The sequence below is a fragment of the Lolium perenne genome, chromosome 7 (genome assembly GCF_019359855.2).
Source record: "Lolium perenne isolate Kyuss_39 chromosome 7, Kyuss_2.0, whole genome shotgun sequence".
NCBI classification, from domain to species: Eukaryota; Viridiplantae; Streptophyta; class Magnoliopsida; order Poales; family Poaceae; genus Lolium; species Lolium perenne.
In genome coordinates, this window is record NC_067250.2 from 118323814 (window position 1) to 118467992 (window position 144179).

General features: G+C 46.4%; 7 protein-coding genes and 1 pseudogene across 13 annotated transcripts; 3 read left to right on the forward strand and 5 right to left on the reverse strand.

The window, feature by feature from the left end:
• Window positions 1-6716: 6716 nt before the first annotated feature.
• On the reverse strand, window positions 6717-8278 carry LOC139833683 (uncharacterized). The gene is made up of 2 exons (XM_071824024.1): window positions 7999-8278; window positions 6717-6745 (listed from the first exon to the last, which is right to left on the reverse strand). Exons 1-2 carry the CDS (start codon window positions 8276-8278, stop codon window positions 6717-6719), a joined length of 309 nt encoding a protein of 102 aa, XP_071680125.1.
• Window positions 8279-17938: 9660 nt separating this feature from the next.
• LOC127323932 (haloacid dehalogenase-like hydrolase domain-containing protein At4g39970) lies at window positions 17939-22692 on the forward strand. Of its 5 annotated transcripts, none has more exons than XM_051352038.2 (12): window positions 17944-18398; window positions 18797-18890; window positions 19262-19306; window positions 19377-19427; window positions 19634-19708; window positions 19808-19841; window positions 20199-20254; window positions 20339-20398; window positions 20494-20553; window positions 20628-20674; window positions 20738-20846; window positions 22428-22692. In XM_051352038.2, exons 1-11 carry the CDS (start codon window positions 18022-18024, stop codon window positions 20784-20786), a joined length of 948 nt encoding a protein of 315 aa, XP_051207998.1. In that variant the 5' UTR covers window positions 17944-18021; the 3' UTR covers window positions 20787-20846; window positions 22428-22692. The 5 variants fall into 5 exon arrangements, with proteins under 5 accessions (XP_051208001.1, XP_051208000.1, XP_051207999.1 ...); XM_051352037.2 differs by lacking the exon at window positions 22428-22692 and adding an exon at window positions 21260-21806 and having other exon boundaries at window positions 17945-18398; XM_051352039.2 differs by lacking the exon at window positions 22428-22692 and having other exon boundaries at window positions 17941-18398; window positions 20476-20553; window positions 20738-20808.
• Window positions 22693-23373: 681 nt separating this feature from the next.
• Window positions 23374-30491, reverse strand: LOC127323832 (uncharacterized). Of its 3 annotated transcripts, XM_051351943.2 has the most exons (5): window positions 29676-30491; window positions 27936-28122; window positions 25937-27865; window positions 24489-24590; window positions 23374-24404 (listed from the first exon to the last, which is right to left on the reverse strand). In XM_051351943.2, the coding sequence occupies exons 1-5, from the start codon at window positions 30374-30376 to the stop codon at window positions 23703-23705; spliced, it is 3621 nt and encodes a 1206-aa protein (XP_051207903.1). In that variant the 5' UTR covers window positions 30377-30491; the 3' UTR covers window positions 23374-23702. The 3 variants fall into 3 exon arrangements, with proteins under 3 accessions (XP_051207903.1, XP_051207902.1, XP_051207901.1); XM_051351942.2 differs by having other exon boundaries at window positions 23374-24590; window positions 25937-27850; XM_051351941.2 differs by having other exon boundaries at window positions 23374-24590; window positions 29676-30490.
• A 4545-nt stretch (window positions 30492-35036) lies between these two features.
• Window positions 35037-52317, forward strand: LOC127323906 (uncharacterized). Its single transcript, XM_051352008.2, has 5 exons — window positions 35037-35056; window positions 35791-35926; window positions 48651-49034; window positions 51215-51658; window positions 51757-52317. The coding sequence occupies exons 1-5, from the start codon at window positions 35037-35039 to the stop codon at window positions 52315-52317; spliced, it is 1545 nt and encodes a 514-aa protein (XP_051207968.1).
• A 213-nt stretch (window positions 52318-52530) lies between these two features.
• LOC127323808 (protein ALP1-like) lies at window positions 52531-53859 on the reverse strand (annotated as a pseudogene).
• Window positions 53860-54777: 918 nt separating this feature from the next.
• LOC127323810 (EPIDERMAL PATTERNING FACTOR-like protein 1) lies at window positions 54778-56018 on the reverse strand. The gene is made up of 2 exons (XM_051351925.2): window positions 55281-56018; window positions 54778-55169 (listed from the first exon to the last, which is right to left on the reverse strand). The coding sequence occupies exons 1-2, from the start codon at window positions 55392-55394 to the stop codon at window positions 54924-54926; spliced, it is 360 nt and encodes a 119-aa protein (XP_051207885.1). The 5' UTR covers window positions 55395-56018; the 3' UTR covers window positions 54778-54923.
• Window positions 56019-58132: 2114 nt separating this feature from the next.
• On the reverse strand, window positions 58133-64684 carry LOC127323930 (uncharacterized). Its single transcript, XM_051352034.2, has 6 exons — window positions 64293-64684; window positions 63992-64204; window positions 60876-60971; window positions 60488-60633; window positions 60134-60353; window positions 58133-58606 (listed from the first exon to the last, which is right to left on the reverse strand). Exons 1-6 carry the CDS (start codon window positions 64425-64427, stop codon window positions 58403-58405), a joined length of 1014 nt encoding a protein of 337 aa, XP_051207994.1. The 5' UTR covers window positions 64428-64684; the 3' UTR covers window positions 58133-58402.
• A 25529-nt stretch (window positions 64685-90213) lies between these two features.
• LOC127323750 (protein EXORDIUM-like 2) lies at window positions 90214-91385 on the forward strand. The gene has a single exon (XM_051351872.2). The coding sequence runs from the start codon at window positions 90270-90272 to the stop codon at window positions 91227-91229; it is 960 nt and encodes a 319-aa protein (XP_051207832.1). The 5' UTR covers window positions 90214-90269; the 3' UTR covers window positions 91230-91385.
• Window positions 91386-144179: the final 52794 nt, after the last annotated feature.

Consider the following 144179-nt stretch of genomic DNA (forward strand, 5'->3'; position numbering starts at 1 on the left):
AAGATTCGAGAGACAATGCCACCCAAAAGGTTCAAACCTACTCCCACTGACGCTGCCAAATACGACGAGCAGCAGGAGCCGAGATCCTGGATAGATGATTATCTACAAACCGTGATTTTACACAAGGGGAATTAGATAGAGGCAATGCAATGCTTGCAGCTTTACTTAAAGGATTCGGCACGAGCTTGGTTGAGGGGTTTACCAAAGGGCTCCATCAATTCATGGGAGGACCTGGTTGATGCTTTCGTCAAAAACTTTCAGGCAACTTACAAAAGGCCTGTCGGAATCGAGGAATTGTGTCACTGCCAACAGAAGCAAAAGGAGTCGATGCGGGCGTACATTGGAAGGTTTACCAAGTTATTAAACACTGCCGAAGACGTTTCTATCGATAGAGCAATCGACGCCTTCAGTGATGGCATTCAAATGGGAATCGTACATTGAAGAACTTGGTTGAAAGAAGCCAAAGACTATCACCAAGTTGATGGAAATTGCCAATAGTTGGGCTGATGGAGAAGATAATGTGAGAAAACCTCGTCCACGCAGCGACGATGAAGATGAACATCACCCAAGGCATGACTCGGGCAATCGAAAAGATCGACGCAAGAGGAGGAGGAAAGATCGCGGGTACGACGACACCAACATGGTAGCTGCTGGATACTCTGATCGACGAGATGATCGGTATGACGACAGGCGTGATGATCGACATGACAATCATAATAATTCAGGAAGCTGTGGCAACTACAAAGGACGGCCTTCAAGGGTCCCAGAACTACCATTTGCTGAGCAGTTAAACGCTCTCTGTTATCTACATGCATATATCGACTCCAAGGATGACAACAAGAAGTCGAGTCATCTGCTTAGAGACTGCCGACAGTTCATTGAGATCCAGAAGTTCATTTAGGGGCCGCAACAGTCGAATCCTCCGCCACCGCCACCACCACCTCAGCACCAAGTCCAGCAAGTGCAACCTCATAACCCCAATGAGTCATTTACTCCACCATGAGGACATATGAGTATGATTCACAGAACTAGTATTTCGAGAAGAGAGATGAGGAAACTTACACAGGAAATCAACCTCGCAGAAAGTACCATGGCAAATATCCCAGAATATGTCGACTGGTCATCACAGAGCATCCTGTTCAGCAGAGCAGATCACCCGATGACCATCCCAAAGCCAGGTCATGTTGCCTTAGTAGTCGAGGCTCAAATAGGAGCATTCAGTATGAGCAAAGTGTTTATGGATGGTGGAAGTGGATTGAATCTGTTATTTGCAAACACAACCAAGAACATGGGGATTACAATGAAGATGCTAGAAGAATCTTATACATGTTTTGACGGCATCCTTCCTACTTTACCGGCATATTCTCTCGGCAAGACCTCTTTGAATGTTGTCTTTGGGAAACCCGATAATTTTAGGAAAGAAAGGATCGAGTTCGAAGTAGTTAATTGGGAATTGCAGTACCATGCTATACTTGGAAGACCAACTTACGCCAAGTTTATGGCTATGCCACATTATGTGTATCTCAAGCTCAAGATGCCAGGCAACAATGGAACAAACATCACAGTACATGGAAGTTTTTCTCGCTCGGATAACTGCGATCGCGAGTTTCAGAGGATTGCTGCCAAATTTGGAATGAAACAGGAAGCTGTCGACTTCACGTTTAAGCAATTGACCTCTCAAGAGGATGACAAGGTCAAGAAGTTTAAAAAGAAACCAGATGACACTGCATTGGGGGTAACGTTGGGCCCTCAAAAGTTGATGACAAAGACTCAGCCGAAGACATTAATACTTTGGCACTTGCCGCCAGTACTTCTTATGAAATCATCGGCATCTCCAAGGTCACCGGCCCCTTAGACAAGACTCAAGATAAGAAGAATCCTCCTCTTGTTTAAAACTAGATGAGCAGTGCACCTTTAATTTTTCGCCTTAGAAGCTTTTCATTTTTTCAATAAGTCTTTTTATTTAGCCATATTGTCTTTAGTTTATCTTACTAATGAAGACTCAAGTTTCGTTTATATAAGTTAATTTCGGACACCCGAACAGGCTCATCAAGACTTTTTTTGCATACTACAGCGAACATAGATTTTGGCCCATAAAACTCGACTAATAAGTTCGAGGGTCGTTGTCCAAGACTATACCCGCTATTACCATCTAAAGCCTCTGAAAATACCAGTGCTGCAATAGAAGGTAAAACAAGCGGGACCTTTAACACACAAATATCCTTTTGCTAAAGCCTCAAGATGTGAATAGCAAGGATAAAAATTGTATACTTACAAACAAGGCCCATGCCAGTACTTTAAACTACACAAGTACTAAAGAGCGACGGAGTCGATGGCAGACAATGTCCCTTCGATTTAATTCAGGGGCTGTCGCCTAAACATACATCACCGATTGAAGCGAAGTTGCAAATTACTACGGGTTCAGCAAACCTGCAACAAGAGCTGACACTCAAAGATTCGCCTCCGATAAAGTTACAAACAATGGCATCAACGATGCTCAAGGAGCATTAAGAATTGCTCCTTGAAACAAACAACAATGTGTCAACGACACCTAAAGAAGAAATCGTGTTTTGCTAAGCATAACAAAATACAATGTCATTAGAAAAATTTACATCATACACATACTGCACCCAAACAATCGGATGCAACAAAATATCGAGTGCATAAGTAGGACTTTGAATGTTCTCAGAATCGTTCCTCTGGGTTTTCTACTTCGTCTCCCACCTTCGAACTATCCTCCAGCCTTTCAATTGCAATGGCAGCAGGAATTTTTGCCTTGGCAAAGAGATGTCCCACGTTACCATCGGCATTTGCAATAGCCATTAAATCTGCGGAAGGATGTCTCGACTCTCGAAAGAACAAGAGCAAAAGCAGTTTCGGCTCCAGCAATAAGTTGTGAACGAATTAGACTCTGGATCTTCTTGACGTTACTAAACTTTGACATCAAAGTCAATAAAGTAGAAGGAATCTCATTCAAGGGAAACATTGTCTTCCATATCATCCTCAAACCAGTGTAGCACTTGTCAAAGAATCGGTGCACTTGTTGCACCCGATCTTGGAACTTTGCAACAATGGCAGCTTTTGATTGGTCCCTCCAAAAGACTTCATCAAAGGATGCAAGGTTCGTTAAGGCATTTACACGTTCATGGATGTGTTAGTTCTCTTTCGACGAGTTCAAAGCTATGACTACAAGAAGCAATAACGGGGATACCATCAGAACGATATCCTTAGTAATATTCAAAAGCCTAAGGAAGAGGAAAATACTTACAATTCAAACTTTATGTTGCTTTTTGCAACTCAGTAAGAGCGTATCGTTTTGCGTCAGTGGCTAGCTCGCATTTCTTCTTTATAACGGCAGCCATGGCATGAATACCGCGCATATCCTTTTCCATCCGAAGAATACGGGACTTCATATGTTGGAGCCTATCATTTTCAGAAGAACCATCTGAAGGATCTTCGGTAAAAGAAGGCATATGAGCCACCTGCAAAGATATATCATTAAGTATGTTACAGAATATGTGTACCTTCAGTTGGCATTACTCCCATCGGGAGCATATAGTCAAGACACTATAAAGCATTACGACAAAGGGGTATTGGAAACATTGCCAATACAGGATTCATTACAATAAAAAGGTCCTCTGACAAGGTATTGTTTTAAAATAAACGGACGAGATTACAATTCGATAAAAAGGAATCAAGGAGAGTGAGTCTGGGTTGATAAGCTTGGACCAGCAGATGACTTGTTCGCCAAAACTAATTCAAAAAGCTGCAGCGCACACTTGCGCGCCGATGATGTGTACATCCTCAAGTCGATAAGTTGCCCATCTTGCTCCTTCGGCAGTTCTTTTGACATCCGTTCCACATCGGCTTTAAAGCCATGACCCGTCATAAGATGGAAATCAAGAAGAGCGTCGTAGGTATGGGAGGTGCGTTTGAATACCTCGATAATTTCTTTGGTGTCGACGGCGAAAGCATCTGTCAGATGTTCCAGAGTTTTTTCTTGGTCGGCCTTAGGAAAAATCATCGCATGCATCCTCGACATGACTCCTTTCTTCTTCTGAAGAAGAAGGGCTTGAATAAGCTTGCTGGATTCAAATGTCATTGTCAAAACATCAACAAGAGAATCATCCGGGAGCTTATTCAAGGCACTAGCAGGAATATCGGCAGCTTCTGCAAAGGATAAAAGGTGAAGTTTTAGTTACAATAAAATTGAGAAAAGGAAAATCAGAAGATAAGTCAATGAGGACTACTGAGCAGGGCCAAAGTGGATTGACGAAGAAGGTTGTCCTTCTCATTCCTCTGAGCTTCGGCTGCGGCCCTCAGAGCTTCCTCATCCTTCAGTTTGCTCTTCAGCTGCTTAAGCTCTTCCTTCAAAGAATCTGCGTTCTGGCGAGCTTCGGCAGCTATTTTTACTGCATTATCAAGCTTTGAAGAAGTAGATTCAACTTCTTTTTGAAGTCGAATCTTATCGGCCTCAAGAGAAGTGAATTGAGAAGAAAAAGCCTCCAAAGTAGTAATAATCGTTTGGAAATCCTATAAAGGAAGAAAGAAGCATCTGTTAACAAAGCATGTGTTAACAACAATAGTATTCTTGTTAAAAGTTTACTTTCAGTTGTGGTCAGTCGAGCATAGACTCGGGGGCTGCTAGAGTCAAGACTTCATCATGGAAAACGGAGAAACTTACAGGTCTTCCGGAAGGAGGAGGAGAAGCTGTAATGTCAGCTGTCGAAGGAATCTCATTCCCTTTAGAAAGGGAAGAAGTTGTTGAAAGTTGGGATGCCGGGGTTGTCGCTGGAGCCGTAGCTTCCGAAGCTGCCGGGGCTGGCTTGTTGGAGGTTGCTTTAGCCTTCTTCAAAGGAGGCTCAATGAAGCCCTCATCACTGAAAGCATATAAACCAATCAAAACAAGTACTAGAGTACAAAGAAGTTCTTGGAGCAATGAAAGAAACTTATAGATCAAACAAATCATCCTCGTCTGCAAAGCCGCCAGACAGTCTTTTTGAAGGTTGCAAGTTGGCCTTCCCCGGAGCTACATCAACAAAGGCAGTATGATCAGCATCATCGTCATGATTTGACTCCGCCGTATCACTTATGTCATCATCAAAAGATGTAGGGTCTGTAGAAAGAGCTTCAGGATTTGGAGGTTCGTCGTCTTCATCTTCGAAGTCTGCTCTTTCTTCAGTACGGGACTCTATAGGAATGGAAGAATCTCTATCTTCGAGGTTGTCATTCGATATATTCGGGAAACATTCGGGAGCTAATAGGACCTGTCGAAGGAAATAAAGGTCTTGATAAAAAGGGAAAAAGAGGTGCATCTCGAATACAACAGTTATTGTAAGTATGAAGGAGAAGTTACCTCGCGCGACGGATGATCGGAATCAAAGGGCGTTTGAGGAGACAGGAGTGGGATTGAATCCTCCTGACTGAAAAGAGTCAGGCGCCTAACTTCATCTAATAATTCTTTCTCTGACAATTCAGCAACATTCACTCTGGTTTCATCCATGGGGCCTGAATATAACCACATCGGGCAAGCTCTAGACATGACTGGTTGGATTCGATGTTTCAAGAAAACGACTGCTATTTCAGTACCCATCATAGTTTGGCCATCAGTCTCTTTAATTCGAAGAATTCTATCGAACAAATTGTCGACTGTCGGCTTTTCTTCGGGTGACAGGATATTCTTCCAGGATCTTTTGGGCACGGCTTCAGGAACATCGATAAATCTCGGCAGACGCATTTCGGCTACTGATGAATCTTTGATGTAGAACCACTTCAACCTCCATCGTTGAACAGACTCTCTCATTGGCAAGTTGAAGTAGTTTACTTCTTTGCGGACAACAAACCCAACTCCAACAGTGACGAAAGAACCACTACTACAGTTATAGCGTTTCACGAAGAAGATTTTCTTCCATAAACCAAAGTGAGGCTCGATGCCCAGAAAGGCCTCACATAGAGTAATGAAAATAGAAAGGTGAAGGATTGAATTAGGATTCAATTGCCAGAGTTGAATGTCGTACACATGAAGAAGACGCTGGAGAAACTCATGAGCAGGGAGAGAAATCCCATGGTACAGAAAGGACATGAACATCACAGTAAAACCAGCAGGAGGATTGGGGCGCGAAGCCGAACCTGGAAGGATGACGTTCCCATCACCGGCTGAAATCAGACCAAGACTACGAGCTTTTTTCTCATCGCGCTTGGTTGTTGTGGAAGTAGGCCAGTCACCAGGCATAGGCCCCGTGGTGGAAGCCTCCGGTGCAAGCGGCGCGGGCGGCGTAGGAGCTGAGGCAGAAACTTCAGATGCACCCCTTCTTGATGCGGCTGATGCGGCTTTGGCAGTAGCACCGCTGGTCGCGGCGTCGGCGGCAAGCGTGAGGTTCCTCTTCTTCACCATCGTCGGAGAAGTTTATTCAGGGAAGAGTCCAAGAATAGTGGCGGCGGTGCAGCGGCTTTGAGGAAAAAGGGCGAACTAGGAAGAAGGGCTGTGAGAAAGGTATAATGAAAAGAATGGATCTCGTCCTCCACGGTTATAAAGTAAAGGTTAAACAAACGGGATCTGGAATTAGGTCACCATGTGTCATTGCATTTATCCTACCAAGGAACATTTCCTCCACTAAGTGTGGAAATCGAGGAGGCGTCTTGGTTAATTCGCAATAACTAGTCATTTCCTAACTGATCGCGCAGAAGTAGGGTGGGCCTCTCAAGGTCATGTCTTGTCAATCAAACCACCGCAGCAGCAACGTCACTGATGATGTCATAGGAAATATCAGTATCCGAACAAAACATTTGAAGGAAGCATCCGAAGAAGTCTACAACATTCGAGTAGTGCAACTTGAGTCTACACACGGCGAGCATCCGTGCCTAGACTCGGGGGCTACTCCCATCGGGAGCGCTTGTCGCGCACCCGACAGAAATTATGGACCCAAAGGAATCACAAGATCCAGGAACATGCCCGGGGACTTGATTCTGTGTAGAGTAGCGTTGTTTTGCCATTCGGCAGTTAACCAGCATCGATTTATCGAGTAAAGTTGGGCACGTTACTCAAATATCCTTTACGTACTAATAACAAACATGGTCTTATTTGAAGGTATTGGAGACTCGATATAAAAACATATCGAATGAAGAAAAAAACATTCGAGTGGTACAAATTGAGTCTACACACGGTTGCAAGCATCTGTCCCTAGACTCGGGGGCTACTCCCATCGGGAGCGCTGAACGCGCACCCGATACAAAAAGCGTTACTATCTTGAAGGATTCGAGATCTTCCGGCAATTATGAACGTTCGACATAAAGAAATTTTAGTCCCTTCCCGAAGCTTTTTCGGCCAGTCACGCGGGGGCTACTGATGTGGGCATTACCTTCGGGTAACTAGTATTGTGCTACCTCCTACGGCCCAACCAGGGGCCCGTGAAGATCATCCACCAACCAAGGTGGGCCGCTATGTCGGTTCCCATGAAGGATTCTTGAAGGAAAAGGCAAGAAGACGAAGAAATAAGGAAAGTTTAGATGTAGCACTCTTTGTAATCTGGTCATACCCGGACAGACCTCTCAAGACCTGTCTCACAATATAAGGGACATGAGAGGGACTGACGTGGGACACACAATCAATCTAGCCATAACCACCGTAAGTCGAGAGTTAGGTCATACACAATCCTATCTTTTCGTCGAGTCCTTAGTCAAAGCCTTCGGCTACCCCATTGTAACCCGATATTCTCAATAATCAAGATCAGACAAGCAGGAAGTAAGGGTTTTACCTCGTCGAGGGCCCCAAACCTGGGTAAATCTCTCTCCCCGTTTGTTTGGTATATGATGTCTCGTGTTAGCCTGTAGGATTCCATCAACCCTAAGCCCCTCAAGGTGGGCATTGCCGAGGAGCACCCTCGACACTCCATCTCGTCAAAGCCTTCACCGTCGTAGTGAGCTTGGCTGCCAACCGCTTGAAGGGGTTGGGCTCTACCGGGGTAGAGGTCCACGTGTTTCTCATGGTTTTCGAGAAACCCTCCGCCTTGGGCCAGAATGCCTCGAAGCGGAACCTCCTCCCCATCGGCAGACGAGCCTCCAGGTTGAGGAGGAGGGGACAGTGGTCTGACGTAGCGGAGCTAAGAGCAGAGAGGAGGGAGGCCGGGAATATCACCTCCCAATCCACCGCTGAGAAGACACAGTCAAGCCTCTCAAGCGTGGCTTGCTCCCACTCATTCGACCATGTGTAGCGCATCCCGTTGAGATAGAGCTCCTTGAGCTCAAGATCATTGAGCAACTTACGGAACTTGCCCATCATGTGGCGGTTAAGGTTTGGGTTGTTTTTGTCCTGAGCCTCCAAGATGAGATTGAAATCTTCTGCCACCGCCCACGGTCCAGGATGGTGGCCACACACATCCTGGAGCTCTTTCAGAAACAAGAACTTGTCTGCATCGGTTTGGGGTCCGTAGACTCCAGTGAGCCACCATCCCTCATCGCCCCCCCCCCCCACACACACACATATGGGCCGTGATGGCATTGGGCGAGAAATGTGGGTTGGAGATGGTCACCTCTGCCGACTTCCATGCTAGGAGGATGCCACCTCGGGTCCCAATGGCCGGGAGAAAGAAGAACTGGTCGAAGGCCCGACCAAGGCACCTATCCACCACCTCACGAGATACCACTTCCAATTTGGTCTCCTAGAAACTAACCACAGAGGCACCTGAAAGCAAAACAACCTGATAGATAGCATCACGTCGGGACAATGAGTTCAAGCCACGAACATTCCAAATAAGCCAAGACAGAAAGTTCGACATAGCTAGGCACACGAAGGCCGCCCAAACAACGAGGCTCCTCGGGGAACACCAAACACGGACCTACACAATCGCCCCCTCCACATCGTCGCCCGCCGGCGGTAGGGCAAAGGGAAGCCACCCGAAAAGAGCAAGACATGTTGAAATATTGGGCCTACTTTTAGTGGCCCAAATTAGATTTCAGTTTTTCCTATAAATCTCAAAGCCCACATAGTGGCAGCCTTGTGAGTTTGAGCCCAAGTTGGTGGCAGCTCACTAGGGAGTGGCAAGAGGTGGGAAGTTTAGTCCCACATGGAAAGTTGGGAGGAAGTTAGACCACCTTATAAGGTGGGTTGTTCCACCACTAGTAAGTAAGTGAGAATAGGAGTGCTACACGCGCGCGCTCCTCCTCCTCCTCGCTCGCTCGTCTCGACACGACACGTCACGACGCGCGCGCCGCGCTCGTGGTGAGTGGATTGAGCCTCGAGCCGAGACTTTCCTTACTTTTTGCAGCTCAGGAAAACGAACAGAGTCCCAGACGGACGCGTCGCAGTTAGTCGGTTCGGGTCGCTCCCAGATCGTGGGCTATCTGTAACCGACTCGAAACGTTCGTGCGACGTGGGTGTGGCCCACGTTGCCTAGGGTTTCCCGAGCCTATATAATCTCCTGCTCGGCTACCGCAGAAACGCATCTAATACACGAGTTAGGGTTTCCACTGCAGCTCAGGAAAACGAACAGAGTCCTAGACGGACGCGTCGCATTTAGTCGGTTCGGGTCGCTCCCGGATCGTGGGCTATCTATAACCGACTCGAAACGTTCGTGCGACGTGGGTGTGGCCCACGTTGCCTAGGGTTTCCCGAGCCTATATAATCTCCTGCCCGGCTACCGCAGAAACGCATCTAATACACGAGTTAGGGTTTCCACCTCTCTCTGCTTGCGCCTCCATCCCGCGCGCCGACGTGCATCGGCGAACGGGAGAGAAGGTCTCCGGAACCGCTCGTCCTTGCGATCCTGTACGGGAGAGGGCGAATTAGGTTTTTGGGAAGCGCTCTGCGTGACTGCTCAAGCTCTTCATCACGGGTCGCCTTCCGTCCAAGTCGGGCGGTGCTGCCTACTGTCGTCTTCAACGCCATCTACTTCGACCCGTCGTCCCTGTCGTCAACAACGTTGTCATCAACAACGTTACTGCTGCGACATCATCTGCTACACCTCCACCGCCACCTCCACCAGATCGGTACGTGCGACATATCTCGATCTGTTTAGCGATGGATGTTGTACTGTTTGCTCTGCTACTGTTCATGTTGACCACTGCATCTAGTATGTTCGAGTTTCACATGTTAGTAGTTACTGTCTTCATGTTTAATATTCTGGAATTAATCATGGAAATTGTGCCTAATTATCCAACAATCCAAAAACCTAATTGTAGGCAATTTCCTGAGTTAACAATGGCTGGTTTTTCCGATGCACTGAGGCCGGATAAGTTTACCGGTGTGCACTTTAAGAGGTGGCAGTATAAGGCCATGCTCTGGCTTACTCATCTGAAAGTGTTCGAAGTTACTGATGGTTTACCTGAAGGAACTATATCTGACCAAGATCAGAACAAGTTCAAGGAAAACAATACTCTCTTCGTCGGATGCGTTCTGAGTATTCTTGCTGATCGTCTGTGTGATGTGTACAAGCACATAACAGATGGTAAAGAGCTCTGGGAGGCACTGAATGCTAAGTTCGGTGCAACCGATGCAAAGCAAAGGAACTGTACATCATGGAGAACTTCCATGACATCAGGATGGTTAACAACCGTTCTGTAGTCGAACAAGCTCATGAGATACAGTGCATTGCGAAAGAGCTTGAACTCCTTAAGTGTGCCTTACCTGACAAGTTTGTGGCTGGATGCATCATCGCTAAGTTGCCCCCTTCATGGAGGAACTTTGCCACAACTCTCAAACACAAGAGACAGGAGATATCAGTTGAAAATCTGATAGCATCTCTTGATGTTGAGGAGAAAGCTCGGGCTAAGGATAATACTGAGAAAGGAGAGGGTCGATCTAGCGCCAACATGGTGCGTAAGAAACCCTCCAGCAAGAACAAAGGGAATTACAAGGCCGCCTTCAATAAGCCCAGGAAGACATCAACCTTCAAGATGAAGAAGATGATAATCAAAGCAGATCTGAGGTGCTTTACATGTGGAGAGATCGGCCACTTTTCTAAGGACTGTCCCAGAGAGGGCAGACCGCAAGAAAAAGGCGAGGCAAGTCAACACGGTGACCGCTAGCAATGCTGATGGGTACGGTAATCTCTTTACTGTTCTTTCGGTATTTCAATCTCCATGTTGGTGGATTGATACAGGTGCTAATGTTCATGTGTGTGCTGACATATCCATGTTCACTTCTTACCAGGTCGCCCGGGATTCTTCCGTCTTGATGGGGAATGGGTCACATGCTTCTGTTCGTGGTGTTGGCACGGTAGATCTGAAGTTCACTTCGGGAAGATCGTGCGGTGAGGAACGTGCAGCATGTCCCTACTATGAACAAGAATCTCGTTAGCGGCTCCCTTCTATGCGAGAGATGGGTTTAAGGTTGTTTTAGAGTCGAATAAAGTAGTTGTTTCCAAGTTTGGACAATTTATTGGTAAAGAAATTTGTGAGTGCGGAGGCTTGTTCCGCTTTTCGCTTTCTGATTTCAGTAATAAGTCTGTGAACCATATCTGTGGCAATGTTAGTGATGATACCAGTGTTTGGCATTCTCATTTATGTCACATTAATTTTGGTTTAATGTCTCGGCTATCCAGTTTAAGTTTAATTCCGAATTTCACCATTGCCAAAGGTTCTAAGTGCCATAGTTGTGTGCAATCGAAGCAACCTCGGAAGCCTCACAAGGCGGCCGAGGAGAGAAACTTGGCACCTCTAGAACTCATACATTACCGATCTATGCGAGATGAATGGTGTGTTGATAAAAGGTGGAAAGAGATATTTCATGACATTGATTGATGATGCGACTAGATTTTGCTATGTTTATTTGTTGCGAACTAAAGATGAAGCTTTAGACTACTTTAAAATTTATAAGGCCGAAGTTGAAAATCAACTAGAGAGAAAGATCAAGCGTCTCAGGTCGGATCGTGGTGGCGAATATTTTCCTAAAATCTTTGATGAATTCTGTGAGGAACATGGTATTATTCATGAGAGGACGCCTCCCTATTCACCCCAATCAAACGGGTTTGCCGAGAGGAAAAACCGCACGCTGACTGACTTGGTGAATTCCATGTTAGCCACTGCTGGTTTATCAAAGGCATGGTGGGGGGAGGCTTTGTTGACTTCATGTCATGTCCTGAATAGAGTTCCTAACAAGAATAAAGATAAAACCCCTTACGAGGAGTGGGCTGGGAGAAAACCATCACTTTCGTATTTGCGCACATGGGGATGTTTGGCGAAAGTCAATATTCCAATTACTAAGAAGCGCAAACTTGGACCAAAGACAGTGGATTGTATCTTTCTAGGTTATGCTCCTCGGAGTGTAGGTTATAGATTTTTAGTAGTTCAATCCGAGGTACCTGATATGCATGTTGATACTATTATGGAATCTCGTGATGCAACATTTTTTGAGAATATGTTTCCTATGAAAGATATGCATAGCATTGCTAGAATTTCTACTGAGATAATTCCTGAGTCCAGTACATCTAATGAGTATTTTGAACAATCACATGAGAATGTTACTGAGAAGGATGACAATGAAGCTCCTAAACGGAGCAAGAGACGAAGGATTGAAAAATCCTTTGGTGATGATTTCATTGTGTACCTTGTGGATGATACTCCCACGTCCATTGCAGAGGCATATGCATCTCCAGATGCAGATGACTGGAAAGAAGCTATCCATAACGAGATGGACTCGATCCTTTCTAATGGAACTTGGGAGCTATCAGAACGACCCCATGGATGCAAGCCTGTGGGCTGCAAATGGGTGTTCAAGAAGAAGCTAAGACCTGATGGTACTATTGAAAAGTACAAGGCGCGGCTTGTAGCGAAAGGCTACACACAGAGAGAAGGCGAAGATTACTTCGACACCTATTCACCTGTCGCTAGACTTACCACCATTCGAGTACTACTATCCATGGCTGTCTCCTATGGTCTTATCGTTCATCAAATGGACGTGAAGACAGTTTTCCTTAATGGAGAGTTGGAAGAGGAAATCTATATGGATCAGCCTGATGGGTTTGTAGTAAAAGATGAAGAAAGAAAGGTGTGCAAGTTGTTGAAATCTTTATATGGCCTGAAACAAGCACCTAAGCAATGGCATGAGAAGTTTGACAGAACTTTAACTTCTGTAGGCTTTGTTGTCAATGAGGCTGACAAGTGTGTTTACTATCGCTATGGTGGGGGTGAAGGTGTTATACTATGTTTGTATGTGGATGATATTCTGATCTTTCGTACAAACATGAGAGTAATACACGAGGTCAAGTCTTTCTTGTCAAAGAGTTTTGATATGAAAGATCTGGGAGAAGCTGATGTGATTATGAACATCAAGCTGATTAAGAACGAGAGTGGGATTACTCTAACGCAATCCCATTATGTTGAGAAGATTTTGAGCCGGTTCGGCTATATTGATAGCAAGTCTTCTTCAACACCTTATGATCCCAGTGTGACACTACGCAAGAACCGGAGGATTGCCATAGATCAATTGAGATATTCTCAGATCGTTGGCTCACTCATGTACTTAGCGAGCGCGACTAGACCCGACATCTCTTTTGCTGTTAGCAAGTTGAGTAGGTTCATGTCAAACCCGGTATCGATCATTGGCATGCACTTGATAGGGTCATGCGCTACCTATGTGGTACAATGAGTTATGGGAGTCACTATTCAGGGCACCCATTTGTGCTTGAAGGATATAGTGATTCGAATTGGATCTCGATGTAGCTGATCTGTACGCCACAAGTGGGTATGTATTTACCTTTGGAGGTGGCGCAGTATCATGGAGATCTTGCAAGCAAACCATATTGACGAGGTCAACTATGGAAGCAGAACTTACTGCTTTAGACACAACCACTGTTGAATCAGAATGGTTGCGTGAGCTCTTGATGGACTTGCCTGTGGTTGAAAAAACTGTTCCGGCAATCCTTTTGAATTGTGACAATCAAACTGTAATTGTCAAAGTGAACAATTCTAAGGATAACGCGAAGTCATCAAGACACGTTAAGAGACGTTTGAAGTCTGTCAGGAAATTGCGAAACTCCGGAGTAATAACTGTTACATATATTCAAACAGACAAAAACCTGGCAGATCCCTTTACAAAGGGACTATCACGTAATGTGATAGAAAGTGCATCGAGGGAGATGGGTTTGAGACCCGTTGATGTTACACCATAGTGGTAACCCAACCTTTGTGATCGGAGATCCCGTGAATTAGGACCTGGAAAGAACAAACTAGTGGTTTAATTGAGGAGAGTATTATGTAACCCTCTCTATGTGAAGATGCACAACTCTCAATTGCTGTAAGGCAGGTTGGCAACAAGCCTTAATGTGTTTATGTTGGCTATATTAGCAAAGATGTTGTCCTACAGAGCATTCTTGAAATAACACACCTATATGAGTCTGATTGTTAAACGTCGCAATCTATGAGATTTGGGTGATCTCTAGTAAACTCATGAAGAGACCACGAAGTATGACGCATATGCTTCACCCGCGGGGTAGGCTACTGGCAGCCATGTACTGGTCATGACTTTGAGTGAAACCCTGTTCACGCAAAACTTGCAATTCAAGGCTTAGTCCATTGTTCAAGTGTGAATGGATGTAGCTTAAGGTTCTAGGCGGAAGTTCAACTTAACAGTCTCCGCTGAAACACTGGTATATAAACAAGCAGTGAGTATTGGTAAATCTCTAAATGGGGATTTGAGATCTGGTGGGGGATTGTTGAAATATTGGGCCCACTTTTAGTGGCCCAAATTAGATTTCAGTTTTTCCTATAAATCTCAAAGCCCACATAGTGGCAGCCTTGTGAGTTTGAGCCCAAGTTGGTGGCAGCTCACTAGGGAGTGGCAAGAGGTGGGAAGTTTAGTCCCACATGGAAAGTTGGGAGGAAGTTAGACCACCTTATAAGGTGGGTTGTTCCACCACTAGTAAGTGAGTGAGAATAGGAGTGCTACACGCGCGCGCTCCTCCTCCTCCTCGCTCGCTCGTCTCGACTCGACTCGACTCGACACGTCACGACGCGCGCGCCGCGCTCGTGGTGAGTGGATTGAGCCTCGAGCCGAGCTCAGGAAAACGAACAGAGTCCTAGACGGACGCGTCGCAGTTAGTCGGTTCGGGTCGCTCCCGGATCGTGGGCTATCTGTAACCGACTCGAAACGTTCGTGCGACGTGGGTGTGGCCCACGTTGCCTAGGGTTTCCCGAGCCTATATAATCTCATGCCCGGCTACCGCAGAAACGCATCTAATACACGAGTTAGGGTTTCCACCTCTCTCTGCTTGCGCCGCCATCATAGCCTACTCCATCCCGCGCGCCGACGTGCATCGGCGAACGGGAGAGCAGGTCTCCGGAACCGCTCGTCCTTGCGATCCTGTACGGGAGAGGGCGAATTAGGTTTTTGGGAAGCGCTCTGCGCGACTGCTCAAGCTCTTCATCACGGGTCGCCTTCCGTCCAAGTCGGGCGGTGCTGCCTACCGTCATCTTCAACGCCATCTACTTCGACCCGTCGTCCCTGTCGTCAACAACGTTGTCATCAACAACGTTACTGCTGCGACATCATCTGCTACACCTCCACCGCCACCTCCACCAGATCGGTACGTGCGACATATCTCGATCTGTTTAGCGATGGATGTTGTACTGTTTGCTCTGCTACTGTTCATGTTGATCACTGCATCTAGTATGTTCGAGTTTCACATGTTAGTAGTTACTGCCGTCATGTTTAATATTCTGGAATTAATCATGGAAATTGTGCCTAATTATCCAACAAGACACACAGTCAGGTCCTTATCTGTCACAGGCTTGTCGAAGAAGCGGAGGTAAGCATCGAATATCGTGTCATCGATTATCTCCCCCTCATGAGCGATCCCCAACTGCACCATGATGGTCTGCTGCTGCTGCTTCTTGACGGGGGTATCTCCAGCGAACCGTCCCGCCACCCTTCGACTGCGGTGGACGACAGACGGCTGGTGTTGTGGGTATACTTCATGGGTATGCCAATGACATGGTCTAGATCTGGAAAGCCCGGGTGGCCCACAGATGGTGGTGGTGGCTTACGGCCCACCAGGCGGCCCAATTGCTGTTGATAGAAGATGGAGGAAGTCCAACCCAGGAACAGGAGCCGGATCCATACTGACCTATGTGAGGAGTCGGATCCATGAAGGCCCATGAAGTGTCCGGATCCATGACGGCAAGTTAGATCTAGGTGGATTCTTGACGTGCATGACAATATATATTCCGTAGTTAGGCATCTTGTATTTCGGCTAGGACTCTCCGTAGAACCCTAGATCCGGGTGCCTTTATAAGCCGGATCCTGGGAGCCCTAGAGGCACAACCACAACTCATTGTAACAACGCGAAAGCGCCCAGATAATTCCACACAAGCAGCAGTAGGCCCTGTCCCCGAGCAGGTGTTCCGAAGCTGGATAAATCACGTACCACCGTCTCGAAAGCTCTCCGCCCTATGGCCCCTACTTCTTCCCCCTCCATGAGGATCCCTCCTCCGGGGTATTGTCAAATAGGCAACGACAGTTGGGCACGACGCTTCTGTCGTGGCGTGGGGACAGGCCGCAGCAGGAGAGCCTGGCGACGTAACCGGCAACGATCGCAGAAGGAGGCGAGGCGTAGCTGCAGGTCATCGGAGGAGGAGGCCGCCGATGTCACTTGCCAAGCGGCAGCAGCGGGAGGGGGAGAGTATTGGCCGGCGCCAAGGCTTGTGCCGAGGGCACGGGAGCTGGCTGCTCCACGATCACCCCATCCTCCGGCTGCTCCACGATCTAACCCTCCTCCAGCCCACACGAGTGCTCCAGAGAGGTGAGAACAACAGTGAACATCGACATGGGCTTACCAAAGGATGGCCTGGCATTTTCCACGTCGGAATCGAAGGAGTCCACCGACCTAGCTGGGGAAAGAGGCCCAGTGGGTGACCAAGGCCCATCAGCCGGCCAAAGGACGGGAGTGGCTGGGGGCCACCTGGGCCGGCCCAGCTCGTGGATTGAAGAAGAGCCTCGAGCGCGGGAACTCTCCCGCAAAAAGAGCAAACGACGTCCACCTGTTGCTGCCCTTGGTCAAAAAGGCACCGGCGTCAGAGATGAGCTGCTGCTGCCGCCGGCAGAAACCCCGCTCGCAGCCAAAGGAGCGACAGAGAGCAGCTACAACTTTTGACCGGCCACGACAGGATAAAGGAGGGCCACAACTTCCTCCACACTTGCTTTGCCGGTGGGCGAGCAGACCTGCCCACCTTTGGCAGCTTGGACTGTAGCACTGGGTTGTCCCACTGTCCCCACCACGACATCGACGGGACCAGCAGGGGGCCCACGACGCCACCGAGGTGGCCGGCACCAGCGCCACCTGCCGCTCCACACCGCCGCGCCACCGGCGGGAGGCATCCCGACTGGAGCCAGCCGCGCCATGAGCAGGCCCAAGAGGGCCTCGCGGATCAGCGCACGGACCCGCGCTGCCACCACTGGTACTGGCACCACCGCCATTGCAGCATCCCGCTCCCTGTCACTGCCACCGGCGACGGACATGGGGCGCGCCGCTAGGTCCTCGACGCGCATGATGTGCACGGTTGCTTCGTAGTCGAGCAGGGCCACCTCGTCCGGAATGAGGGCATCGAGAGGGAGGAGCAGATCATCGTCGTCATCATTGAAGAGGAAGGGCTCCGCGAGCCAAATCTCCTTTGACAGCGGGATGGACGACGGGTTGTCCGTCCACGCCGTAACACTGAAGCTGCCCATGTCGGCGCGGCCATTTGAAAAAAAAAAGTGGAGATGGGCGGGGATTAAACTCACTCACTACTATAGTACTAAGTGAGGAGTACCAAACATGATTAGAGTACCAAACATGATTTTAGAAATAAGTGAGGATTTAGAGTTTGGTGAAATTATGCTCGCTAATCCTCACAAATATTCTAGTGCCAAACAAGGCGCGAAGGGATTCATCTATCGTATGGAAATTTAGCATTTCATATCTGCTCCGTTTCCCTCCTCTCATCCGCGATAAGAAAGAGAGACACTGTCACACCAAGGGTAGATAAGCAGGCAATCTCGAACCATTCGCGCCTATTCGTTCCATCTCCTGATCTCCCTTCGAATACCCGATGCCTCCAATGGCTTCCACTTCCCTCTTCATCCCGGCCTCCTTCGCCCCGGCCACCGCAGCCGCCCCAGCTCGCCGCAGCTTCTCCAGCCACCGCTCCTCTCCCTCCACCGTCCCCTCGGTCCGCCTCCGCCGTGCGTCGTCCTCGCTCGTCGTCTCCGCCTCGGCTTCCCCGCCGCGGTCGCTCGACGCCCTGATCTTCGACTGCGACGGCGTCATACTGGAGTCGGAGCACCTCCACCGGCAGGCCTACAACGACGCCTTCGCGCACTTCGGTGTCCGCTGCCCGCCCGCGGCCGACGCGCCGCTGGACTGGGACGAGGCCTTCTACGATATCCTCCAGAACCGCATCGGCGGCGGGAAGCCCAAGATGCGATGGTACGTGACCGTTCGCGAGCTCGATTGCTTCATTCGGATATGGCAACCTGCCTCTGCAGGGCTGCGCAGCGCACGGGCAATTGTGCTGGGTTTGAGTTTGCACTCAGCAGTCAGCCCCCACCATTTGTTGCTGGAATTTCCAAGCAACTATGCCCCGTTCACAAACTTGATCCTTGCAATGCTGGCTAGTGGCCAGTGGCCACACAAGCTTATATGTAGTGATGGAATGCAGTTGGTCAGTAGATTGGTGTTCAACGCTTAACGTGTCAAGTTGTTAGAAACTGAATAACTGATGTTGCATGTCAACACATGAAGTCAGGGCATGCTAGTGTTCGCATGCCGTTTAATTACTCGGCCAGTGTGTGAGTATTGGTTCTGAATTGGTCTGAATTCGTTAGGTACTTTGGGGAAAATGGGTGGCCTTCTTCAAAGATATTCGAGACGCCGCCTTCAAGTGACTCAGATAAGGAGAAATTAGTTGACATTATTCAGGTATGTTTTTTCATGTCCTTTAGTCCGTAGTTCGTAGGCCCAAATTATCCTTTTCCTAGTAGAAGTACACATCTTTCGAACCATGTCCAATAATCCCTTTGTCCCATAATATAAGATGTTATTACAACCTGATAACTCATATATTAGCTGTAATACGGAGCAACATCTTTATATTATGGGACAAAGGGAGTATAAGATTATTTGGAAGGTGATGTTTAACCCACAAACAATCTATTTTCTCATTCATCTTTCAATTTGTATGTCTTGTAGTTTAACACGCCACTTATGAAAAATATATTGTCATATCAATTATAGTTAATTGATTATCTTATAACACCATGAGTTTTACAAAAGTCGTCACCTTTTTGTAGGACTGGAAAACTGAGAGATACAAAGAAATAATCAAATCTGGAACTGTAAGTGAAGTGTATACGTTGAGAATATCTGGCACATCATCTCATACTAACTTTCAGCTCTGTATTCTAGGTGGAGCCAAGACCTGGTGTTTTGCGGCTGATGGATGAAGTTAGGGGTGCGGTAATACAACTTACTGCAAGATTTGTTCTGCTTTGTGCTAGTGTTTTCCTCCTGCAGTAAAATGCTTTGCAACATAATATACTTCATTGAGTTCTATTTTTTGTGATGCAAACTTCGGTGAATTCTTATATAATGTTTCCATTATATTACACATATATGGTGGCTAACTTTAGAAAAAATGAGGTGACTTTGGTAAAATGGTGTAGGGCATCAAGCTTGCCGTTTGCTCTGCGGCAACTAAAAGTTCTGTGGTGTTGTGCCTTGAAAACCTTATTGGACTTGTAAGTTGCATCTGATTTATGTTGTGTTTCTTATATCTCTGGCATGAAACTTTATTTTCTCGGTTGAGCTTATGTTTCTCACCATTATATGGTTTATAGGAACGATTCACTGGTCTGGACTGCTTCCTTGCCGGTATACTTCTAATTCTTTTTCCTTCGTTCTGATCATGTTTACCATGTTTTTTTTTTAAGTTAATTGGCACTAAAACGTGAAGCAGGGTGCAGGATTATCTTTGCAAAGTTTTTGAACCAGTCATCCTAGTTGTTATCTTGCTTGAATTATAATATTTCATTGGTTCAAAGGGTCTAAGAAAAAAGAACTTGGTGACATAATCACAGATATAAAGTCTAGTAAAAGGTTGAGATGTGTTTTGGCTTAAATTTTCCTAAATCCAGGTTCTATTTAAATGCACTTGTTTGTTATTTCATAGCAATGCAAGCTATAAAAGACACTCCGCATCATTCAGAATTCTTGATTGTTTGAATGCAGGTGATGATGTTAAACAGAAGAAACCTGATCCATCAATATATGTTACAGCAGCAAAGGTAGTCAGTGCAAGAGAAGCAGATATTGTATAACTTGTGATTTTATATAAATTAGTCATGTTAAAACTTCATTATTTGATCCAGAAATTAGGTGTGGAAAGCAAAAACTGCCTTGTAGTAGAAGACAGTGTCATTGGACTACAAGTAGGTCTTCCAAGTTTTTATTTAATTCATCTATTTTTTTATTTAATTGACTGAATCTACACAATTGAACTCAATAGATGTCTTTCTTTTGATAGGCAGCAAAAGGAGCAGGCATGTCATGTATAATAACATATACACCTTCAACTGCTAACCAAGTAAGACCGAGCTTAACTACAAATTATTGTTCAGTGTGAGAGTGCCACATGCTGATCTCCTGAATTTTCCGTAGGATTTCAAGGATGCCATAGCAACCTATCCAGACCTTAGTAATGCGAGGTAGGTAATGACTTCTCCTTTAGTTTTTTCGTCAGATAAACCACACCTGTTAATTCTTTACAGGCTTGAGGACCTCAAGCTACTACTCCAAGAATCTCTCGTCACTGGATAGTGAAGTTTCTTGCTTCCTCAAGAAAAGCATTGACTGATTTTTTCATGCAGATACACCATGGTATGTATCCATCCTCTTTCTTAGACATGAACTCGTATCAGCACATTTTGCGAGACTTCTGCATCTTTCAGTAAATCTGGGATTATGGGCTTATTTCCAGTTATGTGTTTATGCAAAATCTAATTATTCCATTTAAGCTAGATTAGATATGTGTAAACTTTTTGCCCCAATACTATTTTGTTAGCGGGAAACTCTAATGCACTTACATAAGTGGGGGAAAGGGAAAAAAAAGGAAAGGTGGTACATCTGTAGATGAATTTCTCTGTGAGAAAGTGGTGAGAAGTTCTTGTCATGTGGGGCCGTCACTATGGGGTCGCACCCAGTGCGAAGCATAACCCATGAAAGTTCACTGATGAAAAACATTATTGCAAAAAAACTATCATCAACTTATATATGTCTACAATTCTTTTCAGGTAAATATTCAAAGTTTCATAATTAGTCATCTTCGTTTGGCCTCCTAGCATCTTCAGATCAACTGAAATATTTGGGAACGGAGATTAAGTGAGGACATTCTGGTACATTCTTTGGGAATCTCAACGTAGTTTGTAAATAAAGGCGGATTCAACCTTTGTTTCAGCTGAAGTGGATGGTACAGCTGGTGAACACAAATGTTGAACGGTCGATTGGAAGATACATATATACAAAACATTATACTTTATTAATCAACAGATATTATGACTTAGATCATTGGTCAGACTGCTGTTCCGCACATGAATGTTTCAAATCTACCAAGCAAGTGGTCAACCAGGCGCCCAACTGCTGCAAACCATTATTGAGAGAAAGTAAAAATACAACTGTTGGAACCGGTACTGTTGTAAGTTTTAAAAAACGGTTATTTGATTTTCCCTCGTGTAGTCAATTCTATTCTATTGTACTGTATCTTTTTAATGTTCACAATGGGGAGATCAAAATGTAGTATCAGTCCGTTCCGAATTATAAGATGTTCTAACTTTTTCTGAACCTTATGTATCTAACGCATTTCAGTATGTCTCTTCTCTCATTTCAGTCCATGTGTAGTCCACATTCAAACATCCAAAACATCTTATAGTTCAGAACAAAGGGAGTAGGACAGTTTGCTATGTGTTTGCAGGAATACGCACACGAGTTTTAAAAATGTCAAAAAGAACGTATGCACGATATAAAAAAATCCCATAAATCACCTACCTTGTGTTGGAGCACTGACCTGGCCTACCTGGGCTCGCCGATGATGAATCCTGTTTCTAGAGCCCTGCCGTTGTCGGATCTACCAAGCTCCAGTGTTGTCCATGTCGTCCATCCCCATGTCCCATCGTTCCCCAGCGCAACTCCCATTTTTGTTTTCCAACTCTGAGCTCTGCCATGGCGAGCTCGGTGATGTATAACAGCATCTCGAGGAAAAAAGAGCAGAGACAAAGGAGTGGGGGCGGGGAGTAAAGCGGTAGCGGAAGCAGAGGTAGAGTGTGGCGGCCCAGGGCGGCTCACCGTGAGAAGCTTCCCTGGAAGCGCGTTGCGCTAACTCAGAAGGGCGCATAGTTACTTTTCCGTATATTAAACATCTTTTTAGCCCACTTGAGCAGAGTAATAATCCTCGGTTTTCCACAGAAGAAGATGAAATACTCACTGCCACATTTACGGAAAATGAGGTCAAGGAGGCTATCGCTAAAATAGAACATAATAAGGCACCCATGCCGGATGGATTTTCAGCTGTTTTATTAGGTTTTCTTGGGGATGATCAAGGATGACTTGATGGATTTGTTCCATGCATTTGGGTGGTGATCTACCACTGTATATTTTGGGGTAATTACTTTGCTTCCAAAATGTAACAAGACTACATATTCAACAATTCATTCACATTTGTCTCCTAAAATTGAGTTTCAAATTTTCACTATGGTGGCAACAAATAGAATAATCATGTGATCATGTGGTTTGCCCAACGGAAACGGCTTTTATGCGTGGCAGAAACATCCTCGAAGGAGTTCTAGTCCCTACATCAGACCGTTCACGAGCTGCACCGAAAAATATGGAATGAGTAATTTTTAAAATTTATTTCGAGAAGTCCTGCGGAAAAATCAAGTGGATTTTTCTTCAAGACCTTTGGATGAAAAGGAAACAAAAATCCGGTAAACATTGGCCTCCTCGCGCTCTTGGTGCAACATCACATCCGCGCAGTCACACTCCCACGCACGATCACACGCACACATGCGTGAACAAGCTTATTGCCTAACCATACCCATCGGAGGATCGATCGGCTCCGTGCCTCCGTGCCTGAATGATCAGCTACAGGCTGATCTCTAGCTGATCTCGACAACTAGGTTACTATGTTGAACAAAGACCGTAACTATCGCAGCTACAGCTCAACAGGCAAAAAAAAAAAAGCAGACCAGTATAACGCTAGATTTTGTCTGACAAAACTAGGCAACTAATGTCTCCGTCTTATAATATTAGATATTGTTACAGCCAATGTTTAAGTATATTGGTTGTAATAACATCTTATATGCGAGTAGGTTTTTCTATACTGAACCTCAAAGATTCCCTGAAGCTTGTTACAGCACTAGAAGACTTTGTTCTCACTACCGGAATTGCAAGAATCTTACATGGGCCGCACGGTTACGATAAGTAATGAAGTTTAAGATAACTCCACTCTTTCTGCTCTAACAAAATACAACTACATTGGTCTGCTGAAACTGTTCTTTACACATTCTAAGAGAAGACGGAGCCTACCGAATACAAACATCATTCCTAGAGATAGCCTGCTCAGCTCTGCCGGCTGCTCAGTGCAGGTGGGTTTCCCCCATTGGATACATCAACAAAAACCACGCACAAAGATACTTCACATTCACCAACAAAGATGATCGGAAAACGGCCGCATCGCCTGGCTCAGGGTTGCCACGAGCCATTATTGGGCATATTGCGCTGAGCAGCCACCCTCTCCTTGCATGACGGGCAAATGAGCCCATAGTTATCAGCCTGCTGTCCGTCGACTGAGCCAAAATGGTGGAACTGGCTGTTGCACCATACGCATAGTGCTGCTATCATGCCTCCTCCACCGACCATCCTTGACAAGTTCAGATCCCATCCTGATTGGACCGGAGGGCCACTTCCCATCTGTGGCGCATTCCCCAACACTAAAGTTGGCTCGGAAGTCCTTACAAAATTCTGCCTGGCCATGCTCCTAGACTGAGAGGATTCGCTCGGAGGTACAGGATTAGGTCCGGCAATGCGCCCAAACTGAGAGGATTCAGCAGGAGGTCTAGAATTGGGTGCAGACATGTGCCACAACTGAGAGGATTCAGCAGGAGGTCCAGAATCAGGTCCGGTCATGCGCCTAAACAGAGAGGATTCTCCGGCAGGTACAGGATTAGGTCTGGACACGCGTCCAAACTGAGATTCTGCAGGAGGTCTAGAATTGGACCCAGACGTGTGCAAAAACTGAGAGGAATCAGCAGGAGGTCTTGTATCAGGTCCAGCCATGCGCCTAAACTGAGAGGATTCGGCAGGAGGTGTAGAATTAGGTCCAGCCATGCGCCCAATCTGAGAGGATCCACTTTGCACATAATTAGAACTGGCCAGACTCCCAACCTGAGAGGATCCAACAGGCAAAGAATTAGGTCTGACCATATTGCCAAACTGTGAAGATCCAGTGGGTAAATTATTATTTCTTGCCATGCCACCAAGCTGAGGGGATCCAGATGCAGCCGATCTAAGCTCTCCATAACCAGGGAATATGTGCTGCTTCTGGCCACCGAATCCAAGTTGCAAATCACACTGTTTTCATTATTAAAAAGATCCATTATCACATGGTATTCAGCAAGAAAGGAATACAGAAACAATACAACTGGGATATTAAACAAAATATGGAGTCATATTGAGCAACATTTTGAAAAACCAGAACAAAAAAAAACAGCACAATTAGAAGTATCAAAATGCATCTGCGCAATAACCGGCATGTTTAATTGGCCTCGGTCACAGGGGTTGAACCCTGGTGTGCATATATAATGCAATTCCACGTGTAGGAATGTAATGTATTTATAAAAAATGTTGGAAGATCAACAAGGTATTCTACTTGTATTTGTGTAGCATATGGGAAAAATGTATTTATCTTCTGCATCATAGAACAGTAATTGCTTGACAAAATTTCCCTTCCCCGTAAGTGAAACGTTCCTTTGATTCATAGGATAGGAAAAGTATAGGAATGGGAAAATCATAGGATGGAGATGTCATGCCATCTTGAATCCTATGGGAAGATGAAGTATGTTTGATGTAGCAAAGGAATTTTTCCATGAGGTATGACCTAATGTTTTTTTCCTATAGGATTTACACTACAAGATTCCTATAGGATTAGTTCCTATAGGATATGTTCCTATGAATCAAACAAGTTGTGTAGGAAATTTTCCTATGGGATCTAAATCTTACACAAATCATATGAATCAAAGGAGCTCTATAGATATTTGAATTGACCAGTATGGTCCCATGTAAACTTATCAAGGTTGCAAATTTGATTCCTGTAGCACAGTACTTAATAATCTAACCATTATCATGGGTCAATACCATCTAATTAGAACCAGGCTCAAAACCAGCTCAACTGGGTTTAATCCTGTAATTACATGTGGTGTCATCTCTTATCTAACTAATTAGGCTTAAGGTTGGTTTTACAGTAAATTATGTTTCACAGCCAAAAGGTGTGCATATCTCGTCTCTAAATGGCAGTAACAGGTCATTTGGTCATTATAGCAAAATCGTATAACAGTATAGCCCACCAGATTAATATTTAGCGTCTTATGATTCTCTAAATATTCTATTGGGCTGGTTCTACCGTTCTACTAACATCAACTACAAGGCCATTCTTTACATAAATGGATTTCTGAAACGTTAAGCAAACCGCAACATGTATTTCCTCATTCAACCATGCAGAACCAAACTCATACCACAAGAGAAATGAACCAACTTTTAATCCATTTACTTTTAACATATTTCTATTGCTTCACTTATTTTGAATGGAGGGAATAGGTATCAAATCAACATAGGTTTGCCATTTAACTATCGATGCCCTAAAAATCAAACTTCTGAACAGTGCAAGAGTTCTGTAAGCATGCAAAATCATGTAATTTTACCTGATCTTGGGTTGTACTGCTCCTTGGAACATCACCAACAGAATGGACCAGAGTGGACATGTAACCAAAATTTCCCTGCATAGATACTACACCATTGACATTCTGACTAGTGTTAACTGCAGGTGGGGTGCAATTAGGAGCAGTCCCATTGTAGAAGTTTTGCATATTGTTACTCGGCTTTCCCATCACATCATGTGCAGACCCCTTTGGTTCATTATTGCTGATGGATTTATTTACAAAAGAACCCTCCATGTTGTTGGCATCACTTGTATAAATAAAAGAACCATTGATGCACTGGACATGAGTTCCCTTCATAAAGTTACTGGCTGTCAAAGTGTTTGACTCAGGTAATGCACAGCTGCTTGGAATATTGGGCTTTAGGTGACTCAAGTTGTTACTAAATTGGGCAAGACTCCTTTCAGTGACATCACCAGTATAGACATCAGTCCCATACCCTTCAATACCGAATGCAGCTTCATTTCTTGTTCTGTGCTGCGTGATATTCATTCGTTCCTTGGTGTTGGATGCACGCTCTTTGTCACTGTTCTTTGAATGATCCGAGCGGGAAGCAAAAGAATCCACATTAGTCACAACAGGAGAGATAGGGCGCATGTTCATATTAGATGGATATGCCATGGTGCTGTTCTTGTTGCCAAAAATGTTAGCAACAGAATCATTACCATAACTAGCACTGATGCACCTGGCAGCATTAGATGATCCAGTAGACATGCCAAGGGAACCAGGTACTTTATTGTTTGAGCCAGAACAGGATGATGTAGTAGATGCACCGTCATTATTATTTAAACTGGCACTGAAGCATTTCCCAGTAATAGATGATTGATTAGCCTCATCAAGGGCAGTTGATGTTTCATTATTTACACCAGCAATCGGGAAAGATATTGTGTCTAGGCGTGAATTAAGGTTGACATCTCTTGCTTTCATAGTGTTACTGAACTCAACATGCTTCGAAGAAGGCAGGCTACGATCACCAATCTGGTCCTCATAACAGTGATTAGCACTTGCGAAGGTAGTAGGTCTGAAAGCATGGTAGCTTCCTGCCTGATTACCAAAAACAGCAAAGCCATTAATTCCACCATTTAGTTGATCATTGGACTGAGGAGCTACTTTTGGAATAGTTACAGCAGCATAATCCATCATATCGTTTCCATACTTGCAAGCACTTCGAGCATCTGTAACAGGAGTAACCTCTTCAGGTCTACACAAAGCTTCATTGGGCTTATTGAAACTGTCCGAACAATTTATGCCAAAAAGTTCTTTAACTTTTGATCTATCGAGCCCTTGTTCTTTTGAATAATTCTGATGTAGAGATGCTGCTTCGCTCGGAGTCTTGACATTTGGTTCAGTTGATTCACTAAGATCCTGGAGAGTAAATTGTAACTCCCCCACAGGGTAGTTGACTGCCTTTCCTGACAATATCTTATCTAAGAAAGCTTCAGGAGTAAGCCCTTCATACCTTGCATGGGCTCCAACATGACCGAAGTACCGTGATTGCTCTTCAAAGTTCTTGTGACACACAGGGCATTCAAATTTTCCATCTTTGCCTACTATTGGCTCACCATATTTGCTACTCCTCTTGCGTCTCTTACCCCTCTTCTTTTTATGGAACAACAGCTGGTGCTGATCATAGGCACTTTGGTCATGCAAAGTTAAATTGCATTTTTCGCACTGATAAGTATTTGCTGGATTTCTATTTCCATCTTCCTTATCATCATTTGAATTGCCAGAATGGCTGGAAAAGTTAACCGCAGTAACTGGCAAAGCATTTTGGTTAGTATTTGCTGGATTTCTATTTCCATCTTCCTTATCATCATTTGAATTGCCAGAATGGCTGGAAACGTTAACCGCGGTAACTGGCAAAGCATTTTGGTTATCCACACTTGAGTGAACTTGTTGCTGGAAACCTACAGCCTGTCAGATACATAAATTATAATAGGAAAACTCCATTACAAAATAAAGTGGCAATACAATTTAAACTTACATCATCATGAGCATCCTCGTGTCCATCATCAGGACCATCATCATGTCCATCATCATGACCATCATCATCACGCAAGTGTTTTGGGCTGTTATGCTGAATAGGAAGCGTTATGGCCTCTGGATACCCAAGAAGTGACATAAGATGAACAGAAACTTCTCTGCAAGTACCAAATTGATGTCCTCTTGGGCTGGAAATATGATTTGTAATTTAGATACGCTAGATAAATATGATTTCTACATTTAGATGATACATGCAAAGCACAGTTGTACTGCCTAGACGAAAATGGCAAAAGCATTAAAAAATACATTCACTGAGCAGCACAAACATTGTACATAAAGCAAAGCATATTTCTGAAATCATTTCTTATCTCAACTAGGCTTCCCAGCAACCAATCAACAATGTGAAAAGCCAGCAACACGGGGGACACTGATTCTAACAGCAAAAGGTAGCCTTGGCCCTTAAGAAGAAAACTAATACTAGTTAATTTGCTAAATTAAACAACTAAATGGTGCAGAATAATCTTCAACTTAGTATAGCAAACCTATCATAACAAATAAAGAACGGTGGTATAAATCCGAGTACATAACTACATACGGGGTAATATCTTGGAAAGGTTTCAGCTCACCGGTATACTCAGTTGTCCGGTGTTACTGAGAGCAAAAGCAAAGCACGCAAAATAAAAGGTAGATCCTGTGTTGCAAAATGTAGTGCACCCACACACCCCAAGATTTAAGTTTGACAAGAAAATAGACTAATAAAATGTGGGTTATGTGACATGAAAATCATATCAATGGATTCGTATTCAACAGAATGTTCCAATGATCTCACTTTTGTGTCACACAGCTTGCATTTTTTGGGTCTAATTGTTGTGCAGACTTTAATTTTGGACTACATGGATGTGAGTACTATTTTTCCCACTACACTGCGGCATAGTTCTTTTATCCATTATCAGTCTCACTAACAGGTTTAAACCCGCATATCAGTGAGAACCCAGAGGTGAGAACAAAACTTCCCTAACATGTACCATGTTGAAGTCCTTAAAATAGGAACTATGTAGCATAATGTTACACCTTTATGCTCTAGCTATGAATATATTAACACACCGTCATCAACACAAACCAGTCAGGTAGTGGTACTGCCAAAGATGTGCATATATGAATCCATTGAAGGCTATAGCAAATAAATGCGCAAAGCAAAAGAAGTGTATTTAATACCATAAACTGGTAATGATTGTATCTTGAAAGCTGAAACAACATGGATGAATGGTGACCAATGCTCATATACCATGACCAATCATCAGTCTTCTCTGCACACCAGAAAACTCAGGTATCTAGCATCTCAGTGTGTGTTCCTTTGGGGTTATTTATTTGCAATGCACTTGTGCAACAGTATTATCAAGTATTAACACATAAACCACATTCCTATTCAGGAAACATGCATCACATGTATTGACAGCTACGTATAACGAACGAGCCTTGCTTTCAAATAAAAGCATCCACGCCTGATAAGCTAAGGCCTAAGTTAAATTTGAGAGCGCTACTATGCTAAAAATATATTCACAAACCCAAAACCACCACACATCCTTGCATGAATCAGCGTACACTATCTATCCATAATTCCATATACAGTGAAGGAAGCATAAAGAGTGTAACAGAATAGAAGTTATGGTTGCATTCCATCTATGGATAAAAAGGTATCATCATTTATAGGGAAAAATCATGACAAGTCAAAGCAGCAAACCTCACGTATTGCAAGCAATGCACCCAGACTTGGTTGTGCTTGCGCTTGAGCCCGAGTAGCAGGTTCCAGCCACTAGGGAGGTGATCCCCGAAGAAGGCCGCGTCCACGAATTTCCTCCGGTGTCTCTGGCTCACCCACTTCCCTTCCAGGCCAGTGATGAACCCCATGAGCTCGTGCTCCGACATCAGCCCAGCCGTTCGTCTCTGCAGCTCCTCGCCGTACGGGTCCTCGAGCCCCGCGAGCCGCACCAGATCAACGGAGACGCCCTTGGAGTTCCTCGTCTCCCGGTCGGGATCGGGGGACGGTGGCGGCGGGGGCGAGGGCTCGCGTACGGCTAGGGTTTGGGGTGGGGGTGGGGAGGAGGAGGGAGGCGGGCGGGCGGGGCCGTCGCGGGCGAAGAGGCGGCGGAGGTGGTGGGCGATGAGGTGGTTCTCGGGGTCATTGCCTGCCGACGGGGCGGGGGAGGTGGGGAGGGCGGCGGAGGAGGAGGCGGCGGTGGCGAGGCGGTGGCGGGAGAAGGTCTGCTTGCGGGAGCCGGCGCTCTCGTTGAAGACGGCGCGGTCGATGTTGAGGGGCGGGAGCGGGCCGGCGTCGGGGCAGGTCCCCGGGGCGACCGCGTGCGCGGAGGCGGCGGCGAGGGCGTCCAGGTCGGGCTGCGAGAGCGCGCGGAGGTCCACCACGGGGACCAGCTCCGTCGCCATTGGCGCGGCCGCGACGCGGCGGCGGCGCGGGCAGGCGGCGGCGGCGACGGAGGTGGGCTGGCCTGATCCAAGGGAGGGGAGACGGGCGGGGGATTAGGCAGTTTCCTTATTTTCTTTACACGGCGATTACGCAGTTGATGAGATGAGAACGGAAGACATTGCTCGCTGACCACTGAACCAGTCTAAATTGTCGTGTTTCATGGGGGGCCGGGCGACCGTTGGATCTTAGCGGAGCGGCGCACGGCGCCACTTGATGAGGTCATGTGGAAACAGGCGCGGCTACAAACTTGAGCCGCGTAGGCTTGGCTGGGCCGTGAATTTTAGGGGATGGGTCAAACCTCTCGGTGCTATTCGCTCCCGCGTGAAGCCCGAGCGGACGGATGGGCCAGCCCATTACCGCGTACTGTATAGCGGCTCGGTTCCGCCGCTCCTTGTTTTTACTGGTTTCTTCAGTTTTCACGGGTTTTTCTTTTTTGCTACGAGTAGTTTTTTTTCGTAAGATTTTAATTTTTAAATTTAAACATTACCGCGCACTATATAGTGGTTTCCTTTCAGTCTTTCTCGGTTTTTCTGGTTTTTTCGGTTCTTGGTTTATTGATTTATTCTGATTTTGCTGGTTTTTTTTCCCTTTTTTTGTTGGCTTTACGTGAGGTTTCAATTTTTAAATTTGAACATTTTCAAATTTAATTTTTTTCTGAATTTTTATCAAAATTTTAAGTTTTCAAATCTAAACAATTTTCATGTTTCAATTTTTTTAAACTTCAATATTTTCAAAATCTGAACAAATTTAAACTTGGAGCAAAATTTAAAAGTTGTTCGAAACATGAATATTTTATAAAAAAAATAGAAAAGAAAACACTACCTTGCATGGGTTGTATTGGTAGCGCCCATAAACGCACGTTGTGTGACAGTTTTCCCAGCCAAAATGAGCCAAGTCATAGTAGTCAGGGGTATGCGGAGCCGATCTCGCTCGACCTAAGTGTTTAGAAGCTAGGTTTAGCATAGTTTCATTTTTTATCATAATAACATAGGTCGTATCTAGCTACCTATTAAATAGTAATGGGTTCCTTTATATTGATCTAGAAAATCATATTTGCTTGTCTAATAAGAAGAAAATAGCACGTGTCACACAATTTGATTTTCACGCCTATCGAAGAATTTTCATGTTTCAATTAAATATTCATGCATTTCATAATAAATGCCCGTGTATCACATGGAAAATCATATTCAATAAACATATTTTTCATATGTAGTAAAATATCATGCATATGAAAAATATGTTCATACATTTAAAATCACGCATGTCATAATACATTTTTCATGTAATTTAATAACTTATATTTTCCTATAAATAAATTGTGGGGTGATCTTACTAAGAGATGATTGAAGAATGGTATGAAAAAAGTAAGACATGATTGAACGGAAAATTAGTTTTCCCATGCGGCGGCTCTTCGATAGATTTGGTGCATTAGCATGGAATGTTCAAGGCCATGCTCATAACATAAACAATAATTGGGAGACGTATCAGATGGAAATACACAGATTCTGCACATCTGCAAATGTCTATGAGAGACGTCAGATTAGCTGCGAATGGTCAGATCTAGTGCCCCTTCCTCTCAAATTGTGGATTGCATAAATGCCCCTAAAACAAGTACTCCCCCGTTTTGTCGTTCCCATCTAGTTGGTGCAGTATGACATCTCTCTTTCTTTGCCCCGTCTCTCTCATCCTCTTCGAGCACCATGGTGTCACCTGTCACCACAGTACGAGCGTACGCCATGGTTAAAACCTCACAGTACACCGCCACCTTCTCCCGCGGTTTACTTCGTCCCCTTTTCTGTGTAGCCAAGACCGCGATTTTAGATATGTGCACTAAGAAATTGGATCTGAGACAGTTGGAGATCTTGTAAAAAAATCGTTTTGTTTTCATGTTTCGATTAAGACAGATGAAGGATGAGCACAATTATAACATGTAAGTAAATATGAATGAAGACAATAATTACAACATATTTTCCATCAAACCAAATGTGTTCATTTATCAACAAGACTTGCAGTTGTGTATGATAAAAAAAAAATTGTGAGATGCATTCCTAGTAAAGACACACACAAAAATTGTTATGGATAGAACCCATGTGAAATGATCATGCACCGTGTAGAAACCAATTTTTTTTTGGTTCTCCTCAATGACAGAACACTTGCATGTAAAGTAAGCGTAATTATAAATTGTAAGCTAGAAGATGTCGGCACACATGGCGTAGAAACCAATATCAAAGGAGAAAATATCATAACAAAATGATGAGGATTTTTTCACTATAAAATTAACATATGTAGAGAGGAATAAATAACAGACGAAAAATATTAACTGTCAATAGTTCCCCAAGAACCAAAAGGAAATATTATTGCTTGTGGTCTCTGAAACATTTATAACTAGCATTCTAACACAAAAAAAATGTTGTGGATGCCAAAATTAATAATTGTCTCAAGAGAAATCGCAAGAACTTATATTTGACAATAATTGCATTCTCATCTAACCATTAAGTAATTATGTGATCCGAGAAATCAAAATGAACTCTAACATTCTTTTGACCAATCACATAATCTGCTATCATAGGGAAAACCAGTCATGACAATATATTCCCTACTGCAGCAATTTATGGTGATTATTGGACCTTGGAAGTATCAACTTAATCAAAATAAGAAATATCCATATTGTGATCCATATTGATAGCCAAACTTGCCCATGTTAGCTTTTCTTTTTTGACTTAAAGTGGCTGAGGGTGTTTTTTGACACGGTCTCACATGGATGAGTCCAGTCATCTTGAATAACATGACCAAGTAGCCAAACAAATGGGCTTGCCTTACCTATTTTTTACCATCCTAGGCTAAGAATGGCTAAATCTATGACATGGTGTTGTGGCTCATAGGTCTAGATGCACCTATTATATAGAATGTATTTTAAATTTATTTCAAAATATTAAAAAAATTGAAATAAAATCCTGAGTGTGCATCCTCACATTCTATGTTAGCTCACAAAAGTTTGGCACTAAAAAACATTTTGTGTGCACTATGTAAAAAAGATAAAAAAAAATGTCTCGTTAAAAGCTATTTTGGAGCGTCGTCAATTTTTTTTTACACTGGCCACAAAAAAATAATATTTTCTGTGAAACTTTGTGCGAGAACATAGAATGTTTGGATGTACACCGTGATATTTTTTCAGAATTTTCAAACATTTTGAAATATGATTTTAAATAGTGGGTGCATCTACACCTATGAGCCAAACTAGATTTCCCTAAATCTAGACTCAAATAAGTCAACCAAGATTGGATGACCCCAAAGAAATGCATAGGAGTTGAAAAGTTTTCCTAGAGGGCATAATAAATAGGTAATTTTTTGGCAAAGGGCAATATAGGTCAAAGGAAGAGCAAATTACACTAATGGTCCTACAACTTGTTCATCATGTGAAGGTTTAGTCCTAGAACTTGCAAAGCGTGGAGTTGCAGTTCTACAACTTGTTCATCATGTGAAGATTTGGTCCTGAATCAATCTAAAGGTGCCATGTGGCATTGCTGATTTTGCAAAAATACCCCCAATATTATTAACCGACACATATGACCTTTAGTACAGAATTATATATGGGCCCCACCTGTCAGTGCGGGTGACACAAATAAAAATTAACTCGTGATTCCCAAAGTTCAAACACGCCACCTGGGGCTAGCGCCGGCATACGGTTGCTGCTAGTCTACAAAGAATTTGTGTACCATTCGTAGGACGTCTGCTTTTTATACGTAAATTAGATGGATTTTTCACACCCAACACGAGACATGAAACTACTTAGATTTTCCTTTGGAAGCACCCACTTTTTTTTGGAATAACTGTACAGAATGTGGAAGAATGATGGATATGTGTTGTCACTTCTTCTTTGGTTGTATATATAAGATGGATGTGTGTTGTTATTTTCCTTCATCTAAACTAGCCAATTTCTGAATATAGAAAATAAACTATTAAGGTAAATGATTCTTAGGTCGAGTGTGGAATATAAATGCATGACCCTTTGTTATAAACTAGTCTTTACTATTATATTCGAGTTGGTACGTCGTCAAAAATGTTTGATGTCAAAGATTGGAAACATCTTGACCGTCGACAACACCCCCTAATAAACATAAGAAGAATCAAAAACCGTTCGATGGACCGCAGCCCTGCATGTCATGATCTTTCACAATCAGCCATTATGGAAATATATTATACCAGCAATCAAGAATCTCCATGATTTTAGGAATTTAATAGAAACATGGAAAGATAATAATAACTCATGTTTTTTCCTCCGTCCACAGTCATGGGAATCTTGGAAATCGCAAGGAACCGTGAGCGAGCGTGAGGTCGCCTCCTCTCAGCGCCAATGCGCTGCCTCCGCCGCCTCGACCCCTAAAAATCTTCACGCACTCGTCGATGCAGGAGCGCGACGTCATCTCCACCTGAAGGTTCGACTTCTTTCGCAGGAGCCCGCGCCCACGTATCTTGTAGAGGAAGGGAACGCTGCTGGGTGTTGGCAGAGCCGCCGCCATCAAAATCGTGAGATGATGAAGGCCGCGCAGGTCGAACGAAGGAACTCTTCGTTCTCAGCACCTCACGCTCGCTCGTCTGCCGTATCACTACCTTGATCGCATGACAGGTAATCAGAACAGGTAGGTAGATGCACACTAGGTGTTTGGTATTTTTCCTGAAAGTCAGACTTGACTGCGGCTATCTTCTTGCAGTCTGTCATTTAACATAGATTCAATCGATTCACAACTTTCTATTGAGTCTTTTGTTTCCTGGTGTCATCTTAGAGATAAATACCCAAAGGCGATATGGTGTTCTGGCATCTGAATAAATTGTACAACAAAAAGAAAGGATCCAAGCAAAGATCTTCTAAAGTCCCTATATTATTCTACTGCAAGCATGTGTTTGTGTTAGCACCACAACAAATTTAGCGCTGATGTTGTATCAGTAATTTTGTAATTTTGGATTTAACCATGTGCTTGCAGTATTTGCACTATTGAGTGCAAACCAGTGAGGACGTAGTGGTCAAGAAGGATGTGGTTGCAGGAGAATGGAAGGATCTACCTAGCTTCTCTTAGGCACGCATTTTTTGTTTTATGGGTTTATTGTTTGCTTTGCCTCTATACTATTTTCTTGTATTGTTTTACCCTAACTCTGAAGCTTCTTGTCCTTGTAGGATTTTGAAGAACCGAACCATTAAATGTTGGATGAGATGATGAGGTCTCCGATAGGAGCAGCCTCTACGACGGCCATCACTGTCATGGCCTGATCCCCATTTGGGGTTCAATACTGGCGGCGCCGCTTGGTTTGGGACAGATCAGAAGGGTCGAGCCACTGCAGATTGGCCCACAACCTTGTTAATTAGCCACATTTCTAGGAGGGAGCTGCTCACGTGGGCGCTCATCGAGGAGGCTGCCGCCACGGTAAAGATTGCCATGGCGCACCAGAAGCTGGCTGGGATCGACGCCTCGTTCGCCACACAGTTTGGTATGCCCGTGCTCAACGACGAGGAAGTGCATCGAGGTCATCTCAAAGAAAGACTGGACATGGCCTCCAATACGTTCAGTTCTCTTCCTATTCATCATCTACACTACTTTTAGTTTCCTCCTGCACTTTGCACGCATGTGGCATGTTCCTGTTGATACGAGTATACAAGCACTTTGCATACCTACAGGAAAACATTGATTCTTCAATGGTAAAGAAAATGCACCTTGGAGTTTTTTGTGTGTGGCCAAGCATGCCGCTGACCACCAAGTTTCTTGCAGGATTGATCTGCAAAATGTACCGCATATTTTATAATGAACAATTTTTTTGCACGCACATATATGATGAACTTAACACTCTAGGACATGTTATTCGTTAATTTAAGATATGGGTAATCAAGGTGTGCACATCCTCATTCATTTTCTAATGACATTTTAATCATCTTGCCCTGGAATGGCACCTGACTGAGATTGGACAGTACCAAATCTTTGAATAAATATTGCAGCCTTTTGGAAATAGTAAAACTCAGAGCCTAATAGACATATCTAATATTAAAACTTAAATATGGGCAAATATGCACACCCTAGAACTCCAAATTATCCTAAAACTCCAAATGTCTGACACACACACCCCCAAGTAACATTTCTCGTATAGAAAACCATGTGAGAGCAGGGTGGGATGGCAGCTTCTTTTCATTGATGCTATCATGCAATTTTTTTCCATGTCATATCTCATTTTATTTTTATTTCCTAAACAATTAGATCGATCTTCCCTTATGTGCTATTACTATAGAAGTCACATGGTTAGAAATGTTGATCTTTCCAATGGCTGTGAATTTATGCCTTGTGTGACTTGGTAGGTCCATGTTTAATAAATATTTATTTTTCTGTTTGATTTAATTGGTTGTGTTTATAACACCGATAACTTTATGTTCTCAATCTTAAGAAATTATTGTGGAAACTTTCTAGACTTCCACAACTCTGAGGAAGGAGTGCAATCTTAGTCATGGGCTATTGAAATGAGTGACTATGTCGATTTTGCTTTTCGAATGTTGCTCTTGGTCATTGGCCAGTACCGTTTGATTCCCTATTTACACTCTTTCTTTGCGTAGCAATAATTTTTCTTCAAGACTGTTTTTTAAATTCACAATAAATATTCTACAGCTTTATGAATTGTCATCAGGTTTGATCCAATTGGTTGTTGTAGTGAACTATTACTATTGTTTATTTTTTTATTGTGGCAGCGTATGAGGAGAGGGGCAGGCAGGCGGTGAGGAAGAACAAGAATGAGAGAAGATTATCTCCACATACTGGTTGTGGACAATATCTTTTCTTGGTGGACGCTTGTAATGTAACTACTGATTGGGATTGTCTCACATCTTCTATCTAGATAATTTTTTATTAGAGTGACTTTTTGACTCATTTTTTAGAGGTACAGAATTAAATGATGATATTTCCTCCTATTTTACACATTTTTTATCCTACCCAGATCTGAAATATTTTGAAGTGACAATTTGAACCATGAAATGTGAAATATGCATCTTCATTCATTGATCCCCTTGTGAATATGTAGTTGTAATGTTTTTGGGTGTCAGTCTAGCTCGGGTGAATTTTATGATTGATAGCCGGCGATCAACAAGGATGACAGTGATGGAATTTTAATGATTGGTAGCCTCAGATCGATAAGGAGAATGGGGTGCTGGGATTCATTTTGAAACTAGATAGGTTTGGTTGACGACGAGGATGCGGAGATGGAAATCCTACTGAAAGTAGGTAAGTTATGTACGCCATGACAACGCACGGGCACTCAAGTATCCATGACATGATCAAAATCAACTCACTACGATACATTTCATTCAATCCATGCAAAAAAGAAACGGTTTGATACAAGTGTTGACTCACTTGTTGTTGGAATAACTTGGAGTGACCTCACTCTTTTGCAAAGTGTGCATCGAATTTATTTTCTCTTGTATTGTGTTCTCCTCAATATCTAATGTACTTTTCTCATGTAAAAGTTGCAAGGGCTTCAGAATAATCTGAAAAACACATGTGAAATGAAGAACTTTGACAAACATGAAGAAAATATCCCAAACGATGTACATCAATATCTAAAGAATCAAAGAGTAATTATCTTTAATAGAAATAGTTGAGTGTTTATTTCATATCTAAACGATTCCAACTATATCGATTATCAAAATATACTTGAAGCAAGGTAGAATTTTATGGGGTTTCCAATATACTATGCCTTTTTTTTCATACACATGAATTTGTACATGTATTGTACTGATATGTGATACGTCTCCGACGTATCGATAATTTCTTATGTTCCATGCCACATTATTGATGTTATCTACATGTTTTATGCACACTTTATGTCATATTCGTGCATTTTCTGGAACTAACCTATTAACAAGATGCCGAAGTGCCGATTCTTGTTTTCTGCTGTTTTTGGTTTCAGAAATCCTAGTAAGGAAATATTCTCGGAATTGGACGAAATCAAAGCCCAGGGGCCTATTTTTCCACGAAGCTTCCAGAAGTCCGAAGACGAAACGAAGTGGGGCCACAGGGTGCCCAAACCCTAGGGCGGCGCGGCCCACCCCCTGGCCGCGCCGGCCTGTGGTCTGGGGCCCCTGTGCCCCCTCTTGACTTGCCCTTCCGCCTACTTAAAGCCTCCGTGACGAAACCCCCAGTACCGAGAGCCACGATACGGAAAACCTTCCAGAGACGCCGCCAACGCTGATCCCATCTCGGGGGATCCAGGAGATCGCCTCCGGCACCCTGCCGGAGAGGGGAATCATCTCCCGGAGGACTCTACGCCGCCATGGTCGCCTCCGGTGTGATGTGTGAGTAGTCTACCCCTGGACTATGGGTCCATAGCAGTAGCTAGATGGTTGTCTTCTCCCCATTATGCTATCATTGTCGGATCTTGTGAGCTGCCTAACATGATCAAGATCATCTATCTGTAATTCTATATGTTGCGTTTGTTGGGATCCGATGAATAGAGAATACTTGTTATGTTGATTATCAAAGTTATATCTACGTGTTGTTTATGATCTTGCATGCTTTCCGTTACTAGTAGATGCTCTGGCCAAGTAGATGCTTGTAACTCCAAGAGGGAGTACTTATGCTCGATAGTGGGTTCATGCCTCGCATTGACACCGGGACGATGTGAGAAAGTTCTAAGGTTGTGTTGTCTGTTGCCACTAGGGATAAAACATTGATGCTATGTCTAAGGATGTAGTTGTTGATTACATTACGCACCATACTTAATGCAATTGTCTGTTGCTTTGCAACTTAATACTTGGAGGGGTTCGGATGATAACTTTGAAGGTGGACTTTTTAGGCATAGATGCAGTTGGATGGCGGTCTATGTACTTTGTCGTAATGCCCAATTAAATCTCACTATACTCATCATGATATGTATGTGCATGGTCATGCCCTCTTTATTTGTCAATTGCCCAACTGTAATTTGTTCACCCAACATGCTGTTTGTCTTATGGGAGAGACACCTCTAGTGAACTGTGGACCCCGGTCCAATTCTCTTTACTGAAATACAATCTACTGCAATACTGTTCTACTGTTTTCTGCAAACAATCATCTTCCACACAATACGGTTAATCCTTTGTTACAGCAAGCCGGTGAGATTGACAACCTCACTGTTTCGTTGGGGCAAAGTACTTTGGTTGTGTTGTGCAGGTTCCACGTTGGCGCCGGAATCCCTGGTGTTGCGCCGCACTACATCCCGCCGCCATCAACCTTCAACGTGCTTCTTGGCTCCTCCTGGTTCGATAAACCTTGGTTTCTTTACGAGGAAAACTTGCTGCTGTGCGCATCATACCTTCCTCTTGGGGTTCCCAACGAACGTGTGAGTTACACGCCATCAAGCATATTTTCTGGCGCCGTTGCCGGGGAGATCAAGACACGCTGCAAGGGGAGTCTCCACTTCTCAACCTCTTTACTTTGTTTTTGTCTTGCTTAGTTTTATTTACTACTTTGTTTGCTGCACTAAATCAAAATACAAAAAAAAAATTAGTTGCTAGTTTTACTTTATTTGCTATCTTGTTTGCTATATCAAAAACACAAAAAAAAATTAGTTTACTTGCATTTACTTTATCTAGTTTGCTTTATTTATTGTCTTGCACTCTATATCAAAAACACAAAAAAATTAGTTACTTTTGTTACCATGTCTAGCTCTGAACCTGTTACTTCTTCGCCTGAAGAATTAGTCTTCACTTTTAAACAAGGGGATGAGGAGAGTTTTAAGGATGCTTGGTCTAGAATTTCTACTTCTTATCGTAAAACTGAACCTCAAATGACTCTAAGTTTGCTCCTTAGTAATTTTTATTTTGGTCTTATGGTTCGCTATAGATATGCTTTGGATACTTTAGTGGGAGGAGATTTCCTTCATTGCAATGGGGACCAAGCTTTTAATGCCATAAAGAAGTTGGTTGCATCACATGATTCAGCTAATAACTTTGATTCAGCCCTCACTAGCATATATAGTAGATTAAACAATCTCGAGATAAGTACATCTCGCTTGGATGATAACTATTGCCACGTTCGTAATCGTCTTGAACAAGTTTTAGTGAACTCTAAACTCTCATTGTGGGATCCTGCTGTTAAAATTGTTATCGGTGATCGAACTCTCCATGCCTACTGTGACATTATGTATGAATTTTGCCTTATGCCTGAAAGTATTTATAAATCTTTGAAACTTTGGAGAGTTGATGAAGGAGGAGAAGAAATAACTCTCATTGATAACTCTACCATAATTCCTAAAGGAATAGCCGCAGGTGTGCATACAACCATTCTTGGAAGAACAATATCCATTGATTATCTTGTTGTTGAAACAGGAAAACTCACACTCGGAAGATCCCTGCTGAAACTATTGGGAGCAGTCATTGATGTTGGAGAAGGCACTCTGAAATTCACCTCTATACCGGGGGGAAATCATATATTTCCTAAACCAAAGGGAAAGAAAAACAATAAGAAAGGTAAGGGTAAAGCCCAAGGTAAGGTTGACACACCATCTCTTGATAATACTTGATACACACTTTCTGCGCCTAGCTGAAAGGCGTTAAAGAAAAGCGCTTATGGGAGACAACCCATGTTTTTACCTACAGTACTTTGTTTTTATTTTGTGTCTTGGAAGTTGTTTACTACTGTAGCAACCTCTCCTTATCTTAGTTTTGTGTTTTGTTGTGCCAAGTAAAGTCTTTGATAGAAAAGTAAGTACTAGATTTGGATTACTGCACAGTTCCAGATTTCTTTGCTGTCACGAATCTGGGTCTACCTCCCTGTAGGTAGCTCAGAAAATTAAACCAATTTACGTGCATGATCCTCAGATATGTACGCAACTTTCATTCAATTTGAGCATTTTCATTTGAGCAAGTCTGGTGCCATTTTTAAATTCGTCAATACGAACTGTTCTGTTTTGACAGATTCTGCCTTTTATTTCGCATTGCCTCTTTTGCTATGTTGGATGAATTTCTTTGATCCACTAATGTCCAGTAGCATTATGCAATGTCCAGAAGTGTTAAGAATGATTGTGTCACCTCTGAATATGTTAATTTTTATTGTGCACTAACCCTCTAATGAGTTGTTTCAAGTTTGGTGTGGAGGAAGTTTTCAAGGATCAAGAGAGGAGTATGATGCAACATGATCAAGGAGAGTGAAAGCTCTAAGCTTGGGGATGCCCCGGTGGTTCACCCCTGCATATATTAAGAAGACTCAAGCGTCTAAGCTTGGGGATGCCCAAGGCATCCCCTTCTTCATCGACAACATTATCAGGTTCCTCCCCTGAAACTATATTTTTATTCCATCACATCTTATGTGCTTTGCTTGGAGCGTCGGTTTGTTTTTGTTTTTTGTTTTGTTTGAATAAAATGGATCCTAGCATTCACTTTATGGGAGAGAGACACGCTCCGCTGTAGCATATGGACAAGTATGTCCTTGGTTTCTACTCATAGTATTCATGGCGAAGTTTCTCCTTCGTTAAATTGTTATATGGTTGGAATTTGAAAATGATACATGTAGTAATTGCTATTAATGTCTTGGGTAATGTGATACTTGGCAATTGTTGTGCTCATGATTAAGCTCTTGCATCATATGCTTTGCACCCATTAATGAAGAAATACATAGAGCATGCTAAAATTTGGTTTGCATATTTGGTTTCTCTAAGGTCTAGATAATTTCTAGTATTGAGTTTGAACAACAAGGAAGACGGTGTAGAGTCTTATAATATTTTCAATATGTCTTTTATGTGAGTTTTGCTGCACCGGTTCATCCTTGTGTTTGTTTCAAATAAGCCTTGCTAGCCTAAACCTTGTATCGAGAGGGAATACTTCTCATGCATCCAAAATACTTGAGCCAACCACTATGCCATTTGTGTCCACCATACCTACCTACTACATGGTATTTCCCGCCATTCCAAAGTAAATTGCTTGAGTGCTACCTTTAAAATTCCATCATTCACCTTTGCAATATATAGCTCATGGGACAAATAGCTTAAAAACTATTGTGGTATTGAATATGTAATTATGCACTTTATCTCTTATTAAGTTGCTTGTTGTGCGATAACCATGTTCACTGGGGACGCCATCAACTATTCATTGTTGAATTTCATGTGAGTTGCTATGCATGTCCGTCTTGTCTGAAGTAAGAGAGATCTACCACCTTATGGTTAAGCATGCATATGTTAGAGAAGAACATTGGGCCGCTAACTAAAGCCATGATCCATGGTGGAAGTTTCAGTTTTCGACATATATCCTCAATCTCAAATGAGAAAATTATTAATTGTTGTTACATGCTTATGCATAAAAGAGGAGTCCATTATCTGTTGTCTATGTTGTCCCGGTATGGATGTCTAAGTTGAAGAATAATCAATAGCGAGAAATCCAATGCGAGCTTTCTCCTTAGACCTTTGTACAGGCGGCATAGAGGTACCCCTTTGTGACACTTGGTAAAAACAATGCATTGTGATGATCCGGTAGTCCAAGCTAATTAGGACAAGGTGCGGGCACTATTAGTACACTATGCATGAGGCTTGCAACTTATAAGATATAATTTACATGATGCATATGCTTTATTACTACCGTTGACAAAATTGTTTCATGTTTTCAAAATCAAAGCTCTAGCACAAATATAGCAATCGATGCTTTTCCTCTATGGAGGACCATTCTTTTACTTTCAATGTTGAGTCAGTTCACCTATTTCTCTCCACCTCAAGAAGCAAACACTTGTGTGAACTATGCATTGATTCCTACATACTTGCTTATTGCACTTATTATATTACTCTATGTTGACAATATCCATGAGATATACATGTTACAAGTTGAAAGCAACCGCTGAAACTTAATCTTCCTTTCTGTTGCTTCAATGCCTTTACTTTGAATTATTGCTTTATGAGTTAACTCTTATGCAAGACTTATTAATGCTTGTCTTGAAGTGCTATTCATGAAAAGTCTTTGCTTTATGATTCACTTGTTTACTCATGTCATATACATTGTTTTGATCGCTGCATTCACTACATATGCTTTACAAATATTATGATCAAGATTATGATGGCATGTCACTCCAGAAATTATCTGTGTTATCGTTTTACCTGCTCGGGACGAGCAGAACTAAGCTTGGGATGCTGATACGTCTCCGACGTATCGATAATTTCTTATGTTCCATGCCACATTATTGATGTTATCTACATGTTTTATGCACACTTTATGTCATATTCGTGCATTTTGGAACTAACCTATTAACAAGATGCCGAAGTGCCGATTCTTTGTTTTCTGCTGTTTTTGGTTTCAGAAATCCTAGTAAGGAAATATTCTCGAATTGGACGAAATCAAAGCCCGGGGCCTATTTTTCCACGAAGCTTCCGGAAGTCCGAAGACGAAGCGAAGTGGGGCCACAGGTGCCCAAACCCTAGGGCGGCGCGGCCCACCCCCCGGCCGCGCCGGCACGTGGTCCTGGGGCCCCTGTGCCCCCTCTTGACTTGCCCTTCCGCCTACTTAAAGCCTCCGTGACGAAACCCCCGATCTAGAGCCACGATACGGAAAACCTTCCAGAGACGCCGCCAACGCCGATCCCATCTCGGGGGATCCAGGAGATCGCCTCCGGCACCCTGCCGGAGAGGGGAATCATCTCCCGGAGGACTCTACGCCGCCATGGTCGCCTCCGGTGTGATGTGTGAGTAGTCTACCCCTGGACTATGGGTCCATAGCAGTAGCTAGATGGTTGTCTTCTCCCCATTGTGCTATCATTGTCGGATCTTGTGAGCTGCCTAACATGATCAAGATCATCTATACGTAATTCTATATGTTGCGTTTGTTGGGATCCGATGAATAGAGAATACTTGTTATGTTGATTATCAAAGTTATATCTACGTGTTGTTTATGATCTTGCATGCTTTCCGTTACTAGTAGATGCTCTGGCCAAGTAGATGCTTGTAACTCCAAGAGGGAGTACTTATGCTCGATAGTGGGTTCATGCCTGCATTGACACCTGGGACAGTGACAGAAAGTTCTAAGGTTGTGTTGTGCTGTTGCCACTAGGGATAAAACATTGATGCTATGTCTAAGGATGTAGTTGTTGATTACATTACGCACCATACTTAATGCAATTGTCTGTTGCTTTGCAACTTAATATCGGAGGGGTTCGGATGATAACCTGAAGGTGGACTTTTTAGGCATAGATGCAGTTGGATGGCGGTCTATGTACTTTGTCGTAATGCCCAATTAAATCTCACTATACTCATCATGATATGTATGTGCATGGTCATGCCCTCTTTATTTGTCAATTGCCCAACTGTAATTTGTTCACCCAACATGCTGTTTGTCTTATGGGAGAGACACCTCTAGTGAACTGTGGACCCCGGTCCAATTCTCTTTACTGAAATACAATCTACTGCAATACTGTTCTACTGTTTTCTGCAAACAATCATCTTCCACACAATACGGTTAATCCTTTGTTACAGCAAGCCGGTGAGATTGACAACCTCACTGTTTCGTTGGGGCAAAGTACTTTGGTTGTGTTGTGCAGGTTCCACGTTGGCGCCGGAATCCCTGGTGTTGCGCCGCACTACATCCCGCCGCCATCAACCTTCAACGTGCTTCTTGGCTCCTCCTGGTTCGATAAACCTTGGTTTCTTTCTGAGGAAAAACTTGCTGCTGTGCGCATCATACCTTCCTCTTGGGGTTCCCAACGAACGTGTGAGTTACACGCCATCAATATGCTGTGAGAAAACATAGAAGCCGTAGCAACGCACGGACATTCAACTAGTTTATAGAGTATGGCAATTTCCACGATGACGCATTTGTTTTTTTAACCCGGGTTGTCCATAAGAAAATTAAATAAGGTATGCCTCCATTTAGCTAGTTGTATTTTTTAAAAATTAATAGTGCACAATTCATTATTGCAACTCTAGATTTCATAAATAGATATATTTTCGGTGGCCTTGGATTTTGTTTACAACTTCTTTTATTCCTAGGATGACTGAGAAATAACTACTTTTAAGTCGACGCTAAGGAGCATTTTTCAAAAAAGAATTATATCTGCCATAATATACATGAAAATATGCCAATTGTGAACTTTACTGAGGCGCATTGATAACTAATTGGTATATCTTATTTCTAAATCAACCGAGAAATCATCACCATCTTTGATATATTTCCTAAATGTATTCTATGTGTTTTTAGTTGTGTATTCCATTTTCAGTATAACTCATGTAGTAAATAAAATACATGAGAACATGCACATGTAAACATTATGAAAACGTTGATAATATATTTCATTTTAGAACTATATAGTAGATTGCAAATATAGCTCGACACATATAGTGTGTTATATAATAAAGTGCTTTGTCTTTAAATGTTAACACAAAGAAATTGAGATTTAATATAAATGTAGTAAATATTTATAAATATTGTCAAATATTTATAAATATTTATAAATCTTGTCATTTCTACTGTTTTGTGCACTTACTAGTCCGTATGAAAACAAGTCGTCCTCATTTTAAACATAAAACAGTCAAGCGGTATAAACTATTTGAGTAATAGCATAAGAGCATCCCCACTCGTTGGCGCTCCCCACGCCCAAATCCGGCGAAATTTTCGTCCGGATTGGATGAAGTTTTGGCGTGGGGAGCGCTAGTTTCCCAGCCGCGTGCCCAGGCGAAGTCGACGATGCGAATTTAAAAAACGGAAACTTGACAAACTTCGGCTAAAATTCGGGTGAATATAGACTAAATTTAATGATATTTAGACTAAAACGGGCGGAGTTCATACATAGAGGCCGAATTCGACTATATTTCGAATTCGGCTAGGGGAATTCAAACGCTAATTTTAAAACACGGCGCTCTACATGCCCATACGGCGGTAGAACACCGTGTAGTCGTCGCCGCCGTCGTCGGAGCCGTCGTCCTCGACCTTCGGCACCTTCGCCGCGCGCCTGGCCGCTGCCCTGGCCGGCGTCTCCCCACCCCGGGGATGGCTTGTACCAGTCGTCGTCGGAGGACTCGAGGTCGACGACGGGGACAGCGACGCCGGATGGAGGTGTCGCAGGACGGCGGTACCGCGCGACATCGTCGTTGGCGGTTGGAGCGGCGCGGGCGGCGAGTTGGCGTGCGGCGGCCGGGTCCGGCAGCCGCCGGCTGCTCCGCCTCTGGCGCGCCGATCGCGCTGGCCCGATCCGGTGCGGCGTCGTCGCGCGCTTCTCCTCCTCCATGTCGGCAAGCGACACGGCGATCGCCTCCGCCATCGCGGCCTCCTCCGCGCGCTTCGCCTCCTCCTCGGCGAGCTGGCTTGCGGCGGCCTCTTTCTTCGTCTTCTTCCGCCGCTCGCGGCGCGGAAGGCTGTTCTCGGATGACGAGGGCGCCGGCTGCTGCGCCCTGCGGTCGCCGGCGGAGACGCCGGCTCCTTCTTGACGCGCACCGGCGTCGAAGGCGACGTCGCCTCCTCCTCTTCACCGGCGCCAAGGATGACCTTGACGCCGATCCGAAGACGACGAGCTGGCAGCCATGCGCCGTGGCTGCCGACGCTTCCCCGACGGCGGCTCGCCGATGCCCTCGATGCCGATAGAGGGGGCATCGTGAGCACCGGGGAGTTGCCGCCCTCGATGTGCTCGATGACGGCCTCGAGTGTCCGGCCCGGCGCGCCCACCACCGTCGGCGGCCCGCGGCGTTGTTGCGCGCAGGCGGAGGCGGCGGGCCGTCGTAGGCCGCCGACTCCCGCTCCCACCGCTGGAGGAAGTAGGAGTTCCACCGCGTGTAGTTGTCGGGGTGGTGGCGCGGGTCGGCGCGCTCCTCGTCGGTCATCGTCATCCTCGCCTCCTCGATGGCGACGTCGAGGGCATGGCCCCGCGGCGGCGGCGGGATTGGAACGCCGCCAGCACTTAGCCGCCAGCCGCCTCCGGGAGGCCTCGTGTCCGGCGGGCAGGGGTACCCCGCTTTGGTGGAGGAGGTGCCCCTCCCACGCGTGGAGAGACCGGCGGGCGAAGCCGTTGTTGGCTGCGCCGTCGTCGTCGTAGAACGCCATCTTGAGAGTAGAGGGAGAATGGAGGGAGAGTGGAGCACGGGGTACGCCTCGCGGCGAGCGGACCGGCGTATATAGGCGTGGCTGGCGCGGGGATTAAATGCCGCGTGGATCGCGGCGAGCTGACCGGCGGCAGCCTTTAGTGCGCGCGGAAGACGATGCGTGCGCGGAAGACGAAGACATTACTCGCCGCGTGGCCGGCGAATGCATGCCGGCGGCAGGCTTTACGACGCGGAAGACGACGACATTAACTCGCCGCGTGGCCGGCGAATGCAGACCGGCGAGGCTTTACAGCGCGCGGAAGACGATGCGATGAGGACGACGATCGGTTTCTCTCGCCGACAAGTTGGGGCCACCAGACGCGCGGGAAGTTTCCTCGCCGTTTCGCGCTGCTTTCGTCCGAGTCCTCGAGCGCTCCCGGGGCCGGGGGCGTGGGATCGCCGGATGAATTTAGGCCCAAATCCGGACGAAAACGAGGAACCGGGGGCGCGACTGGGCCGAATTTCGCCGTCCGGATGGAAAAAACGCTCGCCGGGGGCCTGTTCGGGGGACGAGTGGAGATGCTCTAACGTCCGCAACTATGACACAGAGGTTTGGGTGCTCCAGCGGCAACCCCAAAGGTCGAACTTGCCTCCCAGCAACGTGTTTTAAATTTTTAACTTCTTGCCCGCACTGACAGGTGGGGCTCACATCTAAGTCTGCTCTAAATGTCAAAAGTGCCAGTTAATAATATTAGGGGTATTTTTGCAAAATCTGTAATGCCACATGTCACCTTTAGATTGATTGAGGACCAAATCTTCACATGATGAACAAGTTATATGACTGCAACTTCACGCTTTGCAAGTTCTAGGATTAAACCTTCACATGATGAGCAAGTTAGGGCATGCCCAATGCACTGCCCTAGAGGTGCTGCTTCACACCTTTAGAGCATCTCTAGTGGATGGTGTATATGGATGTGTAAAGCCCGTTTACACGTTTTTGGCCCAAAATCGCTCTCCAGTGGATCGTGTATACCATCGTGGGAGCTATACACGTCCATCCACGAGGCTACTCGGCGTGGAAGTAAACACGCCCGAACCACGCGCGTGGAGAAGGAAAAACGCCCCAATCCGCCTCTGCTCCCGCTCGCATCCCGCCTCCGTCTGGAGCGCCGTCGAAGCTCGTCGGGCCGGCGGCCACTCCCCTCCGGTAAGCTCTCTCCCGCCCCTCTTTTTCATTCCCGCTTGTAGATTAGAGGTCTGGGGAGGCGCGGGGAGTCGCGGGGCGGCCACAAGGCTCACCAGATGCGGCGGCGGCGGCGCGCGCCATGTAGATGGGAGGGCGCGGAGAGAGGTGCTGCGGTGCTGCGGCTCGGCGGCGCGACCTGGAGAAAGGGCTCTGCGGCCGCGCGACCTGGAGATAGTGGTCTGCGGCGGCTCGACGGAGGAGGGGGCGGGGTGCGGTCCAGGGGCTGGCAGCGCTCGCCCCGGTCCAGCGGCGGGTGCGGCTTGAAGGGCGGTGGCGCTTGCCGTGGACAGTGGGGAGGCCACGCCGGCCCTGTTGATTTGGCCATGGACAGTGGCAGTGGCGGAGCGCTGTTGATTAGGACCCTGTGCATCTCCTCTTTTTCTTTTGTATGATATAGCATAAGTGCCTGTGCGTTGCACCAGGAGCAATAGAAACTTAATCACTCCTACAAAACATCTATGGTAAACAAGCCAATTTTAACGCGTGCACAATGTGCTTCATGGTCAAGCGTGCCTCCACTTCCTACTATGTCCGCCGATTCAGCCAGGCCCTCTATTTGGTATTTTATCATCTCAAACTCTCAATGAAGCTAGGTAATATTTATTGGATAATCACCCAATAATTTCTAGATTCAAAATAACACAATGCAGGTAGGTGATATTTATTGGACAGCCTGATTAGCTTGAAATAAAGAGCCAAAAGCTGATGTCCAGTTTTTTTTTTCAGATAAGACATGGCAAGAAGAAAAGAACTACACAATACATGATGGTAGTGGCTGGAGCTTTATCGTGGTTAAAAGCAAGTCAAGACGACACCTATACTTTCAGCAAACAACATAAACAACAACTATCATGCCTAAATCATGTAAAATTTTGGTATATAACCACCATTGGTTAACAAATCATATTTCTATCCTGCATGCACCTTAGCCTAGGCCTCTTTGGAACTTGCATATATGGATTAGGCTATGATTAATAGTTTAAATCTTAATTAAATAAATCCCATGCAAATGACTAAATACATACAGTTGGATCTGGGAACACATATGCTACTACATGATGATCAGCTGGTCCAATCACCAGCAGACGCTCGTTTTCAGATTGTCTAGGCCAAAGACCACAGGTGCAGTTGGTAGTTTTAGCAGACCTTCAAAATGAGATCGGTAGGCAGAGCTGCAGGTATATGAGTATAGGACCGAGATTCGTTGAACTTGCAGGTGATCTCATCGGCAACTCCTGGGTGAGGTCGTGAGGTCAAAGCAAGTGATAAATCTTCAGATATTCTGTTATGATTCCTGCATTGAGGTTGTGACGGATACCAAGTGAATACTTTGTATTATCCGAGACAATCTCGGGGCTTCGATTTGCAAATATCCACTTCATCGTTCTCCTCATTCATGTACGCCGACGGGTTTATGGACAACTGCCTATTCTAGCACACAACGTAAGTCACCGGCCGGTTATGTTACCGGCAGCGCTCCTGGGCCTGGCACATGACGCACATCACCGCGCGTAGAATTCCTCACGTGTCGCCAGCGGCGCCGGCTGTGCCCTCCCAGCGTGTCAGCCCACGGGAGGCAAGCCGCTGCGTTGAGCGGCCGTCCCAACGCCGCTGCACATGCCTCCTGTTGGCGCTGCTCGGCCTTGGTGGTGGTTGAGGTCGCCTGGAACCTCCGGCGAGCAAGTCGTGGTACGTGGGCGAGCCGGCGAGATCTCGGTTTTCGTCCATCCAGTCGTCCTTGTACACCATGGTCTTGGATCAGAAGAGCAACCGATGTAAAATTGCAGGTGGCCTTGGTACCGTCTCGATCTATTGACGTAGTGTCTCCGTTATGTCGCGGTGCGACGTGCATGTAGAGCATCTCCTACACGATGTGTACGTCTCTGTACTTGCACATCTGCAATTTGCAATCTATGTTGCCGGTACGTGGAATTTGGTGCCGGTGGTGAGGAATCGATGAGAGGAGCAGGTAACGAGCGATGGCGAGAGACGGGTTTTTTTAGGCCTGTCTGGCGTGCGATAGTGCCGCTTTTATTAAGCTGTATGTAGGACAGGGGATGGGTTTCGTGATCGATCCGGTCTTAATACTCTTGGTCCGAGCGGACGGAACGTGAGGGACAATGCATGCTAAACAGACATGCACCGCAGTTATTTGTGTACAGATTGTACGGATCGTATCTTGGAAGGATTCCAACGCGATGGACGAAACAAAAAGCTAAACGCGTAGAACGATGGACGGTTTAACATACGAACCAAACCAAGGAAACACTTCTCCCTTTATTATTAGGTATAGATAACTCTATGGTTGATGGTTTAATCTTGAACACACGCTTCCTAATCAGACTAATGATTTGTAAACAAGATAGGAGAAGAGAAATTTGGCTGTTTGCATACCTCAATTTGATGCTCCAGCTTCATAACTTACAAGAAATTTTGCTACAGATTTTTGTATTTTGCTACAGATTTTTGTATTTTGCTTCCTAACCAACGGGTGTATTTTGCTACAGATTTTGCTTCCCAACGGGTGTATTTTGCTTCCTAACCAATGTGTGTTCATTGTTTGCAGATGGATGGTGACCAAAGTTTCTTGGACACAGTTGGTTTTGGTTACTCACAAACACAACCTCAAAGTCCAATTGGAGAGCAAGCAACCCCATCAACTCAGCATGAAGCAAGACCATCAACTCAGCATGAAGCAAGACCATCAACTCAGCATCAAGCAAGACCATCCAACAAAGGAAAAAATTGGTCTACTGATGAGGATAAGGTTCTGATAGCAGCATGGGCAAATACAAGTATTGATATTGTCGGGACAGATCAAAACCGAGAAACTTATTGGGCTAGAATTTCAGAGTACTACAACACACACAAGGAATCATCATGGCCTGAGCGTAATGCCAATGCAATAAATTGCCGTTACACATTCATTAACAAAGAGACCGCTAAATTTTGTGGTTGCCTTCAGCAGATTTTACATTTGGAGGAAAGTGGAAGGACTATACAAGAAAAGGTATGCATCTATCTTTTACTTCTACATGTGCTGTCCAATATTTATATGTGCTGTGCAATATTTATGTGATGTGCATAATAATACGTTTGTATGTGCAGACAAATGATGCACACCTTTTGTTCAAGGAATTGGATATTAAAAGAAAAAAGCCTTTCACATTGATGCATTGCTATGTAGAGTTTTCGAAGTATCCAAAGTGGCAGACAAAAGAACTTGAAACTTCTGTTAAGAAACAAAAGAAGACCATTGATGCAAGTCCGGGCACATCCTCGGTACGCACTGATGCTACCTCGGCACACAATGATGCTCTTGAACATGAGAAAAGACCCGATGGTGTGAAGAAGGAGAAATTGCAGAGAGGTAAAGCTGATGACAGTGCTTGCAAGTTATCATTAGAAACTGTGTGGGCACAAAAGCAAGAGAAAGATGAGCTCAAAGAGGCGGCAAGAAACGTTCGATATGCACAACAATTTGAATTGAGAAAAGAGGAGATTGCACTGAAAAAGAAGGAGGATGCACGAAATGAGAGGGATGATGCACGCAAACAGTTTGAATTAGATGAGAGGATAATGCTCATGGACACAAGTGGTATGACTGATGTGCAAAAGCAGTTTTACCAAGCTAAGCAGAATGAGATCCTTGCTCGCGGCCTAGAGTAGTGAGCTAGTTATTGTATGAACTATTTGATAATTTCTTCTAGTTGTTGTAAGAACTATTTGATGTTGTCTGCTAGTTGTTCTAAGAACTATTAGATGTTGTCTACTAGTTGTTGTAAGAACTATTTGATGTTGTCTGCTAGTTGTAAGAACTTACATAAAAATGGATTAAGCTTACTTTATTGATAGCACTGCATTACATAGAAATGGATTACATCACTCATTTCCAAACTTTTGCCACACATGTTCAATTAGAGCTAGCTTAAGCTGAGTATGTTCAGCTTTATTTCTAATCTGGTGAGTCATTTGAATAAAAGAGCTCAGTTGTTCCGCATGAGTACGAGACACTGTGACTCTTTCTCCCATTGCCTCATAAGAGCAGTTTTATCGACCAGTTTCTCGCTCCTCTTCAACTATCATATTATGCATTATGACACAAGCTTTCATGACATCACCGATTTCTTTACGTTTCCATCCTTTAGCAGGTCCACGAACAATGGCAAAACGGGATTGCAGAACTCCAAAGGCACGTTCCACATCTTTCCTGCACGCCTCTTGCTTCTTCGCAAAAGTTTTATGCTTTCTTGTATCTGGAGCTGGTATGCTCTTCACAAATGTTGCCCACCGTGGATAGATACCATCTGCAAGGTAATACCCCATTGTGTACTGATGACCATTGATGCTATAATTCACAGCGGGAGTTTGACCTTCGGCTAGCTTTGAAAAAACAGGAGAACGTTGAAGAACATTTATATCATTGAGAGACCCTGGTAAACCAAAATAAGCATGCCAAATCCAAAGATCTTGTGATGCAACTGCTTCCAAGATCATAGTTGGCTCGTTCACATGGCCTTTAAACATGCCATGCCATTTTTTGGGGCAATTTTTCCAACCCAAGTGCATGCAATCTATGCTCCCCAACATACCAGGAAATCCTCTTTCCTCCCCTATTGCAAGTAACCTAGCAATGTCTTGTTCATTTGGAGATCTCAGGTACCTTTCCCCAAATACTTCACAAACTTTGATCACAAATTTCTTGCAAGACTCTAAATTAGTAGCCTCAGCGGACCGGATGTACTCATCAGCACCATCAGCTGCTATTCCATATGTTAGCATCCGCATTGCCGCGGTCATTTTTTGCAGCGGATGTAACCCAAGAGCTCCAGAAGCACTTCTTTTTTGAGTAAAATAACCATCATAGTCATGCTCAAGTATACCACTAGCTATGCGGTTGAACAAATCACGGGACATCCTAAATCTGTGTATAAAAAGTAAATGAGACGGGGAAATGAAAAATGGGCGATCGCAGAGAAGTGTACTAGTTACAAACCTTCGTCGAAACAAATGTTCTGGATATCGAGGAACTTCTTTGAAGTAGTCGTCCCACAGAAGAACAAATCCAGCATCTCTTCCTCGATCGATTGCTCGACGTCCATGCTTCGAACCACCGTGGCGTCGAGCGTTCATCCTCTCTTCCTCCTCGCGCTCGGCAAATGCTGCAAGTATGAGTTCATCGTCGCCAGATGAAGATGACGAAGAACTCATGTCCCAAAAGGATGTGTTCATTGTGTTGCGTGAGAGACGATAGAGAAATCTAGGAGTGAGAAGAGAAGTCACAGATAGAGATGCTGGAAGAGAGGTGGTCGGGGTGGTTTATATAGACCAGAAATATGGCCGTTAAAAATATAGCCGTTGGAAAATATAGCCGTTGGAATATAGCCGTTTGAAAATATAGCCGTTGGAATATACACGTCCTGATTTACACGTCCTGATACACGTTCCACTGAAAAACTGAGAGGTGTAAAATTTAGCAACGTGTATATGGATGTGTATATGGAGATATACACGTCCAAATTTACACGTTCCACTAGAGATGCTCTTAGTTAGTTCGGGTGGTCTAAAATAGGTTCGGATGAGGAAGTAGACTCCTCTTCAAGAAGTGGGATCTTAAGCCCTAAAAGCATGCTTTTTGGAGAGAGAAAGAGATACATAGTGTCATATTTGTGGGGTCCCTTCTCTCTTTTTTCTGACTAAAGTTGTAGCTTCCATTGAAGAGATAAAATTTACCATGTTGCTTCTTACAACTTTTTTACATGAAGCAGCTAGTTATGTATGCCACCATTGCTCATGCTCTTATAAGACCTTTAGTGTAATTAGCTCTCAAAGAAACCCAGAGCCAGAGCCAAAGAAGAAGATACGGAGTAACAGCCATCATGGCACGGGACTGGCAGGAACAGAGAATTAACTAGCGATACTATTTACTCCATCCCGGCACCAATGATGGCTGTATTGGGCACGATTCCATGGACCATGGTCAGCACTCAGCACATGCAATGCATACATACATACCATGTCGGAATATCCACGTGTACGTACTCGACATGTAGATACCAGAACACGACGTAAACAAGAGCGAAACCTGAGAAAGAAGAGGGGGAAAAAAGAAATCCTAAGCTCCAAAATTTCTCTCAGGAAAACTACAGTTTTTACAGCACTAGTTCGAAATTCAACCCAACTTCCTCTTAATCCATCCATAGAGATCGACCGGCCACTGCGTCGATCGTCGTCGTCGTCCAGGCCAACGGAGCCGCGTCGTGCGCGTCTTTCCGTCAGGGCTCGTAGAGGCGGTCGCGGCACTGGCACTTCCACCAGAGCGGCTTGTACTCGGAGAGCGTCACGAGCGGCGGCGGCACGTCGGCGCGCGCCGTGGTGGTGGCCGGGCCGGACGGCACGGAGAGGGAGGGCACCTGCACCGCGACGCAGGGGCTGCACTCGTAGCACTTGTTGCGGCAGCTCGGCGGGCTGGACCCCAGCCGCACCTTCTCCTCCTTCCCGGCCGCCATGCCGGCACCACCCTGTACGCACACACGTACCGCCGGCGTCAGACTTGGCGAGAGAAAATGCATGCGGAAGCAATGGCGAGGAAGGAACGCCAAATTAACACCCACAAACACACGCACACGTACCATGGAAGCGGAGAACAGGGGAGACGGCCTGGAGGCGGCAGCTGGCACAAGAAGGAGGAGGCTCAGAGACGCGGCGGCGGCGAGGATCACAAGTAGCGCGGCTGCTAGTCTCATGGCTTCGATCTTGCTGCAGTTCACTGGCTGCTGCTCACTCAAGCCTGCCGACCTTGTCGTCGAGTCATTGGCGCGCGCGCTGGCTAGAGAAGTGAAGAAGACGACGAGGAGATGACTACTTATAGCTGAATAGCTCGAATCTAGCTTGCTACTGCGTGCGCGCCCGTGTATGTGCGCGAAGGCGACTGTGGGGAACTGGCGACGAGGCCGCGAAGGGGGGGTCAAAGAGGAAGCGGGGAAGACGGCATGGGGAAGGAAGCTGCTGCTGCTGGACTGGAAGCAGGAGCGGCAGCACTCAGCAGGACAGACGACGGACGACGACAGTGTGGCTACGGCCTATGAGCACGTAGGCACAATTTCCAGGAGAGGGGACGTCTCTTCTCTCCTTTTCTTGGCTCTAGATTTCCAGATCTCTCGTCAGTGAGATGTAGCCCATCTATCTCTACCGTTTCTGTGCCTGCCGAGCGAGCTTGCGATGGGAGGGGACTAGGGGAGTGAGACCAGATCTCTGACTCGAGCCTGTCGATAGGCTAGTGGAGCAGCAGTACGTACGGGGCGGTCGCCCGCCGCTGTAACAGTCAACCGGCGAGCGAGCTCGTAGTTCCACACAGGTTTTACAGCGGCCATTGACGGCCAGCAGGGGGCACGGGTTGGGGGGCGGCCGGGCGGGGGCTTTGACTAGCCTAGCCGGCGGGCCTGCAGCAGCGACTCATCATCCCTGAAAGAGGCCAACGGGCAATCGCATCCAATCAACGATGTGGCACCAACCATTATTAGCCACTTAAATTAAATTCAGATTCAGATGATAATCTTAACTGAATAACTCCAACTGCTAGCCACGCCGGCAGGCACTTAATTCAGGTGGTGCAGCCGAGCTGTCAAAGTGTCAAGTGAGCCTCTCTGAAACGTTTTATTCAAATTGACCGTGATAGAACACATCATTGCTAGAACAGAACGAGCATCATTGCTAAGCCACACGTTGCTCGAAACACGGGATCTGATTTAGAGGTCATGACAGAATGTGCATCTCCAACGGCCCGATTCAAACGGCGCGCCGTTTGGGATCGCACGTTTAAAAAATGAGTCTGCAGCCAAACCCAGTGGCGCGACGCACAATGACCGGCTTATCCATCCAAACGTAAACACGGCTTAAATATGTGTCGCGAATGCGTCCATACGCGGATAGTGCGTGGTCACATTGTATTCCAACCCGACCCTGAACGTCACAGAAATCAAAATCGACCGCGCGAATTTGCTTCCACTTCACTTCTTTGTAGCACTAGGGCGACGACGCCACCCCACCCCGCCGCACCGCCGTAGTACTGGATGTCTGTATGGGCCTCGTCTCGCCGGGGTACAACCTCGGTGCCGGTGTAGAATCTTCAGCCCTCGATCGCATCTCTCGCGTCTTTGCTGGTTGCAGATATGTTGGGACCGCCAACCGGCCTTGCCGCCTAGGATCTATTTGGTCAATTGCGCAGTAGGGTCCCAACTTCATTTTTGGGCGCCATTTTGGGCCATTTCGCTGGCGCCTATTTGAGATGTGTTATTGTAGATGCTCTAACTACTACGGATCTGAATGAGAGGTATAGTAACGGTAATAGGCTAGCAACACTTGTACAGTGCCCCACTCCAGTCATGCTCAAAACGGGAGGAAAGAAAGGTTTTACCTTTCGTCCTTGCAGACGAAGAAATTAGTATACGTCTGCGGAGACGGGTCAAAGCCCAGGACTCCTAGAGGCAGACAGGACGTCCTCTGCCTAGCCGTAGTGTGGAAAGGTATCTGCTGACTGCTGGCGAAAGTGAGAGTAAATACTGCCTTGCTCTACCGTCACGTCTGCGTCTGAATATGGGCAGGCAATGGAACAGCTCGTGACGTTTTTTTGGAATACACCATCTCAGGTGGTGACTTCTTTGTAGTAGTAGGAGAGCATGGGCCGTAGCAGGTCAGCATTCTTTTATGCCAGGTCCACGTTTTGAACGCAGGCCGTTTTGTTCAGCAACAGCATCATGGTCAGTCAGCCAAGAGAAATTAGATGACCCGACAGAACAACTCGGTGGAGCTACACACCATCATGTGCCACGAACTGAGTGTCCGTGCAATAAATGAAGACATATATGGAAAAAAAATCCATAATAAGCAGTATTTATGTTGCGTCTTTAGGATTACTATAATGCTGCGAATAATCATGAGAAATGGCATACCAAGCAAACTTCATGAGCAAAGGACGCAATTATTTTTCTAGATTCAGCACATTGTACGGGTCTCAACTCCGAACGGTTAACTCCATCATGTGTAAATCGCCAGGACAAATCCCTGTCAGTGTCCAACTCACCCCTCAGAGTCTGGTCCCAAAAAAAGCAGTACCGTTGTTATTTTCACCCATTTTAACCTCGCCGGCATGATCTAGTCAGAAGCTCAAAGGTATGGGCACTGAAATGAGGGTGGTCCACAACCGGAGCAATCCGTCCAGTTATTTGAGTAGGTTGGTGAAAGACCCTGCCAGTGCATGTGCATCAATGGCGTTTCGACAGAAATATCAGCCAAAATGTATGCAAAGAACCCCGGCTGAACCCAACTCGATTCAAATACCAGACCAGTAGTAATCCCAAACCATCGTGTTTGCCTGTTTGGGCACCTCATTTTGGCATGAAGGAAGAAAAAAAGACAATGACTCTGTTGATTGAGATAATTTTTCAGGTAATAACTCAATGGTTATTAGGGAGAATTGCTCATCGAAACGAGTATAATTGACAAGTGACATGGCCCAGCACCCATGTTCCACTTGCCAGTCTCATGGTATTGAGCAACAAAAAAATCTTTATTTCAATTGCTTATTACTTACAATTGCACATAGAAGCAAAGACCAACACCAGCCTACAACCACAGTGGTCGAAAAGGAATGCCTTGGGGGAAAACTCATTTATTTTGATTGGCTAACACCTAAAAATACAACACAGCCTGCACAATATACGATTTAGCAGTTTACGAAGGATTTTTACCAGCATTAATCCGATGATTTGGGGGAATCAGAAAGCTTCTCTCCGATGACACGCTGTGCTTCAGCAACTAGCCTTTTGACAACTTCGCCTGCTGGTATGATCTCCCTGATTAGTCCAACGCCCTGGCCAGCATACATGGCCATGCTATCGATGTCGCCGGTGGTTGTTGCGTTCGGGACAGTACCAGCAAACCGACGTATGTCCTTGTGCTGGAATTGTGAAATCATTGTTTAGTTGTGCATTATTAAGGTCCAGATGCAGAAGTGCGGAATGTGCATTTGAAATTGTAATGAGTGGTTTGGCAAACTCGCCCATTGAGGCCCATCTTGTACAAACAGCATGATAGATGCCCATGATTCATCACAGCTATGATATGTTACTAGTAGAATTTTCTAGCGTGGGTCTACCGTGATCTAGCAAGTCTAGGAAATGAGCCCAGGCTTAGTTCAGAAGGCAGAAACAAACAAATAAACATATAACAGTGAAACTGAAAGAACAGCAAATATGAGTGAGATAGCACTAACATATATAGGTATTGCCCCAAAGCTACAGCCATGCAATCAAGTTTGTGGCACATACTACCATCAGTCAAATAAGGCTGTCCTAGAAATAAGAAAAATAGGTAAAGACTGAACATTTTAAAATCGAGTGAAATAATCCTGAGCCGTGGTGACCATTTCAAATCTGACTGTCTGAACTCTAGGATTCCATGTAGCTTGCAAAGTAGCTAGGCTTTGTTGTGGGGCTTGTTTGGTGCTAAATAGGAGCAGCCTTTCCGGTGTCCAAAGAGCTCCTTTTTTTTTTTGAAACATTAAAGATCACCTAAAGTTACTCCCTCTGTCCTACCATATATGATGTTATTACAACTCCTTTATTGGCAGAGTTGGACGTTTGGAACAGGGGCGACATGGGGCCCGCTTTTGAACAATTCAAAATCTATGTTTTCAAGTTCCAAAAACTTCAGAACAAAAAATCAAGACATAGGAAATAATGTAATCTATCAACGTGAAAAAATCTCAACTAGAAATACCCCGTATTTTGGGCTACACAAAAATAAAATTAAAAACTGACATCTGAAGTAGTGAACAGTGCAAAATTCCAAACCTCCAATTTCTGTCTGATTTTGTCATTTTTGTTAAGCCCAGAATATAAGGTACTCCCTCCATGTTTGTCGGGACAGAGGGAGTATTTCGGTTGAGATCTTTTATGTTGGTAGCGTACATTTTCTAGTCTGGATATTTTGTTTAGAATTTTTTGAAACTTTGAAATCATGCTTTCAAATTTTGAAAAATAAAGGGTTCCATGTCACCCTTGATCTAAAGTTGAATTTTCGTTTTATTGGTTGTAATAACATCTTATTCTATTGGAAGGAGGGAGTATATGACATTCCAAAACTTTGACGAAATAAAGGTCAATTAGAATTGCAACTCATGGATTGTGATCCCTAGGAAGTCAAAGAATTTCAAAGGTACAGCTCAAAGACTTGTGTTCCTCGTTGGGAATCAAACTTCCCATATTATTAGCCTGGGAGCTACAGTTTAGACAACAAAGCCCTCCAGATAAAGCGCATCCACTTTTCATCGTGTCTAGAAAATACCAGATATGACTTCTAAAAACAGAACTCTTTACACTATTGATCAGAATAATAAGAGTGGAAAGGTCATAACAATGATTGTTGCAACTTCTAAATGCAGAATGAGGGAGAAAATTCAAGAAAGTCAGGCAGCCATACATACCACACCATGGATGATAGAGTGGCCTATAATAGGCTGAGTTTCCTCTGTTTCATGATCTGGGAGATTCTTCCATTCAACGTAGAAGGGTGTCTTCAGGACACGTTGTGGAGCATCAGGCCATCTAGCACGCCCGAATACATTTGTATAGTCCGTGCAGTTCATTTCGATTAGCTTTTTCTTATACAGAGGATGTGCAAAGCTTTCCTCGGTAGCTACAAACCTGAATGTCAAGGAATTTTATTGAAAAAAAAATTAAGAATTAGAACTTTATTATGTGAAAACCAGAACATGCAGAAGTATGCAAGAAAGGCTCGGTTTGAAGATAATCATACAAATAGAAGATTGAGATAATACCTAGTTCCTAAGCAAACAGCATGAGCACCAAGTGCCAATGTAGCAGCATAGCCACGGCCATCTACAACTCCACCAGCCGCTATAACCAGAGTAGCACTATCTGATACGAGATCCACTACTCTCGGCAGCAATGGTAGCAGACCCTCCTATTTTTTCAAAGAAAAGGTGTTTGAGATGAAAATTCACGAATACAATTAAATGGACACAGGTTTGTGAGGCGTGTTATGCTTCCAGAGATGACAGCAGAAAGAGACCCTAAGCTAAATCATTAGCCTCATATATAGCACATGGTGTGGATTCTTAGTGCATGGGTGTGTGCTTCTTGGAAGATTTCGTACAATAATTTCACAAGATGGAAGCTATAAAACAAAGTGGGACTGTGACTTACTTGACCAATCACATGCCCCCCTGCTTCACGGCCTTGAACAATAATTCCATCTACACCAGCTTCCTTAGCTTTCAGTGCCTCCTCAATGGTACCAATCTGTGCATCCGAGAAGGGAAATTTTATATAGCCTTAATCAACAAAAATGCGCACGGACGTAAATGCTCATATATGTCATCATCATAGAGCACCAATGCTTCACTACAGATCATGTACAACTACGGTATTACTTATTGTCTATTTCTTGGCCCCCAAAAGACTGTTCATCAAAATCTGAACACTCTGCATCAGATACTAGTGCTAGTTCATCCAATACTATAATGATCCCATCAGTTCTAGAAAATTGGAGCCAAATAAGTAACAGATATTTTACCATCAAGTTAACTTTACGTTTAATATCGATAAGTATTTCTTTTATGAAAATTAGCATGGTGCCCCACTCAATTGCATGGGAGATATTTGAATTACATTTTTTAAGCTGCATTTGGTAGTTGTTATTACATTAGCACTGGGTCAATGATAAGATTTGTTGTTTCTAATATTAACCGAGCTTATTATACTTGTACAAACGCACTTTAATCGTCTTAATAATTTATTGTTTACCTAGATATGTCGCAATAATACTGGATGAATGACCAGAATCTTCATCTGTCCATGATACTAGATTAGGGAAATCGATCACGCCTAATATACTTGTGCGGAACACATTTTAATGTTTTTTTGTTTGTAATTGAATAAAACAGTATCAACGGAAAATTGCCATTTATGAGTGATATCTGATCGGCGCGTGAAATTAGTTGAACACATTGTTCCTAGAAGTATGGGCGTATATCAAGCCAGTCTTTGTTTCATACGTGAGGCAACATGCCGTTCCACGAGCTAACCAGTTGGTTGTTTGTGTTTTGTACTGCTCTGTCAAGTTCGTTGCACGTGCTATTGATAACGATAAAGAATTAAAGTTCAAATCGTTTGGGCGTTTATATATGTTAATACATAAATTAGATCAATGTGTGGAATTCAATGGTGGATTAGAGTTCTGTATTACGTTCAGATGGCAGTGGTCTGAACTCTGATGGTCGTATGTAACTATGCACTGAGCTAATAAGTTGTTCGTACAGTATAGCGGTGGAGGATGGATAAAAAATTATATGGCAAAGTTGGTAGCATGGAACAAAGAGTTGTAAAGTGTTTTATCTATTATGTATCAAAACTACAAGATGGTTAATCTGAAAAAACAGAGGCATGCTAGAAATTCCCCTACAAAAAGTGCCAAAATAGAATAGCTAAAGATTCAGCTGTAATAACTGTGTGGCGTCATCGAGGAGTTCTGGCACCTCCCTCGCCCAGGGTCTCAGGTTCCGAGTGAAAACCTCAGATTTGGCATGCCAAATAGGGCGACGACGGCGTCTTTGACGTCGTACCCTTCTTGGAGGCGTCGTCTTGGGAACTTGAGTTCGGGCAGTGGTTCTTCCTCGGGGTTCTCTGTGTTGGCCGCATGGGAGGTGTCTTGCGATGCAGGTGGCGCGCCAGCCTCTTGAGGGGTATCGCGGTGGCTTGCGCGACGAGGATCTTCCTCGGACAGCGCGAGCGGGCCTCTGGATGAGCATGGTGGGCTGGCCTCTGTGCTTGATGGCGGGCTGCTGAAGACTGCACGCTTGCACGTCTGTTGAGGTTGCTAGGAGGTAGCCGCTGCGCCGACGGCGTCCCTGGATTTAGGCTGAGGCCGGAGCAGCAATGCTCCCAGCTGAGCCGGATGGGCTCGCAGGATCCGGGTGGTACGCGTCTTGGCTGCGGCTGGCAGGTTCTTGGCAATTTCGATGATGTACAAGCATTGCGACTTTCATCGGCATAGGTTGTGTTTGGCGGAGAAGCACACTCTGTAGCGTCTTAGAGGAGCACTCGACAGATTTCGGCCTTTTGTCGTAGTCGTGTTTTGAGTGTTGGGTGTGTGTGGGTGTCACAGCCTTGTCTTAGGCTTGTAATGTAAACTTCTTTTCTATCAATGAATCGAAACGCAAGCTTTTGCGTTTTCGCGAAAAAAATAACTTCAATGTCCACAGGCTGTGGGCTTGCTCATATCTAGCAAACATTTTCCCTTTTTGTGATAATGTATCTAGTAAACCTGATTACTATATTTTCTCTCTACTGTACTAATCTAACCCCCAAATAACTTGCTTAAAGTGATTTAAATTACTATCTCTATGATCCCAGAAGTGAACAGCCTACATGACGCTGAATAGAATCCAGAACCACAATCCATAAGTGAGTATGTTTAATTAAAAATAGGATACCTCAAGATTTGTGCCTGTGATGTGAACTCTTAAGAGTGAGTCATTTGATTTCCATTTTGTAATGAGCAGTGACATCTTCAGTTACTGTTAATACATAAAAAGTACCAAAAATCAACTTTGACGAGTTTAAGTGCAATTATGAAGATCTATTGGTGTAATCTGTTTTGGTACAGTTATGCAGATCTACTGCGGCGCACTAATAGAAGAGGTTCCACCGAATCAGACACTTATTAGAATAGGAGCAAGTGTGTACTGACAGTAGAAACCTCTGATTTCATTAAGTATATTCATGACTTCATGGCTAGACGAAGAGTTCACAAATTCTAGCCCCCTTCCTGTCGTAGTCCAAATATCAATGTGCAGGATCAAATTCTGTTGGAAGCCTTCATCTGTCTATATAAGATCAAAGCCTGTTCAATTTTGTCATCACATTTGCGCCAAAACCATTGAAGAACACAACACCTCCCCGAAGCTTGATATAGACATAACCCATTGACCACTGCGAATGATCTTTATTTTGCAAGCTCTGACTAGTTAACAAAGTGTCAAGTAACAATCTCTAGCTAATGGCCTGCGATCATTTTGCTCCTCTCTAAACTCTCCAGAACAGAAACGATTTTGCTCCAATGAATTTGGCTCATTAGCTGGGCACTGTTAGTTAGGACTGCGAGTCTACTCTGACAGGGAAATGTTGAATAGGGGAACTGAAATTGGTAATAATACTGGTACAAGAAAGTGTTAAGTAAGCACAAGCCGGTCTTCACCCATTCCAGCAAAATGTGGAACTGACGTTCTCACCGGAGTTACTAAAAATTAAGACGTTCTCACCTGATGCAAGACCTTGACGCCGGCGCGATGGGCCTCGTCGACCCGCTCCCTGGGGAACTCGCCCCAGTACACCTGCAGCACGGCGAGCTTCTCCTCCAGCACGACCCTCAGGTTCTCCTCGTGCGGGAAGGGCAGCACGATGGCCGCCCCGAACGGCCTCTCGGTCAGGCTCCTCGTCCTCCGTATCAGCTCCCTGACGTGATCCGGCGCCGGCTGCGGGCAGGCGGACAGCGATTAGCAAATACAGCACATCAGTACAGGCGTTTCTAAGTAGCCAAAGGGGGTGAGGAAATCGATGTACCCAGTCGGGGAGGCGGAGGAGGCCTATGCCGCCGGCGTTGGCAACGGCGGCGGCGAGCTCCGGGCCGGAGATGTCGGGGCCGAGCGGCGCCTGCACGACGCCGTAGTCGAAGCCCAGGATGCCCTTCCACCCCATCTGTCTCCCAGTATATTGGCGCGGTTCACGGCGGCTGGTCGGTCCTGAATCCTGAGGTGTGGGAGGTCGGAACTGCCGGGTGGTAATGGCGGCGGCCGGTGGTGGGCGGCGGTCCTATAAGTAGGGCGAGACCAGTTGGACGACGAGCTGGGCGTGCCGACTGCCGAGACCCGGGTCCGTCCACGGCGCCGGCGTCATGGGGGACGTCACGGCGCGCGGCGGCTGGGGGTTCGCCCTCATTCCCTCACGTGGCAGATGGCTACGGGGCGGCTATGGTTGTTCAAAGAGGAGCGAAAGAAAGGCAAAAACTGATCTTCGTTCCTTCAGTTAACGAACGGCTATGCTAATTCGCAGTCGGCCGCGAAGGAGGTCGAATTTTGGCAGCGGTTTAGTGGTTTTTATACGAAGAACCGTCCCATTTTATATTACACAACGTTCTGAAGAATTAAACGGTTTGGTACAAAATCAGGGAATTAACAAGCCACAGATGACACCCTCCGGAAATCGAAGAAGCAGCGGGTGCTAGATTATAGGCTTCAGCATTAGGATATCTTCCTTCATTCATGCTAAAACTAGAACAAGAACAATATTGGCTTAGTTGTTGCTTTGCAGTCTGAGAGATAGATAGAAGAAATGATGGAATGATCACCCACACCGTCTACATGCTAGTGACATAATTTCTTTATCTCTCTCAACATTCCTCGGCAATCCATTTAGGCTTGAAAGGTCACTTGATCTTCTCTACAATTAGCATTGCATTCGCCCTACTCGTAAGTTTCGACCTCATCTCAACCGGTGCCTCCTCCAGGTAGGTCCCATTTTATTCACGAACTTCGACTGGATTTAAAAATAGGAGAACTCACAATAAAGTAAAGGACTCTTTACCGCTGTCCTTCTCAACGGAAAATGGTCTTTTCATGTGAAAAAGACCTCTTGTAATGTTTCGAAGAGTCTTCCTTAGATTATAACATGGAATGGTTTTCACGTGTAGCCAGTGAATGAACAAACCAACACGATCGTTCTGAGAAGGGCGCCCGGGAGGCGGTGGCTGAAACCCATGTACGGAGTAGGACTGATTGTCGGTTTTTTTTTTCTTTCTCTCAGAGGCCTAATGCCTTTGTGGAGTGGCGTGGTTGTCAGTTGAGTGTGGGCTGGCCCGGCGAACAGGAAGGCCTCCAGCAATGTTGAGCAAGGCCTTTGAACTCGCAGGTCCAACAACCTTCTTGCACCTGCCATTCCTCTACGGGCCGCTGGTTCTCCCGCATCCCAGTTATCGCGAGTGCCACCATGGGCGATTTGCACAAAAATAACCCAAAAGTGAAAGAAAAGCACAGACTGACCCTCCGGCGAAACTATTTCACCAATCTAACCCTTTTGTGTGGCGTCCCTCCCACGGGCGTCACACATGCCCATGTGGCGCCCCTCCTGCCGGCGCCACTGTCCCAGCCGACGTGGCCCCCTCGCCGCTGAGCTGGTGCGCCCATCCGACGTGGCAGCATGTGTGGCGCCCCTCCCAACGGCGCCACACATGCACTTGTAATTGCCCAAAACATACTGTGAGACAATTAAATGCGGGACTTAGCCGTTTTGCGAGGCTCAATGTGTGGCGCCGACGCCACGGGCGCCACAGTAGCACGTGTGGCGCCGATGCCTCGGGCGCCACACATAGAGGCTCGCGAAAACGGCTAAGGACTTATCGTCTGGAGCCCCTGGATGTTTTCGACCCAGAAGTTTATATAAGTTGGCATGTGTGGCGCCGATGCCACGGGCGCCACACAGTGCAGTGTGGCGCCAGTGTGGAGGGCGCCACACATTGACTTGTGTTAAAAACATGAAAAATCCTACCAAACTCCAACAGTTATGAGTACAACATTGGACACAACAAGTAGCAATTTCATGACATACACATATAACACTTCATAGGTCACATTGTAGCACGTAGATTCAAACAACAAGTAGCATTACAGACCATGGTTCGAAATGACATAGGGTTCACAAATCGATACTTATGAAGATAGAGTTCAGAACAACACATAGCACATCCTAGTATCGTCCTCGACGTGCCGTCCTCGCGGGCTGCTTCCGGATGGCCATCCTCTTCGTCCGCTGCCGTGGCTGCTCCTGCTGCTGCTCCTGCTGCTCCTCCTGCTCCTCCTCCTCTGAAGAGAACGGCTCGTCGTTCCTCATCCTCGACAAAGCTGATCTCCGCGGCGGCCCCTCATCCTCCTCAGTGACAACCTTCTTTCCTCGGTTGACATAATCTTCCGGAGTGTACCGGTTTGGACCCTTGCCCCTTGGCTTCAACTGGTAAGCTGACCGTGGGGCTTGCTTGGAGGTATGCTTTGGAAGTATGCCTTGACTCAGAATTAGCTCGTCCTCAGGAATCTTCACAAACATGAACACATGAGATTACAAAAGTTGAAATTAGTAAGAACATGTTTGACAGCAACAAAATAGTACATACCTCCCGCTCTTCTGAAAAGGAAGATGTAGCGATTTCGCCTTCCCGGCAACCTAGCAAGCTGGCTAACCGCCGCATCTTTCGTGCAGTGTTCTGCGTTATGCCGTTCATGGTTACAAAGCCACCACATCATAGTAGCGTACATTCAAAGTTGGTGATCATACCTTAATGAAATACCGCAACGGTTCGACAGGCTTGTCATCTCTCCCGCTCTGCTCCCACATAACCTCGCACTCCTCAGCTGTTTTTTGGATCTCCTCCCGTTGTGACAAACATAGCATACACAATTGAAGCGAGCACATGGCAATGTAGATGATGTACTAGTTAGTGAGAGAATCCATTACCACGAAGTTCAGCTCGGAAGCAATAGAAGTCGATCTCCCTCTGCGAGCAAAGGTGTCGTGCTTAAAGGAGATATGCCCTAGAAGCAATAATAAAGTGGTTATTATTTATATCTCTATGTTTATGATAAATGTTTATATGTCATGCTATAATTGTATTAACCGAAACATTAGTACATGTGTGATATATAGACAAACAAAGAAGTCCCTAGTATGCCTCTTAACTAGCTTGTTGATTAATGGATGATTAGTTTCATAATCATGAACATTGGATGTTATTAATAACAAGGTTATATCATTATATGAATGATGTAATGGACACACCCAATTAAGCGTAGCATAAGATCTCGTCATTAAGTTATTTGCTATATGCTTTCGATACATAGTTACCTAGTCCTTATGACCATGAGATCATGTAAATCACTTATACCGGAAAGGTACTTTGATTACACCAAACGCCACTGCGTAAATGGGTGGTTATAAAGGTGGGATTAAGTATCCGGAAAGTATGAGTTGAGGCATATGGATCAACAGTGGGATTTGTCCATCCCGATGACGGATAGATATACTCTGGGCCCTCTTGGTGGAATATCGTCTAATGTCTTGCAAGCATATGAATAAGTTCATAAGAGACCATATACCACGGTACGAGTAAAGAGTACTTGTCAGGAGACGAGGTTGAACAAGGTATAGAGTGATACCAAAGATCAAACCTCGGACAAGTAAAATATCGTGTGACAAAGGGAATTGGTATCGTATGTGAATGGTTCATTCGATCACTAAAGTCATCGTTGAATATGTGGGAGCCATTATGGATCTCCAGATCCCGCTATTGGTTATTGGTCGGAGTGAGTACTCAACCATGTCCGCATAGTTCACGAACCGTAGGGTGACACACTTAAAGTTGGATGTTGAAATGGTAGAACTTGAATATGGAATGGAGTTCGAATATTTGTTCGGAGTCCCGGATGAGATCCCGGACATCACGAGGAGTTCCGGAATGGTCCGGAGAATAAGATTCATATATAGGATGTCATTTTATGTGAATTAAAATGATGCGGAAGGTTCTATGGAAGGTTCTAGAAGGTTCTAGAAAAGTCCGGAAGAAACCACCAAGGAAGGTGGAGTCCCGGTGGGACTCCACCACCATGGCCGGCCAACCCTAGTGGGGGAGGAGTCCCAAGTGGACTTCCCCATAGGGGGCCGGCCACCCCCTCCATGGAAGGTGGAACTCCCACCTCAAGTGGGAGTCCTAGCTTGGGTAGGTTTCCCTATTCTATGGAAGGTTTTGGGTTCGGGTCTTATTCGAAGACTTGGAGTCCAACACTTGGGGTTCCACCTATATAATGAGGGGCCAAGGGAGGGGGCCGGCCACCCCAAGACCACAAGCTGGCCGCCCCCCTTGAAGTGGCCGGCCACCCCCTCCCAAACCCTAGCCACCCCCCTCTCCTCCATATCTCCCGCGTAGCTTTAGCGAAGCTCCGCCGGAGTTCTCCACCGCCACCGACACCACGCCGTCGTGCTGTCGGATTCAAGAGGAGCTACTACTTCCGCTGCCCGCTGGAACGGGAGGTGGACGTCGTCTTCATCAACAACCGAACGTGTGACCGAGTACGGAGGTGCTGCCCGTTCGTGGCGTCGGAGCGATCGTGATCAAGATCTTCTACGCGCTTTTGCAAGCAGCAAGTGAACGTCTACCGCAGCAACAAGAGCCTCATCTTGTAGGCATTGGAATCTCTTCAAGGGTGAGACTCGATACCCCCTCGTTGCTACCGTCTTCTAGATTGCATCTTGGCTTGGATTGCGTGTTCGCGGTAGGAATTTTTTTTTCTATGCAACGAATCCCTACAGTGGTATCAGAGCCGTGTCTATGCATAGATGGTTGCACGAGTAGAACACAATGGTTTTGTGGGCGTTGATGCTCTTGTTGTCTTTAGTTTGAGTACTTTGCATCTTTGTGGCATAGTGGGATGAAGCGGCCCGGACTAACTTTACATGACCGCGTTCATGAGACTTGTTCCTCGTTCGACATGCAACTTGTATTGCATAAGAGGCTTTGCGGGTGTCTGTCTCTCCTACTATAGTGAAGATTCAATTTACTCTTCTATTGACAACACTAGTATCACCGTTGTGGTTCATGTTCGTAGGTAGATTAGATCTCTCTCGAAAACCCTAAACCACGTAAAATATGCAAACCAAATTAGAGACGTCTAACTTGTTTTTGCAGGGTTTGGTGATGTGATATGGCCATAATGTGATGATGAATATGTATGAGATGATCATTATTGTATTGTGGCAACCGGCAGGAGCCTTATGGTTGTCTTTAAATTTCATGTTGAGTAGTATTTCAAAGTAGTTGTAATAGTTGCTACATGAGGTGAACAACCATGAAGATGGCGCCATGGACCTTGACGCTACGCCGACGATGATGGAGATCATGCCCGTTGATGATGAAGATCATGTCCGTGCTTTGGAGATGAAGATCGAAGGCACAAAGACTAAAGGGCCATATCATATCACATATGAATTGCATGTGATGTTAATCCTATATGCATCTTATTTTGCTTAGAACGCGACGGTAGCATTATAAGATGATCCCTCACATTAATATCAAGATAATAAAGTGTTCTCCCCTCGTATGCACCGTTGCCAAAGTTCGTCGTTTCAAAGCATCTCGTGATGATCGGATGTGATAGATTCAACGTTCATATACAACGGGTGTAAGCCATGTTGCACACGCGGAATACTTGGGTTTGCTTGACGAGCCTAGCATGTACAGACATGGCCTCGGGACAACGGAAACCGAAAGGTTGAACACGAGTCATATGGATGATATGATCAACATGTTGATGTTCACCATTGAAGCTACATCATCTCACGTGATGATTGGTTTTGGTGTAGTGGATTTGGATCGTGTACCACTTAACAACTATGAGGGATGTTGTATTAAGTGGGAGTTCATTAGTAATTAGATTAAAACATGAACTAATTATCATGAACATAGTCTGAGTAGTATTTTGAATTAATTTTGTAGTATTAACATCCGTTTACTACTATGCGCTAGTCTTGTAATTGAGATAGAAATACTGTTAGAATCTGATAAGAAACTTTACGGATTGGTACCGTATTGTTAAAAGAATCAAGAATTGATTAAGTCCTATTGCAAACTTTTAGTAAACCTCACAATGTTGATTCAAAGAGATATGGTTTTAATTAGTACCTAAAGTTATCTTGTCTCCGTGAAACTTGAAGTTCAAATTTGTTTGAAAAGAAAGGAGCTGAAAATTTAGTTTTCAGAAATAATCAAGGTATGAGATATATGTGATATCTAAGACCTTATTGCAAGATGATAGAATATAATTTGGTGAGACTACATAAACTCATAAGTTTTATGGGAGTGTACGAAGGTTGAAGACGCAAGGCGTCCCAATCCTCCAACTATTGGGGCACTAATAATATTCGCATATCCATGAAGTTATCATCCTTAGTATGCACCGTTGCTAAGACTCGTCGTATTGAAGCATCACGTGATGATCGGGTGTTATAGATTCTATGTGTGCATACAACGGATGCAAGCCAGATTTGCATATGCGAATACTAAGGTTAAAACTTTACGAGCCTAGCATGTACAGACATGGTCTCAGAAAGTCATCATGATGCAATGGATAAAATTATGAGTGAAATTGTTCATCATATTACAAGGATACTAATAAGTGAAATCCGGAACACTTGACATATGATGATCAACTTAAAGTAAGAACCTCAAGGTTATTGGTATTTGACCAATAAACCTAGAAGTTAATAATGTTAAAGTGTTTCTCTGAATAATGAGGAAAGTTAAAAGAGAAACTGCAAAAGATATTTTGGCAAAAGAAAAGAAAAGACTAGAAAGTCTAGCTCAGGTGTATATAAATGATATACATGTTATGGTTGTATTCCTAGTTAAGTCACACTATGAAATTCTTGGGTATTAGTACTATATTGGCTGGTATGAAGTGTCATACAAAACAACGCAATACAAGAATACAATGGCCTAAGTGACTGACAAGGAATATGATAAGAATGCACGTCTGGAACAAAATAAAGTGTTATTATGTTTGTCGTTAGCATTCTATCTAGCCCTTAGAATTTATAATAAAGAACTTAATAATTGTTATTTTGCTCTGGTCAAATGAAAACAATGAGTTGTTTAAATTATGACATTACTCCATGTACGATGGATAAGTTATTATAAATCTTAATGGTGAAACACACATACATAATACTGACGCTAAAATGCCATAAGGCAAATGATTTGAATTCCACTTATTTGTGGAACCGCCATTTAGGTCATGTTAGAAAGGAACGCATGAAGGAACTCCATGCAAATGGATTTTTGGAGTCATTTGATTTTTCGAATCATTTGGCGCTTGCAAATCTTTTCTAAAGAGAATGATTAAAATACCGTTCATAGGCCAAGAGTTGAACGGGCAACAAACTTAGTGAAAAAATACATGATGATGTATGTGGTTCACTGGGCATAGTTGTGTGCGGGAGATTCTTCTACTTCATGAAAACTTCCAACAATGAATTGAGTATATATATATATATGTGGATATATTCGATAAGGAAGAAGTTTGAAATTTTTGAATGGATTCAAATAAAATTCAGCATGAAGTGGAAATCATCGTAATAGAAAAGTCAAATATCTATGATTGGATCATGGTGGAAATATTTGAATTACGAGTTTTAGCGAACATCTAAGAGAGTCATGAAATTGTTCTACAACTCACATTTCTTGGAGTATCATAATGATGATATAGTATCCGAGAGATGTATCCAAACCTTGTTGGATTAATGATGAGATAAAATATTATGACGCCATTATATTTTTGTGGATTATGCTTTAGTGACTACCGCTTTTACACTGAATAGAGCATCATCATGATCCGTTGAAATGACACCATACAAGTTATGGTATGGGTATAAACTCTAATAGTCTTTTCTTTAAATTCTGGTCTAAGAGTTTACAACCAAAATCGGATGAATGTCTTTGTTGGTTATCCCAGAGATTTAATTGGGAATTCTTCCCACAAGACAAAGACAAAAGTGTTTGTCAATGTTTCTTATTTCCGAGAAATTGTTTCTAGTGAAGTATTTGAGTGGGAGGACAATATAATTTGATAAGGTTTATGAACCTGAGCATAATGATCAGAGTAGCGCAGCATCGGAATTGGTTTCGGAAGCGGCCACGACGATCATGGCTCCCATGACTACAAAGTGTTTTAGCCATGGAGATCGAAGTACATATTGAACCTTGTAAGTATGGTTTACTTTGTGATCAAATAAATGATTTGTGGACAAAGGATTGATTTTGAACAATGATAAACCAACTACAAACAAAGAAGTTATGATGGGCCCTGACTCCGTTAAAATGGCTATACGCCATGAAATCCAAGATAGATGAATACTTTTTGAAAGTAAATGGATCTATAAAATTGATGGACTTGGATGAAATATCCTTGAAGAAGCTCGACTTGTCGAAAAGTTGTTTACGACAAAGTTCAAAGAGTTGACTGCGATAAGATTAGATCTTCCGTAGCAATGCTTATAGTTTATGTGGATTATTCTAGTAATCACTACATATTTCTTTTATGAGATATGTTAGTAGGATGGCAAAATACATAACTTATCAGAAGTGTGTATTAAAAGGTGTATACAAGATACAACCAAGAGTTTTTGCTGGTCCATGGAATACTAGATAGGTATACAAACTTCAATTTGATGAAGTGAGTATCACGGAGTTGGAATCTTCACCAGATGAAATAGTCAAAGAGTTTTTGATTTCATCAGAGACGATGAAGAGGCTTGCATTTGCAAGAAATTAAGTGGGAGTGCTAAGACATATTTATAATACTTTATGTAGGTGACATATAGTTGGTTATAAATGATGTAATTATATACTTGATTAAAAGGTTTCATTGAGAATTAATTTCAATGAAAGAATATGGACTAAAACAAATTTAGTGTCAAGATCTATGAAGATAGATTGAAACACATAAATAAGTTTAAGTCAAAGTACATAGGATGGATATTGAAGTAGTTCAATATATAAATATTAAGAAAATGTTCTTGTCATGTGAAGTTTTAACAAGACTTGAGTGTATCTGACACTCAATAAGTAAAAACACATGAGTGATTATAGATCACAAATAATATGTACACAATTAGATGTCATGTGCTCTTAAAAAAATGTTATGAGCATGTACCAGAATGATTCATGTGATGATCATTGAAAAACAGTAAGAATATTCTTGAGTACTTGAGAAGAACCAAGGATATATATATATATATAGTTTTGTATGGAGAAATGACAAAACAAATCGTTGTAAGGTGTTGCACCGATATTAGTTTTGTCACATGTGAAAATAAAATTTCAAATCTCAAATTAGACTAAGTGTTGTTTAAAAGGTAGCACAATGAACTAGAAGTTGTCTATGCTAGATTTAGAAGTGTTCTAAATATTGTGACGGATTCTACAAAAGAAGGCAGAGTATGTCATTGTTTTGACAATGACAAAGGATGTTAAGTCAAGAGGTTCTTTTAGAACTTGGTGTAGTTCCGACAGAGTCAAAACTTTGAAGCTATATTGTGTGTGACAATATTAGTGACATATTTCAGACCGCGGAATTAAGGTTCCACCAGAAGACCAAACATATTTAATGCCGACTCATTTGGAAATGAGTGATGCGTTGAGACACAAATAAATTACAAAATACATACGGTTCTGAGCATGTCAAATCCGTTGACTAAAACCTCTCCCGTGAGCAAAACATGATAAAGCACCGGAAGGCCAAGGTGTTATATCTTTACAAATGTAAACTAGATTATTGACTCTAGTGCAAGTGGGAGACTGAAGGAGATATGCCCTAGAGGCAATAATAAAGTGGTTATTATTTATATCTCTATGTTTATGATAAATGTTTATATGTCATGCTATAATTGTATTAACCGAAACATTAGTACATGTGTGATATATAGACAAACAAAGAAGTCCCTAGTATGCCTCTTAACTAGCTTGTTGATTAATGGATGATTAGTTTCATAATCATGAACATTGGATGTTATTAATAACAAGGTTATATCATTATATGAATGATGTAATGGACACACCCAATTAAGCGTAGCATAAGATCTCGTCATTAAGTTATTTGCTATATGCTTTCGATACATAGTTACCTAGTCCTTATGACCATGAGATCATGTAAATCACTTATAACGGAAAGGTACTTTGATTACACCAAACGCCACTGCGTAAATGGGTGGTTATAAAGGTGGGATTAAGTATCCGGAAAGTATGAGTTGAGGCATATGGATCAACAGTGGGATTTGTCCATCCCGATGACGGATAGATATACTCTGGGCCCTCTCGGTGGAATATCGTATAATGTCTTGCAAGCATATGAATAAGTTCATAAGAGACCACATACCACGGTACGAGTAAAGAGTACTTGTCAGGAGACGAGGTTGAACAAGGTATAGAGTGATACCAAAGATCAAACCTCGGACAAGTAAAATATCGTGTGACAAAGGGAATTGGTATCGTATGTGAATGGTTCATTCGATCACTAAAGTCATCGTTGAATATGTGGGAGCCATTATGGATCTCCAGATCCCGCTATTGGTTATTGGTCGGAGTGAGTACTCAACCATGTCCGCATAGTTCACGAACCGTAGGGTGACACACTTAAAGTTGGATGTTGAAATGGTAGAACTTGAATATGGAATGGAGTTCGAATATTTGTTCGGAGTCCCGGATGAGATCCTGGACATCACGAGGAGTTCCGGAATGGTCCGGAGAATAAGATTCATATATAGGATGTCATTTTATGTGAATTAAAATGATGCGGAAGGTTCTATGGAAGGTTCTAGAAGGTTCTAGAAAAGTCCGGAAGAAACCACCAAGGAAGGTGGAGTCCCGGTGGGACTCCACCACCATGGCCGGCCAACCCTAGTGGGGGAGGAGTCCCAAGTGGACTTCCCCATAGGGGGCCGGCCACCCCCTCCATGGAAGGTGGAACTCCCACCTCAAGTGGGAGTCCTAGCTTGGGTAGGTTTCCCTATTCTATGGAAGGTTTTGGGTTCGGGTCTTATTCGAAGACTTGGAGTCCAACACTTGGGGTTCCCCCCTATATAATGAGGGGCCAAGGGAGGGGGCCGGCCACCCCAAGACCACAAGCTGGCCGCCCCCCTTGAAGTGGCCGGCCACCCCCTCCCAAACCCTAGCCGCCCCCCTCTCCTCCATATCTCCCGCGTAGCTTTAACGAAGCTCCGCCGGAGTTCTCCACCGCCACCGACACCACGCCATCGTGCTGTCGGATTCAAGAGGAGCTACTACTTCCGATGCCCGCTGGAACGGGAGGTGGACGTCGTCTTCATCAACAACCGAACGTGTGACCGAGTACGGAGGTGCTGCCCGTTCGTGGCGCCGGAGCGATCGTGATCAAGATCTTCTACGCGCTTTTGCAAGCGGCAAGTGAACGTCTACCGCAGCAACAAGAGCCTCATCTTGTAGGCTTTGGAATCTCTTCAAGGGTGAGACTCGATACCCCCTCGTTGCTACCGTCTTCTAGATTGCATCTTGGCTTGGATTGCGTGTTCGCGGTAGGAAATTTTTTGTTTTCTATGCAACGAATCCCTACAGTGCTGGCTTTGCCCAACCTCATCGAACTGGATGGGGTCGTCCAAGATCTCCTCAGGATACGCGTGCTTAACTAACTCGATACGCGTGTTCTCATGGAACCACTCTAGGTAGTTGTTGAAAGCGGCGAAGTCGTGAGGCACAATCTGCTCAGGGCCAGCATTCCGTGCCGCTTCCAAACAGTGTTGGAACGCTGCGACGTGGCCGCTATGATGGACTGGCCAATTTGTGATCTTCCTCTGCCACTGCCTATCAAGCCTGCAAGAATCAACAAGTTAGTTTGTACCTCTTCTATGAAGAATCTTCCATCGCATGATTCCAGAAGTTTACCTATGAAGCGCCTTGTCCGTGTCTTGCCACACTGGTGGGCACTCCTGATACAGCCCAAACTGTCTCATCACTTTTTGCGGCTGGTGGTGTTCAACAAGCCACATGCATATGAGTAGACAGCGCATACGCCAGAACCGCGCCTCCTCCGTGCACTTGTGGTTGAGGTCAGCCATCCCCGAGCCAATATGGTAGTAGCTACCATATGGCTCCCATTCCACCTGCAACATACAAATATCTCAGAATTTAGAACATGCCAGTAGAATCAATGAAAACTAGGATTGCAAAAGGGTGATCGGTTCCCTGCTCAGCGGTAAGAGTGTCCAACTCCGCAGTGTACTGCCTGTACATGACCATTGGATCGCTCGTCATCTCCGAGACATTGTCCCAAAGGTATGCCCAAGTGGGCTCCCGATCAGGGTTGTGAGGGTGATGAGGCCATGGCCTCTCGTTGAGTACCCTGGGACGCCCAACTGATAGGTGGTCCCAGCTCCATACGGAAAGTAGGAGCATGCATCCACCAATACCGCCGCTCCCAGTCCTGCTCCCAGTCCTGCGACAAGCTTCGTCCAACTGCGCACATAAGACATTTGGTTAGTACTTTGTCTAGCACACTACTATAGGAAAATAGTACATAGAGCAAATCATCACCTGCCGGTAGAGGTAGGCAAGTCCCGCTGTTCCCCAACTCCACCGGTTATCCAACACCGTAAGCGCCTTCAGCCAACACCAATGGGCCAGCTTCCCCCCACTGTCAGGAAAGAGAGTCCTCAAAATCATGTACCATAAGTACACGCAGGCATACGTCCTCCGAGTGTCCTCATCGGCCTCTTCCGGGCATTCTGCAAAGTTAGTCCTGATCCAAGAGAAAGACGCGCCGGCGGGAGCTCTCTTCTTTGGATCTGCTGGCGGCGGAGGAGCCCTGCCAATAAGCACCTCCATCTGCTGGCGCCACCCATCAGAAGCTGTGTTCATACACAGTGGCTCGCACTGAATAGGTAGTCCAAGGATCATGGAAACATCCTGGAGAGTAGGGGCCATCTCGCCGGCCCTCAAGTGGAAGGTGTGAGTCTCCGGCCTCCACCGGTCGACAAGGGCGGTGATTGCCGAGGGGTTCATGTTCGGCCCCCCACGGCTTACAAGGGATATGAACGGCATAAGACCGGTAGGCTGGATGAACTCCGTGTACCTCTCGTCATACGGTATATCCACTGTGCCATGGTAACGAATCTTCAAAGGGTGAAGATCCGTTGTCCTCTCCGTCATATGAACAGCCCGGTGTTCCCTCTCGTACTCTTCATCCAGGAGCCACACCATCCTACATGTTTACACAAATACAACATATTATGAGCCATTCATACCAAATATGAGCAACACATACATGAGAATATATCCAAATAAGCCATCACACATACATTCATATCTAGGCATTCCTAACAAATATGAGTTATTCCATCAAAATACTAGGCATATGTAACACATTTGAATGCATTTGCTAGGCAAATATTAGACATTTCAAGACATACATACATAGAATTTGAACACATACATAGCCATTTTATATCTAGGGTTCCAACAAATCTAGGGTTCATATCCAAATCCACCAACATATCCAAATCTAGGGTTCATATCCAAATCCACTAACATATCTAGGGTTCCTACACATACACATTCAACACTTACATACCCATTTCAACACATACTAGCCATTTCAACACATACATGTAAAATTTCATATCTAGGGTTCCAACAAATCTAGGGTTCATATCCAAATCCACCAACATATCCAAATCTTGCTAGGTTCAGAGCCAAATGCACTAACATATCAATGGTTCATATCTAAATCCACCAACATGAATTTCCATGTCTAGGGTTCATACCCAAATCTACCAAATCCACCAACAATAGTGGATGAATCGGAGGGAATCGAAGGGGAATACCTTGAGGAATGGAGGAGGAAGGAGTTGGCCGGATAGATCTGACGATTCCTTGGTCGATTTGGTGGGGGGGCGAAGGGGAGGCGGCCGGCGGCGGTTGGAGCAGAGAAAGAAAGGAGAGAAAGAAGAGAAAGAGAGGGTCGGGCTGAGCGCGGGCGCCACACTTAAGTGGATGTGTGGCGCCCGTGGCATCGGCGCCGCAGAGGCTAGTGTGGCGCCCGTGGCATCGGCGCCACACATCGAGCCTCGCAAAACGGCTAAGTCCCAGACGTTCCGGAGCCCCTGGATGTTTTCGACCGAAAACATGATATAAGTTGGCATGTGTGGCGCCGTTGGGAGGGGCGCCACACATGCTGCCACGTCGGATGGGCGCACCAGCTCAGCGGCGAGGGGGCCACGTCGGCTGGGACAGTGGCGCCGGCAGGAGGGACGCCACATGGGCATGTGTGGCGCAGCGCCACACAAAAGGGTTAGATTGGTGAAATAGTTTCGCCGGAGTGCTTTTCTTTCACTTTTGGGTTATTTTTGTGCAAATCGCCGCCATGCTCCGATCCTGATTCCTGAAGCTCCCTGCTTCGCGGCTTGACAGGCTGACAGCTCGCGTGTTGCACGTTTGATCCATCCGTCGATCGATGGTCCAGCCACGCGTACATTCCGTCAACCATGATCGATCGATGCGTAATGGCAACTCGGATCCACTCATGGCTAGTTCCCCGGATCCATGGTCACACTTCGATCACAATGGTCCATCGACAGCCAGGCGAGCCCTCTTGATTCAGTCGCCATCGTTTTGCAATCTGTTTCCTTGCACTATCCACCGATTAATCCTTTGCTGCTCCTCTGCGAACTATAACGTTTTATTCTTTACGTCACCAACTTGCTCGGCGATGTCGGCGTTACTCGCCGTCGGACAAAAGCTTGGGGAGGCTCGCTTCGAGTGGCTCGCCTGTCAGAATATACAAACACTCATCAGTCATCACACAGAAAAGAACACGATGGAAATCGATAAAGCTACTGCAGTAGTACCTTTCATGAGGAAGGCGCAGCGTGAGCGACAAGCGTCTTCAAATCCATTTTACCTTTGAAAACTTTGTCACCCTTTGAAAAGTGGCAGTATGCATTTACTGTTTTTTTTTCTTGGGCAACACTGCAGCAGTGTGCTTCCGTAAGGTTGTGGGCAAAAGAGTGCGTCTTCTTCTTGTGCTAGCTAGTGCCCGTTTGTAAGCAGCATGCGATCAATTATTTCAGCAGGATACAATCCGGCATCCATCTACGAATCCATGGGTTGTGCCAATCCTTGAGAGGAAACGCATGCTCATCCACAGGACCACCAATAGCGACGAATCGAGAGAATGATCATCACCGTGCCTCGCGCTCGCGCGGAAGGGGGTTCAGGCTAGCGCCGAATCGCACTTGAGCGCCCTGGTACTGCAGCGCAATGATTGTGGCCGGGCCGGGGCTCACGTCTTCTTCCACTGCCCTACGGCATTTTAACTTGAGGTACGAACACGATGACAGGTTTCTCGCCTGGTAAACCTCGCACGTCTATCACCTCTCCGTGTCAAGTCCAGCCATCGGCCATACTATCGATTTAAGACAGCCGAGGACCTGTGACGTTGGCCATAAATCGCATGTCCGTCTTTTGCGAGACAGCCATACATCAATGGTTAGATCCATACGTCGCCAGGACAATTCATTTGCTAACATCGATCATTGCAAAGCGTAATAAACGATTTTGGAGAGCAATGTGCAACACAACTTTAAACGAGTTTTCTTAAGAAAACAATTCAGTAGAATGATTGAAGAAAAAGCCATGGAACACGTGACGTGACTCGATTCGGAAGGACGATATGCATGCATGTCGGCACGAGCAAGGCCGCTTAATTCATGGCTTATCGGAGAGCAATTAGTAAGTAGTAACCCTAACAAGTACAGTACTCCTAAAAAAATGCACGTGACCAGCTAGTCTGCAAAGCAGACAGCAGATTCCTTATCCGAGGACCTTTTGCTTTAGGGCATCTCCAGCGGTCCACAGTTTATAGATCGTTTTTGTCCGCGCGTCCGTTTGCATTTAGGGATGGCTCTAGCGGGTCGATGCATTTCCACGTTTGAATCAATTTACGAAATTTCCAAACAACAAAATAAGGAAATCAACAAAGTCATAGTTATTACATTTAAATTTTTAAAACTCGACATGAAAATAAGATAGTATTTCTCTAGGCATGATCTTTATGGCCAGCCAATGTCCACTGATGCTCAATCAGATCCGTTTGCAGCTGTTTGGAGACGTTCTCGTCAGTGACTTCTACATTCCTATGTAGATAGTCCTGCCAAGATGAAGCTCCAGGAAGTGGCGCAACCAGCTCACCTTGGAATTCCCAGTGGTTCTCATTGCGGCCATCATGACGTTCGTTCTCAACGATCATGTTGTGCATGATCACGCAGCATGTCATCACCTCATGCATGGTCTTCAGCGACCATGTTCTTGCCGGGTGACGGACAATTGCCCACCGAGCTTGGAGCACACCAAATCCGCGCTCCACATCTTTCCTGCAAGCCTCTTGCATCTTGGCAAACCTCCTCGTCTTCTCAGAGTTTGGATTACGGACAGTCTTCACCAATGTGGCCCAGTCAGGGTAGATGCCATCAGCAAGATAATATGGCTTGTCATATGCATTTCTATTGATCTCATAGCTCACCCGGGGAGCTTTGCCTTGCATGAGCCGGTTGAAAACCGGTGATCGGTGCAACACATTGATGTCATTGTTGGAACCGGCCATGCCAAAGAATGAATGCCAAATCCATAAATCTTGAGATATGACAGCTTCAAGAATGACAGTCCGTCCCTCCTCATGCCCGCTGTACGCACCCTACCATCCAAATGGACAGTTTTTCCACTGCCAGCGCATGCAATCTATGCTGCCAATCATTCCTGGGAAGCCTCTAGACTCGTTGATAGACAGGAGCCGCCTTGTATCCTCAACAGTTGGCTCCCTACAATAATACTCTCTGAACACGGCAATCACGGCTCGGCAAAACCTGTACATGGCCTCAAGACAGGTGCTCTCACCCATTCGAAGATACTCATCGAATATATCCGCAACCATTCCATATGAGAGCATGCGAATAGCCGCGGAGCATTTTTGGTAGGAGATGAAGCCTAACGCACCTGTTGCATCGCGCCTGCATTGAAAGTAGGGGTCGTAGTTTCTGACGCCCCGTAGAATGACCAAGAACATGTCCCTTGACATCCTCAGACGGCGCAGAATGCTTTTTCCGGGAAGATCGGATTGGTGAGGTGGAAGTAGTCCTTGTGGACGCGTGCCTGCCCTTCCACTCTGTTGCGCGGCAGGTTTTTGGAGCGCCCCTTCACAGAGCCCCGGTGCTGCGGTCCCAGGTTAGAGGTGAACTCTTGGATCATGGAGGCCGCAATAGTTGCCAATGTCTGCGTCGACTGATCGGACTCCTCGTTGGAAGAGGAGTCGACGACCTCCGCGCGGAACTTGTCCAACATCTGCCACATGTCCATATGCGTGGGTACAAACTGCGGATCAATGGTTGCGCACAATAGTGCCGAAAACACGAGTAAGAAACCTACCGGCGCAATTGACCGAACAGGTCGTGGGCGGCGCGGAAGGGCGGCGCAACCGGGAGCGTTTAGCCTGAAAACAGCTGGCAGGTACGCGGCGGAGCCAAGCCCGAGTACGCTCCTACTCTCCCACGCGGCAAGAACGGAGCCGACGGCGACTACTGCGGCGCTGCGGCCGGACGGCGGCTGGTGGGGTTGGGGTGGTGGCGACGCACTAGGGCAGCAAAGAAGGGGAAAAAGAAGCAAATCGAAGCGGTCGATTTCGCTGTCCCTAACATGCGGGACCGGGTAAGAAATGGAGAACGCTCCGTGCGACCGCCAAGCGTCCGCGAAGACGCAAACCTGGCGCATATTTGGGCCAGGTTTGCGTCTCCGCGGACGGCCCGATCACTTTGCGTCGTCCCGCTGGAGCAGGCCCCAGACGCATTTTCGGTCACAGCGGACGAAAATGGTCGCTCAGCGTCCATTTGCGCGGCGCCGCTGGAGATGCGCTTACAATGTGTCAAGAGTGTTCCGTCCTCTCCCGATCTATCCACCAAATTTCTTTGACGAAGGAACACGTGACAGATGAGATTGAGTAAAAATAGGCTACTCTTGCGGAAAGTCATTTTGGCTCACGAGTACCATTTCTCTCGGCATATTAGAATATTCGAAAACATATATTCACAGATTATTAAAATTATGAAACAAATTCTACAAGTAGCTAATGATATGTCCTACAATAATACAAAATCTTAATTTTAATCTTTGTATTTCAAGCTACATAAAAATGACAAAGCCTATCTTTTTTAAAGATTTGAAAACTATGCTTAGATCTACACTTTTGACATTTTTGTGTAGCCCAAACTACACATTATTATGTAGATAGTCCTGCCAAGATGAAGCTCCAGGAAGTGGCGCAACCAGCTCACCTTGGAATTCCCAGTGGTTCTCATTGCGGCCATCATGACGTTCGTTCTCAACGATCATGTTGTGCATGATCACGCAGCATGTCATCACCTCATGCATGGTCTTCAGCGACCATGTTCTTGCCGGGTGACGGACAATTGCCCACCGAGCTTGGAGCACACCAAATCCGCGCTCCACATCTTTCCTGCAAGCCTCTTGCATCTTGGCAAACCTCCCTGTCTTCTCGAAGTTTGGATTACGGACAGTCTTCACCAATGTGGCCTAGTCAGGGTAGATGCCATTAGCAAGATAATATGGCATGTCATATGCATTTCTATTGATCTCATAGCTCACCCGGGGAGCTTTGCCTTGCATGAGCCGGTTGAAAACCGGTGATCGGTGCAACACATTGATGTCATTGTTGGAACCGGACATGCTAAAGAATGAATGCCAAATCCATAAATCTTGAGATATGACAGCTTCAAGAATGACAGTCCGTCCCTCCTCATGCCCGCTGTACGCACCCTACCATCCAAATGGATAGTTTTTCCACTGCCAGTGCATGCAATCTATGCTGCCAATCATTCCTGGGAAGCCTCTAGACTCGTTGATAGACAGGAGCCGCCTTGTATCCTCAACAGTTGGCTCCCTACAGTAATACTCTACGAACACGGCAATCACAGCTCGGCAAAACCTGTACATGGCCTCAAGACAGGTGCTCTCACCCATTCGAAGATACTCATCGAATATATCCGCAGCCATTCCATATGAGAGCATGCGAATAGCCGCAGAGCATTTTTGGTAGGAGATGAAGCCTAACGAACCTGTTGCATCGTGCCTGCATTGAAAGTAGGGGTCGTAGTTTCTGACCCCCCGTAGAATGACCAAGAACATGTCCCTTGACATCTTGTATCGGCGCCGGAACAGTTTTTCCGGGAAGATCGGATTGGTGAGGTGGAAGTAGTCCTTGTGGAGGCGGGCCTGCCCTTCCACTCTGTTGCGCGGCAGGTTTTTGGAGCGCCCCTTCACAGAGCCCCGGTGCTGCGGCCCCGGGTTAGAGGTGAACTCTTGGATCATGGAGGCCGCAATAGTTGCCAATGTCTGCGTCGACTGATCGGACTCCTCGTCGGAAGAGGAGTCGACGACCTCCACGCGGAACTTGTCCAACATCTGCCACATGTCCATATGCGTGGGTACAAACTGCGGATCAATGGCCGCGCACAATAGTGCCGAAAACATGAGTAAGAAATCCTACCGGCGCAATTGACCGAACATGTCATGGGCGGCGCGGAAGGGCGGCGCAACCGGGAGCGTTTAGCCCGAAAACAGCCGGTAGGTACGCGGCGGAGCCAAGCCCGAGTACGCTCCTGCTCTCCCACGCGGCAAGAACGGAGCCGACGACGACTACTGCGGCGCTGCGGCCGGATGGCGGCGGGTGGGTTTGGGGTGGTGGCGACGCACTAGGGCAGCAAAGAAGGGGAAAAAGAAGCAAATATAAGCGGTCGATTTCGTTGTCCCTGACATGCGGAACCGGGTAAGAAATGGAGGACGCTCCGCCCGGCCGCTGAGCGTCCGCGGAGACGCAAACCTGGCGCATATTTGGGCCAGGTTTGCGTCACCGCGGACGGCCCGGTCACTTTGCGTCGTCCCGTTGGAGCAGGCCCCAGACGCATTTCCGGTCACGGTGGACGAAAACGATCGCTCAGCGTCCATTTACGTCGCGCCACTGGAGATGCCCTAACAATGTGTCAAGAGTGTTCCGTTCTCTCCCGGTCTATCCACCAAATTTCTTTGACGAAGGAACACGTGACAGATGAGATGGAGTAAAAATAGGCTACTCTTGCGGAAAGTCATTTTGGCTCACGAGTACCATTTCTCTCGGCATATTAAAATATTCAAAAACATATATTCACAGATTATTAAAATTATGAAACAAATTCTACAAGTAGCTAATGATTTGTCCTACATTAATACAAAATCTTAATTTTAATCTTTGTATTCCGAGCTACATAAAAATGACAAAGTCTATCTTTTTTAAAGATTTGAAAACTATGCTTAGATCTACACTTTTGACATTTTTGTGTAGCCCAAACTACACATTATTTTCGATTGAAAATTTGCACCTTGGTGAGATAAATTACTGGCTACATCATAACTTTTCTTAATTCTTATAAAAAACTTAAATATAAGATTTTCGAATTTTTTAAATAAAGAGATCATTGGTGCCCACATGCACCAAATCTCTATCCACCTACTCCTGCCCTTGTTGAAGGTGCAGCAAAGTTAGACATATTCAGACAATATTTTTTCAAAATCTATGCTAGTTAATTTTGATCGAAAAGGGTGCTAAATTTAAATTATCAGGCCATTGATAGAGTAAAGATTGCGCAGAAAGCAAAAATATCACTTATGCAGTAACGGAAAGATATTCACAATATATGGCGTCTGACATTGTCATGCGAAATACTCGTGCTCCATGGTTTTTCCATGCACGAAGATCGAGATATTAGACGCCTTGCTCACCACCAGCACATTTTTCCTTACATGCATGGACAGAGACACATCGCTTAGTTTTCTTCCTTTTTTATTTTTTATGTAAATTTCTTTGAACAAATGAAATATTTTTAAAAATTTCGCACGCTTCAAGATTTATTGAAATTTAATCTATTTGTTGAATGCGAATAACGAGGCTCAAATAGCCAGCGTGGACCAAATGGCTTACGCCAATGTGCACACAGGCCTAGTAGCCTAACATGAATTATATCGGCAGCATAAGAGCAAGTACGATAAGATCTAATCAGCTAGCTATAAGAGATAAAATATTAATTTCTTTACTTAGTTGGAGAAGTGAGAAGAAGGGAGAAGAGGTAAGTGGGCTCTTATGCAAGAGTTAGCTCTTGCACGTACTCCTAGACAGTTTGTGAGTGTGATGGATGAACCATATTTTAGAAAAGTAGTACATTTTTAGAGTCAACTATTGTATGTGGTGGCTATAAATGGGCTATAAATAACATGAAAAACCACTATACCCAGCTGTTGGCTACACTATTATTCTTCCTCTAAGCTACATAAATCGAATGAATCGCTGATCACACCGAGCCCTACACGTATGATGAGGTCATCCCGTGGCAAGTGCCGCATATCTAAGAGCAAATACAATAGGTCCTAATCAGCTGGCTATAAGGATTAAAATAATATATTATTGCTTAGTTGGGACGGGCCCTTTGGAAGCCTTTGGAGAGGAGAGGAGAGAGAAGAGCAGTGGGCTCTTATGCAAGAGCCAGCTCTAGCACGTGCTCGTAGGCACTATGTGAAAGTAAATGGTGAACCATGCATTAATAAAATAGTACAATTTTATAAATCACTATTGTATATGTTGGCTCTAAGATGACTATAGATGATATACTACTTGGCTTATAGACAACAGTTGACTTTAGTATTGAACTTGCTCTAGCCCCTCTCCGTGTCAAGTCTAGCCATCGGCCATGCTGATTTATGAGGGCCGAGGACTTGTGACGTCGGTCGTAAATGCTAGCTCCGCACATGTTTATCCTTTGCGAGACAGACATACATCAATTGGTGGAGTCATACGTTGCTAGGACAGTTCATCTGTCTACTACATTGCAAGGGCAATAAACAAGTTTTGGAGTACAGTGTGCAGCACTGTTTGCGAGTAAAACAATGTCTGTGATGAGACGGAAGTGACCTTAAACCGGAAAGTGTCTTTTACACATGGACGCCAATGCTCTCTTTGTTTTTAGATTTTTTAAAATTTTGAAACCTCATATTCTAAGTTTTAAAGAATTATGGTGTTAAATATATAAGTAAATATATATGGGTAGGTATATGCAAAAAAGTCCCGTTAAAAATACTTTGTATTTTAAACAATATATATTCCATATTACAATAGCGTATCCTTTTATCAGAATTTTTAAATTTTCCAAAATTTAAAATAATTTTATCGGAACTTCTTTGCATACACTTTTCACGTACATATCTATCTATATATTTAACACTATAAATTTTAAGAGCATAAAAGTGTGAGATTTTGAAAATTTCAAAAACCTAAAACCAAAGGGAGAAGTGGTGCCCATGCTGACCATGTGCACCAAATCCCTATCCCCTTGGAACGCCATTTTTTGTACTCGTACGCGTTCTTTGAGATCGAAAAGCAATTACTCGTAAAATTTGAGAGAAAACTAAAGAAATAGCTCACGGAACACATGACTCCCGATCCAAAAGAACGAAATGCATGCATGTTGGCAGGACCACAACCCTTAAGAGCATCCCCACTCGTTGGCGCTCCCCACGCCCAAATCCGGCGAAATTTTCGTCCGGATTGGAGGAAGATTTGGCGTGGGGAGCGCCGAAGTTCCAGCCATCCCCCCGGCAGGAAACCCTCAACCTCGACCATTTGACATATTTCAAACAAATTTAACATAAAATTTAACAAGTTCGGCGACCAAGAGTACGAAAATTGCTGAAACAAATTCGGCGATAATCAGTACAATGTTTAACAAGTGCTGAAACAAATGAAGCACACAATTTCACAATTTTTCAAACAAATTAAGACAGACTAGTTGGCGTCGGCGTTGGCGTTGCCTTGGAGCCTCCATATGTGCTCCACCAGATCATCTTGCAGCAGCTGATGCATTGTAGAGTCTCGAATCTCCTGGCGCATAGCAAAGAAGGCGGCCCATGATGGAGGCACCTGGTGATTAGGCTATGCAAGAGGACCCTCTCTCTCATATGGTGCTTCTTGCTCAGCCAGAGGAACCGGATGCTTTCGCTCATTTTCAATAATCATATTGTGTAGGCACACACAGCAGTTCATCACCTCCCACATCTGATCTTTGGACCAAGTCATAGCGGGGAACCGGACGACATCAAATCTCTGCTGAAGGACACCAAATGCACGCTCGACGTCTTTTCGGCAAGCTTCTTGTTTCTTGACAAACTCGCAAAGTTTGGGGGTGCTAGGGTTGGAGATAGTCTTCACAAATGTTGCCCACTTTGGATAGATACCGTCTGCAAGGTAGTATCCTTTGTTGTAGTGCCGACCATTGATCACATAGTCCACCGGGGGAGCATGACCCTCAACAAGCTTGGAAAAGATCGGGGAGCAGTTTAGGACGTTGATGTCATTGTTGGATCCAGGCATAGCAAAGAAAGAGTACCAAATCCAGAGATCATGGGTAGCCACTGCTTCAAGTATCACAGTGCAGCCTTTTTTGTGACCCTTGTACATTCCCTGCCACGCAAACGGACAGTTCTTCCATTGGCAATGCATGCAGTCAATGCTTCCAAGCATCCCTGGAAAACCCCTAGCTTCATTTGTTGCAAGGATCCTCTGAGTGTCTTCGACAGTGGGTGATCTCAAGTAATAGTCCCCGAACACTGCTATGACGGCCCTGCAGAACCGGTAGAAACAATCAAGGGCGGTGGACTCCGCCATCCGAAGATAGTCATCTGCAGTATCACCGGGAGCTCCATACGCCAGCATCCTCATAGCCACTGTGCACTTCTGCAGTGACGAAAATCCAACCAAACCAGTGCAATCCGCCTTGCATCTAAAGTAGGGATCAAAGTCTCGGATGGCATACACAATTTGCAGAAATAGCTTTCTGCTCATCCTAAAACGACGCCGGAAAACACTCTCGCCGTGCAATGGATTGTCGGCGAAGTAGTCGGCGTACAACATGCAGTAGCCCTCCATTCGCTGTCTCGGCTTGCACTTCCGGCGACCTACCACGTCGACCAGTTGCCAGTCCGGCGTACATGCTTGCCAAGCAACCGAGGATCATCATGTGCTCGTCGTCTTGGGCGGCTGCTGCCATCTCTTCTTGCATAAGCTCGACGAACATCTGCTCCTCCTCTTCGTCCGAGTCCATGGCCGGCGAGGCAAATGGACGAACACCTGACGGGCGTGGTCGAGGCAACCCGAGCCGCGAGCGACGAGGAGCAGGCCAAAGTCGGAAAACAGGCCGACGGAAGAGCAGCCAGATAGGCCGTCGTCCAAAGACGGCGGAATATAGGCAGGTGGGGAAGGAGGGGCGGCGGAATCTGGGCAACAAGCCGGCGGGGTGGTGCCGGCGGCGAGAGAGATACGAGGGGTGGGGGAGATTTTGAGCGACGTGGCGGTGGGGTTCGTGCGTCGAGTCACCGACAGATCGGGCCCTTCCCCGCTTTTCACTCGTCCGGAGTCCCCAAGCGCGCCCCGGGGGGCCGGGGATGGCGTGGGCTCGCCGGATGGATGAAGGGCCAAATCCGGACGAAAACGAGAAACCGGGGACGCGACTGGGCCGAATTTCACCGTCCGAATGGGAAAAACATCGCTCGGGGGCCTCGTCGGGGGACGAGTAGAGATGCTCTAACCTATGCCTTATCAGTAACCCTAACAAGTAATAAGTACTCCTAACAAAATGCACGTGACTAGCTACTCTGCAAAGCAGACAGATTCCTTATCTAAGCCGTCGCTTGAGCACGAACTTTACGCTTTACACTGTGTCAATGGTGCTCTGTCCTCTCCCCATGTATACACCAATTCTTTTTTTGACTTAGAAACACGTGACAAATGAGAGCCAAGTAGCTTGCCCTAGACAGACAAAGAGCGTACTAACATCTGTTGATAAATAATTTGAATCAAAGAGCGTACTAAGAGCATGTCTAACAGACCCCTTAAAAGGGCAAAACCCGTATAATAACCGTCAAAATAAGGGGTTGGACGCTACCCGGCCGTCTAGCAGACCCCGTAAAACTGGCCCCCGGGTCGATTTTTTACAGTTTTGGTCTGGGCGGCTCTTCGCCCCTTACTTCTACGGGGCGGGAGGCTGAATACAGGGCCAACCCCTCATCCCATTTCACTAGGGCGCGCGGATATTTCAGAATTCCTAACCATTTTCCCCGCGCCGCCGCCATAGCTACCCACGCGCCGCCGCTGAAAACAGAATATTCCGTAGGATTCTGTTTTACGGGGTGGGGATACAGGGTCTGCTAGCTCGGACGAGTTTTCGGCCAGCAAAACGTGAATACAGAACCCTTTACTCGTGTTTTAAAGGGTAGAAAAATAAGGGATCTGTTAGACATGCTCTAAGTTTTTCCAAAAACTGTGATGCTAACTTGGATCAAATATCGTACAAAAAATTAATTATCTGGCCATTGAAAGGATGAACACTGCAGTACCAATAATAACACAAATGCAGAACGGAAAGATATTTACTACTCCTACATTACATGGTTTCTGACATTGTCACACAAAACACTCGTGTTCCATGGTTTTATCCATGCACGAAACCCGAGATATCTCACAACTGCTCACCACCATGAGCACATTCAAATTACTCCGTCCCTTCCGTCGGAAGGAAGCAGGAGCCCATCCACTGACAAAAGGACCTACCACTACCCTCTGCACATTGGCCCACCATCCCGAATTTGGCAGAACTTTTCATAAAAAAATGCTACGTCTCCACGAAACACGTCCTCAAAAGTCCCGCACGGCCCAGGGCCCGCCGCATGGGCCATGGCGTGGCCCGCTCCGTCTAACCCCTATATAAACCCCGCTCACCTCGCTTGATGCCACCCAGCCCCTACACACTCCCACTGGGATTTCACTGCCAGCCATGGCCCACCAGGACCACCGCCTCCTCGTCCTGCTCCTCGCCGTGGCTCTCACCGGCGCCGGCGCGGCCACGCCGCGGCAGCTGTTCCTCGTCACCCAGGCGCCCGTGACGCTCACCAACCACCACGGCCAGCTGCTCACCGGCAACCACTCCGTCAACCTGCTCTGGTACGGCCGCTTCACCCCGGCGCAGCGCGCCACGGTGGCCGACTTCGTCGCCTCCCTCTCCTCCCCTGCGCCAGCCCATTCGCCGTCCGTCGCGTCGTGGTGGGCCACCACCGCGCGGTACCACCCGGGCGCGGCGCGGCTCGCGCTCGGCCGCCAGGTGCTCGACCCGTCGCTCTCCCTCGGCCGGCGGCTGTCGGAGGCCGACCTCGCGTCCCTCGCGGCTCGCCTCTCCCCGCACCGCGGCTCCGTCGCCGTGGTCATCACGGCGTCCGACGTCCTCGTCGACGGCTTCTGCCTCTCCCGCTGCGGCCTCCACGCCACGGCATCCGCCGCGGCGCCCGTGAAGAGGAGCACCCGCGCAGCGGCCACAGCCACCCGCGGGCGTGGGCGGTTCGCGTACGTGTGGGTGGGCGACTCGTCGGAGCAGTGCGCGGGGGAGTGCGCGTGGCCGTTCCACCAGCCGACGTACGGCCCGCAGGCGCCGCCGCTGGTGGCACCGAACGCGGACGTGGGGATGGACGGGGTGGTCATCAACCTCGCCACGCTGCTCGCCGGGGCCGTCACCAACCCGTACGGCGGCGGGTACTTCCAGGGCCCCGCCGAGGCGCCGCTGGAGGCCGTGACGGCGTGCACCGGGGTGTTCGGCGCCGGCGCCTACCCGGGGTACCCCGGGCAGCTGTCCGTGGACGCCGCGACCGGGGCCAGCTTCAACGCCGTCGGGGTCGCCGGCCGCCGGTTCCTGCTCCCGGCCATGTGGGACCCCAAGACCTCGCAGTGCTCTACGCTCGTGTAGAACACATCAAGATCGAGACTAGGTGCGATGGAAGTAATAATCGATGCGTTGCAGTAGGACGAAATGGCTGGGGCTTGGTGTAAGGAAAGATCGGGAGGTGTGACGATGTTCGTCTGTATGTTCGCGTTGATGTGTGTTTTAAATTGTTCTTGTGAATATTTCGTGGTCAGAATCGAAAAGAAAAAAATGTAGTGGGTGTCTGTGATAAAATTAGGTTTTAATCATCGTGTTCTGTACTATGGCATTGTTCCTGACGATCTTTGTTGGCTCGTGGTATGATTGGTCTCGTTTCGGACAGCCGTGATTAAGGTCGAGCGAACCGCCGCCATGTACTCTGCTTTATTAGCTGAGAAATGAGAAGAGCGTCGAGAAAGGCACGAACAGTGAACTTCATGGTTGCCACATGAATTGCTAAATTCTAGTGCCAACTATCAGCAGCTTATTCAAGTTCTTGCTAGCGAGGTAATTCACAAAACCTTGTCCACTGTGTGCATTTTCATACAAAACCTTTTTCGGTGTATTCTTGCGGTATAAAACCTTGTCCATGAAATGTGAAGTCATACAAAATTGTTCGGAGGCTCCCACGTGTCCTACCATGCTAGGAAAACTTGCAATGAAACCCCATAGAAAGAAATTGTTACGACGCGAACTTGTTGTGGGATTTTCATTGGAAATTTACCAAAAGATCCCTGCCCCGCTTTATATCTCTACTTTACCCTGTTATGCAACGTGAATCTTGCAACTTTCGGCAGTTGCCATTTTTGCAGTTGTGGAGGCGTTGACGTGAGCGAGGACGGTGGCGGCGACGTGGGTGTCGGCGCCAATGAACGAGCTACCACACCGCCGTGAATACTGGGAAGATCCTTCGTAGTATATATGGTGAGCTTCTCTTCTCCCTCGGCGAGTTCTTGTTCCGCCCATGGCATCGCACGTCGCTAGGGTTGTACGTTGGGTTTCCAGTGATGATCGGCTGCAAAAATCTATCGTGTATGTTCAGGTAGTGAGTAGGCATGGTTTCTTCGCAGTTCATGTGCAAAAAGTCAGGACTTTGAAAGTGACTTATTTCGGTGCCGCGTAGTGGCGTGTATTGCATCTTGATCCTTAAAATTACATCTAAATTGACATATGTTAGAGTTCAATATGTCTCTGGAAATGTTATGTAAGGTTCCTTCGTAGTAGTTGAGTTGAATCATATCAGTTTAATGGTTGAACAAAGATTTCATGTTTCTAATTCTTAATTGACTGAACATAATGGATTTCTAAACTTTAACAATATAGTAGATGACCAAAATAGGTTCACAATTGCAATTGAGCATAATGGATTTTTTGTGGGCTGAAGGAATACCTAGAGTATGCTAGTGGAACACTTGACTACTATGACAACTGCAGTATTGATACAGTCTCATTGATATGGATTGAGGATTTTATTAGGGAAGGTGGAAATTAATGAAGCTATAGAAAGAACAACCGTATATTGGTGCCTACCCGGGAAAGGAATTACATATGGGCTTTGACTCCCACATCTTTTCAATGATGGTACGTGTGCAAGAGGAGAAAGTATTGAACTTGCTGGTTGACCATACCAATTTGCTCAAGGGGCTAAGGCTGGTGCCAATGTGAAAGTATAGAGATGGTAAACCTAGAGGGGGTGAATAGGTTTCTACAGATTTTAATTCTTCCTTTGCAATATTAGGCTTTGCAGAATATAAAGGTGAGCCTAATGCAAACTAGGTGAAGCAACCTATATGAGGATACAACTAACTCGAGCACGAAGGCTCTCACAGGCAGTTAAATCACAAGTAAGGAGTTCGGTTAGAGATAACCGATAGCACACGGAGACGAGGATGTATTCCCGTGTTCCCTTGCTTTGCAACAAGGTACATCACGTTTGGAGGAGTGGAGGTCCCACGAAGGATTCCCCGCGCCACGAAGGCTCACCCTATTCTCCGGAGCCTATCCCACGAAGGAATAGCTCACTCACTTGTGCTAGACTTTGAGGTAGCCTCCAAACCTTCACAATCTTGCCCGGAGCAAATCCACAGCCCGGATGCTTCCGAACTCCTCTTGCCCACCTAGGGTTTCCAAGGAACCCTAGGAAGCAAGCTTCTCGATGAATACAAGGGGGAATGAGATTTGGCTTGGTAGAACGGTAGATCGGGTCCTCCTCTAACGATTCCCCGGAGGGATTTGAGTTTGGGTGGAGGAGGAGGGAGATCTGAGGCTTTTGGTGTTTCTAGCAATGGAGTAAGAGAGCGAGAGCTCAAGAACAGCTTGTAGTGTAGTGCCTAACTGTTCAGAGGTAGGAGAAGGCCTATTTATAGTGTTCTTCGAAATATGGCCGTTGGTCACTTGCCACCTCAGCTTTTCTCTCGACAAACCCGGTTGACCGGACCACAGACCGGACTGCCCGGTGGTGAGGCCGGTCGGACCGGGCCAGCGACCGGATGCCCTTTGCGTCGTCCTGGAGCTCCTCCGGTTGGCGCCCGGTTGGCGCCCGGTTGGCGACCGGTCGACCGGGCCGTGCGCCGGACCCTCCGGTTGGTAGGCCGGTTGACCGGGCGGCAACCGGATCTGTTGGTTCCTCGTATGGAGCCCGGTTGGCGACCGGTCGACCGGGCCGTGCGCCAGACTCGCCCCGGTTGGCGACCGGTTGGCCGGGCAGCACGCCGGACTGGCCAGTCTGTAGTCCGGTTGGACCGGGCTGCAGACCGGATTTCTGCTGTAGACCCCTTTTTGATTATTGTTGAAGTGGGGGGTCTCCTTTAGCCTTCTTGTTCCTTTGATACACCATTTATGCCTCTTTGCCTAATACCTGAGATTATCCTTATAAACATATTAGGCCAAGTACTCTAGCACGGTGTCATTGTTACCAAAATAATGGATAAGGGTAAAATACCCTTACAATCTCCCCCTTTTTGGTATACGATGACAAACCGAGCTAGAGTCACAAATAGATATTATGATAAGTTCTAAACCTTGATTCCATATAAGATATTACGACAGCTCCCCCATAATGTGTGCACTTGGAGAATTTGCGTTTGAATGCAAAGTGCACCATTTGTGGAACATGAGAAGCTCCCCCAATATCTTTAGGAAACAAGCATGGTATGGAGATGTGCATATCAAGATATATAAGCATAGCACACATAATCATCCTAACATAGAGTAGCACACATAATAGTCGTCCATACACATCCATACATGAATTATTCGAAGTAGCAAATGGTTCTTGAGAAATCAAAGCAAATACGCACAAGCCATATAAAATCCAAATAAAGCAACTCCCATGGCTTGTGACAATCAAAGAACCCCGTGGTCCTAGACTCTACTCTCTTCTCCCCCTTTGGCATCGAAACACCAAAAAGGCGAAGGAAAACGTAGAGATGCTATCGCACCCATCAATAGAACTCATGCCCGGCGGAGTAGGAGCTCTCGCCATCATCGCGCGTAGCCGCATCACCTTCATCCTCATCACCATCATCATCATCAGTAGGAGTAGGAGCACGAGCAGTCCTAGGAGGAAGGCCACCATGAGCATACATGGAGAAGTCGAAATTCTGGATCATCTCATCGGTAAGGAGAGGCATCTCCCACTGAGGTGCAACCACAGGCTCCATCTCCGGTCCAGAAGGAGGAACAGGGTGGTTCCGTGAAGCCATGAACTCATTCTGTCGCCTCCGTGTCTCCTGGTTCACAGTAAGGCTCTGATGTGCAACATAATTGGTGTTCTTGCACATTTGCCACATGCTGGAGAAAAAGCGAGCGGCACCATGCTTGGGGCGCCGAGAGTAGCTGGAGCTAGCATCATGATCATGGTGTTGTTATCACCAGATTTTGGCCAAATCAGGAGATGGGTCGTAATTGAGATGGGCTTGGAGGATATACACGTAGAGCGTCTCTGAAGCGGCCTTGCACGAGAGTTTGGGCTAGATTGCCCGTGTATCTGTATATTATAATAGATTGCATCTTAGTTTAGAATTAAAAGATAGAGTTTAGCACGTACACGGTTAGGTGTATTCCAAAGATAGAAAGTCTACGGACTATAAATATGTACCTAGGGTTATTGAGAAAGGAGGACGACCACGTTCACAACAAACACAATCTAGGCGCATCGCCACCCCTTGTTTCGAGGGTTTCTTCCGAGTAAGCATCATGCTGCCTAGATCGCATACAAGTTTATTCGTTATCTGGTGTTGCTCGTACTGAAGCCTTGTTGATGGCGAGTAACACTACTTATCATGGATGTTTTGGGGCTTGCATTGTTGTTCTTCTGATATGCTTGCTTAGCTATGCCGCCCCTCGATATCTAGCCGCCCTTACACCTATTTTAGGTGTAAGGGTGGCATCTTGCTTCATCTTTATCTAGTAGATTCGATCTGTTATAGTTGCTCCTTGTTCTGCAAGGATTAGTTTGATATCTGTATGGTTAGGCCTTGCAAACGGGTTGAACGATCCGGTAGTGCGCTAGGTATGGCCTCAATAGCTGCGGTTCATTTTCCTTTCCTAATGGCCGTATGAAAATTCTTTGTTTCTTCTTTCATTCCTATTACCTATAAATAAGCTTACCGATCCTAGAAGGGATGTTCCGGGAATCGACTTTATGTTGGTTTTTAGGCCTCTTTTAGGGTTAGTTTTCCATCATCTTTCGTATCTGCTAGGCTCAACTACGCGTAGGATGTTCCGGTTATACGGTGAAAACCCTAAACTGTCGTAGATCGACTTACCTTAATATTAATGAAGCAGGACACCCATGTTATTGCAAGATCTAACATGAACCATTGGTCAATCGGCTCTTTGAGCCGATGAGCAGGGTAACCTGAGAGCCGATCGAGGCTCATTTAATGTTTACGTGTCTACCATGCAGGGAACTAATCGAAGCGATCCAACACCTCCCTGGCCAGGTATAGGTCAGGTGGCACGCCCTTGCGACCGTCAGGACGTGTGCCGGAGCATTGCGGGACGACGTCGAGGGACCAGGGCCCACCAGCAGTCTTGGAAGCCTCCCGGCTCTTCGTGTTGCTCGCTGCTGCTCGCCGGTGGGTTTTGGCAGGCAACACATTCTGGCACGCCCGGTGGGAGAATCTGCAACAACCACGTCAACATCTGCAGCTGAGATGTCAGGCGAACCAGTCAAGTACGAAGATCTGCCTGAAGAGCACAAGAAGAAGTATGATGAGCTTAAAGCTCTCTTCGAAGCCGATCTCATCGGCTCTTTTGAAAAAACCCATTCACATGGCATTAGGTTCAAAGGATTCACACCCGAAGGCGTGCTCGATGGAGTAGATCTGTCTCTTCCTTCGGAGGAGCGCACCAGAGCCCTGCGCCAGGAAACCAATTATATGGTGGCTCATTCTCTACATCGTCATTCTGAGAGCCTGGTGAACGCTTTTGAGCGTGTTGCGCTCCGTGTGGTTCAGGAAATCATGAAGCATCAGTATTCTCCGTCAGGACCTACCCTAGGGACTCACCAGGGAGAAATACCGTTCCACACCAGGCCGCAACTGCCATACACGCTTGCGGCTCCACAGCAACAAGGTTCACCGGCATACGTCGTCTACAAGGTTGGAGGTGATCCTGGCGATTACCAATTCCTGTATGAGCCGCCCAAAGAGATTCCATATGGATACGTGTGTACATACGTGCTGGACTGCAACAATTGGGCGCACACGAGCCAGATTACAGCAGGAGGGATTGCTGGAGCAGGAGAGAGTTCTGGAGCAGATGTTGAGAAACAGGCGTGGCTAGCTAAATATGCCACTGGAACGAGTCATGAAAGCTCAACCCCTGCAGCTCATACCATGGATCAAATCAGTGCAATCCTGAGAGACCAGTTTGGTATCCTGCCAAAGAGGAGAACAATCGGCTATTCCAAGCCGTATCCCAACGAATATGACCTAATCCCGCTGCCACCTAAGTATCGGCTCCCTGACTTCACAAAGTTCAGTGGATCGGAAGGGTCTAGCTCAATTGAGCATGTGAGCCGATATTTGGTGCAGTTGGGCATAGTTTCAGCATCTGACCCGCTACGTGTAAGGTTCTTTGCGCAATCTCTCACGGGTCCAGCTTTTGGGTGGTACACCTCGTTGCCACCAGACTCAGTTCGGACATGGAAGCAACTGGAAGAGCAATTTCATGTACAATACCACTCAGAAGCTACCGAAGCTGGCATTGCCGATCTGACGCAGGTGCGGCAAAGGCGGGGAGAGACGGTGTCTGAGTACATTCAGCGTTTCAGAACTGTCAAGAACCGATGTTATTCGATTCGTTTAACTGAAAAAGAGGCAGTCGAGCTGGCAGTGGCAGGCCTCGCAGCGCCACTCAAGGATCCGACTTTCCAAGTGGAGTACAATTCACTGGCACACATGGTTCAGAAGTTAACATTATATGAACAGCGCCACCCAGAATTGTACCAAGACAAGTTCAAGCGCCCGATAGGCCTGGTCGAGGCAGATGAAGTTGAAGACGCTGCAGAAGATCAGGAAGTCGCCGTGGCTGAATGGACTCGGGGGGCAGTGCGCGTGTCGGGCATATGGGTGAAACAACGAGGGCCGGCAATGGGGTTTGAGTTTGATATAAGCAAAACTGAGCAGATTTTCGATTTGCTGCTGAAGGAAAAACAGCTGAAGTTACCCGAAGGCCATAAAATCCCTACGGTGCAAGAGTTGAACGGGAGACCATACTGCAAATGGCATCACACGTTCACCCACGCCACCAACGACTGCAAAGTGTTGCGTGGACAGATTCAAATGGAGATAGAACAAGGCCGATTAATCTTCGATCAGTTTGCCATGAAAGTAGACATGCAACCGTTTCCTGGCGTCAACATGGTGGAGCTCAACCATGCCACGAAGCGTCAGCCGGGTTTCTCTTTCGATATCAACATGGCAGGGCCTGTAGACCGCCATGGTAAAGATAAAGAGGAGAGAAGTCACTCCCGTGGCAAGGATAAGAAGGAGGCCGATCCACGCGACCGGCCCCAATATGACAACAGACGGTACCTCACCGAGGAAGAAGTGAGAAGCGTGCGGTATCAACGACCACTCTCCGCGCATCTCCTTAACAAATATGAGTACCAGTACGACCGACGTCGGCGGTACGACGAAGATGACGACAGATATCGTCGGTCTGGTGCAGACGACAGAAAACATTGTCGATATGATAGAGACGATGAAGGATATGAACGCCGCGCTAAAGGGAGATCAAGAGAGCAGGAAGACATGGACAGACACTGGGATTGTCCTTTCTTTAAGCACTGCTGGGACTCAGGAGTGAGCCGATTGCCTACAATCGACAACTGCCCAGAATGTAGACAGCAGAGGAAGGGCACAAGTGAGGTGTCAGTGTTCAAGCGTCTAGGGCCCCTCCCACCTCAAAGCCGGCGAGCTGAGTCTTCTCGAGATGAAGACTTCGAGGAGTCAGAAGATGAAGAAGAAGATAGGTACCACCGGCCAAGGTGGTGCCCTGATGGACTCAGTCATTCCTAGAAGCGCAGGGTTCAGCGGCTACGTAATTTGGAGGAAGCCGAAGCGCAGTACCTGTACACATTGAGGAAAGCACGGCCCGATCTGGCCGTGAAAATTCAGCAAACATTGGAGACGGAGGCGCGCCCGCCAAAGAAAGAATGGCGCCCCAAGCAGACAAAAGCCGATGCAAAGGCATCGGCTGATACAAACATGGTGTTCATACTGCCATCGGAGTTTCATGCTCCAAGAACTGAAGAAGTGCCAGTAGCACAGTTTGACTGCGGTCCACGGCCAGTTATCTTTGAGAAGCCACGAGAGAGGAGCTACAGGCACTTGAAGGCCCTGTACCTAAGAGGTTATATCAATGGGCAGCCTGTCAACAAGATGTTGGTCGACACGGGAGCGGCAGTCAATATAATGCCATACTCCATGCTACGGCGTTTGGGACGCTCTAACGAGGATCTGATCAAGACCAACGTCACACTAAGTGATTTCAACGGCCAAGCATCAGAAGCACAAGGCGTTCTGAACGTGGATCTGACCATAGGCCGGAAAACCATCCCTACATCGTTCTTCATCGTCGACAGCAAAAGCACCTACGCTGTCCTGCTAGGGAGGGATTGGATTCACGCTAACTGCTGCATTCCATCCACGATGCACCAATGCCTGATACAGTGGGATGGAGATGAAGTGGAGGTCTTTCATGCAGATGACTCGATCGAGATCTCATTAGCTGGAATGAACATTTGGGATGCAAACGATCAAGAGTCGATCTCTGGAATCAGTTTGGACGGCTGTGAGCGCATCGAAGCTTCAAAAAACGGGGTGAGGCTGGTCTTATCCACCGGCCTGACAGAGTAGCAAGACCAAAGTCAGTAGACGTACGTGGCAAGGCCGATCCTGGCGATCGGCCCCAAAAAATAAAAAGCAAGGATCTCACCCTAAACATGTCACGTAGTCGTCGTAGAGCACAAATAAGTTGTAAACCCTCATTGAGAAATGCAATGGAAAAGGAGGCCGATTCAGGCAATCGGCCCATATTATCCTCACCATATGTTTTGCCCGTGTTCAGCATCGATCTAGCAGGCGACGGAAAGCTAGGATATGGGTTTACATCAGCTAATGAGCTAGAAGAGATTGACATTGGTCCTGGGGATAAGCCACGACCAACATTTATCAGCAAAAAATTAGATCCGCATCTGAGGAGCCTGATGATAGCTTTGTTGAAAGAATACCCAGATTGTTTTGCATGGGATTACACAGAGATGCCAGGGTTAGACAGGAGCATCATTGAGCATCGGCTCCCTCTGAAGAAAGGATTTCGGCCGTTCCAGCAGCGAGCACGACAGATGAAGGCCGAAATTCTGGTGGAAGTCAAGAAAGAGATCGAGAAAATGCTGAACGCCGGATTCATCAGGCCATGCAGGTACGCTGAGTGGATTTCTAACGTCATACCTGTAGAGAAAAAGGACGGCCGATGGCGCGTCGCCATAGATTTTCGGGATCTCAATAGAGCCACTCCAAAGGATGAGTACCCAATGCCGGTAGCAGAGACATTGATCAATGCAGCTGCTGGTCATAAGGTTCTAAGTTTCATGGATGGCAATGCCGGCTACAACCAAATTTTCATGGCTCCAGAGGATATACACAAGACTGCATTCAGAGTACCAGGCTCGGTCGGCTTGTTTGAGTATGTAGTCATGACATTTGGGCTGAAAAATGCCGGCGCAACGTACCAAAGAGCCATGAATTACATCTTTCATGATCTGATCGGCAAATTGGTGGAGATTTACATTGATGACATGGTGGTCAAGTCTGTTGCAGTGGAAGGACACTTGGAGGATTTACGACACGTCCTGGACCGAACTAGAAAGTTTGGACTAAGAATGAATCCAAAGAAGTGTGCTTTTGGTGTAACGGCCGGTCAATTCTTGGGTATCTTGGTTCATGAACGCGGAATTGAGATCGGCCTGAAAAGCCAAGAGGCAGTGCGAACGATGAAGCCACCTACCACGAAGAAAGAACTCCAGTGTCTCATCGGCAAAATCAACTTCGTAAGAAGATTCATCTCCAATCTGTCAGGGCGAATCGAGCCGTTCATGGGCTTGGTGAAAATTAAGGCTGATGAGGAATTTCGCTGGGGGCAGAGCAACAGCAAGCATTTGACGAGATTAAGGAGTATCTAACGAAGCCACCTGTGTTGGTTCCACCACAGCAAGACAGGCCATTTTACATTTACTTGTCAGTAGCTGACACCTCCATCGCCTCAGTGGTGGTGCAAGTTTACGATGGTCTGGAGAGAGTAGTTTTCTACCTCAGCAGAAGGATGTTGGATGCAGAGACGAGGTACCCTGAGATCGAGAAGTTATGCCTCTGTTTGTTTTTCACCTGCACCAAGATTCAGCACATCTTGTTGTCAGCAGAAATTATCGTCATATGCAAATCAGACGTCATCAAGCATATGTTGTCGGCTCCTGTGTTGAAAGGCCGACTCGGTAAATGGATGTTTCCATTATCGGAATTTGATATCCGGTATCAGCCTGCGAAAGCAGTCAAGGGACAGGCGTTGTCCGATCTTATTGCTGAACGAATAAACACTGATATAGCAGCACTGACTGTGCGTGCATGGGCCATGTTCTTCGATGGATCGGTCTGTGAGGATGGTTGTGGCATCGGCATTCTACTCGTGTCGCCTCGGGGGGCAACATATTCCTTCTCCATCAGGTTACCTACCCCTTGCACCAACAACGTCGCTGAGTATGAAGCAATTTTCAAGGGAATGGAGTTGCTATTGGAAGCCGGGGCAGAAGCTGTGGAACTTTTTGGAGACTCCAAATTGGTGATTTCCCAGCTCACGGAGGAATACAAATGTGAGAGCGAGTCGCTCTTCCCATTATGGATGCAATGCCGTGAGCTGATGACACAGTTCAGGTACATAAATTTCAATTGGATCCCACGGTCGCAGAATACTGATGTCTACGGGTGCTTCTATTCTTGTAGACAGTGTTGGGCCTCCAAGAGCAGAGATTTGTAGAACAGCAGCAAGTTTCCCTTAAGTGGATCACCCAAGGTTTATCGAACTCAGGGAGGAAGAGGTCAAAGATATCCCTCTCAAGCAACCCTGCAATCACAAAGCAAGAAGTCTCTTGTGTCCCCAACACACCAAATACACTTGTCAGGTGTATAGGTGCACTAGTTCGGCGAAGAGATAGTGAAATACAAGTAGTATGAATGAATATGAGCAGTAGTAATGGCGCCAGAAAAGTGCTTGCTGGCGTGCAGTTGATGGTAGTAATATTGCAGGAAGTAAAGATGCAGTAAAACAGTAAACAAGCAGCGATAGCAGTATTTAGGAACAAGGCCTAGGGATCATACTTTCACTAGTGGACACTCTCAACATTGATCACATAACAGAATAAATAAATAGATGCTAGACTCTACACCCTCTTGTTGGATGATGAACACCACTAACTGTGTAGGATTACACGAACCCTCAATGCTGGAGTTAACAAGCTCCACAATATTCAATGTTCATATTTAAATAACCTTAGAGTGCATGACAGATCAACATAACCAAACCAAGTACTAACATAGCATGCACACTGTCACCTTCACACTATGAAAGGAGGAATAGATCACATCAATACTATCATAGCAATAGTTAACTTCATAATCTACAAGAGATCACAATCATAGCCTACGCCAAGTACTACACGATGCACACACTGTCACCATTACACCGTGCAGGAGGAATAAACTACTTTAATAACATCACTAGAGTAGCACACAGATAAATTATGATACAAAACACATTGCAATCATAAAGAGATATAAATAAGCACTTCACTATGCCATTCATAACAGCGAATAAGTATTCTGTGAAATATATCCTAAGAGACCCACACGGTGCACACACTGTCACCTTTACACACGTGGGACAAGGAGTCTCCGGAGATCACATAAGTAAAATCCACTTGACTAGCATAATGACATCTAGATTACAAGCATCATCATATGAATCTCAATCATGTAAGGCAGCTCATGAGATTATTGTATTGAAGTACATAGGAGAGAGATGAACCACATAGCTACCGGTACAGCCCCGAGCCTCGATGGAGAACTACTCCCTCCTCATGGGAGACAGCAGCGTTGATGAAGATGGCGGTGGTGTCGATGGAGAAGCCTTCCGGGGGCACTTCCCTGTCCCGGCGGCGTGCCGGAACAGAGACTCCTGTCCCCCAGATCTTGGCTTCGCGATGGCGGTGGCTCTGGAAGGTTTTCTCTGGTTTCGTCGAACGTGATAGGGTTTTCGCGACGGAGACCTTAAATAGGCGGAAGGGCAGCCTCGGAGGGGGTCTGGGGCCACCAGACACTAGGGCGGCGCGCCCCCCCTCCTGGGCCGCGCCGCCACCATGTGTGGGCCCCCTGTGGCCCCTCTCTGGCGGCTCTCGGGTGTTCTGGAAGCTCCCGGGGATTCTAAGATGCTGGGCGTTGATTTCGTCCCATTCCGAGAATATTTCCTTACTAGGATTTCTGAAACCAAAAACAGCAGAAAACAGCAACTAGCCCTTCGGCATCTCGTCAATAGGTTAGTTCCGGAAAACGGATAATAATGACATAAAGTATGCATAAAACATGTAGATATCATCAATAATGTGGCTTGGAACATAAGAAATTATCGATACGTCGGAGACGTATCAGCATCCCCAAGCTTAGTTCCTGCTCGTCCCGAGCAGGTAAACGATAACAAAGATAATTTCTGGAGTGACATGCCATCATAACCTTGATCATACTATTGTAAGCATATGTAATGAATGCAGCGATCAAAACAATGGTAATGACATGAGTAAACAAATGAATCATAAAGCAAACACTTTTCATGAATAGTACTTTATTGTATTGAAGCACATAGGAGAGAGATTAACCACATAGCTACCGGTACAGCCCCGAGCCTCGATGGAGAACTACTCCCTCCTCATGGGAGACAGCAACGTTGATGAAGATGGCGGTGGTGTTGATGGAGAAGCCTTCCGGGGGCACTTCCCCGTCCCGGCGGCGTGCCGGAATAGAGACTCCTGTCCCCCAGATCTTGGCTTCGCGATGGCGGCGGCTCTGGAAGGTTTTCTCTAGTTTCGTCGAACTTCGTAGGGTTTTCGCGACGGAGACCTTAAATAGGCGAAGAGGCGGAGTCGGAAGGGCTGCGGTGGCCCCACACAATAGGGCGGCGCGGCTAGGGCCTGGGCCGCGCCGGCCTGGCGTGTGGTGGCCCTGTGGCCCCCCTCTGCTGACTCTCGGGTGTTCTGGAAGCTTCGTGGAAAAATAGGATGCTGGGCATTGATTTCGTCCGATTCCGAGAATATTTCCTTAATAGGATTTCTGAAACCAAAAACAGCAGAAAACAGGAACTGGCACTTCGGCATCTTGTCAATAGGTTAGTTCCGGAAAACACATAATAATGACATAAAGTGTGAACAAAACATGTAGGTATTGTCATAAAACTAGCATGGAACATAAGAAATTATAGATACGTTTGAGACGTATCAAGCATCCCCAAGCTTAGTTCCTACTCGCCCTCGAGTAGGTAAACGATAACAAGAATAATTTCTTAAGTGACATGCTACCAACATGATCTTGTTCAATAATATTGTAAAGCATATGAGATGAATGCAGCGATTCAAAGCAATGATGAAGACAATGAGTAAACAAATGAATCATATAGCAAAGACTTTTCATGAATAGTACTTTCAAGACAAGCATCAATAAGTCTTGCATAAGAGTTAACTCATAAGCAATAAATTCTTAGTAGAAAGCTTTGAAACAACACAAAGGAAGATATAAGTTTCAGCGGTTGCTTTCAACTTCAACATGTATATCTCATGGATAATTGTCAACACAAAGTAATATAACAAGTACAATAGGTAAACATGTAAGAATCAATGCACACAGTTGATACAAGTGTTTGCTTCTAAGATAGAAAGAAGTGGGTAAACTGACTCAACATAAAGTAAAAGATAGGCCCTTCGCAGAGGGAAGCAGGGATTAAATCATGTGCTAGAGCTTTTTAAGTTTTGAAATCATATAGAGAGCATAAAAGTAAAGTTTTGAGAGGTGTTTGTTGTTGTCAACGAATGGTAGCGGGTACTCTAACTACCTTATCAACCAGACTTTCAAGAGCGGCTCCCATGAAGGACGTTATCTCTACCAGCAAGGTAGATCATCCCTCTTCTCTTTGTTTACACATGTATTTTAGTTTCATTATTTATGGATGACACTCCTCCCAACCTTTTGCTTACACAAGCCATGGCTAACCGAATCCTCGGGTGCCTTCCAACATTCACATACCATGGAGGAGTGTCTATTTGCAAACTTAAGTTGCTTACTGATGAATCAGAGCAAAACATGTGAAGAGAATTATTAATGAAAGTTGATTAATTGGGGGCTGGGAACCCCGCGCCAGCTCTTTTTGCAAAATTATTGGATAAGCGGATGAAGCCACTAGTCCATTGTGAAAGTCTGTCAGAAGTAAATGACAAGATCAAAAGATAAAACACCACATACTTCCTCATGAGCTATAAAATATTGACACAAATAAGAGATAATAGCTTTTGAATTGTTTAAAGGTAGCACATGAAGTAATTTACTTTGGAATGGCAGAGAAATACCATGTAGTAGGTAGGTATGGTGGACACAAATGGCATAGTGTTTTGGCTCAAGGATTTGGATGCACGAGAAGAATTCCTCTCAATACAAGGCTAGGCTAGCAAGGTTGTTTGAAGAAAACTCAAGTTTAAAACGGTGCAGCAAGACTCACATATGAACATATTGTAAGCGTTATAAGACTTTACATCGTCTTCCTTGTTGTTCAAACACCTTAACCAGAAAATATCTAGACTCAGAGAAACTAATCATGCAAACCAAATTTTAACAAGCTCTATGTAGTTCTTCATTAATAGGTGCAAAGTACATGATGCAAGAGCTTAAACATGATCTATATGAGCACAACAATTTCCAAGTATCAAATTATTCAAGACATTATACCAATTACCACATGCAGCATTTTCTGTTTCCAACCAAATAGCAATGAACGAAGCAGTTTCAACCTTCGCCATGAACATTAAAAGCTAAGAACACATGTGTTCATACGAACCAGCGGAGCGTGTCTCTCTCCCACACAAGGATGAACTTATTCAAACATAAACAAAAACAAACAGACGCTCCAAGTAAAGTACATAAGATGTGACCGAATAAAAATATAGTTTCAAGAGAAGAAACCTGATAAGTTGTCGATGAAGAAGGGGATGCCTTGGGCATCCCCAAGCTTAGACGCTTGAGTCTTCTTGAAATATGCAGGGATGAACCACGGGGGCATCCCCAAGCTTAGACTTTTCACTCTTCTTGATCATAGTATATCATCCTCCTCTCTTGACCCTTGAAAACTTCCTCCACACCAAACTCGAAACAAACTCATTAGAGGGTTAGTGCACAATCAAAAACTCACATGTTCAGAGGTGACACAATCATTCTTAACACTTCTGGACATTTCCCAAAGCTACTGGAAGTCAATGGAACAAAGAAATCCATCCAACACAGCAAAAGAGGCAATGCGAAATAAAAGGCAGAATCTATCAAAATAGAACGGTCCGTAAAGACAAATTTTAAAGTGGCACCAGCCTTGCTCAGATGAAAATGCCCAAATTGAATGAAAGTTGCGTACATATCTGAGGATCACGCACGTAAATTGGCAGATTTTTCTGAGTTACCTACAGAGAATTCTGCCCAGATTCGTGACAGACAGAAATTTGTTTCTGCGCAGTAATCCAAATCTAGTATCAACCTTACTATCAAAGACTTTACTTGGCACAGCAATGCAATAAAATAAGATAAGGAGAGGTTGCTACAGTAGTAAACAACTTCCAAGACTCAAATATAAAACAAAAGTACTGTAGCAAAATAAACACATGTGTTATCTCCCAAGAAGTTCTTTCTTTATAGCATTAAGATGGGCTCAGCAGTTTTAATAATGCAATCGCAAGAAATAGTATTAGAAGCAAAAGAGATCATCAAGAGGCAAATTCAAAACAAATTTAAGCCTAACATGCTTCCTATGAAAAGGAATCTTGTACACAAATGAATTCATGAAGAACAAAGTGACAAGCATAGGAAGATAAAACCAGTGTAACTTCAAAAATTTCAGCATATAGAGAGGTGTTTTAGTAACATGAAAATTTCTACAACCATATTTTCCTCTCTCATAATAATTTTCAGAGGCATCATGAACAAACTCAACAATATAAGTATCACATAAAGCATTCTTATTCACATGCTTAAAAGTATCATTACTCTCCACATAAGCATAATCAATTTTATTAGTTGTAGTGGGAGCAAATTCAACAAAGTAGCTATCATCATTATTCTCATCAAGTGTAGGAGGCATAGTATCATCATAATAAAACTTATCCTCCATAGTAGGCTGCACCAAAAGACCACTATCATTATAATCATCATATATGGGAGGCATATCATAATCAACATAAACTTTTTCCTCAATACCCGGAGGGCTAAAGAGATCATTTTCATCAAAACCGACCTCCCCAAGCTTAAATTCTTCCATAGCATTAGCAACAATGGTGTTCAAAGCATTCATACTAATAACATTCCCATTAGCATGCATAAGTTCCATGGGTTTTTTAATTTTCTCTTCAAACACATCATGTCCTAATTCAAGATAAAGTTCATAAAGATCTCTCATTTTGTTGTTGTCTTCCATTAAGCCTTACTAGTGTAAAACAAGAGACAAAAAGATGCAATTGCAGGATCTAAAGGAAATAGCTTCGAGCACACACACAACGGCAACAGAAAAGTACTTAGTTACCTGGGACCGGAGTATGAGTGCCTTTTACCTTTCCTCCCCGGCAACGGCGCCAGAAAAGTGCTTGGTTGCCGGGATCCGGTGTGTGAGTGCCGTTTACCTTTCCTCCCCGGCAACGGCGCCAGAAAAGTGCTTGATATCTACGGGTACTTCTATTCTTGTAGACAGTTTTGGGCCTCCAAGAGTAGAGGTTTGTAGAACAGCAGTGATACGCGTGCAACACGCGTCCGTTGGGAACCCCAAGAGGAAGGTGTGATGCGTACAGCGGCAAGTTTTCCCTCAGTATGAAACCAAGGTTTATCGAACCAGTAGGAGCCAAGAAGCACGTTGAAGGTTGATGGCGGCGGGATGTAGTGCGGCGCAACACCAGGGATTCCGGCGCCAACGTGGAACCTGCACAACACAACCAAAGTACTTTGCCCCAACGAAACAGTGAGGTTGTCAATCTCACCGGCTTGCTGTAACAAAGGATTAGATGTATAGTGTGGATGATGATTGTTTGCAGAAAAACAGAGAACACGATATTTGTAGATTGTATTTCAAGATATAGAGAATTGGACCGGGGTCCACAGTTCACTAGAGGTGTCTCTCCCATAAGATAAACAGCATGTTGGGTGAACAAATTACAGTTGGGCAATTGACAAATAAAGAGGGCATGACCATGCACATACATATTATGATGAGTATTGTGAGATTTAATTGGGCATTACGACAAAGTACATAGAACGCTATCCAGCATGCATCTATGCCTAAAAAGTCCACCTTCAGGTTATCATCCGAACCCCCTCCAGTATTAAGTTGCTAACAACAGACAATTGCATTAAGTATTGCGCGTAATGTAATCAGTGACTATATCCTCGAACATAGCACTAATGTTTTATCCCTAGTGGCAACAACACATCCATAATCTTAGAGATTTCTGTCACTTCCCCAGATTCACGGAGACATGAACCCACTATCGAGCATAAATACTCCCTCTTGGAGTTACAAGCATCTACTTGGCCAGAGCATCTACGAGTAACGGAGAGCATGCAAGATCATAAACAACACATAGACATAACTTTGATAATCAACATAACAAGTATTCTCTATTCATCGGATCCCAACAAACGCAACATATAGAATTACAGATAGATGATCTAGATCATGTTAGGCAGCTCACAAGATCCGACAATTAAGCACAATGGGGAGAAGACAACCATCTAGCTACTGCTATGGACCCATAGTCCAGGGGTAGACTACTCACACATCACTCCGGAGGCGACCATGGTGGCGTAGAGTCCTCCGGGAGATGATTCCCCTCTCCGGCAGGGTGCCGGAGGCAATCTCCTGAATCCCCCGAGATGGGATTGGCGGCGGCGGCGTCTCTGGAAGGTTTTCCGTATCGTGGCTCTCGGTACTGGGGGTTTCGCGACGGAGGCTTTAAGTAGGCGGAAGGGCAGGTCAGGAGGCGGCACGAGGGGCCCCCACCACCGGGCCGCGCGGCCACCGGGGGGCCGCGCCGCCCGAGGGTGTGGCCACCTCGTGGCCCCACTTCGTCTCCTCTTCGGTCTTATGGAAGCTACGTGGCGAAATAGGACCCTGGCGTTGATTTCGTCCAATTCCGAGAATATTTCGTTACTAGGATTTCTGAAACCAAAAACAGCAGACAAAGAATCGGCACTTCGGCATCTTGTTAATAGGTTAGTTCCAGAAAATGCACGAATATGACATAAAGTGTGCATAAAACATGTAGATAACATCAATAATGTGGCATGGAACATAAGAAATTATCGATACGTTGGAGACGTATCAGCATCCCCAAGCTTAGTTCTGCTCGTCCCGAGCAGGTAAAACGATAACAAAGATAATTTCTGGAGTGACATGCCATCATAACCTTGATCATACTATTTGTAAAGCATATGTAGTGAATGCAGCGATCAAAACAATGTATATGACATGAGTAAACAAGTGAATCATAAAGCAAAGACTTTTCATGAATAGTATTTCAAGACAAGCATCAATAAGTCTTGCATAAGAGTTAACTCATAAAGCAATAATTCATAGTAAAAGCATTGAAGCAACACAAAGGAAGATTAAGTTTCAGCGGTTGCTTTCAACTTGTAACATGTATATCTCATGGATATTGTCAACATAGAGTAATATAATAAGTGCAATATGCAAGTATGTAGGAATCAATGCACAGTTCACACAAGTGTTTGCTTCTTGAGGTGGAGAGAAATAGGTGAACTGACTCAACAATGAAAGTAAAAGAATGGTCCTCCATAGAGGAAAAGCATCGATTGCTATATTTGTGCTAGAGCTTTGATTTTGAAAACATGAAACAATTTTGTCAACGGTAGTAATAAAGCATATGTATCATGTAAATTATATCTTACAAGTTGCAAGCCTCATGCATAGTTACTAATAGTGCCCGCACCTTGTCCTAATTAGCTTGGACTACCGGATCATCACAATGCACATGTTTTAACCAAGTGTCACAAAGGGGTACCTCTATGCCGCCTGTACAAAGGTCTAAGGAGAAAGCTCGCATTGGATTTCTCGCTATTGATTATTCTCAACTTAGACATCCATACCGGGACAACATAGACAACAGATAATGGACTCCTCTTTTATGCATAAGCATGTAACAACAATTAATAATTTTCTCATATGAGATTGAGGATATATGTCCAAAACTGAAACTTCCACCATGGATCATGGCTTTAGTTAGCGGCCCAATGTTCTTCTCTAACAATATGCATGCTTAACCATAAGGTGGTAGATCTCTCTTACTTCAGACAAGACGAACATGCATAGCAACTCACATGAAATTCAACAAAGAGTAGTTGATGGCGTCCCCAGTGAACATGGTTATCGCACAACAAGCAACTTAATAAGAGATAAAGTGCATAAGTGCATATTCAATACCACAATAGTTTTTAAGCTATTTGTCCCATGAGCTATATATTGCAAAGGTGAATGATGGAATTTTAAAGGTAGCACTCAAGCAATTTACTTTGGAATGGCGGAAAATACCATGTAGTAGGTAGGTATGGTGGACACAAATGGCATAGTGGTTGGCTCAAGTATTTTGGATGCATGAGAGGTGTTCCCTCTCGATACAAGGTTTAGGCTAGCAAGGCTTATTTGAAACAAACACAAGGATGAACCGGTGCAGCAAAACTCACATAAAAAACATATTGTAAACATTATAAGACTCTACACCGTCTTCCTTGTTGTTCAAACTCAATACTAGAAATTATCTAGACCTTAGAGAGACCAAATATGCGAACCAAATTTTAGCGTGCTCTATGTATTTCTTCATTAATGGGTGCAAAGTATATGATGCAAGAGCTTAAACATGAGCACAACAATTGCCAAGTATCACATTACCCAAGACATTTATAGCAATTACTACATGTATCATTTTCCAATTCCAACCATATAACAATTTAACGAAGAAGAAACTTCGCCATGAATACTATGAGTAGAAACTAAGGACATACTTGTCCATATGCTACAGCGGAGCGTGTCTCTCTCCTACAAAGTGAATGCTAGGATCCATTTTATTCAAACAAAACAAAAACAAAAACAAACCGACGCTCCAAGCAAAGCACATAAGATGTGATGGAATAAAAATATAGTTTCAGGGGAGGAACCTGATAATGTTGTCGATGAAGAAGGGGATGCCTTGGGCATCCCCAAGCTTAGATGCTTGAGTCTTCTTGATATATGCAGGGGTGAACCACCGGGGCATCCCCAAGCTTAGAGCTTTCACTCTCCTTGATCATGTTGCATCATACTCCTCTCTTGATCCTTGAAAACTTCCTCCACACCAAACTTAGAACAACTCATTAGAGGGTTAGCGACAATAAAAATTAACATGTTCAGAGGTGACACAATCATTCTTAACACTTCTGGACATTGCATAAAGCTACTGGACCTTAATGGATCAAAGAAATTCATCCAACATAGCAAAAGAGGCAATGCGAAATAAAAGGCAGAATCTGTCAAAACAGAACAGTTCGTATTGACGAATTTTATCGAGGCACCAGACTTGCTCAAATGAAAATTCTCAAATTGAATGAAAGTTGCATACATATCTGAGGATCACTCACGTAAATTGGCATAATTTTCTGAGTTACCTACAGAGAAAACAGCCCAGATTTGTGACAGCAAAGAAATCTGTTTCTGCGCAGTAATCCAAATCTAGTATGAACTTTTCTATCAACGACTTTACTTGGCACTACAAAACACTAAACTAAGATAAGGAGAGGTTGCTACAGTAGTAAAAAACTTCCAAGACACAAAATAAAAACAAAGTACTGTAGTAAAAACCATGGGTTGTCTCCCATAAGCGCTTTTCTTTAACGCCTTTCAGCTAGGCGCAGAAAGTGTGTATCAAGTATTATCAAGAGACGAAGTGTCAACATCATAATTTGTTCTAATAATAGAATCAAAAGGTAACTTCATTCTCTTTCTAGGGAAGTGTTCCATACCTTTCTTGAGAGGAAATTGATATTTTATATTACCTTCCTTCATATCAATGATAGCACCAATAGTTCGAAGAAAAGGTCATCCCAATATAATGGGACAAGATGCATTGCATTCAATATCCAAGACAACAAAATCAACGGAGACAAGGTTATTGTTAACGGTAATGTAAACATTATCAACTTTCCCCAAAGGTTTCTTTGTAGAATGATCAGCAAGATTAACATCCAAATAACAATTTTTCAGCGGTGGCAAGTCAAGCATATTATAAATTTTCTTAGGCATAACAGAAATACTTGCACCAAGATCACATAAAGCATTACAATCAAAATCTTTAACCTTCATCTTAATGATGGGCTCCCAACCATCCTCTAGCTTTCTAGGAATAGAGGCTTCGCGCTCTAGTTTCTCTTCTCTAGCTTTTATGAGAGCATTTGTAATATGTTGCGTGAAAGCCAAATTTATAGCACTAGCATTAGGACTTTTAGCAAGTTTTTGAAAGAACTTTATAACTTCAGAGATGTGGCAATCATCAAAATTCAAACCATTATAATCTAATGCAATGGGATCATCATCCCCAATGTTGGAAAAAATTCAGCAGTTTTATCACAAGCAATTTCAGCAGTTTTAGCAGTTTCAGGCAGTTTCTCGCGCTTTGCATTAGAAGTGGAAACATTGCTAACACCAATTCTTTTATTATTAATAGTAGGAGGTGCAGTAACATGTGTAGCATTAGCATTACTAGTCGTGGTAATAGTCCAAACTTTAGCTACATTCTTCTCTTTAGCTAGTTTTTCATTTTCTTCTCTATCCCACCTAGCACGCAGTTCGGCCATTAATCTTATATTCTCATTAATTCTAACTTGGATGGCATTTGCTGTAGTAGCAATTTTATTATGATGATTCTCATTAGGCATAACTTTCGATTTCAAAAGATCTACATCAGCAGCAAGACTATCGACTTTAGAAGCAAGTATATCAATTTTTCCAAGCTTTTCTTCAACAGATTTGTTAAAAGCAGTTTGTGTACTAATAAATTCTTTAAGCATGGCTTCAAGTCCAGGGGGTGTGTTCCTATTATTATTGTAAGAATTCCCATAAGAATTACCATAGCCGTTGCCATTATTATAAGGATATGGCCTATAGTTGTTACTAGAATTGTTCCGGTAAGCATTGTTGTTGAAATTATTATTTTTAATGAAGTTTACATCAACATGTTCTTCTTGGGCAACCAATGAAGCTAACGGAACATTATTAGGATCAATATTAGTCCTATCATTCACAAGCATAGACATAATAGCATCAATCTTATCACTCAAGGAAGAGGTTTCTTCGACAGAATTTACCTTCTTACCTTGTGGAGCTCTTTCCGTGTGCCATTCAGAGTAGTTGATCATCATATTATCAAGAAGCTTTGTTGCTTCACCAAGAGTGATGGACATAAAGGTACCTCCAGCAGCTGAATCCAATAAATTCCGCGAAGAAAAATTTAGTCCTGCATAGAAGGTTTGGATGATCATCCAAGTAGTCAGTCCATGGGTTGGGCAATTTTTAACCAGAGATTTCATTCTTTCCCATGCTTGTGCAACATGTTCAGTATCTAATTGTTTAAAATTCATTATGCTACTCCTCAAAGATATAATTTTAGCAGGGGGATAATATCTACCAATAAAAGCATCCTTGCATTTAGTCAATGAATCAATACTATTCTTAGGCAGAGATAGCAACCAATCTTTAGCTCTTCCTCTTAATGAGAAAGGGAACAATTTTAATTTTATAATGTCACCATCTACATCTTTATATTTTTGCATTTCACATAGTTCAACAAAATTATTAAGATGGGCAGCAGCATCATCAGAACTAACACTGAAAATTGCTCTCGCATAACAAGATTCAGTAAAGCAGGTTTAATTTCAAAGAATTCTGCTGTAGTAGCAGGTGGAGCAATAGGTGTGCATAAGAAATCATTATTATTTGTGGTTGTGAAGTCACACAACTTAGTATTTTCAGGGGTAGTCATTTTAGCAACAGTAAATAAAGCAAACTAGATAAAGTAAATGCAAGTAACTAATTTTTTTGTGTTTTTGATATAGCAAACAAGATAGCAAATAAAGTAAAACTAGCAACTAATTTTTTTGTATTTTGATTTAGTGCAGCAAACAAAGTAGTAAATAAAACTAAGCAAGACAAAAACAAAGTAAAGAGATTGGGAAGTGGAGACTCCCCTTGCAGCGTGTCTTGATCGCCCCGGCAACGGCGCCAGAAAAAGAGCTTGATACGCGTACAACACGCGTCCGTTGGGAACCCCAAGAGGAAGGTGTGATGCGTACAGCGGCAAGTTTTCCCTCAGTATGAAACCAAGGTTTATCGAACCAGTAGGAGCCAAGAAGCACGTTGAAGGTTGATGGCGGCGGGATGTAGTGCGGCGCAACACCAGGGATTCCGGCGCCAACGTGGAACCTGCACAACACAACCAAAGTACTTTGCCCCAACGAAACAGTGAGGTTGTCAATCTCACCGGCTTGCTGTAACAAAGGATTAGATGTATAGTGTGGATGATGATTGTTTGCAGAAAAACAGTAGAACAGTATTGCAGTAGATTGTATTTCAGTATAGAGAATTGGACCGGGGTCCACAGTTCACTAGAGGTGTCTCTCCCATAAGATAAATAGCATGTTGGGTGAACAAATTACAGTTGGGCAATTGACAAATAAAGAGGGCATGACCATGCACATACATATTATGATGAGTATTGTGAGATTTAATTGGGCATTACGACAAAGTACATAGACCGCTATCCAGCATGCATCTATGCCTAAAAAGTCCACCTTCAGGTTATCATCCGAACCCCTCCAGTATTAAGTTGCTAACAACAGACAATTGCATTAAGTATTGCGCGTAATGTAATCAGTGACTATATCCTCGAACATAGCACTAATGTTTTATCCCTAGTGGCAACAGCACATCCATAATCTTAGAGATTTCTGTCACTTCCCCAGATTCACGGAGACATGAACCCACTATCGAGCATAAATACTCCCTCTTGGAGTTACAAGCATCTACTTGGCCAGAGCATCTACGAGTAACGGAGAGCATGCAAGATCATAAACAACACATAGACATAACTTTGATAATCAACATAACAAGTATTCTCTATTCATCGGATCCCAACAAACGCAACATATAGAATTACAGATAGATGATCTTGATCATGTTAGGCAGCTCACAAGATCCGACAATTAAGCACAATTGGGAGAAGACAACCATCTAGCTACTGCTATGGACCCATAGTCCAGGGGTAGACTACTCACACATCACTCCGGAGGCGACCATGGTGGCGTAGAGTCCTCCGGGAGATGATTCCCCTCTCCGGCAGGGTGCCGGAGGCGATCTCTGAATCCCCGAGATGGGATTGGCGGCGGCGGCGTCTCTGGAAGGTTTTCTGTATCGTGGCTCTCGGTACTGGGGGTTTCGCGACGGAGGCTTTAAGTAGGCGGAAGGGCAGGTCAGGAGGCGGCACGAGAGGCCCACACCACAGGGCCGCGCGGCCAAGGGGGGGGCGCGCCGCCCTAGGGTGTGGCCACCTCGTGGCCCCACTTCGTCTCCTCTTCGGTCTTCTGGAAGCTTCGTGGCGAAATAGGACCCTGGGCGTTGATTTCGTCCAATTCCGAGAATATTTCGTTACTAGGATTTCTGAAACCAAAAACAGCAGAAAACAGAATCGGCACTTCGGCATCTTGTTAATAGGTTAGTTCCAGAAAATGCACGAATATGACATAAAGTGTGCATAAAACATGTAGATAACATCAATAATGTGGCATGGAACATAAGAAATTATCGATACGTTGGAGACGTATCAAGCAGCAAGTTTCCCATAAGTGGATCACCCAAGGTTTATCGAACTCAGGGAGGAAGAGGTCAAAGATATCCCTCTCATGCAACCCTGCAACCACAAAGCAAGAAGTCTCTTGTGTCCCCAACACACCTAATAGGTGCACTAGTTCGGCGAAGAGATAGTGAAATACAAGTGGTATGAATGAATATGAGCAGTAGTAACGGCGCCAGAAAAGTGCTTGTCTTTGGCGTGCGATTGATGGTAGTAATATTGCAGGAAGTAAAGATGCAGTAAAACAGTAAACAAGCAGCGATAGCAGTATTTAGGAACAAGGCCTAGGGATCATACTTTCACTAGTGGACACTCTCAACATTGATCACATAACAGAGTAAATAGATAGATGCTAGACTCTACACCCTCTTGTTGGATGATGAACACCACTAACTGTGTAGGATTACACGAACCCTCAATGCCGGAGTTAACAAGCTCCACAATATTCAATGTTCATATTTAAATAACCTTAGAGTGCATAACAGATCAACATAACCAAATCAAGTACTAACATAGCATGCACACTGTCACCTTCACACTACGAAAGGAGGCATAGATCACATCAATACCATCATAGCAATAGTTAACTTCATAATCTACAAGAGATCACAATCATAGCCTACGCCAAGTACTACACGATGCACACACTGTCACCATTACACAGTGCAGGAGGAATAAACTACTTTAATTACATCACTAGAGTAGCACACAGATATATTGTGATACAAAACACATTGCAATCATAAAGAGATATAAATAAGCACTTCACTATGCCATTCATAATAGCGAATAAGTATTCTGTGAAATATAGCCTGAGAGACCCACACGGTGCACACACTGTCACCTTTACACACGTGGGACAAGGAGTCTCCGGAGATCACATAAGTAAAATCCACTTGACTAGCATAATGACATCTAGATTACAAGCATCATCATATGAATCTCAATCATGTAGGGCAGCTCATGAGATTATTGTATTGAAGCACATAGGAGAGAGATTAACCACATAGCTACCGGTACAGCCCCGAGCCTCGATGGAGAACTACTCCCTCCTCATGGGAGACAGCAGCGTTGATGAAGATGGCGGTGGTGTTGATGGAGAAGCCTTCCGGGGGCACTTCCCCGTCCCGGCGGCGTGCCGGAACAGAGACTCCTGTCCCCCAGATCTTGGCTTCGCGATGGCGGCGGCTCTGGAAGGTTTTCTCTGGTTTCGTCGAACTTCGTAGTGTTTTCGCGATGGAGACCTTAAATAGGCGAAGAGGCGGAGTCGGAAGGGCTGCGGTGGCCCCACACAATAGGGCGGCGCGGCCAGGGCCTGGGCCGCGCCGGCCTAGCGTGTGGTGGCCCTGTGGCCCCCCTCTGCTGACTCTCGGGTGTTCTGGAAGCTTCGTGGAAAAATAGGATGCTGGGCATTGATTTCGTCCGATTCCGAGAATATTTCCTTACTAGGATTTCTGAAACCAAAAACAGCAGAAAACAGGAACTGGCACTTCGGCATCTTGTCAATAGGTTAGTTCCGGAAAACGCATAATAATGACATAAAGTGTGAACAAAACATGTAGGTATTGTCATAAAACTAGCATGGAACATAAGAAATTATAGATACGTTTGAGACGTATCAGCCGTCGCTGCCCTCGTCGTCGCCGTCGTAGCTACCGTCGGCGCTGCTGCCGGCGGGCTCCTCGTCGCTGCTGATGAAGCCGCCGGCAGGGGCTTCATCCTCCTCATCGTCGTCGTCGTCGTCATCCGACCCAGCGCGGAAGCGCTTGGCCGGTGGGTACTCCTCGGAGGAGGAGTCCTCCTCCGTCTCTTCTTCCTCCTCGTCGGAGGAGAGGTCCGCCTCCCATGAGAAGAGGTCGTTGTCGCTTGCCGCTTCCAGCTCCCCGTCAACGAGGAACTGGAGGTCTTCTTCCCCATCGGTGAGGGGCTCATCGTCCTCCGACTCGATGGAGGAATCCCAATCCCTCGCGTCTGTCGGGGGGAAGACCCCGGGTAGGGCAATGGACGCGGAGCGGCCGGCTGGCCACTGGCCGGCCCGCGGCAAAGGCCGGCTGAGGAGCAGCCGGCTGACGCCGTGGCCGGCTGGTCCGGAAGCCGGCTGGCTCTAGGTCCTAGTCGGCCTGGCTACGGCCGCCAATGCTGTAGCTGGGCCGGCTTCTACAAGCCATATCCGACTGGGGGTTTGTACCTCAGACCGACTCGAGGCTGGCGAGTCTTGCACTAGAAGGAACCGGGTTGGTGATCCGGGTTCCTAAAGTCCACGCTGACTTCATCTTCCGTAAAGCGCGGGGCACTGTGGAGCAATAGTGCCACGCGCCGGACAGGCCATCATGGTCTACGTCGATCCGTACTGGCTACAGTGGCTGAGGGCGACAGGGACACTTCCTCTCCATACCGCTGACCTCGGCGGCTGGATGGGACAGGTCATGAGGCCTCAACGGCTCCTGACGTCACTGCCTCGGGAAGGAGCGGAAGCCGGAGCCGGTCAAGCCGGCCAGTAGACTATAGGGTCTTATATGTAAAGTGCCGGTGCCTATATAAGCCGCACTACCCCCTCTCGTGCAGGGGATCGATCATTCTCACTTCACTTCCACCCCTAGCGCTGCCCTGTGAGAGAGACTCTAGTCTTCCTTAGCCTCCCAGGAGCAGCCGGACACAGCTCAAGGAGCAACCTTGTATTGTGTGATCATCATATACACTCTAGCAGGAGTAGAGGTGTTACCTCCATCGGAGGGCCTCGAACCTGGGTACGTCGCCGTGTCGCTCATCCCCATACCCGCATCCGGATACCGCCGTGAGATCCCTCAGGAACCACCTTCGATTAGCCACCCTATGGCATATGCCGTGACGATACCACGACATTTGGCGCCCACCGTGGGGCCTTCAGCATCCTCGGCCGGTGTCTTCATCCGGACGGGCCTCACCATCACCACCGGCGAGCGAGTCGCTTCAGGCTTGATCTGGAGATTCGGCTCCCTCGACTGCGTCAGCGACAACGCTGGCTGCTTCGCCGACCGGCCCTTCCCAGCCGGCGGCAGCGTCATCTCCTTCGGCGGCCACGACGTCTACGTCGCCACCGTCGCACCGCCACGCTACCCGTGGCAGGTGCTGCGCTGCACAAGCCCTCCTCCGCGAGCCGACAGCAGCGCTCCCGCCAGCCCCGCCGTCGTGCAAGTCATGATGGCTGGCGAGGAGCTCCCCACCAAGAACCCGCGCACCCGCGGCCCCAACCTGGAGCGCAACGTCGACCCCAACGCCTCCGGCTCGGGCGCAAAGGCGCCACCACCACCGTCCCGGCTGGACGAAGTCCGGGCGAAACTGAGCACCCCGCTCACGCCTGGTGCCGACCCCACCACCATCGAGGCAGATTTGGAGGCGCACCGCCAGCTCCTCCTCAAGCAAACAGAAGAACTGGCTGCTGCTAAGCGCCAGATGGAGATCACCCAGCGCGAGTACAACCGCGCCCACGGCCTCACTCCAGGCGGCGACGGTCCCAGCCGAGCCGGCCAGATCCGCCGCAGGGGCCGCGACCTTGGCGCCGAGATCGCCCGCGACGGCGCTCCTTCGCCGACTCCGTCCGCGGAGCAACCCGTCTACAACACCCCCGACAAGAACATGCGCGCGGCACAAGCCGCCGCAGAAGAGCTGAACTGCCTTGAAGGCGAAGAGTTACGCCGCCAGACCAAGCGGGTGACTGAGCTGCTCAACGCAGCCACCAGGCAGGCGGCCGACCCCAGGTATGTCAATGCCCCCGCAGCTTCCCACGCTCGTGGCGCTGCAGCAACGACAGGAAGGCGCCAGGGACACGGCCGAGTCCGCCTCCCCAGCACCAAGCCGACACCATGACTCCCGGGCCACACACGCAAGCTCGAGCCGGCCGAGCCACCAGCCGAGCGGCAGCAGCCGCAGCCGGCCTCCTCCGAGCCGGAACCAGGAGCAAGACTCCGAGCCCCGCCGCCAGCACCGGCCGGCTCCGGAAGCAATCGGCGCACGCCAGCCGGCACGCTCCCGGCTGGGCCCGCGCATCGAGCCCGTCGACACCAGAGACCGCCTCGATCGGCTGGTCGAATCTCGCATCGCGGAAGAGGAGGCGCCGGCTTGCCCCAAGTGCTTCGGGCCCCGCATCGCCAACGAGCCCGTGCTCGACGGCTTCCAGCTCCCCCGCGACACGCCCAAGTACGACGGCACCGCCAAGCCGGAGGACTGGCTGCAGGACTACTCCACCGCAGTCGGCATCTCTCGAGGCAACAAGCGTTGGGCGATGCTACTCCCCTCGATGCTGGTCGGCTCCGCCCGCACTGCTCAACAACCTGCCGGCCCGGCAGCATCAACGGCTGGCTGGATTTCGAAGAGGCCTTCGTCAGCAACTTCACCGGCACCTATCGCCGGCCGGGTCGCCCTCAGCAGCTTGAGATGTGCAAGCAGGGCCCGGACGAGACGGACCGCGCGTACCTGACGCGCTGGTGCGAGATGCGCAACTCCTGCGAGGGTGTGCACGAGATCCAAGCCATCGGCTTCTTCATGGGAGGCTGCCGGCCCAACACCATGCTGTGGCACAAGCTGCGCCGCAGTGACCCCAAGTCGATGGCCGCCTTGATGGCCATCGCGGACAAGTACGCGCTGGCTGAGGAAGCCGGCAAGGCCACGGCTGACCCAGCGCCGGCTCCCCCCAGGCGGGACCACCACAAGTCGGCTGAGCACAAGCCGGCAGACGGCGCCTCTCATGGCAGCCGGCGGGACAACTACCGCGGCAAGCGTCATAGCGACCAGCCGGACCGCCGGTACGGCTCCGCCCACGTAGCCGCCGTGGCAGACAACGCGGCAGGCGGCAGCCGCCGCCAGAAGCAAGACCGGCAATGGAAGCCGAAGTACACCTTCGAGCAGATGCTCGACTCGCCGTGCAAGTACCACAGCGGCAAGAACCCCTCCAACCACACCACCCGCGACTGCCACTTCATGAAGCGGCTGACAAGCGGCGAACCTCTCCCGCCTCCACCCCCGCCCCCTCCAGCCGGCGGGCCGGGTGGCGCAGCCGGCGCAGCCGGCGCGGAGAACGCCAACCTCGAGCACCACGAGGCTAACCAAGTGCACCATGGCGGCCGATACCTGGCCGAAGATGCTACGTACATCATCTTCACCTCCGAGCCCGAGGACAAGACGAGCCAGCAGAGCCGTTCCCTCGAGGTCAATGCGGTCATACCGCCGGTCCCCCAGTACCTAAACTGGTCAGAGCAGGCCATCACTTTTGATCGCCGCGACACACCGGCTGTCCTGCCGAAGCCGGGTAGCTACGCCATGGTCCTCGACCCCACCATTGGCACGACTCGGCGCAGCGTGCGTTTTTCGCGCGTCCTCATCGACAGCGGCAGCAGCATCAACATCCTCTACCGCGATACCGCCCGCAAGCTAGGCATCCAGGAAGCCGAGCTGCGTCCCACCCCCACCGTCTTCCATGGCATCGTGCCAGGCCACTGCTGCCAGCCGATCGGCCGGATCACGCTGGAGGTGATGTTCGGGAAGCCGGACCACTTCCGCACCGAGAGAATCGAGTTCGAGGTAGTGGACCTCGTGAGTCCCTACCACGCGCTCCTAGGCAGGCCGGCCCAGACCAAGTTCATGGCGGTACCCCACTATGGGTACCTAAAGATGAAGCTGCCTGGCCCCAAGGGGGTCATCACCATAGCCGGCGACTATCGCCGCTCCATGGACTGCGCCACGCAGAGCTCCAAGATGGCCCAGATGCTGGTCATCGCCACCGAGAAGCAGCTCATCCACGACGCCGTCGCCCTTGCCAAGGCTGCGCAGACAGACATGCCGGCTGCAGGCAACCCGGCTGGGACGACTCACTTCCAGCCGGCCGACAACACCAAAAAGATCCTACTGGACCCGGCGCAGCCGGACAAGTACGTCACCATCGGTGCCGGCTTGAGCAGGAAATAGGAAAGTGAGCTCACCAGCTTCCTCCGTGAGAATCGGGACATCTTCGCATGGACTCCAAGAGACATGCCGGGTGTGCCGAGAGAGTTGGCTGAGCACCACCTCCACGTCCGGCCCGAAGCCAAGCCGGTGAAGCAGCCTCTCAGGCGCTTCGCCGAAGAAAGAAGGAAGGCCATCGGTGAAGAAATCGCCCGGCTGCTCGCAGCCGGCTTCATCATGGAAGTGCTGCACCCGGACTGGTTGGCGAACCCGGTCCTGGTTTTAAAGAAGAACGGCTCCTGGCGTATGTGTATCGACTACACCAGCCTGAACAAGGCGTGCCCGAAGGACCCCTTCCCCCTGCCGCGCATAGATCAAGTCATAGACTCGACTGCCGGCTGCGAACTGTTGTCTTTCCTAGATGCCTATTCAGGCTACCACCAGATTCCTTTGAATCCGGATGATCAAATAAAGACTTCGTTCATTACCCCGTACGGGGCTTATTGCTACACGACTATGCCGTTCGGCTTGAAAAATGCAGGCGCCACCTACCAAAGGTGCATGCAAAAATGCTTACAGGATCAAATCGGCAGAAACGTTCACGCATATGTGGATGATGTCGTTGTAAAGACCAAGGAGACGACTACCCTCCTTGATGACCTGAGAGAAACCTTCACCAATCTGAGAATATTTCGGATGAAGCTCAACCCGGCCAAGTGCACATTCGGCGTGCCGTCTGGCCAGCTCCTTGGCTACCTCGTCTCTCAGCGGGGGATCGAAGCCAACCCGGAGAAGATCAGTGCCCTGGAGAAGATGGAACTGCCGCAGTGCCTCAAGGACGTCCAGAAGTTCGCTGGCTGCCTGGCATCCTTGAGCCGCTTCGTCAGCCGGCCGGGGGAGAAGGCACTGCCCCTGTATCAATTAATGAAGAAGGCGGACAAGTTCGTCTGGTCACCGCAGGCGGATGAAGCCTTCCGTGACTTGAAGCGCGTGCTCTCAACCGCGCCAATCCTTGCAACGCCGGCTTCAATGGAGCCAATGCTGTTGTACATCGCAGCTACCAATCGAGTGGTTAGCGTTGTCCTGGTGGTGGAGCGCAAAGAAGACGGCAGGGAGCAGCTGGTCCAGCGCCCAGTCTACTACCTCAGCGAAGTGCTTTCCCAGTCGAAGCAAAACTACCCCCACTACCAGAAGGTCACCTACGGCGTATACATGGTGGCCAAGAAGCTCAAGCATTACTTCCAAGAGCACCCCATCAAGGTGGTTTCCACAGCGCCCTTGGCGGAAATCATTGGCAGCAAAGACGCCAACGGCCGGGTTGCTAAGTGGGCTCTGGAGCTAGCCGCCCACACCATCCTCTACGAGCCGCGCACAGCCATCAAGTCGCAGATCCTAGCGGACTTCTTCGTCGACTGGGCCGAGATGCAGTACCTGCCGCCTGTGCCGGATTCCACACATTGGAAAATGCACTTTGACGGTTCGAAGATGCGCAACGGCTTGGGAGCCGGCATCGTCATCACCTCTCCCAAGGGAGACCGGCTGGACTACGTCCTGCAGATCCACTTCGCCGCATCCAACAATGTGGCGGAGTATGAAGCGCTCATTCATGGGCTGAAGCTGGCCAAGGAGATTGGCGTGCGTCGCATACTCTGCTTCGGCGACTCCGACTTGGTCATACAACAGGCATCTGGCGACTGGGACGCGAAGGACGCCAACATGGCCTCATACCGCTTCCATGTCCAGCAGCTATCCGGCTTCTTCGACGGCTGCGAATTCCACCATGTGCCACGAGCAAACAACGAGGCGGCTGACGCCTTGTCCAAGATTGGCTCAACCCGGCAAGCCATTCCGCTGGGCATCGCCTTGGCGGTTCTCAAGAAGCCGTCCATCATACCGTCGCCGGACTCGGATTCAATATTCGTGCCGGCTGACCCGGGGCTGCTCAGCCGAACCCGGGGGCTTCATCGCCCAAGTCGGGGGCTAACAAGCCAAACCCGCCGGCTACCACGCCGAACCCGGGGACTTCTCAGTCCAACCCGGGGGCTTCATCGCCAAACTCGGGGGCTAGCAAGCCGAACCCGGCGACCATGCAGTCGAATCCGGAAGCTCCCACGCAGGAGGCCCTGTTGGTCAGCGTATTCGAGATAAGATGCGTACCTTCATGGGCACAAGAATTCCTCTCCTACCTCACCGATGGTGTGCTGCCTGATGATAGAGTCCAGGCCAGGAAGATTGAGAGAAGGGCCAAGGCCTATACCATCATCAACCACCAGCTGTACAAACGCAGCGTAAGTGGGGTGTTCCAGCGGTGCGTCGAGCCGGCTGAAGGGATTGAACTCCTACGGGAAATCCATCAAGGAGAGTGCGGACATCACGCCTCATCCAGAGCCATAGTGGCCAAAGCCTTCCGGCACGGTTTTTACTGGCCGACTGCGCTCAGAGACGCAGAAGAGTTGGTGAAGAAGTGCAATGGTTGTCAGCGCTTCGCAAAGAAGAGACACCAGCCGGCTTCCGCCTTGAAAACCATCCCCATCACATGGCCGTTTGCCGTATGGGGCTTGGATATGGTGGGTCCGTTCAAAACAGCACGAGGCGGCATGACACATCTCTTGGTGATGATTGACAAATTCACCAAGTGGATCGAAGCCAAGCCAATCAAGAAGCTGGACGGCTCCACAGCCGTCACATTCCTCAAGGAAATCATCGTGAGGTTCGGCTACCCCCACAGCATCATCACCGACAACGGCAGCAACTTCTCCCAAGGCATCTTCTCTCGCTATTGCGGGGAAATGGGGATCCGGATGGCCCTAACCTCTGTGGCGCACCCAGAGTCCAACGGACAAGTGGAGAAGGCTAACGGCTTGGTCCTAGCCGGCATCCGGCCCCGGCTGGTGGAGCCGCTCGAGCGAGCAGCCGGCTGCTGGATTGAGGAGCTGCCCAATGTACTATGGAGCCTGCGCACAACGACAAACCGCTCAGTCGGCTTCACGCCATTTTTCCTCGTATACGGGGCCGAAGCCGTCTTGCCGACTGATATCGAGCACGACGCGCCAAGAATCAAGCTCTACACAGAAACCGAAGCCAAAGAAGCTCGCGAAGATGGAGTCGACCTGGTCGAAGAGGCCCGGCTGCTGGCTGCGTCCAGATCTACTATCTACCAACAGAGCCTCCGACGCTATCACAGCCGGAAGGTCCAGCCCTTAGCATTCCGAGAAGGAGACCTAGTGCTCCGGCTGATCCAGCGGACAGCCGGACAGCATAAACTGTCATCCCCATGGGAGGGTCCCTTCATCGTGAGCAAGGCAGTCGGCAATGATTCCTACTATCTCATAGACGCCCAAGAGGCTAAGAAAAACAAGCCGGACAAGGCTGACGAGGAGACTAAACGTCCCTGGAATGTCAACTTACTCCGCCCATTTTACACTTGAGATCAGGAATGTATGTATCCCTTGTATCCCTTTTGTAAGCTATGAAAAAGCGCGCGCCGAGGGCGCCGTTTCCGACAAGTTTTTCGCGTACTTTACTTCGTTTCGCCAATTGGCTTAAACCCTCTCACACGGCCGGCTCAGTAACGTGATTCGGTTTCCGACAGCCGGCTTCCGACCAGCTACAGACCGCAACCCGGCTGTCCGGCTGGCGGGAGTAAGGCCTAGGGAGCCGGCACGCGAAAAACGACTAAGGGAAAGAGTAAAAGCGAGTTGACTTGCAACTATTCATAAAAGTGCCGGATTGCCGAATTCAGCTCGTTCGACTGAAATACTGTCGGCCTCACCCAGCGGCCCGCTCTTGATCCGGCGACGGATCGCAAGTCGGACGTACGACCGGCAAGAGCACAGCCAAAGAGTGGGGCGGATGGGAAAAAGCGAACAAGTCGAAAGAAAGCAACTCGGCACACAAATGATTAACAAACACATTAAAGTGTGACATAATGAAAGGACGATAATATTCATACATATGCACCCGGCATCCCGGGGATTTAATAAATTGTCTTGGCAAAAGCAACAACAGAAACAGGTAAACTAAGCAGCGGCTGGAGAAGGTCCGGCCGGAGGAGCGTCAGCGGAGCCGGCTGCCGGGTCGTCTTCAGGCGCGTCTTCCGCCTCCTCATCTTCCATCTCGTACTCCTCATCAGATTGAGGGTTCGGGTCCGCGACGAAGAGGCCCTTGTCGACGAAGTCGGCGATGGCGCTGGCTCGGGCAAGCAGGGCGGTCTTGTGTTCGGCCGGGAGCTTGTCCTCCACGCCGGCTCGCCGATACTCGAGCTGCCCTAGGTCCACCTCGTTGTACCAGGAGAGGACAAAAGACAGCGCCATGTCGGCACCAGCGCGCGTGGCAGACTCCTTCCAGTCGAGGAAGCGATCCGGCGCCCGCTCCATCAAGGAGACGAGGTTGGAGATATCTTGCGGCACCGCCTCGGCGGGCCACAGCATCGGGACCAGCTCCTCAGCCACCTTCCGGAGCTCCCAGCCAAGCTTGGTGATGGGCTCGACACGGGCAGCCATGGACGCCATTTAGTCCTCCATGGTGAAGTACTCCGAGCTGCCCTCGCCAGTCGCCCGCCTGCTGGACTCGCGCGCAACACCAACGGCTGCTAACGCCGCATCCTGCGTTTCCGGGAAGGCCGCTGCAAGAAGAAGCAAGTCAGAAATCATCATCGAAGCCGAAATAAGCTGAAAAATGCAAATTTTCGAAGTCCTAAAGTAGGCCAGGCGGCAGCCGGCAAGAGCCGACTGCCCCCAGTCCGAAGAGGGAAATTCCGAAAGACAAAAGGAAAAGCCTGGCGGCAGCCGGCAAGAACCGACTGCCCCCAGCCCAAAGATGGAGATAGCGAAGAAATCAAAGTTTTTCTGCCGCCGGCTGCCAACGAAAGCCGGCAGCCGACAGCCGAAAGCCGGCAAAGGGAAAGGAACAAAGAAATGCACTCACCCGACAAGCCACGGTCGAGCGCGCCAATCTCGTCCACCCAGCGCTTGGCGGTGGCCGACAGCTCCGTGGTCTTGGTGGTGACCTCCTCCTGAAGCGCAAGCCGCTGCTTCTCCACCTCGGTCAGCCGCCGGCTCAGATCCTCCACCTTCTCCTTCTCCGCCATCCTAAGGGAGGCAAGCTCAGTGAGGTGGTTCTGCTCAAGCCGGCACAGCCGCGTCAGCTCCTGCTCAGCCACCTTGAGTTTGGCGGCTGCAGATCGGCCCGCCTCCTCGCTCTCGGCGCACTGGGCGCGAGCAGCCCGGAGATCCGCCTCCAGCCGCGGAACCTTGGCGGCTTCAGCTGCAAGGCAGCCGGAAAGAAACGTCAGCCAACCGAGACTAAAAAGAAAGAAGGCATCGAGTCAGAAGGAGAAAGATCTTACCCTTGACGGCCTCCAGCTCGCGAGCCAAGTCGGCCCGGTCCAGCTTGGCCTTGTGGTAGTGGGTCACGGCGCGGTTGTATAAGTTGGTGCGCCGATCCGCCACAGCCTAAGGAGAAAGAAAATCAGTCAACTAAACGAAACCCGGACCGGCTTCAAGCAGCCGGCCCATGCCTCGGAGGGCTACCAGGGTGATAACCAAATTGAAAAACAGATGAAGCGCTTACCTTGCTGGCCTCCTCCACCTTGGCGACGTTGGCCGCGGCCTCGGCAGCCCTGGCCTTGAGGTTGGCCTGCAGGCTGGAGAAGAACATCTCCACCGATGCCTGGCCAGGTTTCCCCTCCCGGCTGGTCACCTCGTAGGAGTCGGCGCGGAGCCACGCCTGCTCCATAGTGCCAGCCGAGCCAAGGCTGGAGTCGGAGGCGGACGGCACATGCAGCAGCAGGGTGCCCTTGGCCACGTGCAGGCCCTGCTGCGGCGCCGATGGGGCTCCCGTCTTCACCAGCGCGCGCGAGTCGGCGCCCTCCGTGCGCGCCGGCTCATCCCTTGCCGGCTCCTGCCTGGCCGGCTCCTCCGTCGTCGGCTCCGGCGGCGGCAGCGCTCCGGGCAAAGTGGTTGGCCCGCCGGCGCGATCACTTCCGACGCCTCGAGGTGCCCCCTCCGGGCTTTCCTCCAACACCACCGCGTCTGGCCCGGCTCCGGCTCCGGCCGCAGGCGGCGCAGCCCTGCTGGCTCCGGCTCCGGTCGAAGGCGGCATGCCCCGGCCGGCCCCAGCAGCTGGGTCCAGAAGACGAGTTCGGCGCGGGAACATGTCGTCCAGCGTCAGCTGGCGCGTCGGCTCGGCCCGCGTGCCACGATCAGCCGCTGAGGCCAGCGGTACGGCGAAGGAAGGCACCCCTGCGGGAGGCGGAGTACCCGCAGGCGGCGGCGGCGTAGGTGCGCGCGATGGAGGCTGTGGCGTCGGCTCCCTCCTTTGGCGCGGAGGCGGCGACACGACGCGCGGAGTCTGCCGGGAGCCGCCGCCCTGGGCGAACTTGATGGGGGCCCTAGCCAAACAAACAAGGAGAAGATAAGCATAGAGAGTAAGGAAAGAAAAGGAATCAAACAAGAGAGAAAGAGAGCTCACCCGGCCTGCTCCGGAACCTTCTTCGGCTGCTGCCGGCGGAGTTTCTTCGCCTTCGCCTCCAAGGCGGCAGTAGAGCGGGGGTCGCTGGCCCGCTTCTTCCCCTTGGGCGCCGAAGTCACCGTGGTGCTTGGCGGCCTCGCGCGCAGGGGCACGGCGGGGATTGGCCCCGTGGCGGACGTCGCCGGCTCCTCGTCCTCCTGCTGCTCCGGTGAAGGGGGCGGATTGTGCTCCCCCTGGCCGCCTAGGTCAGGCGCCTGCAGCAGGTCATCGTCACCGGCCTGGTCGCCAGCTTGGTCGGCCGGATCGGCGTGATCCGGCGTCCACCTCCTTGTCGCCAGGTCGCCGTCCTCGACGTTCTGGCGGTCGAAGAGCTAGAAAAACAGAAGCCATGAGCAAACAACAAGCCGGAAGTCGGCAGAAAGGAAGGGAAGTCGGCCTCGCAGCCGCAAGCCGGAAGTCGGCAAAAACATAAAGCTTACCAGCTCGGGTTGGTGGTCCCTGTCGTGGGGCACCAGCCCGTAGTTCCATTCGTCCGGCATGTTCGCCTTGGTGATGTTATTCACCCGGTGGGCCACCTGGGCCTTGGAGAGCAGCGCCTTGGACGTCCGGTTCGGGTCGAACCGGCCGGACATGTGCCCGATTTTGTGGGTGCGCATTTGGAGCGGCAGCACCCGGCGCTCGGCGATGGTGCAGAGGAGGTCCTCGGCGGTCAGCCCGTTCGCGACGGCTGCCCCCAGGAAGTCCCAGAGCTGATTCACCTTAGCACCCGGGTCCGCCGTGCGGGCGTTGTAGCTCCAGTTAATCCGGCCGACTGGAGGAGCCGGGTTGAACTCCGGCAAGTTGATCCGGTCGACGAGCTGGCCCTCGTTGCGCACGTAGAAGAACGACATCTGCCAATTCTTCACCGAGTCAACGGTTGGGATTTTGGGGAACGGCGTGCCCGGCCGGGTGTAGATCGAGGCGGCGCCGCAGGCCCGCAGGCGGCCCTCAGTGGTTTGCGCCTTGAGGTAGAAGAGCCGGCTCCAGAAATCGATATCTGGCCACAAGCCGGCGTAGGCCTCCATGAAAGCCATATAGCAGCTGAGGAGGATGCAGGCGTTGGCCGGCAGATGGTGCGGCTGCAGGCCGAAGTTGTCGAGGAACTGGCGGAAGAAGGTGGATGCCGGCAGGCCCAGCCCGCGATCGAGGTGCGCGCCGAAGACGACGCGCTCGCCGGTCCTCGGCTCGGGCTCCGTCTCCTCGCCGGGCGCCCTCGTGACCACCGACGACGGGATCCGGCGGAGGCGCACCAGCCGCTCGATGTCATCGTCCCTCATGTACGACCCCCTCCACGATCCGCTGGCGGACGCCATTGACGAAGAAGAGGAGGAAGAAGACCACGAAAGACGGAAGGGCAAAGAAGATGTAATGTCCCAGGTTTAGAGACGATCGAGGGGTAGATCTTAGAAAGGGATGTGCATTGCATAGTAAATTCTGGGGAAATTTCGCGCTTTTAAACAAAAACTGCATCGAAGGGGGACAAGTTTCTCTCTCGACACCTTACAGGGTTAGGGTTTCGAGAGTGCGACAAACTTGCATCTCACTTCACTAGTTTAGGGTTTTGAGAAGAGAGGGGAGAGTTTGCTTGATTGAATTTTAAATGATATGACATGGTTGAATTCAAACCAAGGTTGAATTTGAATTTCAAATTCAAACATTAAACAATTAACTTAAATAATTCAATTGAGGAAATTCATTAAGTAAATGATCAATAATAAACAAGATGAACAATAATAATAAAGCAAAGCTCATTAGGGAAAACTTTGAGCTTTATTGATCATCACACAAATTACAATGTCATTACAATATTCATAAGTGAAATAAAAGAATAATACAACACATTACATAAATGGGCAGAATAGAAGAAAGGAAAATAAAGCAAAATTACAAGTTAATAATCCTAGTCTAAGTTTTACAAGATCATCTTCACTTGATCTTGTATTTGATGAACTTCAAGTCCATTTTGATCCATGCTTGATCCCTGCACAAAAATCACAATAAAGAAAAGTTATGCCAAGTGGCATAGCCACTTGGCAGGTTAAAAATCAAATGGAAATGGTGGATAATATCACAGCTCTGCCGAGCTGATCCACACCAAGCCAGGTTCACAGGATTTGGTACACACATACACACAAGCAGCACACACATCAGGTGTGCATGCTCAACACCTACCACCGAGTGTGCATGCGGCACAACACACTCACACATCATCAAGTGAGTCACCAAAGTGACAAGCAGTGAGCTGTCGACCAGGGATGCAAGAGAGCACCATATATAACCTTTTCAGAGCCAAACCCTAGCCATTTGTTCATCCATCGACAAGAAGCAGTGGTAAGTTCATCAAGAACACCAAGAATACTTAGAACAGGAAAAACCACAAGCCATCAGAAACCATCCAGGGACAGTTTCACCAAGAACTGTCAACTGTGAGCAAGTACCAGATGGAGTAAAGCACCACAAGCTTGTAAGGAGGAGAAGGGCAAGCAAACCAAGCATCACAGAAGCAATCCTCTACAACAACACTTAATTCTAGGAGCTGGAGTGAGGTATACCACACAAGAGCCTGAGCAAGATCATATCTTGCTCATAAATAAGCATACAATGCATCACTGGAGCACAGAAGGGTAGAATACCCTGTGTGTGTCATCATCTGGCTACCAGGCCATTTGGTGCAAGCATAGATGGGTAAGACCACTAGGTAAACATCCTATGGGAACAACAGTTATGCAAATCCATGCATAACTAGAGGAATCCAGCCAAGAATGCAACCATAGCTAGCCTAACCCACTCACTAAACACCTACAGCTAGCTAGGCCATCAGACTATAGACAAATTCTTGTCTATAGAATTTCTCAACATCAAAAACCACTGGAAGTCTAGTATTGGATCAAGCCAGTGAGCATCTATCCATCACAGAAAGCCACCAAACAGGGGAGCCATCCCAGGGCAGCACATAAACACTGCCAGGATCACCTCAACCACTTAACCAATTCCAACAAAGAAACCATGCACAGATATCATCACCCAGTTGGGTTCAAAAGGAGGGCTAGGGTACCCAACCAGTGGTTGGCATCCTGCTAGCCCTAACAAATTCATTGAAATGATCATCACTGAATCTCAGTTCACATTATTTATCCATTTAATCAAGCAAGGATAAACAGATAAATAAAACAGACAAGCAATGGATGCACCAGGGTCTTGCAAATGATCAAATGGATCATGACAGGCATCAATTGATGCTTAAGCAAGCAACAAAGACACATCAGGCCAGGCCTGTGTGATACACAAGTGAGCAACAGTGAGGCACAGACACCAAAGGGCAGCTGTTACAAGCAACTGGTGATCATATGAACACCAGAAGCTTGTTAGAGCATGCTACTGCATGCTAGAACTCATTCTAAGCAATTAACACATGAACAGATAATTAAATAACTGAACAATTGCATCACAGATAAGGGCATCAGGCTTTATAATTGTATCCAGAAGCACATCAAAGGCTTGATGAACCAAAGGATCATAATACACAAGAAAAGCACATATCAATTCATCACTGGATCACACTGCTAAGCCAACAGTAATGCTCAATTGAGCATAATCATGAATCTGAACTAAATGAACTAGCCCAGAGGCACTGGCACTTGCAAGTATGCAAGGATTAACCACCACAATCAAGCCAGGGACAAGATTAAGCACACACAGTATGCCCTAGTGACAGTAAAAAGAATAGGAGCAAGCCAGTAGGCCATGAGCATCACTGGATGCTCATGAGCAATCACAGGAGGACCACAGCCAAAGATTACAATAAACGGAAATAGCTAGGAAGCACAGTGAGCAATTGAGCAAGAACAGCACAGCACAGTAAGCTAGGATCTATGGCGACAGCAGCAAGCCAAGCACAGCAGAGCACCAACATCAGTAGGCCAGCACCTCCACAAGGAGGGAAGCCATGGCCAGGGATACTGGAGGAGGAAGAAGAGAGGCACAGGAGAAAGAGGGTGGCGGAACACTTACCGTGGTCGAGCAGATCGGCACGGCCATGGCGGCCACGGCGGCACACGCCAGAGCGCGGCGGCGCCAAGCCAAGCCAGGCCATGGCGACACCACGGTACCACCCGCACCACGGCGGCGAAGCCAGGGCGGAGTCCAAGCACCAGGAGCGCCAGGAACGGCGGGATCGAGCGGATCCCGTAACCCTAGCACCAGACGGGGACGAGACCGAGAGCAGCAGGTCGCCCGCGTCAGATCGACGCGGATAGGATTGACCGCCGTCGTGTGGCGCGTTGATTGCGCACCATGGCGGGGGCCAAGTCCGGCGAATCTCGCCGGAATCGAGCGGCGACGGCGGAGGCGACACGGGTCGCCAGAGCAGGTTAGGGTTAGGGTTCGTTCGCGCGTGAGGAGAAGAGAGAGGAGTGGGGCTGGTCGAGCCGGACCGGGCAGTCGGTTCGACCTAACCCATTGGGTTGCACCGACAGTGGGCCTGTGGGTGTTTTTGTCTTTTCACAAACAAATAAAAATGCTGAAACTTTGAATAATAATAGAAAATTATTAATAGCTCTAAAAAATAATTAAAAATATGAAAATAGATCAACATAAAATTCTCTAACTAAATAAAATATCAAAGAGAATTTTTGAAGACAATTAAGAATGAATCTTAATTTGATGATTTAAATAATGATTTAAATCACACATATTATTTTCAATAATGAAAATAAGTCCATTAATGCATTTGGACTTCAAAAACACCTTGACAACATTTCAAGGTAGTATTTTACTCTTAAATCAAGTATCCCCAAATCATTCTTAGTATTAACCTCTTACATGAAATAATAACGACATCTAAGGGGGAACACACCCTAAAAATGGAATCATGCATAATTGCTTCTTTAACCATTGCCCTTATCGGACAATGATGCTATTTTTCAGAACAAGAGGACAAGGGCCAGTCCATACCTTCCAACTGCAGAACTTTGCAGTGTTCAGGCAAGTTCATCGCTTGCTCATGTCATTTGAGTATTTTTACCAAATTACTTGCAAAGTACTATGTTTATCACTATTGCATAAAAAACAAAACCACTATTTTCATAACTATGAATATGACTATGTGGTGGGCAATGGAACCATGGATTGTGTTGATATGGTGGAGGTTCCATTGCACGGGTTTATATCCATCTAGGATTAAACAACAAATGTCGCCAGTGATTCTTGTGCCGTAATACCCGTGTTAACCATAAGATCTGGAGTGGGACGGAGTAGTCAAAAGTGTTTCCACCTCTCGTTCATCAACGGATGCTCATTACCGGGTGCTCATGATCTTGTGAGACTTGATGCAGGGGTGGGAACCCGTAGAAGTCCCAACGGTAATGAGGTCTATGATGGGTTGCATCTCACGGCGTAGGAATGTATGGTAGAGCCCCGCATTGACGTCGTGGTCGGAGTCCACCCCGAAATATATGGGAATAATGGGGCCGGCGTGGACCCAGTGGTCGGAGTATGCAACAAAGGGTGGGTGTTCGAGGTAGCGGAGGAACATGATTGGCTAGACCTTATACCGGGCCTCACACCAAAGGAAGTGTGGACGGGAAAGCTGCCGGTTGGCACCAAGGTTAAGATCTCTTATGGGTAAAGCAACACACCGCAGAGTGTAAAAGATCGTGGACTGTCACTCCCTCGTTCCGGGATTGAGGAGGCTGAACGCGGCCGGAAAGGAGCTCCATGAAGTTCTAGTAAACCGGTGAAGGCTGACGGACATAGCTCTTTGAAATAAAAGCAATCTCTAGAAGAAATGTTTATCAAAACCTGCATTGGTATTAGACTTTCTGGTCTAACATCGTAGCTAGTGCATAAAACACCTCTTATCTATAATGAACTTGTTGAGTACGCTCGTACTCATACCACTCTTAAATCCCCTGCTTAGATTGTCTGAACCATCTGGAGGAGGACTACGACAACAATGATGGAGCCGAGATCATCGGCTACGATGAACCTGATCTCTCAGGTGGAGTTGAAGGCGTAGACTATATCATAGTCTACGGATCCGGGGAGGCTTCCGGAGGAGAACAAGCCTAGAGATATCTGCTGAGTAGTAGTAGCCGAGCAGCGCAGACTCTTACTAAGGAGCTGCTTGATTAAATAAATGTTTAGTTTAATGAGACAATGGTATTGTAAGCTAAGTTGGGTTCGCCTCGAACCCAGGAGTTATCCTCTTAGGACCCAAGAGGAGCTCCAAGACGACTTGTGTATGTGTATTGTAATATTATGTGAATGAGTTATGGACCTTGCTATGTTCTGCTGTACTACTCTGAGGGATGTAATATTTGCGGAATGGTACTTCGCGAATGTTATATCAACGACTGGCATACTACAACATGCAGTGGTATGCAGGGTCACCACAGTTGGTATCAGAGCAAAAGCTTTGACCTTAGGTTGGAACCTAGTAAATGGGACCAAACGTTAGGAGTCAAATAGGATTAGTAAAGAATTCTCTAAAAATATGGTGTATATTCAATTGAGAATACAACAATCATATCTTTTAGTGCGATAATTCTTTATTATCTCTATTATGATGCATTATTACTAATCTTATAATCTTTCTATTTCTACAGCCAACATGGCAAGTTCACGACCGGGAAGAAACGTGAAAGTTATGGATTCCACACTGAACGAATACCAAGGAGGACTTGCTGATATCCTACGAGCCATGTTATTGGAATTTGGGTGCGATCCCCAGATTCCAGTAAAGAAGTACATGTTCTATGATGGACCGGTGTTGGCCAAGTGCAGAGTAGGACTGCGACTTCCCGAATCTTTGGGAATGAGCATAGTCATGCCAGCTGGAGAAGCTAGGACAACCAACACAGCCTATCATATAGCTGTTATGAGAGCCATAACCGACATACGGGAACATAAGACAAAAGAGCTTATGGATTCCGAGTTCTCCCATATTCCTCATAATCAGGAGGAAGAAGATTCCATGCTCAACCACTACAAATACGCCAAACGCAAACCCATAGCAGCGGCAAAATATATGGATAATAGCCGTAACTTCATATCATTACTCTTTCAAATTTGAACCATCATCTGATAGGAGCTATTGATACGATGCTAGAGGAATTTACCGAACCCAAGGAGGAGAGTAGGGAGAAAGAACCTATGGATAATGTAGTGCACACACCAGTTTATTCAGCTGGTGACTACATCAGCTTTGATCCACTTGCACGTGAACCTACACCTGTTACACCTGGGAACTACCTGGGTAGTTCCTATGGGGGATACGAAGGCGGAGCGGAATCCGGAAACAACCAGCGTTCCGAGACTCCAATCGAGAATTCTAGGGGTTGGCGTTGGGGTAATGATACCGGAACCCATAGTACTACTGAGTATTATGATGGAGAGATGAACGATGACGCATCAACCCAGAACCAGAGCTATCCTAGTAATGAAGGAGTGGATGGAGGATATCCGACACAGGTTGAGTCGGGTATGGGTTTTGGAAACCCTTATGGTGGGCCTACAGGAGAGTACACCCGTTGGGTGGACTATGATGCACTCAACGATCAGTTTGTGAACATTGATTTCTCCTTAGGATCATCATCCGATTCAGATTACCAGCCAACGGGGAGACCTTATGTTCCAGGGTCTATCAGGAGGACGACACGTTCGACCGGATGGAAGCCTGGAATGTATCGGGAGTGAAGACCGATTAGAAGTCCACCAAGGGAGGCGTGGCTATAATACACAAGTACCACGTGTATTATAGTTTGTAATATTTGTATAAATTTGTACATATACTTTAATAAGTGAGTTTGCATACTCACATCAACTTGAGTATTGTAATAAGACCACTTATGTATATACAGGGTATATGTTTTGTATGATTTGGATTTGCTTCTTGATTTCCATTGCGTGACTAGTTCTGTGCACAAAGTTGAGCTCAGAAAACTTGCGCATGGGGTAATTATGAGTATCATCTTGTGTTGCAGAACTAGGGGGATTATGTCGGGAACGTTAGAAAACGAGACTGAAGCGCAGCGCATGGAGCGCGAAGCAAAAGCAAAGGAAGAGGCTGAGGGTGCAGCCAGAGATAAGCTTCCACCACCACCACCACCCATAACCATACTTTCTGCGGGGGGAACGATAGTAGTAACCCATGTCAAACAAAAACAAGTCATTATGATCAATAAGTGCGCGTTTGACGCGGACTTGTTCATTTTACCAATGAAGGACATTGATGTCATTCTTGGTATGAACTGGTTAGAAGCTAATGGAGCATTGATCGACTGTGTAAACAAGACGGTGTCTTTGAAAAGTCCAGATGGAAGTAGAATGATCTACCAAGGCGACAAACATACACAGATTGAAGTTGAGCTACAGCTGAACAGCATGAAGGAGGTGAAGTTAGAAGATATACCTGTAGTTAATGAATTCCAGGACGTGTTTCCTGCGGAATTACCTGGTATGCCACCAGATAGGGAGATAGAATTTACTATCGACCTAATTCCAGGAACAGCTCCGATTGCCAAAGCACCATATAAGATGGGGCCTAAGGAATTAAAAGAACTGAAGGAGCAATTGGATGACTTGGAACAAAAGGGATTCATTCAAGAAAGTGTTTCACCATGGGGATCACCTGTGATCTTCGTGGATAAAAGGGATGGAGGAAGAAGGATGTGCGGAGACTACAGGAATCTGAACAACGTCACAATCAAGAACAAGTATCCACTTCCAAGAATACAAGATCTATTTGATCAGGTTAGAGGAGCGGGAGTCTTTTCCAAGATTGATCTAAGATCCGGTTATCACCAGATAAAGATCAAGAAGGAGGACGTTCCGAAAACTGCCTTTGTCTCAAGGTATGGACACCATGAATACCTTGTAGTACCTTTTGGATTAACCAATGCCCCAGCAATATTCATGAATCTTATGAATAAGATTTTCATGCCATATCTAGACAAGTTTGTCATCGTATTCATCGATGATATTCTGATATACTCCAAGAACAAGGCAGAACATGCCGATCATTTGAGGTTAGTGTTGCAAACACTAAGGGAACACCAACTTTATGCCAAACTCAGTAAGTGTGAATTTTGGCTAGATCAAGTGGAATTTCTTGGTCATGTCATTAGTAAAGATGGAATCGCTGTCAACCCGAGCAAGGTAGCAGCAGTTCTAGAATGGGAAGCACCCAAGACTGTCAAGGAAATTCGAGGATTCCTAGGAATGGCAGGATACTATCGGAGATTCATTGAAGGATTCTCTAAGATAGCAGGACCAATGACAAAGTTGCTAAGGAAGAACACACCATTCGTGTGGTCAGAGGAGTGTGAGAAGAGTTTTCAAACTCTGAAGGAGAAACTCACCACGGCACCGGTGTTAGCAGTTCCGGAGGTTGGCAAGGATTACACCGTGTACTGTGACGCATCCAAACATGGATTGGGTTGCGTACTCATGCAAGATCGGAAAGTGATATCTTATGGATCGAGGCAACTCAGACCTCATGAAGTGAACTATCCAACGCATGACTTGGAATTAGCAGCGGTCGTATTTGCACTCAAAACTTGGAGACATTTTCTCTATGGAGCTAAGTGTGAGCTCTATACAGACCATAAAAGCCTCAAATATTTCTTCACTCAGAAGGAACTCAACATGAGACAGAAAAGATGGCTAGAATTGATCAAGGATTATGATCTGACAATCAATTATACACCAGGGAAGGCTAATGTTGTAGCAGATGCCCTGAGTAGGAAGAGTACTGGAGGAGTGGAACAAGAAATATCACCGGAGTTGAGGAAGGAAATAAGCCAAGCCCAAATACAACTTTGGGAGAAGGAAGCCCATGAAGGATTATCGGCGTTGCAAGTAGCCGATGAACTGAATGTTAACTTGAAGAATGAGATAATGATGGGTCAGATGGACGATCCATTCACTGTAGAAGAGATGAGAAGAATAGATGAGGGATGACCATCAGAATTTCACCGAGGAGAATCTGGATCTTTATGGTTCCAGAAAAGAATTTGCGTTCCGGATATTGCTGAAATTAAGGAAGTAATACTCCGGGAAGCTCATAAAACACCATATTCCATACATCCGGGAAGTACAAAGATGTACATGGATTTAAAGGAACTATTCTGGTGGAATAACATGAAGAGGGAGATAGCACAATATGTGGCAGAATGCCATACCTGCCAAAGAGTGAAAGCAGAACACCGTAGTCCCATAGGGAAGTTACAACCTTTACCTATTCCAGAGTGGAAATGGGAGGAGATAGGAATGGATTTCATCACCGGACTACCCATGACCAATAAAAAGAAGGACATGATATGGGTAACCGTGGACTGGTTGACGAAAAGTGCACACTTCTTAGCGGTAAACCAACAGGATAAAGGAGAGAAACTTATCGATCTTTACATCAAAGAGATCGTGAGTAAGCATGGAGTGCCTAAGAAGATAGTATCGGATCGAGGATCCGTGTTCACATCAGCATTCTGGAAGCAACTTCATGAAGCTTTAGGATCCCAGTTGGATTATAGTACCGCGTATCATCCACAAACAGGTGGACAAACTGAGAGAACTAATCAGATCTTAGAAGATATGCTTAGGGCTTGTGCCCTAGACTTCGGAGGATCATGGGAGGAGCATCTACCTTTAGCAGAGTTTTCATACAACAATAGTTACCAAAGCAGCATCAAGATGGCACCATTTGACGCTACGTATGGGAGGAAGTGTAGATCACCAATATGTTGGTATGAAGCCGGAGCAAGCAAAGAGTTCACCCCTGATTATGTCAAGGAAAAACAACACATCATTGACATTATCGAGACAGTGCTCAAGATAGCCCAGAGTCGACAAAAGAGTTACGCCGATCAGAAGAGAAGGACTTGGGAACCACAAGTTGGAGACATGGTTTATCTTAAGGTAAGCCCGATGAAAGGACTCCAGAGATTTGGAGTTAAAGGAAAACTCAGTCCTAGATATATAGGACCTTTCAAGATACTGAGTCAGAATCGAGGTTTAGCCTTTGAATTGGATTTACCCGGAAGGCTAGATCAAGTTCACAATGTATTCCATGTGTCACAACTTCGGAAATGTTTGAAGACCCCAGATGAACCAATATCACATGAGGAGCTTGAGTTACAACCAGACCTGACATACATCGAGAAGCCAGCCAAGATTCTCGAGGAGAGCTGGAAACAACTCAGAAACAAGGCGATCAAGTATTGCAAGATACAATGGAAGCATCATCCCGAGAGGGAGGCCACCTGGGAAAAAGAGGAAGACCTGAGGAAAACATACCCCGAGCTGTTCAGGTATTACAACCACAACTTCGGGACGAAGTTTTCTTTAAGGGGGAAAGGCTGTAATGTCCCAGGTTTAGAGACGATCGAGGGGTAGATCTTAGAAAGGGATGTGCATTGCATAGTAAATTCTGGGGAAATTTCGCGCTTTTAAACAAAAACTGCATCGAAGGGGGACAAGTTTCTCTCTCGACACCTTACAGGGTTAGGGTTTCGAGAGTGCGACAAACTTGCATCTCACTTCACTAGTTTAGGGTTTTGAGAAGAGAGGGGAGAGTTTGCTTGATTGAATTTTAAATGATATGACATGGTTGAATTCAAACCAAGGTTGAATTTGAATTTCAAATTCAAACATTAAACAATTAACTTAAATAATTCAATTGAGGAAATTCATTAAGTAAATGATCAATAATAAACAAGATGAACAATAATAATAAAGCAAAGCTCATTAGGGAAAACTTTGAGCTTTATTGATCATCACACAAATTACAATGTCATTACAATATTCATAAGTGAAATAAAAGAATAATACAACACATTACATAAATGGGCAGAATAGAAGAAAGGAAAATAAAGCAAAATTACAAGTTAATAATCCTAGTCTAAGTTTTACAAGATCATCTTCACTTGATCTTGTATTTGATGAACTTCAAGTCCATTTTGATCCATGCTTGATCCCTGCACAAAAATCACAATAAAGAAAAGTTATGCCAAGTGGCATAGCCACTTGGCAGGTTAAAAATCAAATGGAAATGGTGGATAATATCACAGCTCTGCCGAGCTGATCCACACCAAGCCAGGTTCACAGGATTTGGTACACACATACACACAAGCAGCACACACATCAGGTGTGCATGCTCAACACCCAATCACTGAGTGTGCATGCGGCACAACACACTCACACATCATCAGTGAGTCACCAAAGTGACAAGCAGGAGCTGTCGACCAGGGATGCAAGAGAGCACCATATATAACCTTTTCAGAGCCAAACCCTAGCCATTTGTTCATCCATCGACAGCAGCAGTGGTAAGTTCATCAAGAACACCAAGAATACTTAGAACAGGAAAAACCACAAGCCATCAGAAACCATCCAGGGACAGTTTCACCAAGAACTGTCAACTGTGAGCAAGTACCAGATGGAGTAAAGCACCACAAGCTTGTAAGGAGGAGAAGGGCAAGCAAACCAAGCATCACAGAAGCAATCCTCTACAACAACACTTAATTCTAGGAGCTGGAGTGAGGTATACCACACAAGAGCCTGAGCAAGATCATATCTTGCTCATAAATAAGCATACAATGCATCACTGGAGCACAGAAGGGTAGAATACCCTGTGTGTGTCATCATCTCAGCTACTGCACCATTTGGTGCAAGCATAGATGGGTAAGACCACTAGGTAAACATCCTATGGGAACAACAGTTATGCAAATCCATGCATAACTAGAGGAATCCAGCCAAGAATGCAACCATAGCTAGCCTAACCCACTCACTAAACACCTACAGCTAGCTAGGCCATCAGACTATAGACAAATTCTTGTCTATAGAATTTCTCAACATCAAAAACCACTGGAAGTCCAGTATTGGATCAAGCCAGTGAGCATCTATCCATCACGTAAAGCCACCAAACAGGAGCCATCCTGGGCAAAGACATAAACACTGCCAGGATCACCTCAACCACTTAACCAATTCCAACAAAGAAACCATGCACAGATATCATCACCCAGTTGGGTTCAAAAGGAGGGCTAGGGTACCCAACCAGTGGTTGGCATCCTGCTAGCCCTAACAAATTCATTGAAATGATCATCACTGAATCTCAGTTCACATTATTTATCCATTTAATCAAGCAAGGATAAACAGATAAATAAAACAGACAAGCAATGGATGCACCAGGGTCTTGCAAATGATCAAATGGATCATGACAGGCATCAATTGATGCTTAAGCAAGCAACAGCACACATCAGGCCAGGCCTGTGTGATACACAAGTGAGCAACAGTGAGGCACAGACACCAAAGGGCAGCTGTTACAAGCAACTGGTGATCATATGAACACCAGAAGCTTGTTAGAGCATGCTACTGCATGCTAGAACTCATTCTAAGCAATTAACACATGAACAGATAATTAAATAACTGAACAATTGCATCACAGATAAGGGCATCAGGCTTTATAATTGTATCCAGAAGCACATCAAAGGCTTGATGAACCAAAGGATCATAATACACAAGAAAAGCACATATCAATTCATCACTGGATCACACTGCTAAGCCAACAGTAATGCTCAATTGAGCATAATCATGAATCTGAACTAAATGAACTAGCCCAGAGGCACTGGCACTTGCAAGTATGCAAGGATTAACCACCACAATCAAGCCAGGGACAAGATTAAGCACACACAGTATGCCCTAGTGACAGTAAAAAGAATAGGAGCAAGCCAGTAGGCCATGAGCATCACTAGATGCTCATGAGCAATCACAGGAGGACCACAGCCAGAGATTACAATAAACGGAAATAGCTAGGAAGCACAGTGAGCAATTGAGCAAGAACAGCACAGCACAGTAAGCTAGGATCTATGGCGACAAAGAGCAAGCCAAGCACAGCAGAGCACCAACATCAGTAGGCCAGCACCTCCACAAGGAGGGAAGCCATGGCCAGGGATACTGGAGGAGGAAGAAGAGAGGCACAGGAGAAAGAGGGTGGCGGAACACTTACCGTGGTCGAGCAGATCGGCACGGCCATGGCGGCCACGGCGGCACACGCCAGAGCGCGGCGGCGCCAAGCCAAGCCAGGCCATGGCGACACCACGGTACCACCCGCACCACGGCGGCGAAGCCAGGGCGGAGTCCAAGCACCAGGAGCGCCAGGAACGGCGGGATCGAGCGGATCCCGTAACCCTAGCACCAGACGGGGACGAGACCGAGAGCAGCAGGTCGCCCGCGTCAGATCGACGCGGATAGGATTGACCGCCGTCGTGTGGCGCGTTGATTGCGCACCATGGCGGGGGCCAAGTCCGGCGAATCTCGCCGGAATCGAGCGGCGACGGCGGAGGCGACACGGGTCGCCAGAGCAGGTTAGGGTTAGGGTTCGTTCGCGCGTGAGGAGAAGAGAGAGGAGTGGGGCTGGTCGAGCCGGACCGGGCCGGTCGGTTCGACCTAACCCATTGGGTTGCACCGATAGGTGGGCCCAGGGGTGTTTTTGTCTTTTCACAAACAAATAAAAATGCTGAAACTTTGAATAATAATAGAAAATTATTAATAGCTCTAAAAAAATAATTAAAAATATGAAAATAGATCAACATAAAATTCTCTAACTAAATAAAATATCAAAGAGAATTTTTGAAGACAATTAAGAATGAATCTTAATTTGATGATTTAAATAATGATTTAAATCACACATATTATTTTCAATAATGAAAATAAGTCCATTAATGCATTTGGACTTCAAAAACACCTTGACAACATTTCAAGGTAGTATTTTACTCTTAAATCAAGTATCCCCAAATCATTCTTAGTATTAACCTCTTACATGAAATAATAACGACATCGGAAGGGGGGAACAAACCCTAAAAATGGAATCATGCATAATTGCTTCTTTAACCATTGCCCTTATCGGACAATGATGCTATTTTTCAGAACAAGAGGACAAGGGTCAGTCCATACCTTCCAACTGCAGAACTTTGCAGGTGTCTGTGCAAGTTCATCGCTTGCTCATGTCATTTGAGTATTTTTACCAAATTACTTGCAAAGTACTATGTTTATCACTATTGCATAAAAAACAAAACCACTATTTTCATAACTATGAATATGACTATGTGTTGGGCAATGGAACCATGGATTGTGTTGATATGGTGGAGGTTCCATTGCACGGGTTTATATCCATCTAGGATTAAACAACAAATGTCGCCAGTGATTCTTGTGCCGTAATACCCGTGTTAACCATAAGATCTGGAGTGGGACAGAGTAGTCAAAAGTGTTTCCACCTCTCGTTCATCAATGGATGCTCATTACCGGGTGCTCATGATCTTGCGAGACTTGATGCAGGGGTGGGAACCCGTAGAAGTCCCAACGGTAATGAGGTCTATGATGGGTTGCATCTGCCGGCGTAGGAATGTATGGTAGAGCCCTGCATTGACGTCGTGGTCGGAGTCCACCCTGAAATATATGGGAATAATGGGGCCGGCGTGGACCCAGGGTCGGAGTATGCAACAAAGGGTGGGTGTTCGAGGTAGCGGAGGAACATGATTGGCTAGACCTTATACCGGGCCTCACACCAAAGGAAGTGTGGACGGGAAAGCTGCCCGGTTGGCACCAAGGTTAAGATCTCTTATGGGTAAAGCAACACACCTCTGCAGAGTGTAAAAAACTGTGACCTGTCACTCCCTGTTCCGGGATTGAGGAACTGCGAACGCGGCCGGAAAGGAGCTCCATGAAGTTCTAGTAAACTGGTGAAGGCTGACGGACATAGCTCTTTGAAATAAAAGCAATCTCTAGAAGAAATGTTTATCAAAACCTGCATTGGTATTAGACTTTCTGGTCTAACATCG

Excerpts from the sequence above, each read along its gene's own strand:
- LOC139833683 (XM_071824024.1), bottom strand. The coding sequence starts at position 8,278 with ATGATGGGCAAGTTCCGTAAGTTGCTCAATGATCTTGAGCTCAAGGAG. Across the intron at positions 6,746-7,998 it reads ATTCTGGCCCAAGGCGGAGG|TGACGTTGCTGCTGCGGTGG; the intron begins GTTTCTCGAAAA and ends TGACATCATCAG.
- LOC127323932 (XM_051352038.2), top strand. The coding sequence starts at position 18,022 with ATGCCTCCAATGGCTTCCACTTCCCTCTTCATCCCGGCCTCCTTCGCC. Across the intron at positions 19,428-19,633 it reads TGGATGAAGTTAGGGGTGCG|GGCATCAAGCTTGCCGTTTG; the intron begins GTAATACAACTT and ends AAAATGGTGTAG. Across the intron at positions 19,709-19,807 it reads TTGAAAACCTTATTGGACTT|GAACGATTCACTGGTCTGGA; the intron begins GTAAGTTGCATC and ends TATGGTTTATAG.
- LOC127323832 (XM_051351941.2), bottom strand. The coding sequence starts at position 30,376 with ATGGCGACGGAGCTGGTCCCCGTGGTGGACCTCCGCGCGCTCTCGCAG. Across the intron at positions 28,123-29,675 it reads CATTGCTTGCAATACGTGAG|CCCAAGAGGACATCAATTTG; the intron begins GTTTGCTGCTTT and ends TCATATTTCCAG. Across the intron at positions 27,866-27,935 it reads ACGAGGATGCTCATGATGAT|GCTGTAGGTTTCCAGCAACA; the intron begins GTAAGTTTAAAT and ends TGTATCTGACAG.
- LOC127323906 (XM_051352008.2), top strand. The coding sequence starts at position 35,037 with ATGACAGGTAATCAGAACAG. Across the intron at positions 35,927-48,650 it reads CCGTGCTCAACGACGAGGAA|ATTAGAGGTCTGGGGAGGCG; the intron begins GTGCATCGAGGT and ends TCCCGCTTGTAG. Across the intron at positions 51,659-51,756 it reads GAAGGACTATACAAGAAAAG|ACAAATGATGCACACCTTTT; the intron begins GTATGCATCTAT and ends TTGTATGTGCAG.
- LOC127323810 (XM_051351925.2), bottom strand. The coding sequence starts at position 55,394 with ATGAGACTAGCAGCCGCGCTACTTGTGATCCTCGCCGCCGCCGCGTCT. Across the intron at positions 55,170-55,280 it reads CCCTGTTCTCCGCTTCCATG|GGTGGTGCCGGCATGGCGGC; the intron begins GTACGTGTGCGT and ends GTGTGCGTACAG.
- LOC127323930 (XM_051352034.2), bottom strand. The coding sequence starts at position 64,427 with ATGGGGTGGAAGGGCATCCTGGGCTTCGACTACGGCGTCGTGCAGGCG. Across the intron at positions 60,972-63,991 it reads GCGTCAAGGTCTTGCATCAG|ATTGGTACCATTGAGGAGGC; the intron begins GTGAGAACGTCT and ends TCGGATGCACAG. Across the intron at positions 60,634-60,875 it reads GGGGGCATGTGATTGGTCAA|GAGGGTCTGCTACCATTGCT; the intron begins GTAAGTCACAGT and ends TTGAAAAAATAG.
- LOC127323750 (XM_051351872.2), top strand. The coding sequence starts at position 90,270 with ATGGCCCACCAGGACCACCGCCTCCTCGTCCTGCTCCTCGCCGTGGCT.